Source organism: Hippopotamus amphibius, chromosome 6, assembly GCF_030028045.1.
Source record: "Hippopotamus amphibius kiboko isolate mHipAmp2 chromosome 6, mHipAmp2.hap2, whole genome shotgun sequence".
Taxonomy (NCBI): Eukaryota; Metazoa; Chordata; class Mammalia; order Artiodactyla; family Hippopotamidae; genus Hippopotamus; species Hippopotamus amphibius.
The window spans coordinates 115190033-115331138 of NC_080191.1; the positions used below are offsets into that span (position 1 = coordinate 115190033).

The window sequence follows — 141106 nt, forward strand, 5'->3', positions numbered from 1 at the left end:
AACATTAATATATAAATTTATTTATTTAAATTAATTAATTTATTGCCTGCGTTGGGTCTTTGTTGCTGCGTGTGGGCTTTCTCTAGTTGCAGCGAGCAGGGGCTACTCTTCGTTGCGGAGGTTTCTCATTGCAGTGGTTTCTCTTGTTGTGGAGCACGGGCTCTAGGCTTGCGGGCTTCAGTAGTTGTGGCACACAGGCTCTAGAGCACAGGCTCAGTAGTTGTGGCACATAGGCTTAGTTGCTCTGCGGCATGTGGGATCTTCCTGGACCAGGGACTGAACTTGCGTCCCCAGCATTGGCAGGTGGATTCTTTTTTTTGTTTTAATAAATTTATTTATTTATTTATTTATTTTTGGCTACATTGACTCTTTGTTGCTGCACGTGTGGGCTTCCTCTAGTTGCTGCTAGTAGGGGCTACTCTTCATTGCAGTGCTCGGGCTTCTCACTGCGGTGGCTTCTCTTGTTGTGTAGCACAGGCTTTAGGCATGCGGGCTTCAGCAGTTGTGGCATACGGGCTTAGTTGTTGCGAGGCATGTGGAATCTTCCCGGACTAGGGCTCGAACTCGTGTCGCCTGCATTGGCAGATGGATTCTTAATCACTGTGCCACCAAGGAAGTCCCAATATATAAAATTTAAAACTTTAAATTTCCATAAGAATTTTTGAATTGGATAAAATTATTGTAATGATTATGAAGAATAGTATAATGCCTGAGAACTGGCCAAAAAGTTAATATCTATAACATGGTAACAGCTCTTACAAATTGATAAGTAAAAGATGACAATTTTTTTAAAGGTGGGCGAAGGATATGAAAAGGAAGTTTAGAATGGCCAAGAAACAAAAGAGAGGATACTCAAAATACAAGCCATTAAGGAAATGCAAATTAAACTAAGAATGAAATAACACTTTTTGTTTATTTGACAACAAAAATTTAAAAGGTACAGCATTAATTGCTGAAGGAGATTCAGGAAAGAGGTACTATCATATGGCCCTGGTGGAAATGTGAGTTTTAGGGAATACACTCTATGGACATCTATTAAAATAAAAATATAGCCCTTCTTTGACACAGCAATCTCACCCCTGAGGGTCTACCCCTTAGTTATTAAACCATGAATGTGTAAAGATACATATACAAGGATGATTATAGCAGCGCTGTTTATGAAGGGCAAGAATCAGAATCAGTGTGAATATTCATCAGTGGGCAAATGGTTGAAAGAATTGGTACACATCCACGCCATAGAATATACATGGTACATACAGCTCCTAAAACAGTGAATTAGAGCTATAGCAGTGGACTTGGAGGAATTTCCAAGAGGTATTTTTAAATAAGTAAAGCAAAATGCAGGATAGCATATACAACATGATTACATTTTTGTGGAGCAAACAGTGCCAAAGTCCTTTTATGAATGAAATTAAAAAAAAAAACACTACCATGATTTTTCAAGTAAAAAAGAGAAAAGAGAAAGAAAGAAAAACCCTTTTGTTCCTGCTAATAGTCAGAGGTGTTTATCTGCACCCAGTTTATTTCTGCTGAGTATCTGGATAGATAACAAAGCAGTGTAAGGCAAAGTTGTCATTTGCAGGGTATATGCCTGAACTGATCATCTTTAATTCAATAACGTTTGCTAGTGCCTTAGATTTCCTTTGGTCCATTCTAATATTTAAAGGTTAATCCCAACAGGTTCACTTAAAGCACACCCCCCAGCCCAACCCCTGCTTTTGGCCCTACAGTGTAAAATAGGAAGCAGTTTTTAATGAAAAAACAAACAAGCAAACAAACTGAAAAGGAAGCTATATTTTCACCCGAAGTAGAAAACTAGATACAGTTAAAATAAAGTAGCAGAAAAAATAAAAATAATAAAATCAAAAGGAAGTTATATAACTCCAGCTGCTACTGCCAGCAGATGGCTTGGACCCAAGGCTCAAGCTCAATCTAGAATAAAGGAAGGTTAAAGTCATTAGAGGGCTGTTAAAGACCCATCAGCACCAAACTGAGACTTTCTATGCTCCAGTATTAAAGAACCAAAAGGTAACTGCAAAGAACTCTTTCAGTGCCTACTTCAATGTCATTTGATTCTCTGCTCTTGTGCCACTTAAAATCCCTGGTGTCACAGCTCCAGCACTTGGGCAAATGCTGATTTAGTCTAATCTTCATTTCTCCAATTGGAAAATCAACCCCAGGAAAGATGGGTGCCTCATGCAAGGTCAAACACCTGGACGGTAGCATGTTCTTCTGCCTCACCAGGCTGGCTTTTTCTGAAGAATCAAAATTCCCTCTAGACATGTCAAAGAAGAAGCAAAAAAAGAGGTGATGTTCACTTCCCTTCTTTGCTGGTCGTGGAAAATAACTCCTTACTCCTTTCCTTGCAGTCGCTTAGAAAAAGAACCTCATTGCCATAAAAATTAAAATAGATGTTCAAAGGGTAGCATGGAATATGTAAAGGTTCTCAGAGGAGAAAAATGTTCATCAAGAAACCATTTAAAGTGCTCTGTCTTGTTTCTCAGGGTGGAGAAGGAATTTAAGAATAGAACTCACGGAAACAAGGGTTCCAAACGGAGGAGAGCAGGGCGGGTAATTACAATGTCATGGGTAATTTACGGCTTTCCAGGAAGTGCCTAAATTACAGGGCAAGTGTCGTGTCCATGCTGCTTCCTCCTGAGAAGAATAATACAGGCCAGAGAACTCGAGATCTGGCTGGTAGGCTTTTGAAATCTGGGCACACCTGGACCAAGGCAAGGCACCTTTGTGCCAGGGGCGCACTACTGCCCCTTCCTTCCTTCAGCCCCTTGTCTTAGGGGGTTGAAGGGGAGCTTTCACTGACGCCCCCTCCTTTCCTCCCTGACCAATATCCACAGTGAGGGGGGCACCCTGCACCAGTCTCCTCCCAGCCTTCTTTTTAGTTCCAAGAGAGATGAAATGGTGAGAAAGTCAACACTGATGAGGTCATGGAGAACGGGTGGCCGTGAAATAGCAGATTCTCATTCCCCTCTCCTCTGTACAAAGGCAACCTTTCATTCCCTTGGAAAAATCCACCACAGGCCCTGCTCAAGAAATGGTCTTCCCCAGGACTTCTGTTTATCCAGCCCTCGCCTGAGAGGCCAGGCCTGGCTGACACAAATGCCATCCTTTTTAAGCCATACTGACCTCAAACTGGCAGAGTGGAGAAATAAGAGTTTGTGTGAGGGGATCCCACAGGGAAGGTCCATGGAATTTTCCTGCAGCCATTTTGACTGCAACAGCAGCAGCTGTTAAACACACAGTTGTTTTGATGCCAGGCTGTTTTGACTCAGCCGAAAACCCAAATTTAGGCTTAAAAAAAAAACAAACAAAAACCAAGTACACAGACATCTCTATCCAGCTCCTGAGCCTCACCCCTTGGATGGGGTGAGTCAGGAATGGAGTAAGGGTTATAAGAGTCTGTTTTACACATTGATTGATGATTTTAAGACAGCGTTTTACACTTTCATATAACTTATCAAAGTGTCAAGAAGGTAGCATCAGAATGGCCACCTCAAAACCTCTCGCTTCTCATCCAGCCCCACTCTTGCTCTTCTGCAGGGTACCCCCTTTCCTACATCGCCTCCTCTATTGGGTTTTGTCCTTGCCCCAGCGTAAACTCCTCCGTGGCAGGCAGCACTTCTGAATAGCAAACAGTAACAGCTGCTTAGTGCATGCTTATTTGACTAACAGAATAAAATCTGCTTACATTCAGTTGAGACTTTACCTACATCCCCGGAAGAAAAGATAATAAGCGAAGTAAGATCTCTAGACCAGCGGTTTCTCCAGACTCTTTGACCACAATCTATAACAAAAATTTAAAGCATTCTATACTATAATCTGTAGTATAATCTCTCGCTCTCTCTCTCACACACACACACACACACACACACACACTCACACTTCATACAAAAGTTTGATCAAATAAAACTTACATTCACTATGTGCATTGCACTTTGCTATTTTCTATTTTACACTATTTTGTTCTCTTTGATTTTGTTTTCAAAAATGCTTGTGCATTCTGCATTCAGTTGATTCACCTGATGGATGCTGACCCACAATATGAAAACACCACCCTAGGCCCTTGCTGGACCCATTCCTGACAGTGCTCAGCAGGGCAGCAGCCTCATGTGTCATTGCTCGGGGCTCACTCACCTCCCTGAATTTAGGTAAGAAGGAGCTGCGCTGTGTGCTTGAGCCTGGGCCCACGCTGGCTCCCTTCCTCTCTGGCCCCTCTACCTGCACAGGTAGCTGGCACTCAGTTGACTTCATGGGATAAGTGGGTAGGCTGAGCCATTTGTGTCAAGGTATAGCTTAGGCCTGGTATGCCAGTCAGTGTGCAGTTGAGAACCACAGTGGGTGTTTCAGTAGCAGGGAGTTAATATAGGGAATTGCTAACACAGCTGTTGAAGGGCTGACAAAACAGAAAAGGCACCATGAGGTAACTCAGAGGTAATGTCAAGCAGTTAAGTGGTTCCTAAGCTGGCTGAGTGGTTCCTAAGCTGGCTGACTTGCCGCACATCTGTAGATTTTGCCTGGTAAGGGGACAATGAGATTTAGAAGAGTGGGTTTAGACAGTTTATTTCTCACAGTACAGCAGGTCTCATGAGTTTCATGTTTGCATCCATTTCCTTTATCCTGTATTCCACATTCTGTCCAGCGCAGTGAAGTGATAAAGCCCGAGTGACAAAAAAAAGGGAAAGGAAGGGGAGAGTTACCGCAGGGACATGGAGAGGTCCTGAGAGAGGGCAGGAGGCCATGCTCAACCACCCAGGGCCCCTGTCTGTGGCCCTTCCCTTCCTGCTACCACCCCTACCTGCCCTCACACCTCAGTGCTCATCCTAGCCCCCTCTGTGGTCCCACCTCTCAGTCCCTGATTTTTTAAAAAACATTTTATTGAGGTATAATTGACACGTAAAAGGATGTACATATTTCCTGTATATGCCTCAGTGAGTTTGGGGCTAAGTATACACCCATAAAACCAACAGACATACCTCTCACCTCCCAAAGTTTCCTCCCACTCCCTTTATTATTACTGTTCTTGTTATGTGTGTGGTAAGAACACTTAACATAAGACCTGCCCCCTCACCAAATTCTAAGTATGCAATGCAGTATTGTTAGCTATGAGTACTATGCTGTCTAGTAGATCTCCAGAACTTATCTTGCATACCTGAAAATTTATACCCTTTGACCATCACCTCCCCATCACCCCAACCCCCCAACGCCTGGCAACCACCGTTTTACTCTATGCTTCTATAAATTTGACTATTTTAGATCACCTATAGGTGAGCTCATACAGTATTTGTGTTTCTGTTTTCAGCTTATTTCGCTTAACATACTGACCTCAAGTTCCATTGTATTAGTCAGGGTTCTCCAGAGAAGCAGAACTAACAGGATACATATAGATACACACAAGGGGACATTTACTGTGGGAATTGGCTCATGTAGGTATGGAGGCTGAGAAGTCCCTAGCCTGCCATCTGCAAGGTAGAGAACCAGGAAAGCCAATGGCATAATTCAGTCCAAGTCTGAAGGGCTGAGAAGCCGGGGGCCGCTGGTGTAAGTTCTGGAGTCCAAAGGCCAAAGAAACAAGAGCTCTGAAGTGCGAGAACAGGAAAAGCTGAATGATGTCTCAGCTCAAGAAGAGACAGCAGGGGACTTCTGAGGCAATCCAGTGGTTAAGACTCCGTGCTTCTGATTCAGGGGGTGTGGTTTTGATCCCTGGTCAGGGAACTAAGATCACACATGCTGCAAGGTGCAGCCAAAAAAAAAAAAAAAAAAAAGAAAGAAAGAAAGAAAAAAAAGAAGAAACAGCATATTAGCTCTTCCTTTACCTTTTTGTTCCAGTTGGGCCTTCAGTGGATTGGATGATACCCGCCCACACTGCTGAGGGCAGATCTCTTTACTCAGTTTACTCAATCAAATGCTGATCTCTTCTGTAAACATCCTCACGGATACATCCAGAAATAATGTTTTACCAGATATCTGGGCATCCCTTAGCCTTGTCAAGTTGACACATAAAATTAACCATCACATCCACCTATGTTGTTGCAAATGGCAGGGTTTCCTTCTTTTTTAAGGCTAAGTAATATTCCATTGTGTGGATATACTACATTTTCTTTATCCATTCATCTGTCGGTGGGTATTTAGATTGTTTCCATGTTTTGGCTGTTGGGAATCTCAGCCTACCAGTGCTCCTCGTGACCCGGACTTTGGATCAGAATACTCCTGCCACTACGTGTGGACAATGGAGGAAGAAAGAATTTGGTACCCAAGACCTCTGGGTAAGGCCCAAGGGTCACAAAAGAGACATCGCTTAGCACCTCAGAGCTAGAAGGGACATTAGCCACCACCTAACTGAATACTTCATTTCACATAGAAGAAACCTGGGCTCAGGGGCTCAGGGCTCCCCCAGATCTTCAGGTTCCTCTGGCATACTCTCACTCACTGTTGCAGAGCTCTCCCACTCAATCTGGGCTGGCCAGGCCTCTAGCACTGGGTCCTGTCTACTGCAATCATACCACTGGATGCCATCTGCCCCTGCTTCTCTTAGTGTGTCCTTGTACTGTGTACTCTCTTCTTGTGAAGAAGGATGGCAGAAAGTCCTGGGTTCAAATCTGGACTCTGACAGTTACTTGCTGAGCGACCTTGAGCATCATTTGTCTTCTTTGAGACTGAACCTCCTCGCTCTGAGAATCAGGATCTATTTTTTTTAGCGGTGTGGTACAGACTAGATGAAATAATGTTTAGGCATAAGGCAGCTATGGCATCATGGAAAGAAGTTAGAAGACTTGGGTTCAGTTTCCTGACTTGCTTGTTGTCTGGTCTTGGACAAAGTTGTAGCCTCCTTGACCTCAGTATACTGATCTGTAAAATGGGCATAATAACCCCTCTCAAAAATGGTTGTCATGATGATGATTTTATTCATCCATTCATTGAAAAAATACTTATTAAACTATAAACTACTATGTGCCAGGTTCCATTCTAGATGCTAGGAAAGCAGCAATGAATAAGACCTACAGAATGTTGTCATGGAAATTATATTCTCTTGGGAGAGACAGTTAATAAACAAATGAGTAGATGCACATATAACCTAATATTCTAAAGTGAAAAGGACTGTGAAAAACGAGAGACAGCGAGGAAGAGTGAGAGGGAGAGAGAGAAAGAAAAAGAGAGAGAAGAGAAATTGATCGTAGGAAGGCACTTGGTAAATTATAAAGCACCAAATAATTGCCTGGCATTTAGTAGGTGCTTCACAAATGCTAATTTCCTTCTCTCTTTGTCTACATGTCTTATTTCCACCTTCCTTAGGCAATTCCATACCCACTGCTATTCTCAGGATGCCCATAACCCCCCTTTGAGCATCCTCCCTATTTCCATCTGCCATCCACCCAGTCATGCTGTGTTTCTTCTCACACTCCACCTCTTGCAGCCCCTGGGCCAGGTACTGGGCATTCAGTGAAAGCAGGGCATCAACAACAGTAGGCAGCAGAAAAGCAAGGAAACAGAGGCACATGATACAGCCAGAAGTGTTCCCCTCGGTGCTGTGCAGCATCTTATGTGCTGGGGCCTTGTCCTTTTAGGACTGAGAGCTCATCCTGGATGGAGTTTGCAATTTAGTAATGAAGAGATGCTCTGAAAATACCACACTGATTATCAAGGATCAAGTCTCTTCCAAATTAATTTGTGATAATGAAGCTTAACATCAATTTATCTTATTGACCAAAGAGTATAAAAAGCAATTCCAAAATATAGAGAAAAAACAGGGAAAAAAATTTTAAAATACGTTTTTTTTAAATGAAAACAAGCAAGGAAAGGAAATTTAAGGGGTCCATCATATTTTTTTTTTTCATTTGTAAATACATACTCTATCTCTTTGTACGCTCTACCTTAGTTATGAATAACTCCAGCTGTGAGGTGCTTGTCTATTCTGCTGAGAGTTCAAGGTTGGGAATGTCCTTGATTAGTTCTGTTTGGGGTTTCAGAGGGACAACTTACCTCTTTTGGGAGAGGAGAATCTAAAACAACCTTCCTTCCACAGCAAAGCCTCCTTTTGCCCTTTTCTTCTTTCTAGAGCCACCAGCTCAAGCCCCTTCTGTGAGCCAGGCACCTACAATTCATCTCTGAGCAAGGCTGGGTGCTGGCACTGGAGGCCATGCAGGGGTGAGGACACAGAGGCCCGCTCTCAGGGAGTTTGCAGGAAACCCTACTTTCAGGTCCAACTCAGCCTTTCACCACTGGTATGACCAGGCCTCAGTTTCCCCACATGTAAAATGAGGGGGCAGGCATAGATCAGCCTCCCCAAATGTTATCCACATATAGCAGTCCCATGAGATGCTCTGGGGACAATAGCACTTTGGACCATAAACTTGCAAGCTACTCCCTCCTCCAGGAGCACCAGGGAAGGCCTGCAGGTAAAAGGTCAGCGGCTGCATTGCACCCAGCCTGGCCGCCCACCCTGGTGGGACACAGAGCCCTTTCCTGCCAGGTGCCTGCAGGCAGCTTTCTGGGAAGAGCTGGCTGTGGGTTTCTGGAGAACTTTTCCGGTCAGAGCGCTGGGCTGTAAGGCTCTGGGCACCCTCCCTGACCTGCGGCCTGTGGTCAAGTCCTGCCTCCGTGGAGCTGCTCCAGCTGCAGTGGTCCTGATGCTCCACAGGCTGGTGGTTAGGGGGCAGAAACCCCCCGGGTGCGCAGCCACAGCCATGAGCCAGTGGGGCTTCCCTGCCTGCAGCCCCAGACAGGCAGCCTCATCCTGCCCCTCCCCACCCCTCCCCCAGCTTTTCCAAGATTCCCTGGGGCAAGTGAGACCCATGCTGAAGCTTGGACTATACTATGGAGGGGCAGGTCTGCCTTGCCTGGCGGGGACCCCCTGTCAGGGTCACCAGCAGGGACGTTGCCCGGCTTCTAGAAATAGAAGAGGCGCAGGACGGTCAGAGCAGCCGAGTTAGTTTGGTTCTCTTCTCTCTCTTTCTGATTCCAGAAAGAGGTGACAAACGAACCATCCTTGGTGAAGGAGCAGAAGGACAATGCACAAAGCCCCCTGTGGCCGGAGACTACAGCGGCCCAGGTCAGTCCGGGGAGACGGTGACCTCAGCCTGTGAGTGGTAGGCGGGGATCCCAGCTGGCACAGCCGCAGGAGCCGGCGGGAGGGCTGGCTGGAGTGTAGACTGAGTCATCCTGGGACGGCGGAGTCCGGGGCAAGTCACCCCTGTGAGTGATGAGCACCTTGAGGGAGGTCAACGTCACGGACGTGCCTGGAAGCTGAGTCAGGGACCCACAGAACAGAGGTCTCGGCAATCTGGGGAATGGCTTCCTCTATGGCCTTGTTATGATGTGTGTTTTCCCCTGAGTGACCTCAAAGGAATGAGAGCCTCACAAATGACGTTTCTAAAGCAAAATGAGCCAGGGTGCATCAGCGCTCCAAAGAGTGGAAACTGTGGGGATTCAGAGGCTGACAACTCTCCTCTTCTTCCCTCCCTCCCTCCTTACTTCCATCATGTCTGTATTCATCTTTCAAATATTTACTAAACAGCTACCACGTGCAGGTGGTGTGGCTGGGGACAGAGAGACGATGGAGACACGGATGGTCCCTGCTCTCCCACGCCCTGTGGTCCAGGGCGGGAGGACACTAGACAATCACGAATAATCAACTGCAATTTAACCCTAGTCCTGGCAGCGCTAAATGCCTCTAACGGAGGACCTGGCAGGACCTGGAGGGCCAGGGAGGACTTCCTCGAGGATAATACACTTAGGATGAGACAGAAAGGGTGGGAAGTTCGCAGGGAAGAGTACTCCAAGCCAACGGGGCAGAGGAAGTGGAGGCTTTGAGAGCCAGTGTGGTCAGTGTGGACTGAGAGAGGAGTAGCAGGGAGGGTCAGGAGTCAGGCCAGGCAGGGCCTGGGGGGCTGCCCTGAGGATGCCAGGATCTATCTTAAGAACAATTCTCAGGCGAGGGTGGAGGACAGGGTCCCCGGTGGTGCTGCAAGGCAGTCGTGGAATCCTGCTGGTGGAGTGTTCTGACCCCCCACCGCCAGTCACACCTGGGTGAAGGTGAGAGCCTGCCATCAGCGAGGGGCTCAGGACCAGATGTTCTGCTCCAGGAGGCTGGCTTCCAGGTGTCACCCTGCCCAGACCCACGGTGGGTGACTGGGCAGACGCTTCAGTCCCCCTTACTGTAAAATGGGGCGAGTAAGACTTGGATCAGTGTGTTGAATTTTTAAGGATAAATGATTGCAGTGGCTGGTGGGGAGCCTTGTGCTCTTTTAGTGGAGAGTCCAGGCCTAGATAGAGGCTGCTCACTGCCCTGCTCCAAGCCAGCAAACCCTGAGGTCACAGAACAAAACACTCCATCGTGAGGTGGCACCTTACTTCTAGGAACTGGAGAAAGCCCGAGGAAGAACCAAGTAGTTCACAGATACTTTGATATAGTGGAAGGAGTCCAGGCTTTGGAGCCAGAAAGACTTGGACTTGCATTCAGGATCTGCTACTAGCTGTGTGGCCTTGAGCAGGTCACTTAACCTCTCTGAGCTGCATGTCCTCATCTGTGACTCAGGGACTGTTGCAACAAGCTACCCTTATCCAGTTGTTTCAAGGGTTACAGATGGTGTCTGTAAGTAGTAGAGGTAGGGAAATGTTCACGTCGTCTGAGAGAGGTGACTTCTCCCCTGCGTTCAGAGAAAGGAGACACTTCCTCTGCCATCAGGGCCTTGCAACGGTCCTTTATCCGTCAGCTGTCATTGCCAGGAAGTCCTGCCCTGTGTCTCTCTGCATGGCAGCTGGAGCCCATCTCCCAGGCCCTACATCGTGCCTGGCAGCATCTGGGCCCCAACATCAGAGAGAGGTGCCTAGGCCCCTAGGCGCCTGCAGGCCTCCTCCCCAATTTCCACCTCAGAGCTCATGGAGGCAGGGACTGCTGGACCCCCTGAGACTGCAGGAAGGCTGCCTGGATTAAATCACGTCAACACAGGCACACGTGCCCCCTCCCCATCACTGTCTTTGGGCCACATGCAAACACCTACCATTGCAGCATTAAACCTTCCCAGGACCAGCGCAGGAGAGACCCACCCTGAGGTGAGCAGGGCCCCAGGATGAGGATACGGGGGTTAGGGGGCTGTAAACACACACAGACATACACACAAACACGGACACACGTGGGAACACATAATCATGCAACACACACAAGGGGAGAGACGGGTCAGCGGACCCTGAACTTAGAGACCCCCAGACACTTCATTCCATGAAATGTATTTAACTTTTCTAGACCTCAGGTCTCCTGTCTGTGAACAGGGAGGGTAAGGAGGAAGCTGTGTGAAAGGTGAGTGTGGAACAGAGGAGACGCTGCATTTAAGTTGACCTGAAAGCAGTGAGGGTTAGATCGTGAGGGGCTCCTCTAGGAACTTTCTCTGAGTTCACTAAGAGATTTGCCAAGATCCCACATTGCTTCTATTTAAGAGGAGTCTGTGAACGGTCCTTAGGTAATTAGTCCCTATCATCTTTCTTTCAAGGATGAAGTCCCCTCCCCCCCCCCCAATCTCTGATTAACATGCACTGGCTCTGGATGTCGGGGGGATTAAAGGAGGGCGTGAGGTGCTTTTGAAGAAAAGGTGGCCATCTGGAAGGTGCAGGTGCAAGGGCTGGGCTGGAAAGTGGCAGATGGCTTGGTTCTCTGAAGACAAATTAGGGAACACGGAAGATGACAGATGGGCAGGTGTTGTGAAAGGGTTTTCCCCAGGTAAAACAGAGAATTTTTTTTCTATTTAAATTTGGGCTAAGCACAAGGATTTCATCACTATTTATTAACTGCCTTTCAAACTTTGCCCACAAATGCAGGAGGAATCTCTTTATGGCAAATTAATGTGGGAAATAACTCAAGCAATAAAAAGAAGAGAAAGGAGAAGCCAGGCAGGCCTAGCAACGCCTATCTGCAATTCCAGAAGGTAAGATAGCTCTGAAAACTGTAAGTTTTTCAAAAAACTCATTTGGAAGCACGGCCTGACCTGAACCTGAACCTGACCTGAACTGACCTGTAGCTCTTTGCCTTCTTTATCCCACATGGTGCAAACGTTGGGTGCTGAAATACTGATGCATTTGACTATGGAGTCCTGCTCCAGGCCCCGCTGGAGTTTCCCATAATACAAGTAATATGCACTATAGTAACTTTCTAAAATCCCCAAAGTTCTGGATGCTGAAACACATTTGGCTCCTGGGGTTTGTGGATGTGTCCCGCCCACCTCCAGGGACAGCTGAGAATGAATGCTAGGTGGGCTGCCTGGTGGTGGGTCTCAGTGTGGGAAGCTGAGGTGAAAGAGAATGGGAGAGGCTCCAAGGAAAGGCTGCAGCTCTTTGTACGGGGACACGTGGGCAGGGGGTGGGAGTACACTTGAGGAGGGGGCGGGGGTACACTTGGGGAGAAGGGAGCATGGGTACACTTGGGGGGGGGGTGAATGGGGCTACACTTGGGTTAGGAGGAGCAGGGGGATGGTACATGCCCAGGCTGGTTCTACTGACTCCAGGGTGTGAAATTAAGAAAGAAGAGGGCTTCCCTTGGCAGTGCAGTGGTTAAGAATCTGCCTGCCAATGCAGGGGACACGGGTTCGAGCCCTGGTCCAGGAAGATTCCACATGCCGTGGAGCAGCTAAGCCCATGTGCCACAACTACTGAAGGCCTGCACGCCTAGAACTCCTTGCTCCGCAACAAGAGAAACCACCGCAATGAGAAGCCTGTGCACTGCAACGAAGAGTAGCCCCCGCTTGCCACAACTAGAGAAAAGCCTGCCTGTAGCAACAAAAATCCAGTGCAGCCAAAAATAAATAAATAACCTTCTTTTAAAAAAAAGAAAGGAGAGAAGCCCATAAATAAATAAATTTATTTAAAAAAAAGAGAAAGAAGGAGAGAAGCCCTTAAGAAAGCCATTCTCCTGGATGAAATGATAATTCACTTTGAAATAGTACTAACTATTAAAATATTTTTATTTATTTATTTATTTTTGGGGGTACACCAGGTTCAATCATCTGTTTTTTTTTTTTTAATTTTTATTTTATTTTTTTTATTTTTTTGGGGGGTACACCAGGTTCAATCATCTGTTTTTATACACATATCCCCGTATTCCCTCCCTTCCTTGACTCCCCCCCCTCGAGTCCCCCCCACCCTCCCCGCCCCAGTCCTCTAAGGCATCTTCCATCCTCGAGTTGGACTCCCTTTGTTATACAATAACTTTTGATGGAAGTTTTCCTTTTAGAGACTCATTCAGTTAGGTCCACCGGCCAAGCCACTCCCACTCCTTTTACAACACATTTCAAGAGTCTGGGGTGTGATTTTGCTGCTCCCTGACTTGCCTTTTTGTCTCCATCAGGTGGGTCCCAGTCCCCTGGCCCCCACAGGGTCCCTTCCTGGGCAGTAAGGAGGAAGGAGGAGGTGGGAGGGAGTGCAGCCAGGGGCTCATGAATAGATCCCACCTTCCTGATTCTCCCTGAGGCCTCCTGAGCTTCCCCAAACAGCTGCAGCAGCTGCAGCCATGGCCACCAAAGTGTTGATGTCACTGAGGACAAGCATCAGGTAAGAGCGGGGGTGGCTGCAAAGGTGGGCAAAGTCAGAGGGGTTCTGCTGGCTGGGAGCTCCGGAGCAGCTGATGAGAAAGGCTAAACAAATTTATAAACACCCAGAGAGCTCTCATAATAAAGGAGAAAACTTACCAATTTCTTGGATAGTTTTTAAAAAATAGAGTGTAATTCAAAAAGAAATATCCTGCATGGTATTTCTGCAGAGAACCCTGAGTGACTTGCTATTGACACAGAGGTAAATTTTTAATGATTTTTTTTGTTGATGTGACCAAAAATGGAAGACCTCAAATGAGGCTCCAGACCAGCAATTCTGGGGCCACCGAAAGCATTCCGCATAGGCACTTCTGTTGCAAAGGATGCGTGGCAGGCTGTGCTAGGTCTTCTGCACAGGGTTCAGGAAGAGATGCTCTTGGGCAGGGCTTATTAAAAGCTACGGCTCTGGGTGGGAACCTGGAATCCTCTTCACAGATTAAAAGACTTCCAAAAGCAGGAATCAGGGAACCAGGACCAATGGGAGGAGTCTCTATAGTCACTTTCTATGTGACTCCATCGAAGGCAAACTGCTTCCTAAATGACAGTATGGGCTGTAAGGAGAAGTAATGAGCTCCTCATCACTGGAGGTGCTGAAGCAGAGGCTGGCAACTCCTTGACAGATGGGCTGCAGAGAGGATTCATGTATCAGGTGGGGGATTAAAATAGACAAGTTATTCTAGTAGGAAAAACAGGGGAGAGAGAGTTTTTGAATCCATGGGTGGAGGGGATTAGAATTTACATTTCTCTTTGGAGTTGCTGATCTGCCTCAAAAGACCAGAACTCCCCAATGGCTTCTGGGGAAGGATTTTTAAAGACTGTGAGGGAGAGGGTCACAGGGTGTATAGTCAGATATTGCACAATTTTCTGATTGGTGGATACTGAGGGACAACTGTATTTATTCTTTGAGAGCAGAAATTGTGTTTTAAAAAATCTTTGTGTCTCCAGTTCCTTGGTGATGCCAGGAAGTAGATATTTGATAAACAGATAGTAAATGAAAGTGACTTTCTGGGAGATTTCTGGAGAGGGCATGGTTGAAATATGAAGGCCAAAGGACTTTAGTAGATTAATGTAGAAAGCAAATTACTGCAGATTGTTAGCTGGTTTGTCTGAAGTTTCATTCTCCACAATGGCTTTGGGAATTTCTGCCATTTGCATTTTGACCAATGTACACAGACATGTAACCACCACCAAAACCAAGTATAGAGCATTTCACCCCGACAAAAAGTCCCCTTGTATCCAGGGTTGGTTTCGTGGGTATGTGACCTGTGCCTTAACGTGCAGATGGGGGTGAGGGGGTCACGCTCAGAAGGGCCCCTTGCTTGGTTTAATGTTCTGCTGCTGTTACCTTATAATTTTTAACTTTTGAACAGGAGGCCCCACATTTTCATGTTGCACTGGACCCCACAGATTATGTAGCCAGTACTGTTAGTACCTCTTCACAGCTTATCCCCTCCGGCCACGCCAACCTCAAGCAACCACTGATCTGCTTTTGTTGATATAGGTCAAATTTGTCTTTTTTAGAGTTTTGTTACTGAACCAAACTTGGGTTTGCTTGCCTAGCGTATAGCAAAGCCAGTACACTGAAACCAGGTTGTGGTGAAGGAAAGTACAGCCTTTATTGCGGGGCCAAGGAAGGAGAACGGGCAGCTCATGCTCAAAAGACCAGAACTTCCCATTGGTTTTAGGGAAGGACTTTTAAAGACAGTGTGAGGGAGCGGGTCACAGGGTGCCTGAACAGATGGTGCACAATTTTCTGATTGGTGGGTGGTGAGCTAATAGGGAAGGTCACAGGGGTCAACATTATCAGTTTTCAGTATCCAGCCCATCTGGGGACTCATGGTCACCATGCAGTGAGCTTCTTCCACCTGGTGTGGGTTTTAGTATCTGCAGAACAACTCAAGGATATGGCTCAGGATATTATCCAGCCCTTGAGGAGGAACTAAATGTCCTTGATTTTGTTTTATGGCTAAATTATGATCATTTTGTCTTGCTTGACTAGTTTCCTTTGTTGCTGCATTTTCTCACTTCTCTGATTAAATTTGCTCTTTGGAACTTGGGGAAGGCCTGGGAGGCTAAAGCTTTTCTATAAACAAGAGGCGTGGGCCATAGGTGTGTGTATCTGGGAAGGCCCCAGAGGGTCCCACTCAGTTTCAGTTCCATATAAATGGACTCATAAAGTATGAACTTCTTTGTGTCTGGTTTCTTTTACTCAAAACAGTGTTCTTGAGAGTCATCCTTTTTTTTGTCATTAGCAATAGTTTGTTCCTTTTTTATTGTTGACTGTTTTATCCTGTTGTGTGGATATGCCACAATGAGTCTTTCCATTCACTTCTTGATGAATATGTATGTTGTTTACAGTTTGTATATTATGAATGAAGCCTTTGTGTGGATATAGGTTTTCATTTCTTTTGGGCAAATACCTGGGGATGGGATTGCTGAGTTGTAGGATAAGTGTATGGCCAGCTTTTCAGAAACTGCCAAATTTTTTTCCAAAGTATTTGTACCATTTGGTAAGCTCACCAGCAATGTGTGAGAGTTCCAGTTGCTCCACATTTCTGCTAGTACTTCGTATGTCCATCTTTTAAATTTAACCATTCTAACGGGTGGGTTGTACCTCTTAATATGATTTTACTTTGCATCTACTTGGTGATTAATGATGTTCAGCATCATTTCATGTGCTTCTGATTATTTGTATATTTCCTTTTGTGGTTTCTGTCCAAATCTTCTGCCCATATTTTTTTTGTTTGTTTTCTTATTACTTTCTTTATATATTTTAGATATACATTTTTCTTGTCAGATGTGTGTGTGTATTTGTCAGATATATTTTCTGCCATTTTGTGGATTGCCTATCATTTTCTTAACAGTGTCTTTTAAAAGTAGAAGTATTTTTAACTTTGATGAAGTCCAATTTAATAATCTTATCTTTTATGGTTTGTGCTTTTTGATATCCTAAGAAATTTTGCCTACCCCAAGATTACAAAACTTTGCTCTTAAGTTTTCTTTTAGAAGTTTTATAGTTTATTCTTTATCTTTATGTCTAGATGCATTTTTGAATAAATTTTTGTGTATGGTTTGAGATAAGAGTTAAGTTTCTTTTCCTTTTTTTTTTTTTTTGACATGCTATATCCAGTTGTTCCAGCACCATTTTTCCAAAAACCTCTCTTCTGCCATTAAAATACCTTTGTGCTTGTGTCAAAAAACAATGGCCAAATATGTGTGGGTCCATTTCTGGATTCTCTGCTTTGTCCCATTGATTGATGTGCATATCCTTATGCTAATCCACATTGTCTTGATAATTATAGTACTTGGTAAGTGTTGAAATCAGGTAGGTAAGTACTCCAAACTTGTTATTTATAAAAATATTCTTAACTATTCTAGATCCTTTATACTTCCTTATAAATTTTAGAGTCAACTTGTGAACATCACATTGAATCTATAGATCAACTTGGGGAGATTTGATTTCTTAATGACATTGAGCCTTCCAATTCATGTACTCTCTTTTCATTTACTTAGTTCTTCTTTAACTTCCTTTAGTGATGTTTTGTAATTTTGAGTACATCTGCACATTTTTTGTTAAATTTATTCTTAAATATATAATGCTTTTTCAATGGTATTGTAAATGGAATTATAAAATTTATTTTCTAATTGTTCGTTGCTACTATATAGAAATACTTTTGATTGATTTTTGTATACTGACTTTGTATTCTGAGATCCAGAACTTATTACTTCTAGTAGTATTTTTGTAGAGTCATTATATTTTCTATATATAATTGTGTTATCTGAAAATAAAGACAGTTTTACTTTCTAAAAGTTTATTAATTTTGTATTGTGGTAAAATACATGGAACATAAACTTTACCATTTTAACCATTTAAAAATATGTAGTTCTGGGGCATTAAGTACATTCACATTGTTGTACAACCATTACCACCATCCATCTCCAGAACTCGTTCATCTTCTTCAACTGAAACTCTATACCCATTAAACAATGTAGTTTTACTTCTTACTTTCCAATCTGAATGCCTTTTATTTCCTGTGCTTGCCTTTTACACTGACTAAAACCTCCTGTACAATGTTGGATGGAAATGGTGATAACAGACATTCTTGCCTTATCCCTGATCTCAGGGAGAAAGGATTCCATCTTTTACTATTAGGTAGTAAGTTAGCAGTAGGTTTTTCATTGATGCCATTTATAAGTTGAGGAAATTCCCCTCTGTTTCTGATTGGCTGAGAGTTTTTACCACGAATCGATGTGGAATTTTGCCAAATGTCTTTGTTTCTATTTCTTGAGACAATCATGTTATTTTTCTCTTTTATTCTGTCAATTTGGTGAACTGTGTTGATTGATCTTCAAATGTTGTCAGCTTTGCATTCCTGGGATAAACGCTACTTGTTCATAATACTTTGTTCCTTTTAAATATTGCTAAACTTTCCGTGCTAATATCTTGTTAGATATTTTTGTGTTTGTATTCATGAGGGATATTGGTCTATAGTTTCCTTGTACAAGGATGAGTCAAAAATTATCTGCACTCTGGTTATACTAAAACTTCTAAGTTCTACAGCCAGAGTGAGGATAATTTTTGACTCCCCTCATAATATCTGCTTGATTTTAGTAACAAGGTAAGGCTGCCCTCATAAAACAAGTTGGGAAACGTTCCTGCCTCTCTTTTATAAAGAATTTTTGTAGTACTAGTATTAGTTCTTTCTGAAATGTTTGAAAGACTCCATCAGTGATGCCATCTAGAACTGCAGTTTTCCTTATGGAGAAAAATGTATTTATAAATTCAATTTCTTTAGTAAGCATATGGTTAGTTAGACTTTTTATTTCTTCCTTTCCAGTTTTGGTAAATTGTATTTTTCAAATAATTTGTTTATTTAAGCTGTCAAATTTATTAGCATAGAGTTTTTCCTGATATTCCCTTTCATCCTCTTAATATCTATAGCATCTATAATGATGTGCCCACTTTCATTCCTGATGTTAGTAATTTGTGTCTTCTCTGCTTTCTTCTTGGTCAATCTAGCTAACAGTTTATCAATTTTATTGATCTTTATAAAAAAACTAGAGGTTAAAAATTGATGATTGTTTTTCCATTTTCATTGATTTTCACTCTTTCTACTTTGGATTTAATTTGATCTTCATTTTTTAGCTTCTTAAAGTGGAAGCTTAGATAATTGATTTTGGACCTTCTCAAATATAAACATATAAAGCTATTAATTTTTCTCCATATACTGTTCTAGCTACACTGTGCAAATTTTGATATGTTGTGTATCCATTTTCATCCCCTCCAAAATATTTGCATGATTTCTTCTTTGACACATAGGTTACTAGGAAGCTTGTTTTTTAATTTCCAAATATTTGGGGTTTTTTCCCCCTAGATATGTTTGTTACTGACTTCTAATTTAATTCTGAGTGGGCAGAGAACATATATTGTACTTCAATATTTTTATGTTTATTGAGACTTGTTTTATGACCCAGAGTATGGTCTATCCTGGTGAACGTTCCATGTGCACTTAAGAAGAATTGTATGTTCTCCTTACTGCACATCAACAAGATAGTGGATAAGCAAGTTGTGGAAGAGTTGAGTACAAGTTAGCATTAAGAATGAAACTATCTATGATTGTAATAACTTGGATGGATCTCAAAATAATTTAACTGAGTGAAAGAAGCCTAGCTAAAAACAAAACTACATTATCCCATTCACCTCGTGTTCTACCCATGGCAAAGTATAGTGACAGAAGGCAGATAAGTGGATTCTGAAAGATGGTGACAGAGGGGTGGTAATCAGAAACTACAATGTTGGGTTAAGAAGCTTTTGGTTGTGGTGGATCTGTTCATGATCACGATTGTGGTGATGATTTCAGCCTTATAGAAATCTTATAAAATATAAAATATTTTATAAATGTCAAATCTTATCACTATACACTATAAATATATAAAGTTTATTGCATACCATATTTCAATAAAGGTTTAAGAAAGTGTATTGATCCAAAATGAATATCATGGAAAATAAATACCATATAACAGAAAAAAAAAAAAAAGAAGAAGAATGTGTGTTCTGTTGTTTTTGGTGGAGTGTCCTATAAGTGTTACAAAATCAGTTTGGTTAATTACTGTTCAAATCTCCTATATACTTGTTTTCTGTCTACTTGTTCTATAAATTAATAGAGAAATGTTGAAATATCCAGCTGTAATTATGGATAAAGTCTATTTCTCTTTTCAGTTCTGTTAGTTTTTGCTTTATGTGGTTTAAAGTTTTACTTTTGGGTACATAAATGTCTAGGATTGTTATGTCCTCTTGGGGAGTTGGCCCTTTCATCCTTGTGAAATGTCTGTCTTAATCTATGATAATATTCTTTGAACTAATAGAGCCTGTTTCATCTAATATTAATGTGGAATTGTTAGCTTTCTTAAGTTAGTATTTGCATTTTATATCTTTTTCTATAAAAGATCTTTTTATGTTTAACTTTTATGTGTCTTTATGATTAAAGTAGGATTCTTATAGACAGCATATAGTTGGGGCTGTTTTTTTTTAAATCCAGTTGATATTTCACTTTACCTCCACTTTTAGTTTTTAGCTCTATGTCTTTGTTTTATTTTTTAATGGTTATAATAGGATTTATAATACGTATATTTAACTTATCACAGTCTACATTTAAATAACATTTTATCACTTCAGGTATAATATGGAACTTTACAACAATATATTTAACTCCCTAATTCTTTGCCCTATTGTTACCATACATTTTACATCTGTTATAAATCCTACAATATACTGTTATTTTTTTCTTTGAACAGCCAATTATCTTTCAATTAAATTTTTAAATGAGGAAAAAGTATTTTATATTTACTCACTTATTTACTCTTTCTGGCACTTTTCATTCCTTTGCATAGGTATAAGGTTCCATCAGAGTCATTTTTCTTCAACCTGAAAAAGCTCTATTTATATTTATAAAAATACTATTTTGTAAAGTAGGTCTGTTGACAATGAATTCTCTCAGCTTTTGTTTGTCTGAAAATATCTTTACTTCACTTTCAGTTTTGAAGCATGTTTTCATTCCTTAAAGAATTCTGGACTGATCTGTTTTTTGTTGTTGTTGCTTTTTCTTTCAGCATCAAAAAAATGCCATTTCTTTGTCTTCTGCTTTGCATTTTTTCTGATGGTAAATTTAGGGGAATTCTCATTTTGTTTTCTTTATGTTGCATGTCATTTTTTCCCCTCTGTCTGCCTATAAGATTTTCTCCTTATCCTTGATTTTAGCAATATGCCTTCATGTTGTTTTATTTCTATAATCTTGGAATTAGTTGCACTAATTAGATCCATGATTTGAAAAAATTTATCAAATTTGGAAACATTTCAGACATTATTTCTATATGAACACATACGTTCAACCACTTGACATGTTTTCATGGTTCACAGGCTCTGTTAATTTTTTTGTTTTTTTTTTCCTCTCCACATGTCAGTTTGAGAATTTGTATTGTTCCATCTTCAAATTCACTTGCATTTTCTGCTGCAGTATTTTATCTGATGATAATTCCATCCACTGGACTTTTTATTTCAGATATAGTATTTTTTATCCCTAGAATTTCTATTTGTTCCTTTTTAAACCTTCTATTTCTTTTCTCATTATGTTCATATATGTTAACATATTTATAATAGCTGTTTTAATATAGTTGTTTGCTTATTCCAAACTCTCTGTCATTTCTATGTGTGCTTGCATTGCTGATTTTTTTCCTAGTTATGGGTCACATTTTCCTGCAATTTTGTATGTCTAGTAAATTTTTGTTGGGTGCTAGGCATTGTCACAGTTGCCTTTTTTGGGTGGATTTTTTTTTTCCTCTTTAAAGAATATTGAATTTTGTTTCAGCATCCACTTGAGGAATTTAGGATCAATTCAATTTTTTAAAGGTTTGCTTTTAAATTTGTTAAGGCAGAGTAGCCTTTACTTTAGGACTATTTTAGTCCTACTACTAAAAAAAACCCTTATAGCATCTCTAATAAGTGCCTTCAGTGTCCAGTGAAATCTCTTCCTTGGCTGGATCTATACTATCTCATATCCCTGTGTAAGCTCGGAGATTGTTCACCACAGATTCCCAGTACTTCCTTCTTTGCATAGCCTCTTGGAGTTTCACCCTAAGCATTCACAGCTTGGTTTTCAGCAATAGTCTCAAGGAGACCACTGTGTATATCCAGGAACTCCTTCTTCACATAGTTCTTTCCTCTCTAGTACTCAGCCCCATAAATTCCAGCCGTTTCTGCCTCTCTGAACTCTGACCTCTGTCTGCTTAACTTGGCAAGGCTGTAAATGCTATTCTGCACCACTATCTGGAAAAGTGGCTCCTGGCAGAAAGCCAGGGCAATTGTTGGGCTCACTGTGTTTCCTAACTCTCCTCGACCATTGTCCTGCACTGCCTGTTTCCTTGGAAACGGCAGTTTCATGTATTTTGTTCAATTTTATTATTTTTTAATAGTGGGAGGACAAGCCTGGTACCAATTACTCTATCATACCTAGAAAGGAAAGGTGGATTTTTTTTTAAAAGATCACATTCATAGCAGTGGTGACTCTAAACATTTTTTATAGAGCCACATACCAAGGGACTTTGGGAACTGGAAAGGACTTTGGAGAATCTGAGGTATGGAGATTTGACAATCATAGCAGAGGCCCAGGATGCCAGGAAAAGGATCTCAGCAGAAAATCTGACAGTTTAGGCTAGGACAATTGTAATACCTGATGTGCAGATTGAGAACAGTGTAGAAAAAGGATTTGAGTATTTTCTATCTAAACATTTTTTGCTTCTTTTTGAAGCAGAGAACCCAATATGAGATGGACCAGGGACTTTTCTTCTAACAACTGGGTCTCAACCTTGGGTACATATTAGGATCATCACGGGAGCTTTTACAAATGCTGATGCTCAGAACTACTGAGCAGCTGTACAGTCTCTGCGTGGGTCAAGGCATCTGTATTTTTTAAAGCTCCCTGGAGGGGCTTCCTAGGTGGCGCAGTGGTTAAGAATCCGCCTGCCAATGCAGGGGACACGGGTTCGATCCCTGCTCCAGGAAGATCCCACATGCCGCAGAGTGGCTGGGCCCGTGCGCCACAACTATTGAGCCTGTGCTCTAGAGCCCATGAGCCACAACTATTGAGCCCATGTGCTGCAACTACTGAAGCCCATGTGCCTAGAGCCCGTGCTTCACAACAAGAGAAGCCACGGCAATGAGGAACCTGCGCACCACAACGAAGAGTAACCCCCACTCACTGCAACGAAAGAAAGCCCGCGCACAGCAAAAAAGACCCAATACAGCCAATTAAATAAATAAATAAATAAATTTAAAGCTCCCTGGAATTTAGGTAATTCCGTTGTGTTGCCAAGGTTAAGGCAATGGCCTAAGATGCTCCACAGCCAGCATTAGGGCTGTAGTTCTTTCCCCTTGGGGAGCTGTAACAAATGCTCCCTCTGTATCACTGTATCAGATGTGTATCTCACCTATGTAGCACACCCTTCCTTTACTTTCCTGAGCATCTTCTCACCTCACTGTTCTGCTCAGAAGGAGGCACAGGTAATGAGACAGTGGGGAAGGAGGGGAGTGTGGATCCAGGAATGGCGAGGGAGGTGGGGGCAGAGAGCAGAGGTTGCAGAGGAAGAGGGGGTTCCCCACTGACCTTTCCCCCTCCTCCTGCTCTCACACTTCCTCCTTATGCTCCAGGCCCAAATGAGTTTGGAGCTGGGTAGCTCGGTTGGCGACTGTTCAAGGTCTTTGGCCCACACTTCCTGGCCACAATTCTCCTATTGGAAAGGGACCTGTAAGTCCCTTCTTATTTACCAAAGAAGCGTGGGCTTGTTTTCTGGGAACAGAATCCACAGACTTTCTGTGATGAGAAGCACTGTGGGTCAGAGTTCCTGCCCTGCTGCTGATTCCAGGGTTACCTGGCTCAGTCACTTCCCCTCTGTGCCCCTCAGTTTCCCCACCTTTAAAATGAGGGGACCATGCAGCATGGTTTCCCCAGTCTTCCATCTCTGACAATTTGGACACATGCACAAGGCCTTGTGTTCCATTGGGAAGGCTCCAGAACTAGGCTCCAGAACTTCTCCTGAGATGCATGGTGTCTGGTGGGTGCTGGCTCTGACTCCCCTCCTGGACGTGCCTGATCTGAGAAACAGGTTGGAAATGGAAATCTTTGGCAGCTGAGAAGCTGTTAGGTGGACTGTTGGATGTATAACAAAGAATGCAGTGGAACTGGACCATAGCATGGCCTTCTCTTTCCTTTTCTTTAAAACTGAGAAAAGTGACTACTTTGAAAGGGTCATGCTGGGGACAGACTACATGTCTATTTTTAAAGGAACCGTGCAGTCCTACCACATGGTTCGGGGAGGGAGAGATCTGCTCTCTCATGGCTGAGCGTGTGCCATGGAGATGCCTGGGGATTAGGTGGGGCGAGCGTGGAGGACCACATGGCAGGCGCCACAAGAGGCGCTTGGAGGATGTCTGGGAGCTGGGAGAAGCCAGCCAGCCAGCGAAGCAGAAGCAGCCTGGCGCTCTCTGAGGACATGTGTGAAGCAGCGGTGGAGGAGGGATTCTGTTCATGGGTGAGGGGCCAACGGGAGGGTCAGGTCTCCAACCTGGGCCCCGTAGCAAGGCTCTGGTGGGGCTCAGCCCAGCCACCGGCTGAGACGTGCCTTCACCCGCACATCGGGCAGCAGTGCTGCGATGAGTGAGGAAGCTGTCTGGAAGCACGTCTCCAGAGCCCACCAGGGAACAGATTTTGGAGAGCCCGGATTCCTTAACTGGGAGGTTGAGGGCTGAGGTAGACCAAAAAGTGGTCCTTCCTTTACAACACTTACCCCACAGTACAGGGACACCACACTGAACAAGGCAAAGAGCTGATTACACGAGCGGAGTGTGTAGGACCCAGTGCCCTTGGGTGTGTTTATAGAACTGCTGCTGTGATTATCACCATTGCAGGTGATCAACATGGGAATGTTTTCAAGAACTGTGGCCCAATTTATATGGCTTCCTTTGTTGACTTCTGCTTGGTAACCAGGGTGCCACAGTGCGGACCTGTCCCTCGCATTGCGGGGCTCAGGCCAAGAATGCAAACATAGGCTTATGTACTGAAACATCACAGATTCAGCTGACAACCAAGTTTAACAGCAACGGGAATGAGATAATAAAATTGCACAATGTTCCTTAGCTGACATATATACACAACTGCTGTGAATGCAACACTAATTAATGGAGAACATCTACAAGCACACACTGGAACAGGAAGAGAACAGGAAAGCAGGTGCTCAGTACACTTGGGAAATTATATTCTGTTATGCAAGAATCTATTGCATTCATATTCTCTGAGAGGAAGGATCGAGCAGGTTAATTTGTCTTCCTTGATGTGAGCACCCCATCTCCACCTAAGCGCACTGCGCCTGTCCGAGACCTCACCTTCACAGCAATCGGACAGTCACTTTGTTTTGAGGATTCGGGACAGAAGGTCTGGGGATAGGTTTTCCTAGGCCCTCCGTGTGCTCATCATGAGGGTGGGTGTTTAGGTTTTGTGTTTGTAATGTGCGGGATGCTCAAAAGCGTGGGGCCCCTCTTGCTGGGCCAACATTGTTTTATTTCATTTAATTTTCTCTCTGGACCGTAGCTACAGAGATTTTAGTTCAGTGTACTCCTCATTTCAAGATACAGTATAATCCTTGGGGTGTCCAAGGGCCTCTTAACATTGGATGTAATATTCAGGATGAGTTTTTCAGAGAACTATTAAATTAGACTGAATGCACTGCTAAGATGTTCTATTCTATTTTGAGAAATACAACTTAAAATTAGTTTAAGATAGATTTGGCTTAGTTCTTGGATTTTTTTATCAAAACAGTTTTCTTAGATATCAGTTACTAAGCTCCTGAGGATCAGAAGGATTGACACCATTGGGTGTAGATGGGTGTTTATAGAGGCGGGTGTCTAGATTTGCCCCAAGGAGAATATAGGGAACCAAGGAAGAGGAGCTAAACTTGCACCCTGGGCTGCCTGCCTGTGACAATCGTGTCATCACTGGCCGGCCCGTATGGCCACTCCTGGAGGTCAGCCACTTCCCATCGCCCTGGCCAACACAGGCTGGCCTCCCACCCCTGCATCCACCCCCAGCCGTCCTTCAGCCATTGCAGCTGGCACCACTGGAGCCTTGGTAATGTTTCTAGTGCCTCCTCAAACCCCAGGGGCCCACCTATGCCCTCTGTGCCCACTGCCTCCATCTCACCCCTACTGTCTTCCCTGGAGGCCAGAGGCTATGCTTATGGGAAGCCTTCCTCGGCATCCATCACAGCAGCGGAGACTGGAACTGTGGGTAAGGACACCAGCACGGCTGAGCTTGTGGGCAGCCGCGGGAGTGAGCCACGCAGCTCTTCCTTCAAGGGGGCACCTATTAGGAACTAACAGGCTCTGACTGCAGCGCCTCTGGGACCCGTTGCTGTGTTAGAGACGAGTCTTCACTGTCCTGGGCAGCAACAGGCAACGACCAGGTACACGATGGTCTCTGTCTAATGCAGGACTCCTCGCACGGGCAGTCCTTGTTCCAGAGCTCTCAGTGGGGCTGGCTGACATTTTCTGGGGGCTGTACTGCTCGGAGGCTCTTCCTGCTTCATCCTCCTTCCTTCCCTCTCTCCTTTCATGGGATCAGAACGTCACTGTGGTCTTAAGGCTCTCCCTGTCTCCCCCTGCTCCTTCCTCTCCGCCTCCTTCTCAGTCATCTCCTCCAGGGAATCCCTTGCCCTCCGAGCTCCATCTTGGTGTCTGCTTCCTGGAAGACCTGAACTGATGTTGTGAGGAAGTCTGTGTGAGAAATACCACGTGTGGCTTTCAGGGTGGGTCAACAGTGGCCTGCCCAGAGCACTTGCCTCTGAGAGCATAGCTTGACCAGCAAGTGAAACAGCGAAAGCTTTGGGCCCTTGGTGTCTGTGCTTTCTGAGATCTCCCTTTTCCTGTGTGGAGTACGGGGAGCCGGGGGTCCAGGGCTACTGCTCACCTTCTCCCTCTGGCTGTTATTGGCCCCCATCCCACCCCCAACTCCTTGCAGGTTTTTTTTTTTTTTAACAGGTGGAGTGTGACGGAGAAGAAACTGGCCTCATGACCCTCTTTTCATTTGGCCAACTCACTTACATATCAAGTCATATCTGTATTAATAACTGGTACAAATATCTCTTAAGTGTCCATCTTCACCTCTACAATGTCAGCTCTATGAACAAAGGGCCCCCGTCTGTCCTGTTCAGAGCTGATTCCTTAGAACCAAAAATGGTGTCTGAAACATAACAGTGACTGAATAATGTTGGCTGATGAATAAATGAGTGAGTGAATGCAGGATGGACCATATTCTTATACTTCCAGCAGCTACAATAGTGAATCAAGAAGTAAAAGGCTTCCCAATAGTTTATTATTCTAGCCAAAAGACACACCCTGGCACCGCAGCTACCTTTCTAATGGGCTTTGTACCTGTGCTGTCTCTAGTTACCCTCTCATGCCATCACTGAGCAAGCCTTCCCTCCTGAATATCTGCCCCTGCCCTAGAGATGCCATTCCTGTATTTAAGACGTTGTTTTAAAAAAATTCCCTGTAGGAAGCCTGTTCCCCCATCCTCTGTACCCAGACTTCCCTGAGAAGCTAAAGCCAGCTCCGCACTGGCCAGCGTGTTGAGAGTGCTGGAGATTACTCCTAACTCAGGAAAGCCTGCAAGATGGCATTCCAAAGAGTACTCCTCCCATCTTCTTTCATTTAAATAATTATAGGTCTTTTCGTCCCAAGGTCCTGAAAGAAGTTCCCCATGGGACAAAGTCCTTGGAAGGTGATCCAAGCCCGTCTCTGTTGACCAGGACTCCTAATTTAAAAGCCATCCTCTATCAACCATCTCAGGCACTGGGCACACTGGCGAGTAATTATTTGTCTATACTGAGAGGAAAAACAATAGCCACACTCGAGAGCTGAATTGAGCTCAAGACTCTGTGCTTTCACAGTGTCTCTGCTTCTCACTGAGGACCAGAGGAGAGCTAATGGATTGAAAAGGCAGTAAGCCCCCTGTGGGCTGGACGTTGCTTAGCTGTGGTTCCTTTAAAAAATAAAGTCAGCTTGCTCTTGTGGAGTATGTTAGATGTGCTCACAGAGAGAGCTGGGCTCTGGATAAAGTCTTGTGTTTCCTTCCTCCTTGGTCACCTCAGGACACTAAGCCAATTAAAGGGCAAGTTGCCATACCAGGGACAAGTCCTTTCAACAGAAGAGTCTCTTTCTATCTGAGTCTCACTCACTCACTTGCTCTGTTTTCCAGAAAACATTATGTTATATAGGAGGAAATTTCTCCAAGATCGAGGTGGGAAAGAGTAGGTTCAATCAATCATTTATTCATTCAACAAACGTTCATGACAGGGTACCATGTGCCAGGAATTGTTTTAAGAGCTGAGGATGTGGGAATGAACCAAGCAGACAGGGTTCCTGCTCTCACAGAGCTTATGCTTTCATGGAGAGGAAAGACTAAAACAGGCAGAAAATAAATCAGCAGGACAATTTACAATAGTCATGAGTCCTTGGGAGACAATAAAATGCATAACGTGACTGAGAGAATGGGCGCCCTTTGGGCACATGTTGGGGACAGAGTTGCTAATTTGGGTTGGTGGTCAGGACAGAACTCACCAAGGAGGTGCCATGTGAGCTAATACCTGAACAGCTGCAAGAAGCCAGCCACACAGAGACCTAGAAGTCGGACTCTCTGGATAAATGGAAGAGTGAGGGCCAAGGCTCTGAGATGGGAATGAGGAACGAAAAGAAAGTCCAAGCGACTCAATTGCAGTGAACTTGGGGAAGAGGAAGAGGTCAGAGGTGTAGATTATGTGGTGAAAATTGCCAACCTGCTACACTAAGGAAAACGTTAACTGTTCCATGCCCATCTCGATCTCTAGGCACCTAACGCTAGGGGTCAGTGGTACAGGGAGTGGACTTTGGTCTCTTCCACAGTCACACATATATGCAGGTTTATGTAGAATCCTTTGTTCCCACCAGGCTTCTGGCTGCTCTTCCATATTTTACTCTCATCTCGGCCAAGTCAACAGAAGTGGTTTTGCAAACTAGAATTCCAAACCAACTACAGAATTCCCATTTAAACAATTCGTGTTCTACGAGAGGGAAGTGGTTAGCCCTCTATGCTGTCCAGTGATGCCTCTGACTTCCACGTTAACTCCCTTACTGTGTAGCATTGGACTACAAACCAAAGCTGATTCAAAGAATTAACACCAAAGCTTCTCACTGATCAAGCCAGGACTTTGCAGAGTTTTGCAGCACCTTCCTTCCTTTTCCCTAGTGACTGTATCGTCTTCTGCTTTCTGTTGACTGCTGGAGCCAGAAGAGTCATCTGAGATTCCTGTTTCCCACCCAGTGAAGGGATCTCAGTGCCAACATGCTTGTCAGGAGGCCATCCATCCTTGACTGGATTGTTCCTCTGATAAGGAGGTCACCTCTATCTGAAGGAGTTGGTCCCTTTGTTGTGCAACCTTAATTACTAGAAAACTCATCTACCTGCTGAATGGAAACAGTAACATCCATCGACAGTGGTATTTGAAGAGTTATTGTGTAGTCTTAGAATCTTCTCTTCTCCGGATTACATCACCAGTTCCTCAGCTGCTCTCCTTGGTGAAATTTCTAGATCCTTCCAAGGACTCAGATACGCTTGTATCAGTTAGTTACCCTTCTGGTAACAAATGACTAAAAATTCAAATCTAATAGATTTAAGCCTCAAAGAGAAATTATTGGCTCGAGTAACTGAAAAGTCCAGGAAATGCTCCAGAACTGTTATGGTCCAGGGGCTGATTTCTCCCTGTCTAGCGGACAGGCTCAGCCTTCCTTTGTGTTTGGTTCATTCTAGTACCCCATGTGATGGCCCTCGGAGCACCAGGCTCCAGAGTTTACAAGTGACGCTCTGACTGGCTGGTTCTGGTCACATTCTCACAGGTAGAGAAGGGGTAGGAATCCATGGCACTAGGAACAGATAACACTGACCATGGAGGAGAAGTGGTCCCCCAGAAGAGGAGTGAGGTACAGCCACCTGGAGAAAAGAGCGAACAGAGGCTTTGGAGGCAAAACAATAGCGCTCCAACGAAACCACAGATTTAAAAGTAACCATTATGTCCCACTTCATCTGCTTGGGGTACAATTGAGGTCCTGTCTCTCTTTGCAATATTCCAATTAAAGATCTCAAGCCCCCAGTCTCAACTCATCTTTTCTCTCTTTCTGGGGCCTACCCTACCAGGATAAACTGAGAAGTGTCCAAGTGGTTAACTTGTGTTTACTTGTTTCAAGCTGCCTAATGGAGAAGAACTCAGACCTAGCCCAGAAACCAGGAGTCAGGCATCACAGCTGATGTCTCTGATGTCCCTGGAGACCTCTGCTGCCACTGCAGCCCTCACCACAGAAGGATGTCACACCACTGGTCACAGGTGAAAATCAGTCACCAGTTGGGGCTGAGTCTCTTATTCAGGTGCCGCCTCTGGTGGAGGCAGAGGGTCTGCAGGCTGGGATGGAGGCTGCGTTCCCACTCCTCCCCTTCCCACACCCGCGTGCTGAGGCTCATACTTTGGGGTCCTCAACAAAGTATGGCCTGAGCTCTAAGATGCACATAAACAGTTCTTTCATGGTTGAGAGCTCTTGAGGATGGAGAAAAATTACTACTCCTGCACTTTGTTTAATGGTTCATTCCTCAATGTTTCAAATTTATCAAATGATTAACATTCCATTAACTTTAAATGTTCCATATTTCTGAACATATTCATACAACACTTACACAATTATAAATCAAAACTCATTGACTGACAAATTAAATTTTCCCAGTCATTTTTCCCACTGATGGAAAATTATTTAATTTTCCAAACATTTATCATATTCTAAATCATATTCTAGAATTACAAATTCATTATGTTAGACTTTCTTAAATACTTCAAATACTTTAAGAAATAAAAACACTCCAAATATCAGTCATTACAAATTATTAGATTTCTATTAAAATGATTTACAAAAGTGCTAGTACCTAGATTTATTTATTATTATTTGCTCTTATCCAAATTCTTACTTTTTTAAATATAAATTTATATATGTATGTATTTATCGCTGTGTTGGGTCTTCATTGCTGCACATGGGCTTTCTCTAGTTGTGGCGAGTGTGGCTACTCTTCACTGCAGCGCACGGGCTTCTCAGTGCGGTGGCTTCTCTTGTTGTAGAGCACGGGCTCTGGGTGCGAGGGCTTCAGTAGTTGTAGCACGTGGGCTCAGTAGTTGTGACGCATGGGCTTAGTTGTTCCTTGGTATGTGGGATCTTCCCGGACCAGGAATCGAACCCATGTCCCCTGCATTGGCAGGCGAATTCTTAACCACTGTGCCACCAGGGAAGTCCCCCTAGTTCTTACTTTTATTGAAATTCTCTTCCTAGGGTTTACAGTGGTTTTAAAGGTTCTGTTTTCTTAAATAAAAACCATCTATGTTTCCAGCTTTCTCATTGTGAATAGACTGCTTGTAACAAAGGATGCTTCTACCAAATTCAGCTTCAAACTTGGTAAAGTCTGATTTACTTCACAATGTTAATATAGGTTACATTTGGAGAGTGGCAGTGGGAGGAAAAAGAGGACAAATTTTAAATTTATATACTTGTGTATTGTCGGAATTTTTAATCAAACATTTACTACCTTTGTAATAATAAATACAATTTTAAGTGCTCTGAAAAATAAAAACTAAACCACCCATGGTAAACACTATTAATATTTTTTGTGGTTCCTTCTAGTCTTTTATTTCTCTGAGGCATCTATTCTGTTTTGCACAACTAGAACCATAGTCTGTATTTAATTTTTTCATCCTACTTTTAGCTCTAACTTAACATCATGTCACAAGCAGTTTCTCACCCTGAATCTCGGAAAACTAAGGGCTTGTAAGAGCGGCACGATGCTCTACCATGAAGACGCACCATAAATCACTGAGTCATCCCCCTGTTGTTGGCAAAGAGTTGCTTCAAATCTGGGAAGTACAGGAAAGATCAGCCCGTTTGAGTTTTTTATTTTCCAGATGAGAAAACTGCATTCCCCAAAGCTAGCAACTTGTCCAAGCATGGCCAGCTGGCCAGAGGCTCTGCTGGGACCTGGCACTCCCAGGCCCAGGCCTCTGCTCTTGCTGTCACCACGCGCTGCCTCCTGGGCCTCTGCAAGGCACTCTCTGGAACCTAACTGTAGGGCACTGCCTACATTCTTTCTAAATTACATTTTGTCATTTGGGGCCCATTATTCCTGCCTGTCAAGGTCATTTTTAATCTTCTGTCATATAACCATTAGCTAATGAGGGACACTGTAGCCAACATCGGAAATTGTGGCTTTTCCCTCTATCGAGACGTGCTTCCTGAATTATTTCAGTGCCGACGAAGGGGAAGCGTTGTCATAAGTTTTATCAGATAATTCCAATAGTCACCAGCAATTATAGGCAAGGGTGCTAATTAGCATACCTCTGTCCATATTTTTCAGGGATCTCCTGGGTACTGACCTTCTGTGGTCAGCACGCCAGCGAATGCCTGGGCTCTGCCCAAGGGCCAGTGCTCACAGGATGGAAGAGGAGTAATAAAACTGGGTGGGGAAAAAGAGGGGAGGAGGGAACGAACATCTGTGGCTGACACTGTGCGCGGCTCTGGGTACCAGGGTGTGGATGACGGAAGCATTACTGGAGGGGGATCCTGGAGGATGGGATTGGTATGGTTTGGGGGGAACGCAGGTGGATCAGAGGTAGCTCCCTTTTATTCAAACAGTCTCATCTTGAGGCGGTATTATTCAGTTCCACATGGAGGAACTTAGCATGATTGAGGAGACTGCTCTAGGAGGGTCTGGCCTTATTCTGCTTTTTCCTTCACATTGTATGAAACGCATTTTATGCAAACATTACAAACGAGTCTTTGACATCAGCGGCTGTCATCACTGGAATCACTTTTTGAGTCATCTAATATAGTTTTTTCCAGAATTCCGTGTTCGCTCCCACCTAATTTCTTGGAGATACAGCCCCTTTAAAAATCTGTCTTTGGAAATGTTGTGGCTTGGGTTTGTCCTGCATTAACATTTTTGTGTGTGTATTGCTTTTCAGAAAATGCTTAATTCGTATGAATGCAATTGGCAGGCGCCGCAGAATGTGATGGTTTCTATTTATGGTTGACGTTAATCCATTGACCATATGGTAGTTTAAATTTCTGGTACAAATTCCTTTTCCATGATGTTATGGCTCATTCCTGGACTGCTATAATTGTGTAATTTATCAATGTGAAAAATGGACTTTGAAATGTAATAGTCCAGAGCTAATATGGAGAGCAGCAAGGGGATTTAGTATGCTTAGAGAAGAGCTATTTCCACGGAAACTAATTCCTTTGAGCAAGGTCCCTGGGTCCCCTGGCTACAGTGTGATTTGTGTGTCCAGGTAATACAACCTGGATTTCAGGCTGAGCTCTGACATGCATCGCCAAGTGAGATAAGAAAGTCCCTTAAATTCTTTGGGACTTAATGTGCTTATCTGTAACTTGAAGAAGTCAGACAAGTTCAGTGTTTACTTGACTTGGGAGTGTTAGTGACTGGTAATATATTTTTTAAAAAGTTTTTATTTTGGAATCATTTTAGGTTCATAGAGAAGTTGCAAAGAGAGTACAGAGAATTCCCACATAACTTTCACCCAGCTTCCCCTATGTTAACGCGTTACTAACCACAGCACACTTGTGAAAACTCAGAAATTAACATAGGTGCAATATTATGGACTTAATTTGGATTTTCCTAGGTTTTTCAGTATTATTATTTTTCTGGCCAGGATCCAATCCAGGATCCCGCTTTGCATTTAGTTTTTATGTCTCCTTAGTCCCTTCCAACCTGAGATCATTTCTCAGTCTTTGTTTATCGTGCCTCAGTTTGAATGGGTACTGGCCAGGTATACTGTAAGATGTCCCAATCAGTAATGTCTTTGGAAAGCAAAACAAAATTGGAGGACTAGTCTAGGGTTGGAAATCTTAGACAAGAGAGGTGTATGAGTGAGGTCTCTGTGTTGCAAGTGGCAGAAAACCAACTGAACTGTCCTGTCAAACAAGGAATTTATTGGCTCAGGTAGCTAAAAGGCCAAAGCATATGTGGCTTCAGAATGGCATTCGTATCCAGTTCTGCCCTGTCTCTTGGCTTGATTCTTCTCTAAACACTCAGATCATCCTCAGATATGCACTCACCACATAGTTACAAGAGAGCTGCCAGCAGCCCAAATGGCTGTATCCATTCGGTGTGTGTGTGTGTGTGATCCTCACCTCTGATCCACATTGCCAACTAGGCTCTCATTGGCTCTGACTCTGCAGATGCCCCTCCTTGAACCAGAGGGAAAAGACAAATGGTTTTCTGCTTCAGATGTGAGAATGTGTTGCCCAGAGGGATGGCCACCATCTTGGGACCATAAGCAGAGCAAGCTGACAGCTGAGGAGGACCCAAGAACCTTAAAAATGGACAGGAACCTGGGTTCTGGATGATGTCATTTAGCTGTGGAATTAACCAACCCTGATTCTGGGTTGATTATGTGAAATAATAAACCCCCTTGCTTTAGCTTCTGTTAGTTGTCTCATATTACTTGCAATCAAAAGCATCCTAAATGACACGCAGATATTGCAGGTTTCCTTGCTGGGTATAGGATATTACCTTGATATAGGCTTGGTTGTGGGCTTACATTTGACAACACAATACAAACTGGAGTTCAATATATTCTGGTTCATAGTTTTTTATCAGAGTTATTGTTGAAAAATCCAGCTTCACATAGGCGTTTTGGCAAAAGCAGAAGTGATGGTCTTCAATTTCACACAACATAGAACATCTAAGTAATAGTTCCAATGTTTCTGGTTGCTGCTTCCCATGAAGGCTAGAAGCAAGCCATTGGTGACAGGCCAGGGAGGGGACAGGAAGGGGTCTGCAGGTTGTTGCTCTTTCAGAACATGTCTAATACTTAGACTACTACTACTCATCCAATGGGTACAATCTGGAGTTGGTGAGAACGGGACACCTTGCCTGGAGAACGCTTTCTCATGACAAATAATTGGGCACCCTGGGCTGAGATGCTCTCGTCTAAAGCCCTTTCAAATCAGTCAGGCTAGTACTGCATGCTGTACTGGTGTGGAGGCCACCATGCCGATAGCAATGGGCCCTTTCAGTGTAATTATCACTGAGATAATGAAAAGCTGAGTGATAAAGATTTCTTAAATAAGATTTTTATAAAAGGATAAAAGGTATTTTACAAAAGGATAAAAGTGATTTTTCAAATCCTATTTAACCTCCCTTTTTAGAATCACCAAGATTTAAAAAACAACAATAACAGTGTAATTATCACTGAGAAAGCAAACATCAGTCCATGGTTTCCCATTAAGGAGTCCCCTTTTCAAGGACTAAAGGAATGACAATTTGGAAATGCACTGGCTTCTCCCATCTTTATGTCTTATACACTCCTGTAATGATGTATATATAATAAATAGGTTTTGCTTGCCCTTCTAAGCTTTTAAAAATTAAAACAGTTTCTACTCCTTCCCTCCCTCCCACACACACTTTCTCACGAGCCGACACATACTTACATGAATACTCTCAGCCCTCTTGTGGATCCACATATTTTGGGCATGTACATGAAGCCCTTAATGGGGGTTTCATCCATGAATCATAAACAGAAGATTCTCATTAAGACTGGGCAGTGGCTTCTTTATGCTTGCATAGTACTTACAGCATTATGTACTCTCAACACTTTATGGGAGGCTCAGAGAGTCATGGCAGATTCTGCATTTGAATATTAAAAACTTAGATATGGTATTAAGCCAAAGAGGTAATAACTGATACAGTAGCAGCACTTTATTCAGGGCCTGGCATAGAGTATGTTGTTAAAAATATTTGCTGAGAGAATGAATGCCACTTCCCCCCATTTTTAACAACTAAATAAAAGAAATGGGGGTTACAGGATTAAAAAGTTATAAGGCAGAGCTTTAGGGAAAAACCAGTGACTTCGGGGACAAATAGCAACTATTCTTGGATTCTCTGAGACAATGTTTAAGTTCCTATACACATTTCAACATGGTTGTGGACAGATGGGCAGATTTGTCATTTTCCTATGAATGACATTTCATCTTTAGTGTAAAACTGGCTGTTTCTCGAGCCCATTTTTTGAGGGTAGCTGCTTCTCTCGGCAGCCCATGCAAAGCTGTCAGGGCCTGGGCCCTCACACTGCTGAGAGGCCAACACTTTCCCTCTTGGTCTCAAATTAGTTTCACTGAAACCCTATCTTTATGTGGGTCAGGACTTCCTTTTTCCTTAAAAACTTTTCCCCCACTTTGAAAACAAACAGAAAAACAGCCTCCTGTTTCCAGAAATACCTTGCAATTCTCTTATTTCCTGTTGGCTTCTTCAGGGGCATTTTTTGCTAATGAAGTTTCAAGATGGTTTTTTGAAACTGTTATAAAGTTATGTAACTTTGCTGATTTAAAACTATTTTCTTCGCTAAATTCTTAACTGTTGAGTCTCTCTTTTCAGAACAGAGACTCCTTCTTAACTATTGATGGTCACAATGGTGAAACTAGGGAGGATTTTATACCACATGGATCTCAGTTGGGAAGAATGCAAAGCTAAGCATTTTCCCCCCTTTTCTGTAGCCGTCCTCTGCTCTGGAACAGTTGTATTACCTCGTGTTTTAACCCTGCTGATTCACACTATTTCACCAAAACCCACTTTTGGACTCCAAGGTCAACAGTGGGCTTGTTTCCAGGTTCCCAGGACATACCGTCCAGAAGACAACCTTGCACCAGGAGCCAGGACATGGGGCCCAGCCCCCAATTCTGCCTTGGTTTCCCTGTCTCCAAAGCACAGAGCCCACTGTGAATTTCTTTAGAGTTCCTTCAGTCCTAAGCCTACTTCTGTCCAGGTATTCTGGCAGGCATTCTATTTCTAAAGGCCTCAGAGAAGAAAATTCTAGAGTCCGTGGTTTTTTTGTTTTTTTTTTACTTGAAGTATACTTGATTTACAATGTTTCAAGTGTACAGCAAAGTGATTCATATATATATGATTATATATATGAATATACATATAAATGTATATATAATATATATATTCTTTTTCAGATTGTTTTCCATTGTAAGTTATTACAAGACATTGAATATAGTTTCCTGTGCTGTACAGTGGGACCTTTTGTTTATCTATTTCATGGGTTCTTTTCGTTAATTTTTCTGCCTATTAGCTCTAAAAATTTCTTCCTTCCATCACACAGATCTTTCCCCATTCAGTCAAGACCAGCTTCTTCAGCCACACGGATAGTTGGCATTTGTATGCGGATGGATGTAGAATAGTTGACTTCTCTTCTTCATAAATGTTGACTACCGTAATTATTCATTTGTTTCAGAATAAAGATTATAGGTGGGATGGCCTGGCGCAAGGAGAATGGGCTGGGCTGGGCAGACCGCCTTCCAACCCCGACTCTGAATTTCCTTCCGTGGGCTGTGTAAAGTGGGGACCGGCCACCCTGGCCGCAGGGCTGTTAGTGAGGTTGAACTGAGACGATGCGGAGGGGGGCGGTTCTGCTATTTCGCTGCAGCCCGGCCGCTGGGGCAATGACTGGGATCCTGCTGTGCACGGACACCCCTCAGGAGCGGTTGTAGACCCGCTGGCATGCTTGGAGGAATGCGGCGGGCTATAAATAATGAAAAGAAGAAGGTGAAAATAGAGACTCCGAGAAAGTCTGGCTTCCTGGGATTCCGTTGGGGTGCCAGGCCGGGAGCGTTTATTCGAGGCACCGCGGCTCCCTCCTGTGCTGCTCCCTCATCCCCGGGTTAAAAACAAACAGAAAAACTTTCCCAAACTTTCCCATTCCTCCGTGGCCTGGCTGCGAACGCTGAAATTCCAACCCGTGTTTGTTGTCACCCGCGGGCCCGTTTCCATGGTTACGCAGATTCCAGGCACTGGCCCAGGGCCCACCACAACGCATCCCTCAAGGTCTCCTTGGCAGAGAAGAAACATTCCTTCTCTCTGCGAGCGCCAGGGCGAAGACGCTCTCCTTCTCCCCGCAGCCCTGCCTCACCCCGGGTCCTGTGGTGATGTGCGTGTTCTAGGTGGTTCTGTTCAGCATCAGTTTTGGGGGGCAAGCACGGTATAACAATTTCCTCCACTTCTCTTTTCCTCGTTTAAGCTGAGGAATTACTTTCTTATACCAAACATTACGCCCTCGGCAAACACTCCAGATGGTTCTCATTAAAATTCCAGTTCCTTTTTTTTTTTTTGCAATTCTTTTTCCCCCTATTCTCCTCACACTGCTGTCTCAAAAATAAACACCAGGTGGAGGACTGACAAAGGGTCCTGTGGCTATGAAGGAACCCCCAGATCCTCTTCTTACCAAAGGCCACCTCTGCCCTTCAAGGGCATCTTTAACATGAAATATACCCCACCCCATACACATCTGGCCTTGGCCTCTGTAGGAAGAGGGACAAGAGACAGCTAGGTCCCTGCTCCCCAGCAGGCCCTGGCCCAGACTCTGCCTGCAGAGGGACTGGGGAGGGGGATGCTGATCCCCCTCAATTAGTGCACACTGAGGCCTCTGCAGGCTACTCAAGACCCAGGAGCGAGACACACTCCCTCTAAGAAGCCAGAGAGAAGGGTTGCCAATGCTTTTCGGCCATAATTGTAGCTGAGCAAGCCACAGGCTTTGCTCCCACATCTGGAAAAATTTACTTGTGCAGGAAAAGTGTATGTGTGTCCAAGGATGTGTATTTGATGTTTTTGTTTCCAACTTTATGGGAAAATTTTTAAAATACAGAAAAGTTGAAAAATTAGTACAATGAATACCCCTATCCCTCCACCTAGATCCAAGTGTTACATTTTATCAATTTGCGCTCTCTCTCTCTTTCTCTGTGTCTGTCTTTCTAGATAGATGGAGAGATGATACATCCATCAATCTCTATGTCAAATGTCTAGGCATTTGGACGTTGTAATCTTGCCCCTGTAGTGTTTTAGAACCTTTTAATTTATATATTACAAGTATGTAATATACGAGTACGTTCTTATTATAAAATATTCATATGTTCAAATAATACAGAAGATTAGAGAGTAGAAGCAAAAGCCCTGCACTGGTCGCTCCTCAGCCTACCTCCTTGCCTTTCGGGGTAGTTTGGTTTGTGTTCTTCTTGACCTTTGTCTAATTTTTGCAGACATAGGCATGTTTAAATAGAAGCATATACTTTTGTTATATGTATTTTTAAACATAAATGAGATCATCCTATACATCCTTTTTTGCAATGTGTTCTTCACTTGAAAATATGTCTGAGCTCTTTCTATATTTGTACTTGGAACTCTGCCTCATTTTTTAACTACTGTGGAGTAGTTCCAAAGGATGGCTGTACAGTAATTTTCTTAACTATTCCCTCTGGATGGACATTTCGGCTATTGTTATTTTTCCATTTCTCACAGTGATGCAATTAATGTCCTTGGAAGATGTTTCCTTCAGGACATGTAGCAGTATTTCTCTTTGACAGCTGCTTAGAGGTGGAATGCTAGGTTGGAAGCGATGCATATTTTACATTTGGATAAATACTGCCAAACTGCTTTTCAAAATGGCTGCTGCAACATACACAACCACCGACAGAGAGAGCCCATTTCCCCTCATCCTCACCAACCTGAATGTTATCAATCTTTTTAAGGGTTCACATTCTGATGAATGAGAAATGATTTCATTGTTGGCTTAATTTGCATTTCTTTGATTATTTGTAACGTTGATCATCGTATCAGTGTTCAACTACAGATGACAGAAACCACTCTGCATAGCTTACTGTAGAAAGACAGGTAGAAAGAGGGGAGGGGAGGGCGTCCCTGGTGGTGCAGGGGTTAAGAATCTGCCTGCCAATGCAGGGGACGTGGGTTCGAGCCCTGGGCCAGGAAGATCCCACATGCCGAGGAACAACAAAGCCTGTGTGCCACAACTACTGAGCCTGTGCTGTAGAGCCTGTGAGCCATAACTATTGAGCCCACGTGCCACAACTACTGAAGCCCATGTGCCTAGAGCCTGTGATTTGCAACAAGGGAAGCCATCGCAATGAGAAACCCGTGCACCACAATGAAGTATAGCCCCCACTCACCGCAGCTAGAGAAAGCAGGCGCACAGCAACGAAGACCAAATGCAGCCAATAAATAAATAAAAGAAAGAAAGAAAGAAAGGGGGTAGGGGAACTACTTGAATTAAAATAGGGGATTAGGTATTTAGGATTTTGTCAGATTAGGTAGAAGAGCAGGTTCTAAGTTGGGCTTCTAGGACTGACTCCCAGAACTCCACCTCAGAACGGACCCAGCAAAGGAGTCTGTGCTTCTGCCATGACCAGGAAACTGGGGATTGGGGAAGTTATGCCTCAACTGCTGATTCAGCAATCTGGAAAGCAGGAAGCCTCAGCCATCCCTGGTCTCCAGGACCACGCTGCTTCAGCTACATAATGAATGCCCTGCACCCTGTCCATAACACCAATGAAGCTGGAGACTGTATCTAGACACAGATCTCTATTATGTTGATGACGGAAAAAAACCCTAACCCAAACCAAAGCAAACACAAAAAATAAGGATCCTCCTTAACTCTGTTTACCAGTGGAGTCAGTAGATCTTCTGAGGGTACATCTGCCACAGGGAAACCAGGTCACATGCAGAAGCTCAGCTCTCAGGGAGCCTGAGAATTGTAGGCATTAGCTTTTTAGGCTCTAGCATATGGCTTCAAGGCAAGCTGCAAAGTGGTAGGCACAGAGTTGAGTGGCTCAACCTAAAGAGTTTGCCATGATCATATTTTGATGTTTTGTACCTTTTTTTTCCCGCTGAATTGCCTGATTAGACCTATTGCCTATTTTTCTATTTGGGTTTCTTTTTCTTATTAATTTATAGAAGCTTTAGGGGCTATCTGGAAAATAATCATTGTTATATATATTAAGACCAACTTTTATTCTTTCAATGTTATATCCTTTGCCATGTAGAAATCTTTTTTTTTTTGTCTACGTTGGGTCTTTGCTGCTGCACAGGCTTTTCCCTACATTTTGTTGTGGTGCACTGGCTTCTCATTGAGTGGCTTCTCTTGTTGTGGAGCACGGGCTCTAAGCGTGTGGGCTTCAACAGTTGGAACACAGACTTAGTTGCTCTATGGCATGTGGGAATCTTCCTGGCCCAGGGATCAAACCCACGGCCCCTGCATTGGCAGGCGGATTGTTAGCCCCTGCGCCACCAGGGAAGTCCTGCATTATTATTTTCAAAAGTTACCCATAATCCCAATCCTATCCTTTTCCAGAAGGAGATAGAATAAGAGGTGACAGTTGCCTTCCTGACTGGTTTAATCTTGTCCCAAGAAGCAATGACTGCCAATAATTTGCTGTCTTTCCTTCCAGACTTATAAAAACATGTTTATATACATTCACATACAGATATGCCTACATGCACATTTATTATGTTTAAATTAGCACACATGTTAAGAGCTATATGAAATGAATTTTAGAATAAATTGTGAATTTATGAAGTAAATTATGTCTAACGTAAGTGTATATAGTTCTTTATAACTACAAATCAGTTTTTTTGTTTTTGTTTTTTTGATGTGGACCATTTTTTTTTAAAGTCTTTATTGAATTTGTTAAAATATTGCTTTTGTTTTATGTTTTGGTTTTTTGGCTGCAAGGCATGTGGGATCTTAGCTCCTTGACCAGGAATCGAACCTGCACCCTCTGCACTGGAAGGCAAAGTCTTTAATCACTGGACCGCCAGGGAAGTCCCTACAAATCAGTTTTGAATTTATTTATTGTACTCATTTTATTCCCTAACCCTGTGATGTAGGCTCAGAGAGGTTGACAGGCAGGCTTCTGGTCACACAGCTGGCAAGTAATAGAGCTAGAACTTGAACCCAGATGTTTTGCCTTCTAATTTATTGCTGTTTCTACTATATAAAATAATCCCTGAGGATTTGGTGGGAATAATTATTTACATAATAAAATGAATTATTTTTTGCTTGATTTCTGAGTATCAGTGTAGAATTTTTTGGAAAATGCTTATTTTATTATATTGAAAATAAATAAGCTAATATTTATCAAGTACTTTCCGTGTGCCAGAAACTATTCTAAGCACTTTACTTGCATGGTCTCATTTAAGCCTCCAATAAGCCGTCATGCAAGCAGTATTGCCAACCCAATTTCCAACATGGAAACTCAGGTTCAGAAAGGCAAATAACCTATTTGAGGATGGGCACCAGATGTGATACACTGGGTTTTTTTTTTGTTTGTTTTTTTCCTGCACTGGGTTTTCAACCTAGGTCTTTCTGCCTCCAAAATCTGTACTTTTAGCCAGTATACTTTGCAGCAGCCTATATATGGTTTACTTATGTGTAATTTCATATAAGTAACTATTATGTAAAATAAAATAAGATGCAAATGTGATGTGAGTTCTACTTTAAAGGAATTTGCAACATGAAAGAAGAAAGATAAGGCTAATGTATAGAGGAAGAGATTTAGGTAAATGCTTGAAAAAGAGAGAGAGAAAAACAGCAAGAAAGAGAAACAGGAACATACAAAGACTGATTCCTTGACTGATTTTAGAGAAAGAGAAACTGGGTGAAAGAGGCAGGAAGCAGTCAATGTGGGGAGGGGGGACCAGAGCCACCGCCCTTCCACTCCTGTCTCCAGTCCAGTCCATTGGGAAGCCTCGGCCCGGCCCCCGGGGGCTCATTTTTCTTGTACTCCTAGAGCCTCTGCTGCCTGTACTCCTGGGCTTAGAGCTTGGACTTGTGAGCACTGAATCTCCTGGAGGGCAGCCCTGGGTAAGCAGGAGCCGTGGGCAGAGCAGAGGGAGTACTCTCCCAATATCCTCAGAGCTCTGAGAGCTGAGAGCCTGAGCTGGGAGGAGAGTGGCTGGGAAGGCAAAAGCCGGGAAGATGGGCCTGCAGAGAAGGGCCTCACCAGGCAGGCCCATTCCCATCTGTCTGGGCTGAGCTGGGGGAAGCTGTGGGGGTCTTACTGGATGACAGATGTAAGGGCGTCCCCACTGGCAAAGAGGCAGGGCTGCTGCCACCTCACTCTTCCTCAAGAAGCCCTCACAGTTAGACTGCCTGCCAGTGAGCGTGAGTACCAATCTGTGAGCACAGTGGTGGGGGTGGGGGTGGGGTGGGGTGGGGTGGGAGACATGGGCAGAGGTGCCAGGAGAGTGGAGGCAAGACCATGGCATGGGCAGAGGAGAACCCCTTTGCCCTTGGGTAGTGGCGCCGCGATAAAGGGGAGCTGAGTCACTAGGGGAGGCATGGGATCACTGGGATGGGTTTAGGCATCCGCCTCCTCACTTCCTTTCCAGTCACTTGGCCGTTTTCAACTTCTCCACCCTTTGCCAGGACCTCGCCTCCCCCATCAGATCCGGTTTGTGTGAGTGGTGTGTATGTGTCTTTGGGTGTATTTGTGCACAGTTGGCTCTAGGCAAGAATCACATTAGCTAAAGACAGAGGAATCTGTGACTATTTCGACCTGTAAAAATAGCTTTTTCATATGGCTCAACATAGAAGGGTAAAGGAAATAAAAACCTAGGTAGAACCCGTCATGAAGGAATGCACTGACCGTGGTTCCCAGCTCTGTAGTTGTGCTTCTTACTTGGTCAGAGGCTGGATTCTGAGCTAGCTGCCTTGCTGTACCCGAGGGAGACAGAGTCCACATCCATACTGTAGTTGGCTGGAACCAGCTATTATTTCCAGATGAAATTTGGGCAGGAACATGCCTGGGGGTGGGTGATCACCTCTCTTCAGGTTCTCTTAGCCATCCACAAAAAAACTGCCTTGCTGTACTTCTGGTGCTTCTATACGTACCCCGGGGTCAACTTTCAGGCAGCAAGAATGACAGAGGAGCTCAGGAAACAATTTAAGTAACGGCACTGTAGGGTTTTGCAAGGAATCAGAATACCTTCCAGGACTCCACAGGTAGCCTGAAGGTCTGCCCCAGCTTTTCTCTTGCTTTTCCAGGAACTCTCTGCTTTTCTGTCACCCCAAAGGCCGAAGTTCACGGTGTCTTGAATTCTCACTCCCAAGGTGGGGGCACTGTCCACCGTGGAAGCCCTCCAGATGGCTGCCAAGGACCAGCTACAGAATTTATGGAGCCCAGTACAAAATGAAAACGTGGGCTGCTTGTTCATAAATGATTAAGCGTTTCAGGAGAGCCATGGCAGGGCCTTCTCTGTTCATAAATGATTAAGGGTTTCAAGAGAGCCATGGCAGGGCCTTCTCTGTGCAGCCATGGCAGGGCCTTCTCTGTGCAGGGCCTGTGTGTCTGCACAGGTTGTGTGCCCATGAAGCCAGTCCTGGTTGGCTCAGGTGCAGAGGCCCAGGCCAGGAAGACCACCCATGTGAAGTCCCCTCAAGAGACCACGCAGCTGCCTTTCCCCGCCAGTCCCTAACCTCCCCCACTACTTTGCAGAGGAGTCCACGGATGTGGTGCAGTGTGGCAAGGGACTGGCGAGCAAATTTAACCATAGGGGAAGCAGGGCCAAATCAAGGAAGGAAGCTTCAGGAAACAGTCTTTCTAGAGCCTTATGGATCATTCCAGCGTAGTACCTAACATCTCCAAATAACTTAACACCAAGAGCTGGGAAGCAGCATGGTAAAGAGTCCCCAGCCTGACTAAGGGTATGAGCTGAAGTCACAGGTGGGCAAAAACCCTGATTCTGGCTACCGTATTCAGCAACCCAAGTTCAGCAGCCCCGCCTCCCCCCCACCCCCAACAAAGCAGGAGTGAGGAGCCCACTAGGTGAGCCGTCCAGTCCACGTGTGGCCAGCCAGAATTCCAGGGTCTCACACAAACCCATACCCAGCACACTGGGAACCCAGATATGCAGAATCACTCCCAAGCAGAACACCACATTTATTCAGGACCTTGAGTTAGGGTTTATGAAGTGCTGCCAGCGATTCAGACTTTCTTAAGGGAATTGGGCGCCCCCTGCTGGGTACTAAGTAGCATTGACGCCAAGCTGTCAAACCACCCAAGTCTGAAAACACATCTTAGGGATTTGACCTTGGATTGCAACTAGTGACAACAATATGACTCATGGTGGTAAAATTATGAGTTATATGAATTATATATAGGTTTAGTAATAGGTTCAATTTTTAAATGTTTCATGACTCCTAGATTCTTAGTAAAAAATTTCAGTTTTTTATCTCAATTATAAAAGAAGGTAAACATCTGGAAGTTCTAAATGATCAGATAGGATTTTCTTCTCATTTCAGAATGGAGTGGTCATAGAAGGTTTTTCAGGGGAAATCACATGGTCCAGGGAGAGGACACAGATTTTAGGATTAGACAGCCTAGGTTGGAACCTATTACTATTTGAGTAACTTTAACCTGGAACAAGTTATTCAACTTTAAGTCACCATCATTTGATCAATAACAATAATATCCACCTTAAAAAGTGGCGATGAGGGCTGGAGGTTATGTGTCTAAAACAGGAAGAAGTGCTCAGTTAACTGTATTATTGTTACTGTATTGTTAAGAAGTGGGTTTAAGTTGGACTTCAAAGGACAGGCAGTTCCCGGACCAGACTCTCCACTGCTAGAGGACAGAGGCTGTACCTGGAGTCCTGTGTCTGGCTCAGAGAATTCACACCTTGGTCACAGGTTCACGCTCACACTGGGCACCTGAGTCTCTTTTGAACCACACAACCACCATCTGGGGTGCTGGCTTCCTGACACATGCCTCTCACCCAGCACGTGTGGACAATGACCGCTAAGATACCCCAAGTCCCTCTACTGCCACCCCCATCTTGCTGGTTCGAGCCATCATCATCCCTCACTCAAGTCAAGGCAAAGCTCTTCTGTCTTTCCACTTTTCCTACCTGCTCAAGCCCAGAATGACTTACGTTAAAAAAAATAAAATCTGATCAGGCCACTCCTCCACCTCCTCCTGCCTCTGCACCCACCTTGCCCGTGATGCCAGCCTTAGTTCTGGGCTTTATGCAATTTGCTCTCAGCCATCAATCCTCATCCCCCAATTCTTCCCCTGGCTACTCCAACCTATCCGTCAAGTGTTGGCTCACAGACTCAAGGACGGTAAAAGAAATATCACATTTTCTTATTGTCTTCAGAGCAAATTAAATCTTTTTGGCTCATTCTGCTACGCTGCAGCAGAAATTAGATCTGTGGTCACTGAGGCATCCTTTCCTCTTTCAGGGTCTCACATGCATTTAGGATGCTCATAAACGAGCTTGAAAATGGGTGAGGACCTCTACTCTCCAGTCCATCTGTGTCCCTGCTCCTATCCTCACCACCAACTCTGAGGGGCCCTTGAAGGAGGTGGTTCCAGTGCTTGGGGGTCTTTGACGGGGCTGGGAGACAGGTTTCCTTCGGGGCACCCCAAAACCACAAGCCTCTGAAATTCACCATCTCACCAGGTAGCACCAGTCACTGGGGCGCAGACTTCCACTATTCCTAAGAGGCTCCTCCTCTCCCTCCTTCCCCCGCTCCCCAAACAAGGGGTAGACTTGGTTTTGAGCACATGCTCCCTGCTGCGAACAGGAAGCACTACGGACCTGGCTACTTCCTTGGAGAATGGGAAAAATTCAGAAACAAAATATTTGAAATTATGTGCTATAAAAGCCACTTAACACAAAGTTTCACTGTGATTATCTAATCTAAATCAGGTCCCCAGTCATATTCCCTATCCCCTGCAACAGTCACTGTGGGGGCCCAGATCCCCTTCACCTGATCTGTCTGTGCACCCATTCCCTGGCTGTGTTGGCTGCCAGGAGTTGCTCTGTTCCCTGGAGAGCCCTGTCTCCTGGCAATGCCTGGTTATGCCCTCCCTGGGGGATGGAGGGAGGGCAGAGCCAATGACTGACCATCACATAGTGAGCACAAAGGCCTAGGATCTTGCTTCAAGGTTACATCACAATCTGCAGCTCCCGTGGGATCAGGCAGAGGCCAGACTGCAGCTGAAGTCACATCTTTGCTCAGGCTCTTCCCCTGCCCTACTCTGCTTCCCTCACAGGTTTCTCCTGAGAGCACAATCTCAACACATTCCTTGCACAAGAAACTGCTTCAGATGTTGCTTCTAGGAACCTAAGGGACATACTTTATTTTTCCTTCCTAGCAGGTGTCACAATTTAAAATCATGGATTTGTTTGCCTATTGGTTTCACACTTGCGTCCCTTGCTAAATGAAGGCAGAAGTTGTACTTATTTTGTTCGTTGCCGTATTCCCAGCACCAAGTGAGGTGCCTCCCACAGAGGAAAGCAAAACACACGCTTTGAACTGGAAAGCTGCAGCCACCAAGGTACAGGAACCAACTGGAAAGCCACAGGGACACAGCTGCTCAGCCTCCCTCTGCAGATGCTTTTCCCGCTTGGGTGCTTCAGCACATCTGCTTGAAAAGGCACCCTACAATGGCAGCCTAGCATCTCTTGTGCCCACCATCCTCAAGCCAGTCCTAGATGGGCAGATTTCAAAGCTGCAGTCGACAACCTGGCCCAGAATTGGTCACCTAATTCCTCACATGAGCTATGGTTCTGCCACTGTATCACAGGTCACACCCTTGGCAGGGGGGCCGTTCTCAGAGGGTCATAAGCCGAGCAGATAAACCGACAGCTGTGTATTTTATAAGCCTCATGCTATGATTCAGTAGAAATCCAGACAACTTTCATATTTCACTGGTCTACCAATACTCCTGGGAAAGGCTGGGCTTACAAGAAAGGCTGGATTCACACGAACATCTGCTAATTTCCAGATGTCCTGTGTCTTTGCTATTACATACCATAAATAAAAGCCCTTATTTAACTAGAATGGGAAAGAACTATGGAATTTTAGGTACTTTAACTTTTTGAGAAGTTTTTTCTCTCGGTTTAAAATGTTTTTTTCTGAACATAATTCTCTTTTCTACTGGGTTGTCTGTCTTCAGGTATCGAGGGACTGGTGACTTGGGGTCTTTGAGATGAATGACTTCTAGGTAAGTCACTGATGCACAGGAAGATCAGCCTGGGTGTCTGGATGACAGGTGAGTTGCTATAACCATACTTCTGACTGAAACCCTAAAATCAGCTCATTTGTTTTGTGGTATACTTCTTACTCCTAAAAGGTACATAAATAAAATGATCCAGTTAAAAAACAATGAGAAGAGGGATTCCAATTATTCAGTGTTTCCAGTTTTTCAATGAGGGATACAGATGTAAAAGCCAGGGCCTCTTCCCACAGAGTTTACAATCTGGGGAGAAAACAAGAGACATACCACATAACAGATGCAAATAATTCTAAAAGATAAACGTCTGTCAATGTTTTTCAAAATACAAATTCTTATACAAACGTGTAACTAAATACTGACTCCCTGGTGCTTCAGTTACACCTGAAAGGGCTTTAAGAAAATAAGAAATCCTGTTACCAGATAAAACTAGTGGTCCATCTCGCCTTTCCAGCGACACCAAAGGAAGTTGTAGGGAAAGCAGGGGTTAACTGTCAAGACAGCTTTTAATTTGTAAATTTATCCAAAGTTTGAAAATTTCATGGCAAATCGTAGGAATCCCAGTAGTCAGTGAGTGGGCAATCGATATGTCCGTTACGTCTACAGACTCCACACACCCAGGTGACTCTCAGAATGGGGTTATGAGAAGTTACTTCTCATGTCTGACTTCATTTTTCTTTGCCTTCCCTCTCACATCTTCAATTACCTGTGTCACAGGACACATAAGTAGTTGGGAAGTGTTAAACTCTGACAGGAAAGCAAAATCAGAGTTGAAGGCAAATGTTTAATGAATCATGATGAAACATGAGCTAGTCAATGAAGAACCTTAGGTTCAAAGGACCTTTAGGTTCACTCACAAGAGATCAGTCAGCTTCTCATTCTGGCTGAGTAATTTCACATTGCATTTGGCTGCCACAAAGTTAACTGCACATTTTTGAGTGCTGACCTGTCACTAAAAGACTCAAATTAGGAGACTGAAAGAAAACATTTTGTATCTGTGTATTTAAAAAAAAAAAAAATCTGTTGATGAACAAGGAGCCAGGCGTCAGTTTCCTATGGGGGGAACATTCTCATGGAGGTACTGCAAGGCCAAGTCGGTCCACTTCATTTCTTGTTCTTTAACAGATTCTGTGGTGCCACCATTGTCCTGTTCAGGTTCAGGAAGCTCATTCTGAAAAGGTACAACGGACATTCAGAACCATGGTATACTCTGCATTAACAAACCCCTTAAAACTCAAGAGCACTTAGAACTAAAACCTATGAGTTCCCAGAAACAGGCAGTATCCTAAGGAAAGAGCTAGAATAAAAAAAAGGAAATATCACAAGTCTCGTTCAAACGCGCCCCATCCATCTCCAGCCGGGAATGATGGCATTATGGCTCTGGTACTTGTGTGGGAGGCAGTGCGGCAGAAGGCTAAGGGCACAGGCCTCTGGGAGCCACTGGGACCCAAGCCCATGACTCCACCATTTGCTGGGTTCCTTGGGCAAGGTATTCAGACCCTTGGAGCCTCTGCTTCCTCTTCAGCAATGAGAGAAAAAAGTAGCCATCGTCTCACAAGACTGCTGTGAGGGCTAAGTGAGGAGATGCAGGTTAGGTGCCCAGCTCTGCCTGGGGTGTCCAGTGCAAGGACTACCTGTCATCCTTACCAGTGGCTAGGAACACTGAAAACAGCCAGTACTAAATCTTTTTTTGGGGGAGGCTGCTTTAGAGAATACCACATTTGCTGGTATGTTCCTTAAGCACAAGAAAGGTATTCAAGATGATCCTGTATCCAGTGTGCCTGTATTATAAGGGAGGTAAGTGGGGAGCACTGAAAATGTAACATAATAGATGAGGCTTCCCCCTAGTGGTGGAGCAGGGCAACATAAACACACAGCCTACCAGCAATTTTCTTAAAATGGTAAGGCGTGGGCCACACTTCCTGTACAATCTGGGGTGGTTTCCAGCTCTACTGAGATTTAATTTACATATAACATTGTGTAAGTTTAAGATGTACAACGTGATGAATTTGATACACGTATATACTGTGGAATGATTACCACAATAAGGCTAGTTAACACTTTCATCACCTCGCAGAGTTCACCATTTTTTGGTGTGTGGTGAGAATTTTTTGATAGTTTTCTTGTATTTAAATTTAAATATATTACTACTGGAACTCTGCTTCATATTAGAATTCCCTGATACCAATAGATCTCTTTTCAATTATCTGAATTTAGACTTTTCTTTAAGGGTAGCAAACTGTTACTCAATATCCAGACTTATAATTTCCCACTGGACTCCAATTTGCAGTATATGAATATAATCACTTTTTTCCTTCAAAGTGAAGTTCAATATGAATGAAAACACTTAACTACAATATGTACAAGTATATTTGAATCAGCTTGCGCTACAAAATGTAAAACTCAGATTCAAACATACTTGTACAAACGGAAAAGAACTAACATTTACTGTAAAGCAATAATGCACTCAGGGAAAATTTGGTTTCAATAACTACTTATAGCTGACAAAGCATAAGCAAGTCCTTGGTTAATCAATTATTTAATTTAGATATTATTTAATTTCATCTCATTCTAAAAGAACACGTCTTTAATTTGGTCACTTTTGTCTCTTGCAACTAATGCCAGCATATAAAATTGCCGATGTGCCTGGAAAACAAACACAGAGTATCATAAAGTATCATGAACACAACCATCTACTCTCCGGTACTGCAAAAACGGCCACAATTGTTTGTAGCTACTCCTATGAAAAGGCAGAGTCTATTCCCCCAATCTTGGATTGGGAATGGTCACATGACTTCTCAGCCTAGGCTCCAGCAAGCCTTGCAGTTTCCTCTCATGCTGCACTTAAAATCCTACAACGACTATGTGAAGTCTGGGCTAATCTGCTGGATAATGAGACTGTGGCTAAGTCAGCTCTTCATCCCAGCCAACAGCCTGCTAACTGCCAGACATGTCAAAGCCTCCTGAATTACCCAGCCTTCAGCCAGCCTGCTGGCTGACTGCAAAGCACCACCAAGTCCAGCAGGGATCAACCAAGCTGGCAAAGATCAGAAGACTCTCTCAAGTTGAGTGATAAAATCATAACAGAAATAGCTGTTGTTTTAAGCCACTATGTTTTGGGGATACTTGTTAGGCAGCAGCAAAAGCTAACTGACATGAACATTGCCTTAGGATCACAAGCCCTGGGAGAAGACATGGATTAGCAATAAGGCCAGGCTACAACTTGGCAGTCAGCATGGAAATCTCCCTCTCCTTCAACCCCTTCCACACAGATGGTCCCTAAATTCTGCTGTTAGCATGTCCAGATTTCAGCAATTCTCTCCAGTTTCTTGCCTTTGTTTAGGCCCTCCTCCCTCATCTGGACATTGCATTATTTCCTGACTGGTCTCTCTGCCCTGTCACTGGCTCCTTTCTCCTTGGCAGACACCCTCTAACAAGGCCGCTAAACTGATTTTCTAACATATTTGAGCACGGCAGATCTCTACTCCGAAGACCACTCACTCCTCAGAATGAGGGCTAAGCATGGCATCCAATGCTCCTCTCAAAATCGGGTCTGAGACCAACTTTTCTTCCTACTTTTTTATGACAAGTATATCCTCCATCCACACCGAATGCCTCACCGTCTCCCAAAGCCATTCAAAACTCGGAGCCTCTGCACATCTGTCCCCTCTGCTGGAGGGCCCTTGTCTACCCCCACTAAACCTGTTCCTCCCTTATGACCAGCTTAAATGTGATTTTCTCTCTGAAGCCCTTCCTGATGCTCACCAGGCCATCAGCCACTTCTTAAGGTACGTAGCTGTCTATGACCCCGCACTTACAACACTTAATATACAACTATTTATTGATACGTGTTGCCTCTCTAGGCCCCGAGGGGCAGAAACTGTACTTACATTTACCAAGTTTTAAGGCACACAGTAGGTTTCAAAGAATTGCCTGTGAATGAAGGAACCAACAAAAGTCCACAGGACAGGATCTGGAGCCTCACAGACCTCGGCATGAAGTCCAACTTATTAGCTACCAACCTTTGGGCAAGTTCCCTTCTTTGATCCTACTTCCTTCCTATACAGTGGGGAGACCACCACCCTTGAAGGTTGTTTTAAGGATATAGATAATATATGCCAGATTTCAACCTGGGTCCATGGCACAAAACAGGTATGCAATAAGTGGAGCTATAATTTGCATTACGCTCTTTTCACCTTTTTTCTAAATTTGAACTAAGCTGTGACTTATTATCTGTTATGTGTATGATTCATTGAACATATTACCTCTTAATCTTAAATGAAAATGTACATGCCAGCAACAGACAGTCTTGGTAGGCTCTAAAGAAAAACAGTCCCTGTTCTCCTTGTTAGGTCTCTGTGACATAAGTAGGATTTTTAACAAGCATTTATTCAAGCAAAACATTTAGATCACTCATTATGTGAGGTATAACAAACTCCTTGCAGGAGAATTTTCCAGAGATCAGGAAAGAAAAGAGCCTGATGGTCTAAATGCAAAAGAAAAAAGCCAGGTCTCTTCTGAATATTTTCCAGAGAACCTAGGATAGGTGTGTGTTCCCAAAATGTGAGTTTCTAAAAATGTCAACTGACAAACCACAGGTAGAGAAGAAATAAAGTGCATATGCCACTGCTTCCCGTTCCTCCTCACTGTGTGTATCAAACTCTCACTATTTGGTTTACTACCTTTGGTGTGGTGGACAGAACATGGCTCAGAAGACCTAGGTTCTAGTTCTGGCATGACCCCTAACTGAGCTGGTCATATCAGCAAACTGAACCACATTTCTCTTCAAATACAAAGTCGAGCTAAATGCTCTCCAGAAGTGTCTAGAGTTAGAGGACTCCATAGCTTTGATTTCTTTGCCTTATTAGTTTATTTGTCCATTGATATCCTACCGCTACTAGGGTCTACCAGATCAGACCTTTAACCTATCACCCTCAGCACAAATTATAGCCTACCAGTGGTATTGCAACATCCTCATAAGGCAGCTTGTCTTCTCGCCAAGCATCGTCAATCAAATCCAAGATCCTTCCATCTCTCTGTACCTCACTGTCCATTCTCTCGCAGCTTTGATCTTGTCAGATCTGTAAGCCAAAGAGGTTATTTCTGAAACATGAAGACTAAGGAGATGATGTAACCCAGCACTAGGGCTCTCCAGGCTTTTTAGCCTAGATGTGTCTTTCCGCATAATGTCACCCAGGGAAAGACTCATCTCATCCGGGTCAAGTTACAGTTTATAAGATCATAGTCCCTCCCAGCTGATTTTCCGTCACACAGAGATTCCACCTTTTTGTAAAGTCTTTCTCAGATCACTCAGCTTCAGCATACATTCTGCCCTTGAACGGTTCCTTGTCTTTATGATTCACTGAACAAGTTAAGCCGGCTTTGTGGCTGATTGCTCAGGCATTATTGTTTCTAATTGCTAAGTGCAAATTTTCTATCAATGACTAGCATATTTCCCCCCAATTTGGCCTCAATCTTTATTCACCTGTCCTTCTTTCGAACACCTCTAACCTGTCATACCTTCCAGCTTTGCATTTAAAGGTCTCTTTGCCCCATTACGAACACCTACTTTTCTTTCCAAACTCAAAGCTGGGCGTCAGCCATCGGGGCCAACATGCCATTTCCAGAGTTAGGCGCTAAGGTGCCTCCACTTTTCAGGGGCTGGAAGAGTGGAAAGCACAAGACGGGCAAGGACAACCGTCCCAAGCACTTGCCACACTCACCGCAATGAACCACTACCACTTCCTGAACAAAACAGTCTTTACACACGTGACTGCCCCAACGCTTGAAACGCTCTGTCTTCTTCCTTCTTCCCCAGCTAACCCCCAGACAGTAGCAGGAGGCTTTCTCTAAGCGCCGGGAAGGACACGGTCCCCGCCCCCCGTGGGCCCCATAGTTCCTAGGGCGCAGTGAACGGTCCCCATTAGGAGCTTGATACACTGTCCGCCACAGGGTCTTCCCAGACGCGCGGTGCGGATGTTCCCTAGCGCAGGGGCAGTTTTATCCATCTCTGTTTTAGAGCTCTGTAAACATGCAGTTACAGGAGCAAAGCTGGAACGCCTTTTCACTGGCTGAAGACTGACCCTCGCAGGCCACCACCTCCCCACAGCTGCGGCTTCCGGCCCGAGGCGGGATATACCAAAGGCGGAAGCGGAGGAAGTCCCTTCCACCCCTCTCGACGTGCGGTAAGGAAAATGCTTATAAGGATGATGTGTAGACAGTGACCTCAACCGAGAGGAGCTGTAGAAATCCGAACGCCCTGCCGCTCCTCCAGGACCTAGGCTAGCGGAGCGGGAAAACTTTACCAGCACCCAGCCCCGCAAGACGCCCGCCTTTTTCGGACCACACCCTCAGCGTCACGTGACCCGTAGCGCCCCCGCCCCTTCTCTCCGATCCCCGGATGTGGGTGAGCCCATTTGCAGGCCCGGAGGGGGAGTCAGGGAGGACGTCGCTTCAATTAAAAGTGAGGGGGGGGGAAAAAAAGAGGGGGTAGTGGGCGGGACGAACGTGCCGACGACGGTGGCTGGACGTCAGGTTGGCGGTGACGCGCGTGCGCGCCCCCGGCTGGAGGTAACGGCGGGAAGCCTCGGGGGCGCGCTCGCGGCAGCCCCGTAACCGCATGTGCGAACGTCGGACTGGCGAGGGGCGGCCCTGTTCGGGCCCGGAGGCAGCTCTGGCTGCGGTGGGGTCGAGGCCCGAGCGGCCGTATGGCCCGGGGCCGGCTTCCTCAGCCGCCCGCCGGCCTCCAGGCTCGCCCCCGCCGGCCTCCAGGCTCCGCCCCGGCGCCCCGCCCCTCGGCGTCGCCGCGAACGCCCCGCGGACCCGCGAAGCCCGATATGGCCTCCCGCGGCGCGCCGTCCGCGCCAGCCAGGTGGTCAGCCTTTCCCCGGAGGCCGGGCCGGCGGGAGGGCGGCGGGGTCGGCGAGCTGCTCGTCTTCCCCGAGCGGCGTCGGGGAGGGACCCCCGGCCCAGCCCTCCCGCCTGGGCTGCCTCATCTGGTTAGCTTCCTAGCCTTGTTGCGACTTAGGGCGCGGACGGCAGGTGGTCGCGGTTCCTTTATGGGTGGGAAGGTTAGCGATTTTCAAAAAAATGAGTTGACTTAAAAACTTTAATGTTAGTACAGGAGGTACGGAAATGTGGCAGAAGTCTTGGAGGACTGAAGTTGGGGAACCCTGAACTTACGGATTGCTCCTTACAAATCAGGGATGCGAAATAAAAGGAGGGAATGCAAGGGACGGTCCTTAGAATACTTTAATCATGAAGATATTTGAAGGCAGTAAATCTAGGCTCAGAAAGTCGTTTTTCTTATATCTCTTGCAACTTCAGAGAGTAAAGATGAGCTTGCTGTCAGCGACTAGTCTTCATTTATAGTTACAGCACATTTGCACAGAATAGTTTTCCCTGAGCCTTACAGACGAGTCCTTAAACCAGTCTTTAAAAATGTTTTTCTTCCTTTAATAAAGCAGTATTATAGGGTTTGTGCCCTGTAGTTATACAGTTCCCCACATGCTTGCATTTAATTTTATTTTCTGGATAGGAAGAGGAAATCGTAAGGATCATTTAACTACGTTTCCTTCAAATATTTATATTTATACTGATCATAGCTGTAGCTTAATGATATAACGAAGGGTATGTATTTTCTTATTTGGAATGCAGTATCATCTTTAGGTTGATTTTTATTCTGAGCTTCTTGCCTTTTGACCATATCATTATCAATGATCAGTATAGTAGAAACGACTGAAATTAAAATGGGTTAGATATTTATAAACGTTCAGTTACACTGCTCTTTAAAATGTATGTAGATTCAGGTTTTAAAAATTATTTGTAGTAATAATTACATGTGTTAATTGTACTGATGCAGTACTAATGTCTCAAAGAACACCTTTGCTTGGTGGCGGATGGTGACAGCATCATTGGTCCACTTTATCAGAGCTTCCTACTTTTAAATGTATGTCAGCTTGACTTGAAATTCAGCTAAAGCCAACACTGACATGAGTTTAAGGAATTGAATTTTTGGTTTTTATGTTACTTTAGTCTTTTTTTCCCAAAGAACTAAGTGTGTGTTTTCAGTTTTACAAAACCACCATATTGTCATCACATCTATGGAAATTAGTAAACATCCCATAATGTCAGTATTCATTCTGGGTTCAGATTTCCCCACCTGTTCCAGACATGTTTTTATGATTAGTTTGGATCAAAATCTGGTAGATCCACTTGTTGCATTGAGTTGATACACCTTTTCAGTCTTTTTTTAATATAGCAGTTTTGCTGCCTCCCTTTTTTTCCTTAACATTCTAGATTTAGTTGATTGCGTCCACATGGTATCCTTTAACCTGTACGTCTATTTCCTTTAAACTGGTAGTAAGGTCTAGAATTGCACTGTCCAGTATAGTAGATATCAGCCAGCTGTGGCTATTTAAATGAATTAAAATGAAATAAAACTAAAAATTTCAGTTCCCTAGTTGCATTGGCCACATTTCAAGTGCCTAATGGCTATATTTTGAGTGGTGTGTATATAAAATCTTTCCATAATTGCATAAAGTTTTATCGAACAGTACTCATCTAGAAACTTGATCAGGTTCAGCCTTGACTTTTTTGAGGGGCTAAGGGCAGGACAAGATTTCATCAGTGGTGCAAAACACTTCAGAGAGGCACATGATGTCTGAGTCTTTTCTCGTTCTGTGATGTTAAGGTTGAGCAATGTAGTGGGTTCAGGTATTGTCAGCGCAATCCATCCGTCATGAAATTCTCCTTTCACTTAATGGTGAGATCCTTTCATGGATTTAGATTGCCTGTATCCACTATTGCATTAAGGGTTGCAATATGGTGATTTTATGATTCTATCGTTCCTTAGTATTTATTAGCTGAAGTTTTTTATGAAGAGCTTTTTACTTCATGAGCTATTTGACTATCCCACCAGCTATTTGAAATACAGTTTGTATAGGAAAGGCAAGAAAAATGCTTAATTCTTTCCCTCTATTTTCAGAGCACAGTAATGAGTTGGTGGCCTAGCAACCTCCAAAGGTAACCATGAGGGTTTTGCCTGTTTTTTTTTTCTTAAATCATCATGAACTTATAGATTTGAATATATTTAAACTGTTTCAACCTACTGCACTCTTTTTTTTTTTTTTTTGATACTCAAGTTGTCCTGTTGTTGGCAAGCGGCAGCCTGTTTAAGTTGGCTCCTGTCCACTTTGATAGGACCAGTAGTCTGTGAGAGTTTCCTCCTTTTCTGGTAAAATATGTTCCTGGCTCATTTATACATTTCTGGCCACCAAGAAGCCCTGGTTCCTTTGAGTGGGAGATGGTGTTTACAGACCAGTCTGGATGCTAGAGGTGCTTTTGGTATTAGGATGGTCATTAGTTTTGGGATTTGCAGTGGCCAGAGTTAGGGAAAAAGCACTTTTTTTAAAAAAGAATACAGAATTCACACTGATATTTCCAGTTTGATTTCATAGTTTCTTTTTAAACACTTGATTTTATATTTGTATCTTTTTCTCTTTTGCTTATTAAGTTACTTTTCTTCCTATATTATATGTAATGTTTTCAAATTAACAATGTCAAATTTACTATTAACAATATGATTCCTGAGTGGTATTAAAGGATTTCTTTGTAGTACATTTTTTTGCTTAGTATATACCCTACTTGGAATATGTACAGTAAAATTGTTGCATTTTAAAAGCAAATGAAACATATGTTATATGGAGAAGCTCCCAATTTGATATCTAGCTGATAGTTGATTTACTTCCAGTACTTTTTAATACTGCTGTTTTTTTCTTTTCCATTTGGATTCATTTCATTATATATAAAACATTAGCATAGTGCCTATAAAACAAGTTCCTGTTGAGGTACATCCAGACAAGTTTAGCTGCCTATTTTCTCCACCCTATTTCCCTTCCTTGTAGGTATCATATTTACCAGTTTGGGTTTATCCTTCCATAAGAACAAATGCAGTATATGTTACATGTTTATGTATAATTATATATGCTTAATGTATTTTGACATTATACATAACATATATATGTAACTTTTATTTATGTAATATGTAGTATATATCTATAATTTTTCCCCTTTCTTAGGTAAAAAGTCTTTGCATATACTGTTTTATATCTTGCTTTTTTCATCTAATATTATATGCCCTGTAGATCCCACCATAGAAGTCTGTAGAGATCATTGTCCCTTTTCACAGCTTCATGGTATTATTCCATTGGTGGATGAATACTCAGCTAGTCCCCTCCTGATAGGTCTTTGTGTTTTTTCCTAGTATTGCAAATAGTCCTGCAATGGATATCCTTCTGCATGTATGATTTTGTATTGTTGCCAATGTATGTTTGGGATAGGTTCCTAGAAGTGGTATTGTTGGATCAAAGGGTAAATGCATATATATCAGTTGCTAAGTATTGTCAAACTTTTAAATTTTTCATGGATCCAGTACAGAAGAAAGTAACTCAGTGTAGTTTTACTTTGTGTTTCTCTTATTGTGAACAGTGTTGAGCATCTTTTCATGTTTTTAAGGTCCTTTGCATTTCTCTTTCTGTGAACTCTTTGTTCAAATCTTCTGCCCATTTTTCTATAGATTTCTTTTTTCCTTCAAGTTTTAGAAGCTCTTTATATATTTGGATAATTAACCCCTTGTGATAAAACTTTCAAGTACTGTTGTCATTTATCTTTCAACTTTGCTTACAGCATTTTTCCCATGTAAAAAATGTTTTTTTATCTAAGATTTCTTGGTCTTTCCCCTTATTCTTTCTGAATTTTGAGTCATAGTTTAGACAGTGTTTTAGAGTTTCATTTTTATCTTGGAAAATTTCTTTGATACTTTATCTGATAATTTTTTTACCTTAAGTTTAAGTAGGAACCTTTCTGGGCAGTCATAAATGATATTGATTATTTATTGGAGCAGGCATAGTTTATCAGTTATAGTATATCCAACAAAGCCATAAATCTTTGGAATCACAGTAACACCAAGGCAGATGGGGGACAAAGCATGGTTATCCTCCTTTAAATGAGACTTGATGAGTAGGCATATTCCTTCTCTTAGTACACATATATTCATAATTCTAACCAGAGTTTTTATTTTCTTTCTGTGTCCCATTTTGTGAGTAATTTGATTCTGGGCACTTACTCTGGATATTTTTCCTGATCTGTAAAATGAAGAGGTTAAATTGGAGGCCTTTGGGTCCTTTCTAGCTCTTAAATTCCAATATGTTAATGAATTTCAAAGATTTGCGCATTATTAGGTACCTCTTTGGATTCTTTATTCCCTAAGATTTAAAGAATGCTTTCTGTGCTTCCCAGGCTTGGTGAAAAAAACCTGTATTTCCTTTTAACCATTTTATTCTAGATTTTACTGATTTAAAATAGTCTTTATTCCAAAGGAGAGTTTTAATTATAACTTCTGTTTGTTTTTGTCTTGGTCTAACTGCAGAAATGACTAAGATTGTCCTGTACCAATTGTAGAGCTACACAGTTTCCATTTAACTACATTAACATTTTATGTTAGCGGCAAGGAGTAGCAGATTATCAAACAGTATTTGGGCAAAAAATAAACTTTACATAATTATCGCATGGCATAGGGAAAAAGGAAAGTGAAGTAATGTAGTGCATGGAGCTGAATGAGTGTCAGGTTGGTTAGGAAAGGAGTCAGTGATATAGCTATGAGAAACTCAGATGAGAAAAGTCCATAGAAAATCAGAGTCCTTGCTATTTACCTGATCCTAAGGAAGGAGAAATGATGGTGTTTGTCAGCTGCTCAAGGAGATGGTGAAAGTATTGTTAAAAAACCATTATATATATATAAGTAATATTATTTTCCAAAGAGAATGTTACTGGTTCCACCCGTTCCTACCCCTACCTTTTTTTTTTTTTATAAACAGAGATCTCCTTGTGTTAGTCTTAGACCATGATTTCAATTTCTGAAATGGCTGTTTTCCCCTTTGTGGACTATTTTCACTATTGTGCTACTGCCACCTGGTGGCCATGGTGGTGACGTCATAGTTCGGTGTGTATTCTTTCCCGTGTCCAGACTTTTCAATGTGGTTTGATTTTATTTCTGCCAGAAAGATATTATTAAATCAAAAGAAGATGTGCTGATGTATTTTAATATCTGGAATGCTGTAAACTGTATAAAGATTGCACATTGGCTGGAACTTAGGAGTCACATTTCCTAGGTTTGATTCCTAGGACTATGGTTTATAGTTTACCATAATCAAGTTATTTAACCTTCCAAGCCTCAGTTTCCTCAAAGTAGTTGTGGCTGCAAGGGTGAGTCAAAAATTATCCGCACTCCCGTTATATTAAAACTTCTGTTGGCCGCACTGTCTTATCAGCGCTTTCTGTTCAAGGCTACTGTCTCCCCAGTCACTGCTTTGCAGGTGTGAATGTGTTACATCAGTTCATTTGTAACTGCGGTGCGAGCAAAAATGGATGCCCCACTTGTGACTTGCATGAAAGGAGCAGTGTGCAGTGATTCGTTTTTTGTGGTCTGAGGGTGTACCTGGTGCTGAAATTTATCAAAGACTTTGTGCGCAGTATGGAGAAAGTGTTTTGTCGTGAAGAAGTGTGTATGAATGGTTAGAGACGTTCAAGGAAGGTTGCACAAGTGTTAGCCATCAAGAAGGAGCCGGATTCACTTCTGATGAAGAAGTGAAGACAGTGCTGTATTCATGGCTCACAGCTCAGCCTAAAACATTTTTTAACGAGGGAATACGAAAGCTTGTTGACAGATGGACAGTGTATTGAAAAGCAAGGATAGTATGTCAATAAATGATGTCTTTTCTAAAAGTTAATTAAAGTAAATTCTACAGCCAGAGTGTGGATAATTTTTGACTCATCTCGTATCTTTTATGATTGTTATGAAGATTGAATTAGATGATATAGACAAGGCAGAACGGTCAAGCATTCAGTGACTTTTAGCTTCTAATGTAAGTATTGCTAATTACTAAATAATGTCATCCAGAAAATATATTAATGTTATATATGTTTACTAACTCTTTGTTACCAATATAACTAAATTTTTTTTTTTAAGAATAACATGACCTAAAGGAGTATAATTTTACTAATGATAATTTTGAGTAAATTTGGTAGCACTGTCCTTAGGAACAGCAGTTTCCTACACATTTGATAAATATCTGTGTAAAGTTGTCAGGAGCATGATTCTTACAGTATATATGTAATTGGCTATTAGAATCCCATTAAAAAGCTGGAAGAAACCTTGGAGATTATATAGGTCATGCCCCTTACTCTATAGAGGCAAAAACTGAAGTCCAAGGACACAAAGCTAGTTGCAGAGAGGACTCTGTCCTGGGTCTCCATCTACGTGGTACTGTATGAACTGTGTACTGCCTCTCTGTTCTCTGGAGTGGATCGAAACAGAATCCGTTGTTTTTGACAGTATCATGTTGTAATTGACTGTATCATTGTTTGAAAGAAAGTGGAAAAGAACATGAAAATCTTTTTCTGTAGGTTTTTATTTTGTCCAGTGTTGGTGTAATACGAAGGATAAACCAACTGGAAGAAATCCTCTCTGCTGTATTTGTACATGAGTAGTTAAATTTAATACTCCTGTTAGTAACTAGGAACAGGTGCAAATAATGTGCAGTGGCTGTATTTCCCAGCCTTCTCATTCTGCATCTCCTGTGCCTGCGTTTGTCACTATAGTTACCACTTTAGGGGAACATTTTGGTTAATTTTTTTCTTTCCCAGACTGAACTATTAATTCCTTAAAGGGGCTGTTTCATCTCTATATATCTAGTAGTTAGTATAAAACTGAATTCTATGTTGAATAGAGGAGTCCTCTTCTCAGAGCAATATAATTTGAAGTGAGGCATTAGGATAAAGGGGTAGAACCTCCACACCATAGTCTTTGGGAATTACCTAAAGACTGATTCAGGGTTGAGCCTCTGAAGGTTTAAGGAAAAAAGTAGTTTCTCAGGAGTGAGAAGTGGCTTGACATTGGTGAACATTTTGAAGATTTCTGATAAGAAGTGAGAAACCTACAGCAAGTACTACTCATTGGCATATCCAAGTTTAAGGTGGTTTTTCTCCTCATCTGCCTTTCTTTATGGTGTGTCTTTCCCTTTCTATGACAGTCTGTTCTATCTCCCTTCCCTTCTTTCTCTGCTAGACTCTTCCCTGTAGTTCTCTAGCTATGACCAGTTTGCATAGAGGGTAGGTTAAAAAAGGGAGGGGAATGGAGCTAAGTTCAGCCAAAAGCATTCAGCACAGGCCAGGCTGAAATGCTACGCTAAGCCCTGGAGCTGCAGGTGTGAATAAAACTGGTTTTCTTCCCTTGAGGGTTGAATAGTAAGGGAAAAGGGTATGCAAAAGAACATATCCAGTGTGGTGTAACTCCTTTGAAAGAACCTGTTAAGGACTAGGAGCCGTAAAGTGCAGAGGAGGGAGGGCCCACGTAGCTGCTTCTCAGGGGAGGGAGGGGTTCTAGGAGCTTCATGGGCCTGGCATCTAGAGGGTGAGTAGGATCTCCCATAATGGACCAAGAAGTTCAAGTGTAGGGCATTTAACCTTTTTACAATATCTCTTTTTTAAAAAGCTACACTTTTCCTCTGACCTCTCATTTTGAAAGTGTCAGTGTCCCTCTGCTGCTAGCAACCCACCTCCACCCAGGCCCACTCTTATGTGAGGAAGTAGGGATGCGGCAATGAGTATTTGATTTCAGTGGTGCAGGGGGAGTGTCGATGGCAATTCAGATCATTTTAAGTTACTTTATTTTAGTCTGAAGTATGTTTGGTTCTGGTATTTCTTGAAGAGATATTCCTTGACTGCTTCTAGAGTCATCTTAAGGAGTGCTGCATTTTCTCATTATTTGTATGCTTTCATTCGCATTCTTAAGTTTGTGAGTTGGATTGTTAGAACATAAAAAATGAATTTTCTCCTGACTGACTTTTTTACTTTCCCAGTTGCCAGAACAAAGGGGATTTGGCGATGGAGGCTTTGTTGGAAGGAATGCATAATCGGGGACGTGATGGGTACGTTTGCTTTTGACCTTAAGCTTCTCACTGAGTTTAAAGAGCATGTCTGCGTTATGCCTCTGACCATTTTGTGCTTTGGGTACAGCAGCAGAAGTGTGAGCACAGTCTAAGCTGATCCATGTCATGTATGGACAGCCTCTCCCTGGGGGCTTTCCCTCATCTCAGCAGTGTGGAGCTGCCTGCTTACCAGTATCCCACTGTAAATTTTCTACTTTTAAGAAGCAAAAGGCTATAGAGGTTTTGTGACACTAAGAACAAATGCTTTTTTTAAAAAGTATGTATGCCTTAGTAGTTACCTCTCTGTGACCATTCCTGGAAACCTCTTTGAATGCAATACATTTGTGTCCACTTGTGTTTCTACCTTTGTATCTGGCATCTCCTGAAACACTGAAGGACATCAGTAAGATTACAGCAATAAGATAGGTTGCAGTAAGTGTCTCATAATGAGTTGGAAAGAAATAGTTGAAATAAATTTGGCTCAAGGATGGATTTCTTAAAACAGCTCCTAAAATTGTATTGTCGTTTTCCCAATAGCCTACTTTTTTCTAAAGCTTTATGATTTTGTTTGGCTAGCTGTGAGAGAATGTGACATATGCTTGCCTGGATTCTTCCTGAAAGGTTCCCTAAAATGTTACAGAAGAACTAGTTGTTGGTTGTGGAAGTCTCACTCACAAACCAGACTTCCAATATCAACCTTGTGTTTGACCAAATGACTTAGGCTTTAGGTTGGCTACTGGAGGAAGACAAAGTGTTCTGTGCAGTGAATGATCACCTTATGTGAGCATTAAAAGGAAAAGCTCAGTGATCCTGTTCTTTGCTTCTGGTAATTTATTTGTTGACATTGTTCCACCTCAGGTAGGTTTACATCTGCTGCATTTTTATATGTGAAAGATGAAAAGCCACTTGGAGATATGTTCTATGTTAAGGGTCTGTTCTTGTTTATAGGGGATTTTTGACATCCTGTGAAGCAGAACTACAGGAGCTCATGAAACAGATTGACATAATGGTAGCTCATAAAAAGTCTGAGTGGGAAGGACAGACACATGCACTAGAAACTTGCTTGGATATCCGTGAACGGGAACTTAAGACTCTCAGGAGTCAGTTGGATATGAAACACAAAGAGGTAAAGCAGATGATTTGCTACTCTTTTTGTTATTTACACCTTGCCCTTTTTTTTTAAAGATTTATTTATTTATTTATTTATTTATTTTTGGCTGTGTTGGGTCTTCACTGCTGTGTGCGGGTTTTCTCTAGTTGTGGAGAGCGGGGGCTACTCTTCATTGTGGTGCTTGGGCTTCTCGTTGTGGTGGCTTCTCTTGTTGCAGAACACGGACTCTAGGCATGCAGGCTTCAGTAGCTGTGGCTTGCGGGCTTAGTTGCTCCACAGCATGTGGGATCTTCCCGGACCAGGGATCGAACCCGTGTCCCCTGCATTGGCAGGTGGATTCTTAACCACTGTGCCAGGGAAGCTCCACCTTGCCTTTAATAATAAATATGTTTCTTAAATATTTGTTGAAGAAAGCATTTTAAAAATATTTTTAATTCAATTTATTTAAAACAAAACAGAACGCAGTTCACCCATTTCTCCCCCCCACCCCGATCCAAGCCTTGCCTGTTGCAGCCACTAATCTGTTGTCTATATCTATGAGCTTATTTTTTGTTTGTTTTTGTAGATTCTACGTGTAAGAGAGATCATACAATATTTGTCTTTGTCTGAATTGTTAGTGTAGTGCCTTCAAGGTCGGTCCATGCTGTGGCAAATGGCAACCTTTTTTTTTTCTTAATGGCTGAATAATATTCTTTGTGTGCGTGTGTGTGTGTACGTGTACACCACAATTTCTTTATCCATTCATTCGTCAGTGGATACTTAGGTTATTTCCATATCTTTGTTATTGTAAATAAATCTGCAGTGAACATGGGAGTGCATATATCTATTTGAATTAGTTTCTTTTTGTTTTCTTCAGATAAATACCCAGAAGTGGAATTACTAGAGCATATGGTAGTTCTATTTTTAATTTTTTGAGGAATCTCCATACTATTTTCCATAATGGTTGCACCAACTTACATTCTCACCAACAGTGCATAAGGGTTCCCTTTTGTCCACATCCTTGCCAACACTTGTAATTTGCTGTCTTTTTGATACTAGCCGTTTTGCAAGCTATGAGTTGATATCTCTTTGTGATTTTGATTTGCATTTCCCTGATGATTAGTGATGTTGACCATCTTTTCATGTACCTGTTGGTCATCTGTATGTCTTCTTTGGAAAAATGTCTATTTGGATCTTTGCCCATTTCTTTCATTGGATAGTTTGTTTTTTTGCTATTGAATTGTTTAAGTTCTTTGTATATTTTGGATATCAGTCCCTTGTCAGATACATGATGTGGAATTATTTTCTCCCATTCAGTAAGTTGCCTTTTCATGCTGTTGATGTTTTCCTTTGCTGTGCAGAAGCTTTGTAGTTTGATGTAGTCCCACTTATGTTTTTTTGCTTTTGCTGCTTTTACTTTTTTTGCTTTTGCTTTTGTTGCAGATTCAAAATATCATCACTAAGACCTATATCAAGGAGCTTACTGCCTATGTTTTCTCCTAGGAGTTTTATGGTTTCAGGTCTTATGTTCAAGTCTTTAATCCATTTTGAATTAATTTTTGTGAATGGTGTAAGATAGTGGTCCAGCTTAATTCTCTTGCATGTGGCTGTCCAGTTTTCCCAACATGATTTATTGAAGAAACTATGCTTTCCCCATTGTATATTCTTGGTTTATTTGTCATAAATCAATTGACCATACATGTGTGGGTTTATTTCTGGTCTCTCTATTCTCTGTTCTGTTCTATTGATCTAAGTCTTTTTATATGTCAATACTATATTGTTTGTATGTAATAATAGCCTTATAATATAACTTCAATTCCCTTGAAGTTAGGGAGCATGGTGCCTCCAGCTTTGTTCTTTCTTAAGATTGCCTTGGCTATTTGGTTTCATACAAATTTTAGGATTTTTGCTTTATTTCCATGAGAAATGCCATTGGAATTTTGATAGGGATTGCACTGGATCTGTAGATTGCTTTGGATAGTATGGCCATTTTAACAATATTGATTCTTTCAATCCATGAGCATAAAATATCTTTCCATTTATTTGTGTCTTTTTCAATATCTTTCATTAATGTCTTGTAGTTTTCAGTATATAGGTCTTTCACCTCCTTGGTTAAATTTACTCTTAGGTATTTTATTCTTTTTGATGCAGTTGTATATGGGATTGTTTTCTTAATTGCTCTATTTGATAGTTTGTTATTATTTAAAGAAACACAGTAGATTTTTGTGTATTGATATTGTGTTCTGTAACTTTATTGAATTCATTTATTGGTTCTATTAGATGGACTCTTTAGGATTTCCTATTTTCATGTCATCCGCAAACAGCGACAGTTTTACTTTTGTCTTTCCAATTTGGTTGCCTTTTATTTCTTTTTCTTGCCTAACTATTTTGGCTAGGACTTCCAATACTATGTTGACTAAAAGTGGTGAGAGTGGACATCCTTGCCTTGTTCCTGATCTTAGTGGAAAAGCTTTGAGCTTTTCAACATTGTGAATGATGTTAGCTGTAGGCTTGTCATATATGACCTTAATTATGTTGAGGTATGTTTCCTCTATACCTGCTTTATTGAGAGATTTGAGATTTTATCATAAATGGATTTAAATGTTGTCAGATGCTTTTTATGCATCTATTGAGATAATCATATGATTTTTGTCTTCATTTTGTTAATGTGGTGTATTACATTGACTGATTTACAGATATTGGACCATCCTTGCATCTCTGGAATAAATTTCACTTGATCATTGTATATGATCCTTTTAATGTATTGCTGAATTTGGTTTGCTGATATTTTGTTGAGAATTTTTGCATCTATGTTCATCAGGCATATTAACCTGTAAAAAAACATTTTTTTTTTTTTTGTTGGCACTCTTGTCTGGTTTTGGTGTTAAGCTAATACTGGCCTCATAAAATGTGTTTTGAAAAGATCCCCCCCATGTTATTTGGAAGAATTTGAAAAAGATTGGTATTAATTCTTCTTTGAATATTTTGTAGAATTCACCATTGAAGCCATTTGGTCCTGGACTTTTGTTGTTGAGAGTTTTTGATTACTGATTCAATCTGCTTGCTAGCAATTGGTCTGTTCAGATTTTCTATTTTGTCATGATTCAGTCTTCATAGCTTATATGTTTTTAGGAGTTTATCCACTTCTTTAGTTTGTCCAGTTTGTTGGCATATAATTGTTCATAGTAGTCTATATGATCCTTTGTATTTCTGTGGTGTCGCTTGTAATATCTCCTCTTTCATTTCTGACATTTGAATCTTTTTTTTTTCTTGGTGAGTCTAGCTAAGGTTTTATCAATTTTACTTAGTTTCATTGATCTTTTCTGTTGTCTTTTTAGTCTCTATTTCGTTTATTTCTGCTCCAATTTTTTTTTCCTCTCTTCTACTAACTTTGGGCTTTGTTCTTTTTCTAGTTCCTTAAGGTGTAGTTAGATTGTTTGTCTGAGACTTTTATCACTATGAACTTACCTTGTAGAACTGTTTTTGCTGCATCCCATAAATTTTGGCGTGTTACATTTCCATTTTTGTTTTTTTTGAAGGTATTTTTTGATTTCTCTTTTGATTTCTTCTTTAGCCAATTGGTTATTCAGTAGCATGTTTAATCTCCACATATGTGTGTATTTTCCATTTTTCTTCATGTAATTTCTCATTTAATGCCATTGTGGCTGGAAAAGATGCTTGATATGATTTCAGTCTTCTTAAATTTATTAATACTTGATCTATGGCCTAACATATGCTCTATCTTGGAAGATGTTTCATATACACTTGAGAAGAATGTGTATTCTGTTGCTTTGGAATGGAATGTTCTATAAATATCTGTTAAGTCCATCTGGTCTAACATGTTTAAGGCTGATGTCTCCTTATTGATTTTCTGTCTGGGTGATCTTTCCATTGATGTAAGTGAGATATTAAAGTCCCCTACTATAATTATACTATTATCGTATTGCTGTCTATGTCTTCCTTTAGGTCTGTTAATAATTGTGCTGCATGTATAGGTGCTCCTATGTTGGGTGCATAAATATTTACAAATTTTGTATCCTCTCATTGGATTGACCCCTTTATCATTATGTAATGCCCTTCTTTGTCTCTTATTAAAGTATTTGTATTAAAGTATTTTTTTAATATAAGTATAGCTACTCCATCTTTCTTTTCAGTTTCCATTTGCATGTCATCTCTTTTTTCTATCTCTTCACTTTCAGTCTGTGTCCTTACATCTAAAGCATATCTCTTACAGGCAGCATATATAGGTGTGTCTTGCTTTTTATTCCTTCAGCCACTGTCTATCTTTTGGTTGGAGAATTTAGTCCATTTACATTTAAAGTAATTATTGATAAGCATGTGCTTATTGCCATTTTGTTAATTGTTTTCTAGTAGTTTTTGTAGTTTCTCTGTGTTCCTTTCTTCTTCTCTTGCTCTCTTGCTTTGTGGTTTGATGTCTTCCTTTAGTGGTACGCTTCTATTCCTTTCTCTTTCTCTTTGTGTATTTACTATAGGTTTTTTGCTTTGTGGTTACCATGAGACTTACATTTAACAACTTATATCTATAACAGTCTATTTTAAGTTGATAACATCTTTTTTTAAAATTAATTAAGTAATTAATTTATTGGCTGCATTGGGTCTTCGTTGCTGCACACGAGCTTTCTCTAGGTGTGAGTGGAGAGCTACTCTTCACTGTGGTGTGCGGGCTCCTCACTGCGGTGGCTTCTCTTGTCGTGGAGCATGGGCTCTTGGCATATGGGCTTCAGTAGTTGCGGCACATGGGCTCAATAGTTGTGGCACACAGGCTTTAGTTGGTCTGCGGCATGTGGGATCTTCCTGGAGCAGGGATAGAACCTTTGTCCCCTACATTGGCAGGCGGATTCTTATCCACTGCACCACCTAGGAGGTCTTTGAACTCTTTATCAGGTGAATTACTTATCTCCATTTCATTAAGGTTTTTTTGTGAGGTTTATCTTGTTCTTTCATTTGGAATATATTCCTATTTCTTTATTTTGCTTGACTCTCTGTTGGTTTCTGTACAGTAGATGAAACAACCACCTCTTCCAGGGATCCAGGAATGCAAGTCCCTCAAGGCACCTAGAGCTGAGTAATCAAAGGGAGTCCCTTAGGCACCAGCGCTCTGTGTAGCTATCCTCTGGGAGACACTTGTGCACTAGAGGCAGCAGAGTGTGAAGACAAAGGTAGCACCTGCCCTCTAAGGTTTCTGGAAAGGATTACAGTCAACCCCAAGATGCATGCCTAATCAGAAGCTTGCCCTCACTTAGCAGTCATGATGATCAGTTAACAGTCCCCCTTCACAGAAAGATTGAGCTCCTGGGTCTGTTTCTTTTTGCTGTGCCCTTGGGGTGGTAGCTGTTTAAGAACTCTTTCTCCTTGGGCTACAGTCCTGTTGGTCCCATGAGTATAAGCCCTACTGACCACCAGAGCCAGTTGATATAGAGGTGTTCCCTAGCAGCGGTCATAAAAATCCAGGCATCAGACAGGGGCATGAGCTCCTTTCTGGGTGACACCAATTATTTCAGTTCCTTGGGACCCAGGACACAAGCTCCCCGGCCTCCAGAGCCAAGTAATCAAGAATCCTATCCTGGGCAGCAGCTGTAAAAATCCGGACACCAGGTGTGTGTAAAGGCTCCCTTTCGGGAGATATTGGTACTCTGAAGCACGGCAAAGGTGGGGTCTTCCAGTCTTTGTTCCCAGAGTGTTCCAGCAGACTCCTAGATGTGTGTATTGAATTAGATGCCTGCCCCTCTGACTGAGGTTTTAATATAAGCAGGTGAGCCTTATTCACTTTAAGTCTAGGCATGATTGGCTACCTCTAAGTTAGACTCTGGGGTGGGTGAGTCTAAGCACTTGAGCCCTCTAAGAGGTGTTTCTCAGATTGCTATCATTTCGTGAGTCTTGGGACACAAGACCCATTGGTTTTCAAAAATTAGATGTTTGGGGGGCTTATCTGTCAAGTGCATGTCTTAAAAGTTGGGGTGCCTAGTGTGGGATTTGAACCCTTTGCTCCTCAGGGAGAAGCTCTGGGTTTTGAGTTCCCCTCTGGTTGTTGGTTGCTACACCAGGAGTGAGGTATATGGTGAGATTGGGTCCCCATCTTCCCTACAGGCTTTTGAATGGTTTTCTTCTCTTTTGCCCAATGTGTAGTGGTCACTCAACCAGCCTTTAGGTTTTTTTTCCAAGAAGAAATTGTTCCATATTTAGCTGTAGATCCAGTGAGTCTGTGGGAGGAGGTGAGTTCAGGATCTTCCTACATCGCCATCTTGAATCGGTGATGCTGTCTTGTTTTATAATGCAAAGAAAGCATTTGTGTGTCAAATTCTGATGGTTTCTTTCAGAAGAAAAATTCATTGGTGAAAATGCATAAGAATATTAGTATTTATTTCAAGGATCATGCTACCTTGGTCACATGTAATACGTACATAATTTCTTTACGAAAATGTAAAGGGTGTCACGTGATCTTTGCAAAAACCTTCATTCTGTTACATGCCCATGTTAATAATCACTGAGTTTAGTGAACATTGTTTTTGACCTCATTGTATGACCAGTATAAAAAGTTAAGCCCCAAATTCAATAATTTACTTATTTTGGTTAGGTTTAAAATAAAATTCAGAAAACTCTTTTAAAAAATTTATATTTGCACTTGTTGACAATTAGGGGAAAAGAAAGAAAAGAGGAAAGTAAAATATTATTTGCCATCTCACCACCCAGTGTTATTGTTGATTTGGGGAAAAAGTTTAGTAACATTTGCTAATTGGTTTCTCTTACTTCAACTGGTACAGTAAAAAGAACATTGCATATTGGAAGGGAAGCAGAAAGCATATCTAAGTGCAAGAATTGCCCCTAAATTTCTGGCATGAATGTTAATCTCAGACGGATTGGAAGAGTTGTAGGGAAACACTGGTTCCAAGCTCCACTTGGATAGGCTTTCCTACCAGTAGGATCACCACTCATTAGTGCTGTTGTTCAGCTTCTTCAGGGGTGCTTCTGTGAGTGGTACACTGAGATTGTGATTCTGTTGTTGATACTCATTTATCAAGAATATTTTAGAAATGTTTCATGTCACAAGTAAAGAGTTAGGCTTCATAAAGTGTTTTTTTCCTTGTCAAGAGAATCCCTCAATGGTTGGCCATTTGCACTTTGGGTCAAAGCAGTATTGTCAACCCTAATGCACTCGAAAATCCACATATAACTTTACAGTCAACCCTCCTTATCGGAGATTCCACATTCATGAGTTCATGTGGTACTGTAGTGTTTATTGAAAAAAATCCAAATAAAGGTGGACCCATGCAGTTCAACCATGTTGTTCAAGGGTCAACTGTACATAGTAACATTGGCCGTGTTAGATTCAGTGTTCTGAGAATGTCACTTGCTAAACTGGAATTTATTTTAAAATTTGGGTAGACTTTTGAGAATGTGTTTTAAAATTACACTTGATGAAAAGATATAGAAGGTGATGAAAAAGTGCATGGAATGATCAATCATATTTGATTTTTTAAAAATCATAATTTAGGTAGGGTCAGTGCTCTTCGGTAAGTTACTTTAGTTACCCCTTCTTTATTTCTCCTGGGGCAAAACAGAAGTAGTTCTGTTTAGTAAGTTAAGGTGATAGTGGTTTCCTAGTTAAAAAACGCTGTGCAGTAGACCCTTAAACAACCTGGGGGTCAGGGATGCAGATCCCCCATGCAGTTGAAAATCTACTTATAACTTTACAGTTGCCCTTTGTGTTTGCAGTTCTGAGTCTGTGGATTCAATCAACTTTGGATGCTATAGTCCTGTAGTACATATTTATTGAAAAAAATCCCTGTATAAGTGGACCTGTGCAGTTCAAACCCATGTTTGTTCAAGGGTCAACTGTATATAAAGTTATCTAAGTTGTTTATTTTGTTAGAAAACCATTCAGGAAATTCCTGTGATCATGAGAATATTCAGTCACTCCGAGGCTGTTTAAACTTATTCCTGCAGCTTTGTTTTATGTCAGGGGCATTACTGCACTATAGGCAGACCTCATTTGATTGCGCTTCACTCTATTGTGCTTCACAGGTAGTGTATTTTTTACAAATTGAAGGTTTGTGGCAACCTTGCATTGAACAAGTCTGTTGGCACCTTTTTTCTAACAGCATTTGCTCACTTCATGTCTCTGTGTCAAATTTTGGTAATTCTTACAATATTTCAGATCCTCTACCAGCATAAAGATTATGACTCACTGATGGCTCTGATGATGGTTAGCATGTTTTTTTTAGCAATAAAGTATTTTTAAATTAAGATACATATATTACTTTTTAGACATAATACTCTTGTACACTTAGTTGACTACAGTACAGTGTAAACATAACATTTATATGCACTGGGAAACCAAAAAATTTATGTGACTCATTGTATCACAATATTTGCTTTATTGTGGTGATCTGGGAGGAACCTGCAGTATCTCTGAAGCATGCCTGTACTTAATACCTTAAAGAAAAATTAAAGGGATTGAGTAGATAGGTTTCTTGGTAAGAATTTGAAGATTACAAGTTTGCCCTGGGGACATAAAAGATATTTAGAAATGTAGCTGTCAATGATTTGCTGCTTCATTGATTGGGCTGCTGGAAGTTGATGAAGTTTCTAGAGGTAAAATGCTTTTATGAAATACTGATTGTAGGAATCTGTTCCATACAGTTGGTCTGTGAAATTGTAATTTCACTTTGTTATTGGTGATAACATGTCTATAATCTACTTTGAACAGGACATGATAGAAGAACTAGAATGTAGGGCTTTAAGTTTTGTTATTATTATTCATTTGAAAATTTCAGGCCTAGAAGCAATTAGTCCTATGGTATAAACCAGTGCTACTCAAATGACAGGACTATGGTGAGATAAAAGGCTTACACCCGAGTGTAATTCAGTATGTTGCATCCTTCACTTCACAGAAAGTTTGCTGTATAAAAATGTCAGTTGCACTAAACAGTGTGTTTTATGACAGTTGATTTACATTCTGCTTCAAGTTCTTATCTCCTGTTGGATTGCTGTTGTGCCCATCTGCAGACATACTTGGAGGAGGACTAGTATAAACAACTTGTTTCATAGGTGAATGCTTCCTATGTTTTCTGATTACACTGTTGGGATTAGATTGGTTTTAATGGACATTTCTGCTGCTGTTACTTTCTAATGCCCTACAGAGCAGGTAGACCTAATGAAACAAGTAAGGAATTTGGAGTCCTGGCTGTGCCTTTTTTCACCTGAATGGCCTTGGACAAATAATTTAACCTCTCTGAGCCCGTCTCATCATGTGTAAAATTAGGATATAATCCCTACGTCCCACTATTGTTGTGAAGATTGAGTTACTGTTTAAGAAACCACTTTGAAAACTCTAAATTGTAGTTAAAATGATATCATCCATACTGACAGTTTTCAAACCTTGGCCACCATTTCTCTACCTAATGCCATTTCTTGCTCTCAGCAATTAACCTCTTTTTTCTTCCTTTTTTTTAAAGAAATTTAAATATTGTTTCATGCCCATTATGATCAAGACTCTGGTAAATAAATAAAATTAAACAGTCTTTTCTTCACATTTTATATTTATGCTTGGGACATAGTAAATGAAAAGAAAAATGGTTCTACAAGGCTCATAAGAAAAAACAGTGATCATCTGCCCTATTCCTTTGAACCTAGGATTCGTGCTTCTCTGAGGCAGTTATTCAGTGTCTTTAACTCTTTTTTTTTTTTGTATTCTCTTTATATTTCTAAATAACATTTTATGGTGATATTCTTAATTTTCATTTTTTAGCTATTTGTCTGATAACTTGCTGCTATGAAAGATAAGGGCTTTGCTCTCTTACATACAATTTCCATCCCCTCATCCTGCAAGAATTATATATCTTAAGTTTTGGTTAGGTTAATGTTCAGTATTTGTATCATTAAGATGGTAAATATTATTCACAACTGAGTCAGGTAGCATAATAATAATCAAACTTATTTCTTGTTCAGTGTTTTTGTTTTCCTAGAAATTAGTAACTGTCTCATTTTTATTTTTTTTTATTTGCTTTTTTAAAAAGTACCTTCACAATAATGGGAAGAATTGATAATGCCAATATGTAGATTTGCCATGGATCTCTTTCTATCTTTTATTGCTTCTGCACTCTTAAGATCATCTTAAACTGATTTCAGAGATTCAGATGTCTGCAGTTGAGTGACAATTTCAAGAAGACTTGTCCTACATCTGGCCCATCCTTACTCTTAGGGTGAAGTCTTTCAGGGTCCCAACTCAAAGCAAGGAGGGATTCAGAGCTGTCTTGGGCATCAAATCTTTTATTCTCTTAGCCCCTTGAAGTTATCAAAACTCCCATTCAACTTCTTATCCTTTCAGCGGCCTTCTCTAATTTCAGCTAATAATTGCCCCAAACTCTGGGCTCACCTCCCTCCACCTCTAGCCTAGCCCAGATTCTGGCCTGGTAATTCTTGCCAATTATGTTAGCACTTGACTTCAAGCACATTTAAAAAATATATATTTATTTATTTAATCATTTATTCATTTATTGGCTGCATTGGGTCTTCGTTGCTGTGAGTGGGGGCTACTCTTCGTTGCAGTGTGCAGGCTTCTCATTGCAGTAGCTTCTCTTGTTGCAGAGCACGGGCTCTAGGCATGCGAGCTTCTGTAGTTGTGGCTTGTAGGCTCTAGAGCACAGGCTCAGTAGTTGTGGTGCATGGGCTTAGTTGCTCCATGGCATGTGGGATCTTCCCGGAGCAGGGATCAAAGCCATGTCTCCTGCATTGGCAGTCAGTTCTTAACCACTGCACCCCCAGGGAAGTCCCCAAGCACATTTTAAAAGAAATCTAACTTACATATGTGTCCTCAATATATGGACTGGCCCAGAATACCTAGTCTGCCATTACCAAATGTTAAAGTCTGAAAGATTCACATTTAACGAAAAATATCCTGAGTGAAATTTACTACTAAATTCTACAGTCAATCAGATTTTCAACCAGATGTGAAAAGGGAATAAAGGTATTTTCAGACGTATAAAATCTCAAAAGTATGTTCTACCAAAATGAGAAGTAAAACTTACAAAAGAGATGACAGAGAATTTTAAAAAAAGCAAAAAGGAGAAAAGCATAGAAAGTCTCCAGAATAATGGTGAAGGCAGTTCCCAAGATGACAGCTATACAGGTAGCCTAGAGTAACTTATCCATATTTGAGAATGGCAAGCTCCAGGAGAGATGTTTTCATGGGAAGAAAGAAAAGGAAGAAAAGAAAAGAAATTATTATAGCTCTGTTTACTGTGTTCAAGGAGATAAAAGAAGACTGAGCATTTCAGGAACGAATTGGAAACTATTAAAAGATGATGAAATAAAAATAGAATAACTGAAATTAAGGCCTTAAAGATTAAGAGATAATTGGTGAACTGGGAAGTAGGACAGAAGAAAATGTTTGGAATAAAGCAAAGACAGAATGATAGAAAATATAGAAGAGAGGATAAGAGAAAAGAGACAGTGAGAAGGCCTAATATGAGTGTTTTGGGAATCCCTGAAGGAGAAAAAAGAGTGAGAATGGGCAAAAACAATATTTGAAAATAAGTTGACTGAGATTTTGCCAAAAGTGAGGAAAGCGTTGTATTTAAGAAATCCAAAAACCTCCAGAAGCAAGATAAATAAAAAGAAATATTTACCTAGGTTGAAAACTAAAGACAAAAAGGAACTCTGAAAAGCAATCAAAGGAAACAAAACAAAATGAAACAAAATCAAATATTTACCAAGAAAAAAAGATGATCTACAAACAGCTTCTAACAGCTGACTTGTCAGCTAAAACAGTGAAAGCCAGAAGACAATAGAATGATGTCCACAAAGAAATGACTTTTTTTTCCTGCCAAACTGGAAGTAAATTCTATACCCAGAATAAAAGTGAAATAAAGACATTTTCAGATCGACAAAGATTGAGAGAATTTGTCACTAGGAGACTTATACCAAGGAAATACTAAAGAATGTTCTTCAGGTAGAAGGGAAGTGACCCCAGATGGAAGCTCAAGAGATAAAAGGAAGAAATGGAAGGTGACAGTAAATACATGGGTAAATCTAAACGAATATTGGCTGCATATAAAAACAAGAGCCTTTAGTTGAACATATATGTGGAATTATGATGGTATTTCAGTCAAGTTGGTGGGGGTAAATGGGATTAAAGTATTTCTGTAGTCCTTGGGTTGCCTGGGAATTGGTCAAACTACTAAGTAACATTAGTTAAGTCTAATGTTAATTAGTTAAGTTTTAATCTTGAGAGAACCATTAAAAGTATATATTAATAGGTTAACAGAGTATATATCTTCTAAGCTAATAGAAGGAGAAAAATGAAATGATAAGACGTTATCAACCCCAAAGAAGGCAGGAAAGGAGAGAAAAAGGAACATAGGAATGTAGAGCTTATTAAGTACAAATAACATTTAGAAAGACAATAGATATAAATCCAAAGAGGTCTGTTAAATGTAAATGCACTAAATGGCTTAATTAAACAATAAAAATTGTCCAACTGGGTAAAAATACTTGAACTCAATTATGTTTATAAAGATACTGCAAAATTGAAAGTAAACTGTAAAATTAAAGTATATATCATGCAAACACTTTGAATAGAAAGGTGGTGTAGTATAATCACATTAGAAAACTGTACTTGAAGCAGAAGCAGTGAACATTGCTAAAGGTGAAGAGAAACACTTCATAATGATAAAATATGAAATCTCAGGATATGTAGACTGTAGCAGATGTTCTTATTGGTCTGTATCACATCCTCCTTGCCCCTCATTTCACCTGGATGTTACGTACAGCTCACTGTACTGCCAGCTTTTCACTACACTGTGCTTCTCTTTCTGGAAACTTAAAAGCTGCTCAGGTAAAATCTGGGAGTGTGAGGCAGTTAACACTCCTGGGGCAAGCCTCAAGCAGTGGAGGGACAGGACTCAGTGGATAAGTTCTCCAGCTTCCCCTCCCTTAGAGGGACAGTTCTGGATCACGTTCTGTGTGGTTCCTTGGTGAGTTCCCTGTGGGAATGGCTCTGGCTGCTCACTGCAGAAATTAGCTCAGTAACACCCTTTATTGGCTTTTCCTCTTTCTCTGGAGCTCTCTCTCTCCATTTCCTTACTGTGCTTACTGGGATCAGCTCCAATTACCTACCTGCCCTAAAATCTACATTTTTGGGGGAACTCAAACTAAGACAAAAAAATCTGAATTTGTAAGTATGTAATAAAATAATCTTAAATTTCTCTCTCTCTCTTATCTGTAAGCAAAGAGTGGCAGAACTACAAGGAGGTATAATAGATGCAACCACAATTGTAGTTGAGGATTTTAACCCAATTTTCTTAGTAACTGATGGAACAAGAGACAAACACCAGCAAGGATATAGATGTGAGCATCATGATCAACAAACTCAACCTAATTTATACACACAGAACATTGCACAAGAGAACTGTGGTGTATGTTTTTTTTTCTAGCACAGGCAACTCTTTCCAAAACTGACCATATGATAAATCTTGACACAATTCAGAGTCTTGAAATAATGGAGTATGTTCTTTGAGCATAGTGGAAAAAAGTTATAACAAGATACCTAGATACTAAAAAGTCTTTGACATACTTTTGTAAATGTTTTTCTCAGTTCATTTCCTTTTAATTTTAATGGGATTTTTTAAAAAATAGAAGTTTCGCATTTTTGCCGAGTCAGATCTATCATTCTCAAATGACTCTTTCATAGTTTTAAGCTCAGTTTCTCCTTATCCAGAAATTCAGTAAATACTCATTTAGATAAAACAATTTTTTAAAGTAGTATTTTCTATTTTATTGGCTACATTTAATCATTCCTCTGGTTTTAACTTCAGAATCACTTTTTCATTCCAAAAAAGAATTCTACTAGAATTTTTAATTGGAATTGCATTAACTCCTTGTTCTTATAAGAATTTTATTTCTGTATTTTTTATTAAGGTATAGTTGAAATATAACATTATATTAGTTTAATTATACAGTGTAATGATTTGGTATTTGTATATATTGTGAAATAATCACTATAATAAGTCTAGTAACATCTGTCACCATACATAGTTACAGTTTTTTTTCTTGTGATGAGAACTTTTTAAGATCTACAGTTTTTTAAATTTTTAAATTACCATTCTGTATTGTGATTGAGATTACTACTTACTGTTCTCCATTCTCCCTCTACCTTCTACCTATTAGTAGATGAACTGCTGATTATTGAGAGATGTAGAGAAATGCTGATTGATATTGATGGAGGTGAGGGCTAGTCATGAGCTAGCTGTGGCTGGTATCAAACCACTGCGAAATGAGTTAGGGTAACGTGCTTACTCTGGCTGGTGAAACTGATTTTCTCTGAAGTGGGGTAAATGGTAAAGCAAGTACAAATCTCTTGTTGTCTTTGTGTCTGATGTTACTATTTTGTACTTTGATTTATAGAATTTATTCCTGAAGTCTCATAGATTTTTGTTCAGTATTTTTAGTTTCCAAGGTTCTTATAACTTTATCTCTCTTAATTTTTTGTGAGTTTTTTTTTTTTTTCGATAAAACTGTTGGGGAGAATAAGTGAGATAGAGCAAGTTTTCATCTAAACCTAGAAATTGTAGAACAATTGCTTGCTTTCCATTTTTTGGCAGTGTTATGGATTATTAAATAATTAGATATTTGACTTCCTGAGAAGTTGTACAGTTGAGAACGTGTATTTACAGATAAGTACAAAGGTTATTTCCTATTTTTATGTTTCAGGGTTGTTGTTTAAATGCTTATAATGAAAAATACTACAACTTCTCTGCTTTTAGGTGGGAATGTTACGTCAGCAGGTAGAAGAACATGAAAAGGTCAAGCAAGAGATGACCATGGAGTATAAGCAGGAATTAAAGAAACTACATGAAGAAGTAAGATTTTCATTTTATCATGTGTTGTATGATTCTGTCTCTTCAACCCTTGAGAATTTTGTTAATGAGCCAGTTTCTGCTTCATAAAGTGGATGTATATATTGCATGGGAGGTGCAGGGTTGGAAGTCTATTTCTCTGTTCTTGAACCCAGGTAAAGAATCTTACCTATTTATATGTTTGATACTGCCTACAACAGTGGTTCTAAAATGTGTTTCTTGGTTAAGTACCTGAAAGAAATAGAGCTATTTTTGTATAATACTGTAAAATACTGATACTAACAGCTTATATTAAATGTTTTAATTTTTAAGTTGAATCACTTACTAGATTTTAAATAATCCAAAGGTTTCAGAAGCATTTTGGGATAGATAAGAAAGATAAGAAAATTCAGTTAACTCAGTTTTATTCTTAAGACTGGGAAAAAACTGTTCTTATTTATATTTAATTCCAAAGTACTCCTCTCCTGCTTACTGAATATCAGTGTTCCACAGAAGAATGGTTTAAGAACCACAGGCCTAGGGAAAAGAAAAAGAGTTTTTAATTGCTGCTTTTACTGTGGGAATGAGTTGTGGAGCCCCTAAGTGCAAGGCTATTATATATTGTAATAAAAATTAAACTTTTGTTTATAAAATACTTTCCCTTTATTTTTTCTTTGACTCAATATATTTCTTTTCTGGTGTTTATTTTTTATATGTAGTTTTGAGTTGTTTTGTATTTTATCTAACATGCTCTCTATTTTCAGGGGTACTAGTTAGCCGTACACGTGCTTTCATAATGCTGATTCGTTGTGTCAGCACTGTTTACACGTTCTTAAATTTTAACTCTAGAAATAACTGTGTCTACAGTTAGGCAGACTGAAGAGAAGCTATGAAAAGCTACAGAAAAAACATATAAGAGACTTCAGAGGAAACGCCAAAAATCACAGGGAAGATCGGTCTGAAATTGAGAGGTTAACTGGAAAAATAGAGGTATGTTCGTAATACTGATTTGCTCCTAGTGATTGTCAGCCTTCATGTAGGAAAATGCTGTTTCTAATAGTGCTATTTCCTGAAGCCAGTTTTCTCTCATTTCCAGGACTACCACTGAGCTATTTCAAAGGTGGGAGGGTGATCCACTGTACATCCTGTCATCATCTGGTTCCCTGCGGTTACTACGAGAGCGAGTCAAAAATTATCTGCACTTTGACTATAGAATTTATTTTAATTAACTTTTAGAAAAGACAAGTACATTATTTTTCAACATAATCTTCTTGCTTTTCAGGACATTTTGTCCATCTGTCAACAAGCTTTCGTATTCCCTCATTAAGAAATGTTTTAGGCTGAGCTGCGAGCCACGAATGCACCACTGTCTTCATTTCTTCATCAGAAGTGAATCTTCATCCTCGTAGGGCTGCTTTCAGGGGACCAAACAGGTGAACGTCTGATGGAGCAAGATCAGGGCTATAGGGAGGATGCTTTAACACCTCAAAACGAAGTTTTTGCAGAGTGTCAACAGTGTGGGCAGAAGTGTGCAGATGTGCATTGTCATGCAAGTTCACAACGCCCTTGAATGGCAGTCCTCTGTGTTTAATCCAAAGCTTAGGCTTCAGCTCTTCAGTAAGCATCTCACTGTAACTTGCACTGTTGATTGTTGAACGTTTTTCCTGATGATGTTCCAGTGCTGGCCCTTGAGAATCCCAGAAAACTGTAAGCATCAATTTTCCAGGTGATGGTTGACTTTTGAGCTTTTTCTTGGTTGACAGTTGAGGATGTTTCCATTCCATACTCTGCCGTTTACTCTCAGGCTCGTAGTGATGAATCCATGTCTCGTCACCAGTAATGATTCTCTTTGAGAAACTTTCACCTTCCTTAGAGTATCGGTCCAAGTGTTGTTTGCAGATATCCAAACGCTTCTGTTTACGCTCTTCCATGAGTTGTTTCAGTACCCATCTCGCACACTTTTCAAAACCTAAGTCTGTCGTGGATTACTCTTTTTTGGGGTGTTAAAGCATCCCTATAGTCCTGTCTTGCTCCATCGGACTTTCACCTGTTTGGTCCCCTGAAAGCAGCCCTACGAGGATGAAGAGTCACTTCTGATGAAAAAGTGAAGACAGCAGTGCATTTGTGGCTTGCAGCTCAGCCTAAAACATTTTTTAATGAGGGAATATGAAAGCTTGTTGACAGATGGACAAAGTGTATTGAAAAGCAAGGGGATTATGTCTAAAAATGATGTATTTGTCTTTTCTAAAAGTTAATTAAAATAAATTCTACAGCCAGAGTGTGGATAATTTTTGACTCACTCTCATAGCTATCAGTAGTTCTCAACAGGGCAGTACGGGGCTTTGAGGGCATTGGAAATGTATGGAGACATTATTTTGGTTGTCAGAATGAGTGGGAGTGAAACTGGTGTGTAGGGCATGGGGACCAGGGACGCTAAACATGGTTGAGGCTGTTCCACACGGGAAGGAATATTGTACCCCAGATGCCAGTATTGAGAACATAGACCATCAATTACTAGCTGTCCTCCATGGGTAGTGTCCTTGTCTTGTTGATCACCTAACAGAGTAGGGGCTTAGTTAGTGTTGGAGGTAATGTGGTTTTTTTGTATGGAGTACTCTGCATATCATATTGTTTATCCTCAGTTCCCATTTAGATATGGTAAGTCACTTACCTCCCCCTTTGCTGACTTTGTTTTTATTAAGATTGAGTAACTCCATGATTATTGTATATATTGATTCCCTAGAGGACTTAAGGGAGTGGTGGCTTAATACCACCAAGAGTAGGTGAAAGAGCAGCATGAGGCTCTCACTTTTCCCCCTTGAACCCATCACTCCCCTCCTCTGTCTCTGCTCCTGGTTTTCAAGTGTAGCTGAGAGTCACCTGGGGTCGTCTTTAGGCTCTCAGAGATTCTGATCCGGTAGTATGGCATGCGAGCTGGGACTCTGCATTTTATCTAGCTCCCCTAAGTCGATGCTAATTTGAGAAACATTGTTCAACATCCTTGTATGATTACTTACAATTTTTCTACTCCGGGTGACCTGTCACCCACAAAGCCAGTATATTATTACTACCTAGAATTTTAATTTCTGCATTTAACATTTTTTTACATCTCAATATTTTTACACATTTGAAGAGCTTAGGATCAGATACTGCTTTCCCTCTAGCCCTCTTCAGTGATACCAGGCTTTTTTTTTCAAAAAACCCCTCATGTTATATTCCCTATTACCACTTCCTGAGCATTCTCTTTTGTTTGTATGTCAGAAACCCCATCTTTGGTTTTCACATCATCAGCACATACCACCAACTAGTGTACATACAGCCAAAGTCAGTCATCTTCTGGTCCCTGGTCACTCCCCTGGTTGAAAGACTTCAGTTCTCAGTTCATTGTCATTCTCTCCAACATTGCTTTTATCATAATTCTTGAGGATTTCAGTATCCAGAGGGATGATGCTTATAATACTATGGTCTTTGAGTTCTCGATGTGCTTTCCTCCACAGCTATTATCATCTCCTCTCTGTCTCGTCTCCCTTTTCCCATTGCCATTCCTTAGCTGTTGTCATTACCAGTACTTGCAGCCCTTCTAGAATCACATTTTTAAGCATTTCATTCTCCGACTACCGTCCCTGTCTTTTCCGCTTGCTCCCTCTGCTCCTGACGCTCGATAGTTACCTGACCCCCCATCTCTTAAAATGCTTGCATCTTGCCGTGTGTCACTGCTCCATACCTACCTCGTGTCCTCAGTTACCAGTCCTCACCCAGCTTCCATCCCATGGTTGCGCTCCTTGTATCCCCCTTCAATTTCTGTGCCGTCTCTTATCTCATCACTTTTGCTTGGCAAAATGGTGACTCTCGCTAAATCCAGCTTTCTCCCCACTCTCCACCTGTCATGTGTGGCAGACCATGGCTGAAGAAAGATATAATCATGCCGATTGGCCGCATTTTAAATTCGTGGTTACTCTTCAAATGCGTCCTCATGCTGCCCAGAATCATATTATATTTCCCCTCACTCTCCTACTTACCATAATGACTGTTTCATACTCTCTTTTCTCAAATTTTCAATGCTTTGCCCCACATCCTCACTTTGGGTGATGATCTTTCTTTCTATTTCATTGAGAAAATAGAAGCAGTGACAAGATAATTTTAACAAACTTCCAACCTTGTGTCTACCTTCCTATTTGCAACTGTTCCCATATACTCCACCCTCCTGCTGGAGGAACTGTCCATGTTCTCCCTATTCCCTATCCACGACATCGCTCCAGAAATTCTCTCTTCTGCATCCTCAGGTTTTTCCTCCCTACTGGATATTTTCTACCAACATGCGAATTTCACCCCTTTTAAATATCCTTTCTTGATCTCTCTCTTTGCCCTCTGGATACTGCTCCATTTTTCTCCTTTACTTTATAACTAAACTACTTTAGGTGCCTATACTTGTCTCTGGTTCCTTTTCTTCCATTTTTCTTACACCCACTTAGTAAGACTTTTGCCCCCTCTCTCTGCAGAAGCTATTTGCGTGGAGGTCACCGGTGAGTATCACATTACTCAACCTGTGGCCAGCCCTCATCTTCCCCATCCTGTCTGTAGCATTGGATCCAGCTGGTCTCTGTCCTCCTTAAAACTCTTTCTGGATTTGGCTTGGAGAACAGTTGGGCTTTCCTGGGCTTTCTCCTACCTTGTTTTCTACTCTTTCTCAGTCTCTTTTGCTCCCTGACCTTTTAGCATTGGGGCACCCTATGGTTGTATCATTGTACTCTTCTTTTTTCTGTCTAGGCCCACTCTCTTGGTTATACCAATCAGTCTCATAGTTTTAAGCACTGTGTGTATGTTGATAATTCCTACATTTGTGTATCTAGCCTTGACCTCTCCTTTTCACTGCAGAATAATTTTCAACCTCCTGTTTCACATCTCCACTTCAGTGTCTAAAACTTTCTCAAACTTGACATGTCCAAAATAAAGGTCCTGATTTTTTTCTTCCCCATCTTCCAGCACCGTTTCTGTTTCCTTAATGGCAACTCCATTCCTTAGATTGCTCAAGCCCCAAAACCTTGGAGTCACCCTTGATTTCTCTTTTCTCAGCACAGCAGCCAGAATGATTCTGTTGTAATGTAAGTCAAATCATGTCCTCTCCTGAACATAAACCTTCCCAGTAGCTTCTCTTGAAAGACAAAGTTATCATGGTGACCTACACAGTCTCACTGCCTGATAACTCTGACCTTTCCCTTTTTTTCCTTTTACCCAATCCATTCCAGCCACGCCAACCTCCTTGCTCATCCTGGAACATACCAGGATGCTTCCACTTCAAGGCCTTGTACTTGCTGTTCCCACTTCGCAGAAGTATAACTTCATCCTCATCTCCCTTGGTGTTTCCTTAAATGTTACTCAATCTGGCCACTGCTTTTAAAAATTGCAACACCCAACTCTGAGCACTCCATGCTCTATTTTTCCCAGAACAGGTACAGTTGGCCCTCTGTGTCTGTGGGTTCTGCATCTATGGATTCAACCAACCATGGATCTGAAATATTCTGCAGAAAAAAAATTCCAGAAAGTTTCAAAAAGCAGACCTTCACCTTGGCATGTGCAAGCAGCTATTTACACAGCATTTACAACTATGAGGGTGAGTCAAAAATTATCCGCACTCTGGCTGTAGAATTTATGGAAGTTTTAATATAACTGAAGTGCAGATAATTTTTGACTCATCCTCGTATTTACAAAGCATTTACATTGTATTAGGTATTGTAAGGAATCTAGAAATGATTTCAAGTGTATAGGAGGATGTGCATTGGTTATATAGGGATGTGAGCATCTGTGGGTTTTACTATCTGCAGAGGTCTGGAACCAGTCCCCCACAGATACTGAGGGACAACTGTATTACTGTCTAATGTACTGTGCAATGAATGTGTTGCCTGTCGCCCTCCAACTGAGTGAGGTTGGAATTGTTGTTTGTATTGTTAAATATTGTACCCCAGCACTTAGCACAGTACCTGGCATATGTGGTAGAAATAATAAATAAGTGAGTATCAGCTGGTGAACAGTAATTACCCTAAATTAGCATGAGACTTCTGGAGTTGAGGCTTCTGGAGGACAGTGGTAGGAAAGACTGAGTTTCCCTTTCCTTTGATTTGCCTCAATTTCATAAACATTGGGCTCATTTTCTTGATCGTGCAACTTGTTGCTAATGATCCATCATTAATTTTGAAATGTTTGGCTTTGAAATGTTACAGATATCTGTACAGATAAATTTAGTACAATAAAATTTAGTACAGGTATTTCTTGTTTTCACGTCTTTGCAGTTCTGTTGAGGTAATAAAAATTTGGGTATCAAAGGATACTGTGTTAACTGAATCTATTTGGTTCCTGAGTTTTAGATACTGATAAAAACTGGGCTACCCAGAGATTTATCTGAAAATTTATTTGAATATGTTCAGTTCCTGGGTTTGGATGTCAAGAATTTGGCTAGTGAGGGATATCTGTAATCATATTTTGAAATTTTCATTATCTTAGCATCAGTTTTCTGAAAAATCACTAAAACATTGTAACAACCCTTAGGTGGCAGCAAATCTTTGAAAATTATCATGAATCCGGTATTTAGCATCTATGTTTCTTACTCTTCACCATTAGGGTGTTAAATTTAGAAAGACAGATATCCAGAGGCACAGTATGTAAGGACTTTAGCCTTACTTACAGTTCTATCAGCTAAGTGAGTAATGGGGCTCCTGCTGTGGAGAAAGGTGCATGTGTACCCAGGGGCCTGGGGAAAAATTAAAGTAAAAGTGAATCTGGAAAGTGGTGACAGCAAGGGGAAGCACTTAGAAGTTAAGTACCTTAATTGCCTCTTCAGGAATTTCGTCAGAAATCACTGGACTGGGAGAAGCAGCGCTTGATTTATCAGCAACAGGTATCTTCTCTGGAGGCACAAAGGAAGGCCCTGGCTGAACAATCAGAGATAATTCAGGTAAGCTTATGGCATTTTTGGGAATCATGAGAGTCAGAGAGGTTTGAGTAAATCTGAACTAGCTTGATGCAGTGCCGTGTGCTCACCGCGCTCACCCGCGTCCCCATGCCCTCCTGCTCCTATGCCTGCTGCTATCCTCACCGCTTCCTCACTCCCTCCCTCGTGCTCTTTCTTGCCCTCTCAGTCACTGTCTCGCATTTTCACCCTTCCTGCACTCTCACATTCATTTCACTCCTCATCTTGGTCTCTCCCTTCCTTTCTGTTTCTACCTCTACTCTCTGTGTCTCTTTCTCCATTTCTCTCCGGCACTGGCTTAATTATTCTGGCTGTTTCTGGCTCTTGCCTTGGTTCCACTTCTGTCCGGGTCTTGTTCCATCTCTGATAGTTGGGGTGCCTTGGGTGAGGTCCCTCAGCCAGGGAGCTTCGGCCAATCCACGTGTTTGGACACAAATATTGAGAGATTCCCACTAACTAAAAGCAGTATCTTTGTGGTAACAGAAACAGTTCTTAGAATACTACTAGAAACTGTTTTTTAATGAAGAACTAATGGCTTAAGCAAGACAAAAAATTAGCTACCTAATTTAGGAATTTTCTTCTTAGAACATATTCAGTTTGTTTGCGTTTTCATTAAAAACCAAGAACAAAAGGGAAATGAACAGAGAGTAATGAATATTTGTGACCATCTTCTATGTGCTAGACACTGTCTCAATGCTTCTTTTAAATGTAGTTATCTAGAATATATGTTATATGTTATCTGTTTAATATGATAATTTGTCAAGGTTGGTAGTTATCTCAGTTTTATAGAAGAGAGAATTACTGGGGAAGTTAAGAGAGCTAGAGGGAAGCTTAAAAAAATTTTTTTTTAAAAACAATCTGCATTATTTGCTGCCCTAAGTCTCAGTAATAAATTGGCTTTTAGTCACTCCCCCACCCCGAAATATCAACAGGCTGATAAACTACCACGAATGGTTCTGCTGTTAGTGAGTCCACTCAGAATGGCAAGAGGGGCCCTCAGCAATCTCAAGGAACATATTGTTTACTAGGGCGACAGCAGGGTATGCAGCCAGAGTGGGCCAATAAAATCCTGGATGTCTAGACGAGAGTTTTTTTTACCTGAATGCTAAAGCACTGTATAAACATAAATAGCTATAAGATATTGCAGGCTTCAGATTGGCAAAAAGAAAATTGAGTCCTAGTTTTTAAGCTCTCAATTATTCATGTATATAGTATGCTTATTGTTGATTGTAAATCCTTTTTTCAAATTACTGTTGTGATTATTCAGCAAATTAAAGCTTCATTGCTAGGTAAAAATGAGATTTTTATTTACCATAGTTCAGCTAGGGTTCAAGTAAGAAGCCTTTAAAAAGCCAACATTTGTTTTCCCTACTTAAAGGTATTTGAATTATTCTCCTGATAGTTTTGTTTAAACTAAAACTGCTCTGATTAAGTAAAAAATGTTACTTATATTTCTTTCTCCTTTAGCAGTACTGTATGGTCCTCATTTAAAAAAATTTTTTTAAATACATTTCTGTGTACCCACCCAGCATTAATAGCTATCATTTGCCAATGTTTTTAAAAATTATGGTCACAAACATTAAAACATACCATCTTAACCATTTTAAAGAGTACAGTACAGTAGTGTTAACTATATGCTCATTGTTGTGTAAGAAATCTCTGGAACTTTTTCAGCTTGCAAGACTAAGACGCTGTACTCATTGAACAACAACTCATTTTGCCAGTTTTGTTCATAATATCATGAAGCAAATCACAAACATTGTCTTATTTCCCAACAGATTAGAACTTAAAAAAAAAATTAAATATACCAGTGTCACATTAACAGACTAAATAACTTCTTAAATAATTTAATATCTAGTCTGCTCAGATTTCCCAGGTTGTGTGAAATAATGTCTTAGACTCCAGTTGAGGTTGAAACATTGCATTTTGTTGATATGTGAATTGAACAATAAAGGTAGAAAATCTTGCAGATTGGATAAATGGATATCAGCTTCCACATTTCCCCCCAGTTTAAAAAGTTTTTTGATATAAAGTTTTTTCTTACGTATTTTTTAACATCTAAAAGCAGAGTTCAGGGAATTCCCTGGTGGTCCAGTGATTTGGACTCAGCACTTTCACTACTGAGCCTGGGTTCAATCCCTGGTTGGGGAACTGAGATACTACAAGCCATGTGGCCAAAAAAAAAAAAAAAAAAGTGGAGCTCAGAATACCTTCTCACTCTTTGAGTCATATATTTGCTTGAGTTTTTTTCTTTGCATCAGCTATTAAAATGGCATAATACATGTTCATTTTAGAAGAATGAGAAGATACAGATAAAATGAGAATTAAATAAAATCACTCATAATTCCATCCTTTAGAGATTTACCATGATTAACATTTGCATGTAAATTTCTTCTGACTTCGGTGCTTGTATGCAGTGTACATTGCATTCCTGTACATTTGGTAGGAAAAATATTGTATGTGTGTGTATGGAAAGGGAGGAATAGTTGCAAACTTAAAAAATTACTAAGAATGGCAAAGTGTTGGTAATTGACGAAGCTAGGTGATAAATATATAGGGGTTCATCATCTTATTCTTTCCATATTTGTATATGTTTGAGATTGTCCATAAAACATAATGTGAAAATGTAAATTATGTGCTTACAATGTGACAGGCAGTAGTATGCTAAGCACTTTATAATGCAATATTTTATTTAATTTTCACAAGTTAAAAATTTCCCTTTTTAAATATGACGTCAACAAATGAGTCATAATGATTATATAGAAGTTCAGTCTACCGTTAAATGTGCCTTAATTTATGTAACCAATCTTTTGTTGTAGAACATTTCACTTTTTACTTTTTCATTCTTAGAAGTACTGCTTTAAGTATTTAGGAGTATGTGTCCATTTATTTTCTTAGGAAATGGCCCTAGAGGTGAGATTGCTACATTAGAGTAGTTGTATATTCTTAAAGATTTTAATATATATTGTCAAAGCACTCTTCAAAAAAGTATTGATACACACTTTCACCAGCAGTGTTTGAGAATGTCCATTTCTTCATACTTTCTCAATATTGTCCATTTCCTCAGTATTGGACACTATTATTTATTTTATTATTTCTCTTAATTTCACCTACTTTTAGGCTTGTCTTTGCCAATCTGATAGATGAAAAAAATGGTATCTGATTATTTGTTTCAATTTGCATTTCTTTAATTATGAATGAGATTGAGCATTTTTTCATCTACTTGTGGCTGTTTCCATTCTTTTGTAAATTGTGTCCTTCACTCATTTTTTTAAGGATATTTATATTTTACTATTTTGAAAGAGCTCTTCATACATTAGATGTATTAACTTTTTGCTGTTTTGTCGCAATTGTGTGTTTTCCCAGTTTACCTTAATTTTGCCTAGTAATTTTTATGGAAATAGAATTGTTTTATAAGCAATTGTTTTTAGAATGGCTTAATTCTATTAATTTTTCCTTTAAGGTTTTTAATCTTTGATTTCATACTATAAAGCCTTACATAAGCCAAGATTCCTTTTAATGCTTTATAATTTCTTTCTAATATATTTGATCTGAAAATCATTTTGATATAAGAAATTTGATAGAGATCTATATTTGTTTTTTTCCAAATGGTTATCCACATAATTTGTTGACTGTTACATTTTGAGAACTTTACAGAATGATTCTAAAATTCGTATGGAAGGATAAATGAATGGTACTAGGCAACATTTTTTTAAAAAAAGAGTAAAGGTGATGTTTGTTCTATCAAATATTAAAATGTATTAAATTTAAAAGTACACTTGTTAAACAACATGACATTATTAGATGCAAAGACAGAATGATGGTTATATAAGCATAGGAAAAGATACAGTATAGTCACTAAAACAAGATCATTTCTGTTTAGAGGTCAAAGAATCACTTGTTACTTTCCCTCCTGCTCAAATAATATAAGAGTGAAAAGGAAACATTCAGGGAAATCTTAGAGAACATTAAGAACATTTGAAAAAAAGTTAAAATTTTAAGCCAGCACAGAGTGTAAAATATTTATCTAATACATGGTATGTGAGAAAAGTAAAGGCTGCATTGTATATATTTTCCTTTTGAAATATTTAGGGAGTTATATGATATTGTTCAAATTAGTTTTAGATCCACTGTTCAATTATATATGTATATTTGTAGGTTTGATTATATATTATATTTTTAAAAGCACTCTTTTCCTCATGAAAAAGAGATGATCCTAACTCAAATGTTGATCTGTTGTCTTGGTAGAATTATCACAGAGTTGACTGAATTGGCTTAGACCTACTGTTTAAAAGTTTATGGTGACAGATACAACAGCGATAAGGAGGTCTTACTGGGAGCTGTACCATTAATGGGCTGGCTCTTCAAGCTGCTACTTAGTGGCAATGCTGCAGAGCTGTGGCCTGCACTGACACATTTGGAATTGACTCTGGTGGGGAGCTTGGCAAAAATTGATGCATGCAATGGCCATAACTTCATGTTGGGATCCTTTGGAAAATATCCTTGTTGCTTTGTGTCATATTCTTCTCAGTAATCTCATTATATGGAAAAGTTATTTTCTTGAAGCCCCAGGATTACATACCACAAAGCCAGAGGAGGATTTGAGCTCAACCCCCAAATTCACAGCCCTTTGCCTATTGTCACACTTCAGCTGCCCACCCTTGGCTTTTGTTTTTATCTCCATGACATAAATTGCTTTCTTAATTATTTCTTTACTTTTAACCACCTCTGTTGTGATTTGTGTTGTTGAAATAATTCCACTCACTCCACTAGAATAGTTAGAATGCTATATATTCTATTAATAAGAGGAAGCTCTGGTTTCTGTTTCAAAAAATCAGTGGCAGTGGTTAGTGGAAAAAAAAAGGTTTAAAAGTATATTAGCCTTAAGATACCTCTACCACCAGATATTTAAAAGAAATAATCATTATTTTATAAGTAGTTTATATTTTTATTTCTGACTCTTCATACTGGAAGAGGTAGTCTTGAGATATTCTAGTGTAGCTCTGTCCAATAGAAATATGAGTCTCCTGTGTATAAAATTTTCTAGCAGTCACATTAAAAAAGTAAAAAGAAACATATAAAATTAATATACAGTAAAACCTTGGATTGTGAGTAACTTATTCTGCGAGTGTTCCACAAGACGAGCAAACATTTCTAATAAATTTTAGCTTGATAAACGAGCAGTGTCTTGCAATGCCAACAGTATGTGATGCCGAATGTCACATGATCACAACTGAGCCAATGGTTCTTCTCTCTCTCTCACTGAGGGATTTCTCCAATTCTGCTTGGAGAAAATGTGGCCTGATTGTGTCCTTGGACATGACTTAGAGGGGCTTGCTTATGAACAGGAGCTACCAGTTGTCGACGAAATTGTGTCCTTGGGGAAGACCATGGGACTGGAGGTGAATGAGGATGACATTCAAGAGCTGGTGGAGGAAGGACTTCCTACGTGGCACAGTGGTTAAGAATCTGCCTGCCAATGCAGGGGACACGGGTTCAAGCCCTGCTCCAGGGAGATACCACATGCCACAGAACAACTAAGTCCATGCACCACGACTATTGAGACTGCACTCTAGAGACTATGAACCACAACTATTGAGCCCTGTTGCCGCAACTACTGAAGCCCATCCACCTAGAGCCCGTGCTCCACAACAAGAGAAGCAACCTCAATGAGGAGCCTGCACACCACAATGAAGAGTAGCCCCTGCTTGCCACAACTAGAGAAAGCCCATGTGCAGCAATGAAGACCCAGTGCAGCCAATAAATAAAAAATAAATAAGTGAATAAATAAAATAAAAAATTAAAAAAAAATAAAGTAACTTTCTTGTGACCCTCATACAGTAGGATCATGTTTAAAAAAAAAAAAAAGAGCTGGTGGAGGAACATGGCCAGGAGCTGACCACCGATTAACTGATGGATCTACATTGCGAGCAACAGCAAGAGGTTATGGAGGAGATCTCGTCTGCGGAAGAGGAGGAGAAAAAGGCAGAGGAAGCCCTCACTTCAAATGACATTAGGGAGATGTGTAAAATGTGGGAAACAGTGCAAAATTTTGTAGAAAAGCACCACCAGAATAAGGCTGTAGCAGTGCGAGCGATGAATCTGTTTAACAACAATGCACTGTCGCATTTCCGCGAAATCCTCAAAAGGAGGCAAAAGCAAGTGTCATTGGATAGGTTCCTTGTTAAAGTTGCACGAAAAGAAGAAAATTCCATTGAGCCAATACGTAGCAGTGATTCCGTTAGTGATAGTGAAATTCAACCTACACAATAACCCTCCTTTCTCTTGTCTCCCTCACACCAGCCATGAAGGTTTTAAAAGGTAAGTGCAGGTTAATTTGTTTATTTTTCTTTATATTTTGTATTTTCTTTTTTATTTTGTATTATATTACAGTATTGTAATTATTTTTGTATGAATATTTTTGGGTTGTGGAACAAATAATCTGAATTTCCATTATTTCTTATGGGGAAATTTGCTTTGATATGCAATTGCTTTGGATTACAAGCATCTTTCCAGAATGAATTATGCTCGCAAACCAAGGTTTTACTGTATTCTCTTTATCTCAGTTTGTCAAAAATATTATCATTACAACATTCACATTTTAAAAAAAATTAAGTCTTTGAAATCCAGTGCGTATTTTACACTGTGAGTACATCTAAATTTGGACTAGCCACAATTCAGGTGCTCAGTGACTACCTGTGGCTAGTGACTGCTCTATTGGCCTAGTGTAGTCATTCTAGTTAATGAAAATTTAGAATTTGTTCTTGCAATGATTATGTAATTTTCACTCTGCTTAAAAACAGTGTATTTGTATATGATTGAAATACTGAATCAATTAAAGATAGGCTATGCCTGCCCACAGCAGTCATGGCCAGGCTTTACAGCCAGCTATATGCCACCACTGTGCCTGCAGTAATTGTGGCCCAACCAAAACAGGAGGGCACACCCACCCACACAGGGGATACCCCTGGAGCACTTGGCTGAAGCTGTAGCTGTAGCTGATATATCTCATACATAGAAACAAACACAGAGAGTTAGGCAAAATGAGGAGACAAAGGAATATCTTCCAAATGAAAGCTAAGATCAAACCTCAGGAAACAAAACAAAACTGTATAAAGCAGAGATAAGCAATTTACCAGATAAAGAGTTTGAAGTAATAGTCATAAAGATTCTCCAAACTTGGGACAAGAATTGATGAACTCAGAACTCAAAGTGATAGAAAATATAATAAAGATCCAATCAGAACTGAAGAATACAATAACTGAAATGAAAAATGCACTAGAGGGAATCAACAGCAGATTAGAGGATGTAAAAGAATGGATCAGCAATTTAGAAGACATGGTAGTAGAAATTACCCAATCAAAACAGCAAAAACAACAAAGAATTTTGAAAAATGAGGATAGTTTAAGGGACCCCTGAGATAACATCAAGCTTACTATCATTGGCATTATAGGGATCCTGGAAGGAGAAGAGAGAGAGAAAGGGACAGAAAACTTATTTGAAGAAATAATGGCTGAAAAGTTACATAACCTGATGAAGGAAACAGGCATGTAAGTCCAGGAAGCACAGAAAGAGTTCCAAACAAGATGAACCCAAAGAGGCCCACATAAAGATACAATATAATTAAAGGTTAAAAGTTAAAAATAAAGAGAATCTTAAAAGCATCAACACGCACACACACACAGAGGGACAGAGAGAAATTAGTTGGGTAAAAAGGAATCTCCATAAGGCTGTCAGCTGAGTTTTCAGCAGAAACTGTACAGGCCAGAAGGGGACTGGCATGATGTATTCAAAGTGCTGAAAGAAAAAAACTTACAACCAAGAGAACTCTAACTGGCAAGGTTATCATTCAGAATTGAAGAAGATATAAAGAATTTTCTAAAGAGCAAAAGCTAAAGGAGTTCATTGCCACTAAACTAGCCTTAAAAGAAATGTTAAAGGGACTCCTGTAAATGGAAAAGAAGAACCAATTTCTAGGAACAAGAAAATTATGAAAGAAAAAAACTCACTGGTAAAGGCAAACATATAATAATTGTAGTGGGTCAACCACCTATAAAGCTAGTATGACTGTTAGAAGACAGAAGTAGTAAAAGTATCTATATCTAAAATACTTAGGACAGAGAGGTCAAGATGGCAGAATAGAAGGACATGAAGCTCACCTCCTCCCATAAATACATCAAAAATATATCTACATGTGGAAAAATTCTCACAGAATACCTACTGAATGGTAACAGAAGATCTCATACAACCAAAGTTGCAAGAAAGATCACCATGTAAGTGGGTAGGATGAAGGCAGGGTGGGAGGGTGGGGCACGGGGAAGAGTCTGGATGGGACCTATGCCCCTGAGAGGAAGCTGTGAAAGAGGAAAAGTTCTCTCACCCTGGGAGCTCCCATTCATTGGCTGAGAGATCAGCCAGGACAGAAAGGGAGCTTCAAAGGATCAGAGGAGAGTACAGCAGCTGGCTTGTGGCAGGCAGAACAGAGAGACCAACACAGATGATCCTGCCCACCTTGTTACACTCTCCTGCCAGAGACACATATCTGATGGTGCACATGGGGGTTGGGTGCTGAAACTCAGCCTTCAGAGGACAAACCTAGGGAGAGAACTGAGGTTGGCTGCATGGAGACAGCCTGAAGGGCCTGGAGTGTGGGCCAGGCCACTACTGGGAGTGTGCACAGAACGGAGCCCAGGTCCACCATAGAAGCCCCATGGTTAAGATGCGTGCAAAAGGAGAAGTGCGGCCCCACAATAGGAACCTCATTCTTGGCATGTTCACAGTGGGTGTGGCTCTGCCTCTGTGAGCTCTGGGAGTGTGCAAGTGCAGGAGGGTTGCCCACACATGGAAGTGGGGCTGAAATCTCAGCAAATCCCCAGGGTCCACATGACTTTGGAAGCAGGGCTGAAATCTCAGCCATGTCTGGCAACTTTGCAACTTCAGTGGATTTATGCCTGGGGTACCTTTGTAAGCTCACTGCTAGCAGTGCATTGAGTAGGTTACTGGTGCTCCTGTCGTTGGGGCATGTCTGGAGTTAGCAGCTGTAGTCTTTGTGGGCAGGCACACATGGATCCAGAGCTAAGGTCTGCACTGATACTGTAGCTCCCATGGTGGGTCCAGGTGTGACTACTCATGACTATGGTGGATCCCAATGCCTGATATAAGGATTGATAGATCTGTGCCAGGGGACCTGTGCTGGTGACTTTGTGAGCACAGTGCCTGAGGGACATCCAGTTCTGCATTCCCACAGCTGAGGTGGAGCTGAAGGCAGTGCCAACAACAGTGTACTTTGTGAGCATGCACAACAGGTGACAGACAACACCACAGAGCATACTTCCTGGTGGACAGCGCCTGTGGAGGAATACTCAGTGACTCCTCTCCCAGTGGAAGTGCTGCAGTCCCGCCTACCCCACACCACAGCTCACAAACAGATTCATGGGCTTCTATTTCAAAAACTGGGGAGCAGACCCTGCTCCTGACAGGGCTTTGAGAACCACAGAGCAAAGAGGAGGCCTCATTCAACATCCAGTTCAGACACTGGTCACCACAACACCAATCACACCCTTTATTAAGGGGATAACAGCCAGCACACCCTGAGGAAAGATATGGCAGGTATCCGCACTAAGAAAAGTCCTCACACCAAAAATATTAGACCGTCACAGGCCACACAGGGATGCTCCCACATAAAAACAGCCCATCAAGACCACAGTAGATAACTGTTTCTCCTAAATTTATAGTCAGAGAAATGTAAGTATAATGAAGAAGCAGAGGAACCACTCCCAATGAAAAGAACAAGAGAAATCCCCTGAAGGAATAAACAATGAAACAGACCTTTCTAGTCTACCAGACCCTGCGTTCAAAAAGACAGTAATGAAAATACTGAAGGAATTAAGAAAAGCTATCAGTAGAAGCTATCAGTAACATTGTAACAAGGGTCTAGAAAATATAAAGAGCCAATTAAAATTAGAAAACTCATTTGGTGAAATGAAAGCTGAACTAAAGGCAATAGATAGCAAACTAAATAATGCAGAAGAATGAATAAGTGATCTGGAAGGTAGAATAATGGAAATCACTCAATCAGAACAGCAGACAGAAAGACAAATGAAAAAAACTGGAAGCAATATATGAGACCTCTGGGATAATATAAAGCATCCTAATCTATGCATAAAACAGGTCCCAGAAGGAAAGGATAGAGAAAAGGGGATTGAAAGTTTATTTGAAAAAATTACGGCTGAAGATTTCCCAAATAAAAAAGAAGCAAGAATCTGTAGGAAAGAAAAAAATCACAATTGGAAAGTAAATATTTAAGCCAGTACATAGACTAAAAATATTTTGTGTGTGAAAGCGATGATAACTATAGTGGACAGCAAAAGGATAAACATGAAGATGTAAAAGAGGACATCAGAATCATAAGATGTTGGGGAGGGGAGTAAGAAAATGTAGGTTTTCTTTTGCATTGTTTTGTTTTAAGAATGAATGTTCGAGCCTATATGACTATCAGTCTAAAGCAAGTAGATATGGTAACGGGTTAACATACTTGAAAAACGGGTAACAACAAATCAGAAGCATACAGTAGATTCACAAAAAACAAACAGAAGAGAACTCAAACATAATACAAAAGAAAACCATCAAACCACAAAAAGAGAACAAAGAAGAAATACAAAATCAACTGGAAAATAATGTTTAAAATGGCAATAAATACATATCAATTAATAATTACTTTGACTGTCAGTGAACTAAATACTCCAGTCAAAAGACATAGAATGGCATATTTGATAATAAGAACCTACAGCATGCTGCCCACAAAAGACCCACTTTAGGGTGAATGACACACAGATTGAAAGTGAGAGGTTGGAAAAAATATTTCATGCAAATGGAAATGATAAAGCAGAGGTAGCAATAATCATATCAGACAAAATAGACTTAAAGGCCATAAAGAAAGATAAAGGCACTGTATAATGATAAAATATAAATACAAGAAGAGGTTATTACACTCATTAACATATATGCACCTAGTATAGGAGCACCTAAATACATGAGACAAATACTAACAGACATGAAAGGGAGAAACTGATGGGGATAGAAGACTTTAACACCCCACTCATATCAGTGGACAGGTCTTCAAGACAGAAAATCAGTAAGGCAACAGAAATCCTAATTGACACAATAAAACAGTTGGACTTAATTGACATTTTCAGGACATTTTATCCAGAAAAAACCCCCAAGACCCCTAGAATATGCATTCTTTTCAATTGCATGTGTAACATTCTCTAGGATAGACCACATACTAGGACATAAAACAAGCCTCAACAAATTTAAGAGGATAGAAATTATTTTAAGCATCTTTCCTCACTACAACGGCATGAAACTAGAAATCAGCCACAGAAAGTGAAACAAGGAAAAAAAAACAATTACATGGAGACTAAACAACATGCTACTGAAAAAAACACTGGGTCAATTATGAAATCAAAGACGTAATTAAAAAATACCTTGAGACAAATAACAATGAAAACACAACCATACAAAATCCATGGGATGCAGCAAAAGCAGTTCTTTGAGGGAAGTTCATAGTGATACAGGTTTTCCTCAAAAAAACAAGAAAAATCTCAAATAAACAACCTAACCTACCACCTAATAGAATTAAAAAAGAACAAAACCTAAAGTCAGCAGAAGGAAGGAAATAATAGAGATCAGAGAGGAAATAAATAAAATAGAGATTAAAAAACAATAGGAAGTTAATAAAACCAAGAGCTGGTTTTCTGGAAGGGTAAACAAATTGTTAGACCTCTTGCCAGGCTCACCAGGAAGAAAAGAGAGAGGATCCAAATAAATAATAATAAGGAATGAAGGAGGAGAAATAACAAGCAGTACTGCAAAAAGCCGTAAGAGAATACTGTGAACAATTATATGATAACATATTGGACAACCTAGAAGAAATGGACAAGTTTCTAGAAACATACAGCCCACCAAAACTGAATCAAGAAGGAATAGATAATTTGAACACACCAGTCACTAAAAGTGAAATAGAATCTGTAATAAAAAAAAAACCCCAAACCCCCCCAAAACCCTGCAAACAAAAGTCCAGGACTGGATGTCTCCAGTGGAGAATTCTACCAAACATACAAAGGAGAACTTACATCGATTCTTCTCAAACTCTTCCAAAATACTGAGAGGAGGGAACACTCCCAAAGTCATTCTCTGAAGCCATCATCACCCTGATACCAAAACCAAAGACAGTACCAAAAAGAAAATTACAGACCAATATCTTTGATGAATATAGACACAAATATCCCCAACAAAATATTAGCAAACCGAATCCAACAGCACATAAAAAAGGCCATACCCCTCAACCATATGGGATTCATCCCAGGGTCACAAGGATGGCTCAACATATGCAAATCAATCGATGTCATACACCTTGTCAACAAAAGAGAAGACAAAAAACCACGTGATAATCTTAATAAATGCAGAAAAAGCATTTGATAAAATTCAATAAAATTCACCCACAGCCAACATAATACTCAGTGGTGAAAAGCTGAAAACCTTCCCACCAAAATCTGGAATAAGATAAGGATGTCCATTGTTACCGCTTCTATTCAACATAGCATTGGAAGTCCTAGTCAAAGTAATCAGGCAAGAAAAAGAAATGAGAGGTATTCAGATTGGAAGGGAAGAGATAAAATTGTCATATGCAGATGACATGATACTATATATAGAAAACCCTAAAGACTCCACACAAAAACTACTAGAATGATAAAAAAAAATCAAACAAGGTAGCAAGATACAAGACTGACTTACAGAAATCTGATGCATTTCTTTACACTAACAATGAAGCATCAGAAAGGGAAGGTAAAAAAAAAAAAATCCCTTTTAAAATTACATCCAAAAAAATAAAATACTTAGGGATAAACCTGACCAAGGAAATGAAAAACTTACTTGCTGAGAACTATAAAAGTTTGATAAAGGAAATTAAAGATGATTCAAAGCAATGGAAAGATATTCCATGCTCCTGGATTGGAGGAATTAATATTATTAAAATGGCCATACTACCCAAAGCAATCTGCAGATTTAATGCTCTTCCTATCAAATTACCCACGATTTTTCACAGAACTAGAATAAGTAATCCTAAAATATATATGGAACCATAAAAGACCCAGAATTACCAAAGCAATCCTGAGGAAAAAGAACAGAGCTGGAGGAATAACCCTCTCAGACTTCAGGCAATACTACAAACCTACAGTAATAAAAACAGTATGGTATTGGCGCACACACACACACACACACACACACACACACACACACACACACACACACACACACACACACACACACACACAAAACCAGACATATGGATCAATGGAACAGAATAGGGAGCCCAGAAATAAACACACACCCACTGTCAATCTTCAATAAAGGAGGCAAGAATATACAGTGGAGGAAAGACAGTCTCTTCAGCAACTGGTGTTGGGAAAGCTGTACAGCTGCATGTAAATCAATGAAAGTTAGAGTACTCCCTCATACCATACACAAAAATAAGCTCAAAATGGCTTAAAAACTTAAATATAAAACTCCTAGAGAAGAACATAGGCAAAACATTATCTGACATAAATTTTAGCAATTTTTCTTAGGTCAGCCTCCCAAGACAATAGATAAAATAAAAAATAAATGGGACCTAGTCAAACTTAGAAGCTTTTGCACATCAAAGGAAACCATAAACAAAATGAAAAGACAAACTACAGACTGGGAAAAAATATTTGCAAACAATGAAATTGACAAGGCCTTAATTTCCAAAATATAGAAACAGGTCATACAATTCAATAACAAAAAAGACAACATAATAAAAAAAATGGGCTGATGACATAAATACACATTTCTCCAAAGACATACATATGGCCAATAAGCACATGAAAAATGCTCAACATTGCTAATTATTAGAGAAATGCAAATCAAAACTACAATGAGGTATTAGCTCACACCAGTCAGAATAGCCATCATTAAAAAGTCTACAAAGAGTAAATGCTGGAGAAAAGGGAACTCCCCCACACTGTTGGTGGGAATGTAAACTGATGAAGCCACTATAGAAATCAGTATGGAGGTTTCTTTAAAAACTAAAAATAGAGTTACCATATGACCCAGCTGTCTTACTCCTGGGCATATATCAGGAGATAAGTCTAATTTGAAAAGATACATGCCCCCCAATGTTCTTAGCAGCACTGTTTACAAGACATAGAAGCAACCTAAATGTCCATTGGCAAATGAATGGATAAAGAAGATGTGGTACATATATACAATGAAATAACATAATGCCATTTGCAGCAACATGTCATTTGCAGCAACATGGATGGACCTAGAGATTATCATAATAAGTGAAGTAAGTCAGACAGAGGACAAATATCACATATCACTTATATGTGGAATCTAAAATATGGCACAAGTGAACTTGTATACAAAACAGAAACAGACTCACAGACATGGAAAGCAAACTTGTTGTTACCAAAGGGGAAAGCAGGGTTGAGGGGAGGGATAAATTAGGAGTTTGAGATTGGCAGCTGCAAGCTACTGTGTATAAAATAAACAAGGACCTACTGTACATCACAGTGAACTACATTCACAGTGAACTACATCTCATAATAAACTATAATGGAAAAGAATGTGAGAAACAATATATGTATATACATATCTTATGTATAGGTATAACTGAATCACTTTAGTGTACAACAGACGGTAACATTGTAAATTAACTACAATAAAAAATTACAAAATAAAATAATTAGGTGATACACAACATAAAAAAATGTAAAATATGCCATCAAAAACATAAAATAGGGAGTAAAAGTTTAGTGCTTTCAAATGCACTCAAATTTAAGCAACGATTAAGTTAAAATAAGTTGTTATATATGAACCTCATGGTAACCACAAACTAAAAACCTGTAACAGATACACAAAAAATAAAGACAGAGGAATCCAAACATAACACTAAAGAAACTCATCAAATCCCAAGGAAAGAGACCATGAGAAGAAGAAAGGAATGGAGAAGAACTACAAAACAACCAGACACAGGAGGGAGGGGATATGGGGATATATGTGCAGATGCAGCTGATTCACTTTGTTGTACAGCAAAAACTGGCACAACAATGTAAAGCAATTATATTCCAATAAAGGGCTTAAAAAAAAACCCAGAAAATAATTAACACAATAGCAATAAATATAAACACTACTTATCTGCCTCTTTGCCTTTGTCCTCCCACCCTCTCTCTGGGTTATAGGCATTATTGAGCATCTACTTTATGTAACCACAGTATAGGATTTTGGCCCTGTATTATACATAATAAAATCTTTAAATCCACAGCAGATAGATTTTCCAGAGACATTTCCATTTAAATTTCTAAAATAAAATTGTGTGCTTTACCTTTTAAAAATATTTAGAATAAGGGAAGTTTTACTTACACAAATGATTTATGTCTATCTTCAGTGTGAAAATGAAGTACCTTTCAGGATGCTGGATTAAAAAACTTGTGAAAACTAGAAAGCTGGAAGCTAAGAACCAGTATAGCTGGGATACATAGCCCAAAAGTCATCTAGGTCTACAGGAACTATGTACTGCAGGCCCATGAGACAGTTGCTAAAGTGGTTTCATTGGCATGTAACCCAGGAGATAAGGAAACTTAGAGATGCGTTATATTTAGTTGTCTTTTAGCCCAGGGAGTGTCCAAAAGTTGATGACAGAACCAATCCTTCCTCCCCTCCAAGCACCTTTTTCCTGAAGGAACAAAATTCTACTATTCCCTTCTCCCCCCTCCTTCCCTCCCACAATTAAACATTTTGTGATCAATTTGAATCACTGGAATATGTGTGTTTTCCATGAAAAGAATGTGAGAATAATTAACTACATGCGATATGTTCTGGGGTGGGTAGAGAGGAAAATCTGACATGGAAATTTAAGAGGTTTAGTGACTTTTAAAAAATTTTAATTTGTGCACTTCCATAAGAGATAAAATAGTGCATCATAGTTCCTTTTTCCTTTGTTTTAAATAGGAGATAAATCCAGTTTTCCTGTATGATGATTCATGAATATAGTTAAACTTCTGCACAAGTAGGTGGAATAATGCAGTTGTCTTTTCAGTAGGTGGGCAACATCTCTTTTCCTTAAAAAACCTCTTTTTCAATTTTTCTTACTCCTTTTCCTCAAGATATATATTTTATATATAATAGACATAAATATGTAAAATAAATATGAATATATATATTAATAAAATAAAAATATTTTAGTTATATATATATATATATTTAAAGACCATTTCTTTTTAGAGAAGTTTCAGGTTTACAACAAAATTGAGAGGGGAGGTACAGAGATTTCCTGTGTACTTCCACACTTGTGTAGCCTCCCTCATTATTAACATCACTCACCAGAACGGTACCTTTATTACTAAAGATGAACCTACATTGACACATAGTAACCACCCAAAGGCCCTAGTTTACCTTAGGGTTCACTCTTGGTCTTGTACATTTGGGTTTGGATAAATGTATAATGACATATCCATCATTATAATATCATACAGATTATTTTCACTGCCATAAATTTCCTCTGTGTTCTGTCTGTTCATCACTCCCCTGCCTACCCTCCCCATAATCACTGATCTTTTTATTTTCTTTATTGTTTTTCCTTTTCCAGAATGTCATATAGTTGGAATCGGACAGCATGTAGCCTTTTTAGACTGGTTTCTTTCACTTAGTAATATGAGTTTAAGATTCCTTCATGTGTTTTCATGGCTTGATAGCTTATTTATTTTTAGCACTAAATAATATTCCATTGTCTGGATATACCACAGTTTATTTATCCACACACCTACTGAATCTTGGTTGCTTCCAAGTTTTGGCAATTATGAATAAAACTGCTTTAAACATCCATGTGCAGGTTTTCGTGTGGACATACATTTTCAGCTTCTTTGGGTAAATGCCAAGAAGCACAATTGCTGGATTGTGTGTTAAGAATATGTTGTTTTGTAAGAAAACATCAAGCTGTCTTCCAAGATGGCTGTAACATCTTGCATTCTCACCAGCAATGTATGAGAGTTCCCATTACTCCATATCCTCGTCAGCATTTACTATTATCAGTGTCCAGATTTTGGCCATTCTGATATTTGTATAATTGTTGTTTTAATATGCATTTCCTTGATGACATATGATATAGATCATCTTTTCATGTGTAATATTTATTTGCCATCTGTATTCAAGTCTTTGGCCCATTTTTTAATGGAGTTGTTTTTTTTCTTGTTGAATTTTAAGAGTTCTTTTTATATTTTGTATAACAGTCCTTTTATCAGGTTTGTCTTTTGCAAATATTTTCTCCTAGGCTGTGGCTTATCTTCTCATTCTCTTGACATTGTCTTTCACAGAGCAAAAGTTTTTAATTTTAATGAATTTCAGCTTATCAGTTATTTCTTTCAGGGATTGCGTCTTTGGAGTTGTATCTACAAAGGTATTGATCTCAGAGAGACAGCAGTGAGCGATGCTGAAGAAAGATCTTAGCTCCCTGCCCAGGAATTGAACCTGTGTAGCCTGGATGAAAACCAGGAATCCTAGGCACTAGACCACCAGAAACTAGAGGCTAGAAGCAGAGTGGTCTTGCTTCTTATCCCCATTGAAAGCAAGAATGTTTGAAGGAGGCAAAAACTGTAAAAACAGATACTAAGTTTATTATTAGAGACACAGCATATCATGTGGGAAAGCACACAAAGAAGCAGTTTATTTAAGACAGAAGCAAGGCAGAAATACACACTCAGAGAGGAGTGCAGTCGTCCTGAAATTGAGGAGCACAGTAAATCAAAATCAAGGCAGGAGTACACACCCAGAGAGAAAGGGTGTGGGCTTCCTTCCTAATGAGGAGCACAATAAAGAGGTGATTTAAATCCCTTACATAGGACAGTTCTTCCGGGTCTTTGTTTAGCTTTGGCCAATCATCTTGTTTCTTTTCTCACACCTGACTGGTCCTAGGGACCCTCCCCAAGATGTGTGCACAACTTTTTGCCAAGATGGATCCCACCACAGAGGCCTGTGGGCGTATGTCCACACTTACTGTGGGGTGGTGCCCTCTCCCTTTTTGACCCCCCAAAGAGCCTTCCTGCTCATGTGCAGACAGGGAAGTTTTCCTTGACCTCAGGAGTGGTCATCTTATCTCTTTGTTTCAGTAGAGCTCAGCTTCTGCCACTAGCTTTGTCCTTGGAGTATCTGGGTGAGAACAAAGCTTCAGTTTTACTCCACTTGACAAACACCAGCTGTTCAGCCCTGGGGCCCATCTGTCTCCTACCTCAGTATCACTATACCCAAAGTCATTTACATTTTCTCCTATGTTATCTTTTTTTTTTTAAGATTTATTTATTATTCATTTATTTATTTATTTTTGGCTGCACTGGGTCCTCGTTCTTTGCATGGGTTTTCTCTAGTTGTGGTGAGCGGCCGCTACTCTTCATTACAACGCATGGACTTCTCATTGCAGTTGCTTCTTTTGTTGCAGAGCACAGGCTCTAGGCATGTGGGCTTCGACAGTTGCAGTGCGTGGGCTCAGTAGTTGTGGCTCAGGAGCTCTAGAGCTCATGATCAATAGTTGTGGTGCATCGGCTTAATTGCTCCGTGGCATGTGGGATCTTCCTGGAGCTCTGTGGCATATGGAATCTTCCTGGACCAGGGATCAAACCAGTGTCCCCTGCAATGGCAGATGGATTCTTAACCACTGCACCACCAGGGAAGTCCCTCCTATGTTATCTTCTAAGAATTTTATAGTTTTGCAATTTTACATTTAGGTCTATGATCCATTGTAGTTAATTTCTGTGGCAAGTGTAAGGCCTTTGTCTGGATTCATTTTTTCATGTGAATGTCTAGTTATTTCAGCACCATTTGCTGAAGAGACTACCTTTGCTCCATTGTATTACTTTTGCTCTTTTATCAAAGGTCACTTGACTATGTTTATAAGGGTCTATTTCTGGGCTCTATATTCTGTTCCATTAATCTGTTTGTCTTCTTTTGCCAATACCACACAGTCTTGATTACTGTAGCTTTATAATAAATCTTGAAGTTAGGTAACATTAGTCAGCCAACTTTGTTCTTCTCTTTTGATATTGTATTGGCTATTCTGAGTCTTTGCCTCTCTGTTTAAACTTTAGAATCAGTTTGTTGAGATCCATAAATAACTTGCTGATATTTAGATTGGGACTGTATTGAATTCATAGATAATATTGGGAAGAACTGACATCTTGACAGTATTAAGTCTTCCTTTCTGTGAACATGAAATATCTCTTCATTTATTTAGTAATTTTTTTATTTCATTCATCAGAGTTTTGTAGTTTTTCTCATATAGACCTTGTACATATTTTGTTAGATTTATACTTAAGTAATTTCTTTAGGTATTAAAATAAATAATATTGTGTTTTTTTTTTTGTCACATGGGCTTAGTTACTCCGCAGCATGTGGGATCATCCTGGAGCAGGGATCAAACCCGTGTCCTCTGCATTGGCAGGCGGATTCTTAACCACTGCGCCACTTAGGAAGCCCAATATTGTGTTTTTAATTTAAATTCCACATGTTTCTTGTTGGCGTATAGGAAAGTGATAGACTTCTATATATTAACCTTATATCCTGGAACCCTGCTATATATATAATTGCTTATTAACTCCAGGAGATTTTTTTTGGTTGATTCTTTCAGATTTTCTACATAGATGATCATGTATCTGTGGACAAAGACAGTTTTATGACTTCTTTCCTGATCTGTACCTTTTATTTCCTTTTCTTGCCTTATTGCATTAACAAGGACATCCAGTGTGATATTGAAAAGGAGTGGTGTGAAGGGACATCCTTGCCTTGTCCCTGATCTTGTGGGAAAGTGTCAAGTTTCCCAGCGTTAAGTATAACGTTAGCTGAATGGTTTCTGTAGACGGTCTTTATCAAGTGGAGAAAATTCCCCTCCATTCCTGGTTTTTAATCATGGAAAATTTTTTTTTTATCATGAATGGGTTGTATATGTTTTATGAGCTAATGCTATATGTTTTTATGGAAGTAAAACTCAGTTTCATCTTAGTCTTCTTTATTCATTGGTTGTTTTTTTTACCTTTTCACTTTTACCAATTGGTAATTTGTGTGTTTCTAGGCTCAGCTTGCCAATCGGAAACAAAAATTAGAGTCTGTGGAGCTGTCCAGCCAGTCAGAAATTCAGCACCTCAGCAGTAAGCTGGAGCGGGCCAATGACACCATCTGTGCCAATGAGTTGGAAATAGAGCGCCTCACCATGAGGGTCAATGACTTGGTTGGAACCAATGTGACTATTATGCAAGAGCAGCGGCAAAAAGAAGAAAAATTGAGGGAATCTGAAAAACTGTTAGAGGTATGTTTTTAAATTGTAATATACTATAACTGAGGAAATGTGTATATGTGTGTTTTAAGAGAAACTAGTTAACCTAGAACTAGGTTCCAAAATCTATGGTTTCTTCCCTCCTCTGTAGCTGATAGATCATTTACTGATATTAATGACAAGATCAGATATTAAAACAGGCCTTATTAATATTGCGCTTATTATATAACTTACAGTTTGACTCCCTGGCTTCCTTTTCTCATGAAATGGAAAAATTATAATAACATCTGACTTTTTTCTGAGTATTTTTGCAGGTTCTGCAAGAAGAAAAGAGAGAATTGAAGACAGCTCTTCAGACTCAAGAAAATTACATCCGTGAGGCAAGAATACAAAAGGAGAAACTACAAGCAAAATTAAAGGCAACTGATGCTCAACACACAGTAGAGACTATAAGGTATATTTAATCTTAAATATTATTAATCTTAGCCACAGGGTGGTTTGGCATTAAACACCATTTTTAACATTGCATATTCATAGTTTTGTGTTTGATCATGTTATGGGTTTTCTTATTGTTTTAATTTCTGAGGTAAATTTTTACAGTATTACAAAATATTGTATGGTTAGTTTTTTCTGTCTCCAGTTTGGGTCTCCTAACCAAGAGACTCTGATGTTTAGAAAGTTAGAAACCCCTCTGTCAATCCATACCCTTGCTGACACTCCAAATGTGAGAGGACTTATGGTCTGTGTCTCCTGGGAGGCCTCCCTTCTTTGGTAGAATAGGTCATGATTAGTAGCTGCTTATCATCAACACCATCAATAAGCCAGCTTTTGAAATAGCCCTTTAAAACATTTCTAAAATTAATTTTATTTCTATGTATGAATTGTTGCTATGAGGTTTGTAGTGGAAAGTAATAGAAGGAGTTCTACTCCTTTTGCTTGGCTTAAGTTTGGGGCACATTTCTGTTCTTGTCAGAACTCTCCTATAACTTTTCAGTTTCTTTGATCAAGGTATCAAGTGTCAACAAGGTAATTTTTGTCATTTTGCCTTTTTCCCTTGAAAAACAGGCCAAATCCCAGTTGAGAAAGGAGTAAACTGTTGCTCACTTTTTTAGAAGCATCATCTCTGCCTGTTTACTCTCTCTGTTTTTTTCATAAGTCAGGAAACAAACTGAAGAGTTCCGAAGAGTTTCATTACCAAAAAGAGTTGGGAAATATGAACGGGCTATGTGTTGTTTTGTTTGCAAAGATAAAAAGCCTTTAACAGTCCTCCTGTGTGTTCCCATAGGTCACTAGAGGAGTCTCAAGCAGAAAGGAGGTATACCTCTCAAGGGCAGGGGGACTTAGAGAACGTGCTCTCCCGACTGGATTTTACCCACGCTAGTGAAGAACTTCTGCAGGCAGAGGTGACTCATCTGGAAGGCAGGTAGATAATTATATACATTTCAGAAACATTCAAATTGTTAGAAACTGTTTTCAATCATCATATTGATAGAGTAAGCTAATACAAGTGAAAACATGTTTTTTTCTCTAGCATTCATAAATGGCCTAACTTCTTATTTCATCGAGATTAAAGGAGAACTTTAATCTAAATTAAAGGAGAACTTCTTAATCTTTTTACCACCGAGCCTACCAGTCAGGCTGTATCTGCCTGTGCCCTTAATCTGTTAGAGGGAACAAATCCATAGATGACATGTGCTCCTAAGACTCCACTTAAGTACTGTTTCTACAGTTTTTTCTTTTCTTTTTTACATTATCAAGTTTTTAATCTCTGCTAAATCATTTCCACTGGTATAAAATATGTTTTACTATTCCTCATCATGGGGCAAAAAATGAAAACCCTCCTTTAATTCTGTGTCCCTGTCAAGTTACTTCTGTATTTCTGTGCTGTCCTTCAAAACCAAATTCTTCAAAAGAGGGGTCTATTTTGACTGTCTGTACCTCTTTACATTTCTCCTGTGCAGAAGGCATTCGGTTAGGCAGGCTTTCCCCTCTATCAGCCACCTCACTGGAGCTGCTCTTGGGGAGGTCCCCCTGGACACATGGTGCTCCTTCTTTCTGTTCTGAAATGCTGTTGCTATTTCCTTGCATGTTGATTGAATCCTGACTTATGCTATACCATGCCCAGCTCACTTGTATCACCATACTGTGAACTGTATCACACCGCCAAACGTTTTGATTGGGAAGAGTTTGATATTTTTGTTTTAAATGTAAATCATGGTCATTTGTACACTAATATTTTATGCATGTAGAAGATAAAAATGTATAAATTGTTAGCCTTTAGGCAAACAGACAACCAAAAGATTGCCATTTTACCCTTTTAAGTATAGTAATAAATTTTTTGTCCTATCTTTAAGTAATGTATCTTTTATTTCTGTTTTTGGAAACCACTGAATATTTTATTTACATATTAAATATACATGCATACACACACAGAGTTTTTGCTTTGTTTCTTTTTCACCTTGGAGTGCTTAGATATTCTTAGCTGTCATTACCGAGGTGTATGTGCACGCTTCAGATTGAATAAAATAAGTTAAAGCTTAGTATTCTTGTTGACTTTAGAACTAATATTTACATTTTTTATCCTCATTGTTCATTGATTGACTTTTTAGTGATCTTTTACGTTTTGCTACGCTCTCAGTGGACTCTGTGGTCTTGCCTCTTGTTTCTGACACACTGCCTCTTGTGTTGTGACCTGGGACAACTTAGTCTCTTTAGGCCTCGAAGTTCTCATCTGTAGATAGGACAAGATTATCTGTGATTCTTCTCTTTCCACCTCAGTGTTTGAAGCATTGTAGTCACATACTAAGTACCAAATAAATAAGCATTCTAGGATTTTTAGAAATAGATAAAGTTGGAACAGATGGATATAAATACCAGTATTCAGTATAAAACAATGACTTTAAAAATTATTATTCTGTATCAAAAGGCAAGTAGAAAAAGGAACCCTTTTTAGACAGCTTATTTGTATTGTTCAGTGTGAACAGAATATTCCCTGAAATAGGAACTGGAGGAGTTTAAGTGATAGTTTTTGTGTTGTTGTATTGCAGAGACAGTATTTTCGGATGATAGCTTATCTGGTAAGTTAGCTGTGTGGACAAAACAATCTACAAGGGTGAGTCAAAAATTATCCGCACTCCAGTTATATTAAAACTTATGTAGATTCTACAGCCAGCGTGCGGATAATTTTTGACTCACCCTTGTAGAGAGTTATTAAGCCTTTATTGAACAGTCTGAAACCAAATGATGCAAAGCCTAAGGGTATGGTAGGCAAGGTTAGAGGGAGGTAAGAGCTAAAAGACGTTATTTTAATCATAGAATTTGTTGTTTGAGAGACATGATATGCACATTACAGGACCCAAGAGCAACTTAAAGTGAAAATATCTACATTCAAGTCCTAACAATTGAAAATACACTGTTTTTAAAGTGGTTAGGGGAATGAGGATCAGGGTGGCTCTATCCAGGTAAAAGCCGATCCGATTCTTGAAAGGGCGTTGACTATCCATTGCCAGGTGGGAGGGGAAGCTACTGTGCGGTCAAGGGGCTGGTGTGTGAAGAGGCAGGAAGTCAGGCTTAGCAAATGGCCCATGGCAGACAGTAAAGCTAGCAATATAGAAGCAAAAAGACTTTGTTAGTGGATATGAGCTGTAAGATGAGGAGTATGGTGCCCCTGAGGTTCTTATCTCTGATGAGAGATTGATTCTTAAGTAAAGGTGACAAGTTGGAAACTCTTTAAAGAAGATTATTTTGGGAGCTGTGTGTAGGATGGGATTGTAATTAAGTGTGGTGAAGACTGAGATTATGATGGCAGCTCCTGTACAGCTAGAGAGAAAAAAACTGCCTAAGTTGCTATAATCTTCAGAATTTTGTAACCAGTAATATTCTAAGCAGAGAGAAAGAATATAGGTAAACACAGAAGTCAAAAGTATCTCCAGAAGTATGAATTGGATTTAGCTGCCTGCAGTGATAAGGAAATTGGAAATGAGTTTAATCTTGGGGTGGGAGGTGATGTTTAGGGTTTTTCTTAGACATCAAGAAGGTAGGTGAGGTAACTCAATTTGTGGCTTTTGGGGCTTTATTCTGTTTTAAATATGTGACCTTATTTTTGTCATACAGCTTGGAATCTGTGAGTGCAACATGTAAACAACTGAGCCAAGAGCTAATGGAAAAATATGAAGAACTGAAGAGGATGGAAGCGCACAACAATGAGTACAGGGCTGAGACTAAGAAGGTAAAGGTCCGCATGCCGGGGATCACAAAGCCCTGTGTGTCTGTGGACTGGGTTGGGAGGTTATAGGAATTATTTTTAATGAGAGAAAACCGTAATCCAGAGGCCATTTGATGCTCATGAGTAGACAGCACCTGGAAGGCACTTAGGAGAGCATCTTTCTGTATCATCCTCAGGGATGCTGTGTAAGTATTTTCAAGATAATTGAAGCCTGCCCCCTTTGAACTCTAGAACTTTATTTTAAATGTGTCTTGATGAAAAGTTTTCTAAAAGATACACACCTTCTTGCTTGCATGAACACATAAACATGATCTGTGAGCTGGCACTGAATATTTTCTTACTGACTGAAGGTGGTGATGGGTGCGTGTTCTCTTCTCTGCTGTGGGTAGTTATAGCCTCACTGGCATTTGAAGTGTGCGGAGTTTGTCTCTGTTAGTGGGCCCCGGCTGTTCTGTTTGTTGAATCATGTTTTTTATTACTTCTTTGAGATTACTTCTAGCCCATTTCTTCCTCTTGCCTTTCTGTTGTCTTCTGTGGACCAGAAAACTATATAAACAAAGTTTTTAGATTTGCAACTAGGAAAAGAATGAAGGTCACAGGTGTTGTCCTCTAAACAATGTGTGCTTCAACTCTGATACTGGTTCTCAGCATTTGAGTAAGCCATCTCTCCCTGTTTTGAGATTTAATAAATAATTGTGGATATAACCACCTGACCTTCAGTACAGATATGCAACTTGGTAAACTGCTAATTTTCTGCAGATTCAATCAGGGAAAAATTCATGTCTTGAAGTAAGGTAAAAATTACTTTATTATATTTTTCTATCTAACATGTTTTCTCCTAATTTTTAATGCTTTCTATTGCCTTGTAGTTGAAAGAGCAGATCTTACAGGCTGAACAGAGTTACAGTTCTGTACTAGAAGGAATGAAAATGGAGATCTCCCAGCTAACTAGAGAGTTACATCAGCGAGATATCACCATTGCTTCCACCAAAAGTTCTTCCTCTGACATGGAAAAGCGACTCCAAGCAGAGATACAGAAGGCAGAAGAAAAAGCAGTAGAACATAAGGTGAAACTTGAACAAAAATTCTCTTTATTTGAAGTTTGTTTTTGAAGATTCAATTTATTAAAGGTACCATTTCCATACTGTGTAATTCAGTAAATGTTTATTAGCCCTCTTCTTCCGGCTGAGGGTAGGCTGGTTAACAAGCAGTCTAGTGAAGCTTGGTGGGAGGTGAGAGTAGATGAGATGGGTGAAGAGACCCTTTCCATGGTGTGTAGGGTGTATAGTGAGGGTGGGCCACATTTGCTGTGACAGACCAGAGTTCGGCGGGGGGGGCGAGTGGCAAGGGATGAGACCGGAGAGCAGGGACTAGCTCCTGAAGGGCCTGCCTGCCCTGTACAGGAGTTTTTGTGTTATCTCGAGGTCTGTAGAGAATGGGTTAAGCAGGAGTAGAAGGTCTTTGTGGTTGTCGTGTGGGGAATAAGTGAGGAGGCAAAGAGACCACTCGGATGCTGTCACAGAAGTGAGATGGTGGCCCGAGCACTGTGCTAGGGAGGCGGAGGGAAATGGATGCCTCCTAGAGAAAATCGACTGGGCTTTGTGTTTGATTGGACAGGGAGAGTGAGTTAGACAGAGTTAGCGGAAGATGTCACTCAGGATTCCGGCTTGGGCGACTGAATAGAAAGTGATACCCTTTGGTGAAATGTAGAAAAGATAGGGAGCAGGTTTGAGGAGGATAATGAGTTTGTATGGAAGGTACACAAAATAGGGAAGCTGGCAGATGGGACACTGGTTTGAGATAACGGCTTGACTTTCATATGGAAATATCTAGTAGTCAGTTCCACAGAAAGCCTGGAGTTCAAGATTAAAATCAAGGTAAGACTTAGCTGTGGAAGTCTTTGCATGAAGTTGGCGTTTGAAACACTGAGAGACTTAGATATTATAATGAGAAGGCATAGGGTATGAAGAGGAGAGACTTGCACCAAACTTAGGAAGCTACTCATTTAGGGCAAAAAGGTGTTGGAATGGAGCTAAAAAAGAACAGTAGCAATAAAAAAGGAAACCAGTTAGTTTTCGTAAAGGAAGCAAGAAGGCAAGGAAGGAAGGAATGTTTTCAAGTAGGAATGGTTAAGCAGAAAAGCTAAGGAAAATAAGTTACTACCTTGTGAAAGGATGCAGTCCACATGACATTGGACATAGAGTGCTAGGGAGTTACCAGTACCCTGATTCATCTGAGAATAATGTTCTAATTGCATGCATATGAATTAATGTTGAAACACCTTTTCAAAAAACTTTTTATAAAGTATTTGAATATATGAGTGAAGAATATAATGAACCTAATGAAAATCACATGTGGAAAAATTTTATATAATGCACTTGATTTATTTATTACATTTATTTGTTTTTTCTGCTTTTCCCTTCTCAGGAGATTTTGGGTCAGCTGGAGTCACTCAAGTTAGAAAATCGTCATCTTTCTGAAATGGTGATGAAGTTGGAATTGGGTTTACATGAGGTACATAAATAGAAACTTAAGTTTTTCTCCTATCCAAGCCTTTAAAGAAATCACTTTGCAAATACTGATATTGTAAAGAGGAAATTAAGATCAAACTATGAAATGATCCTTCTGCAAAAGCTTTCTCTAAAGAAGTCAAGACAGTGATGGGAGGGAGCCAAATATGACTCTCCACTCCAGCAACTGGAGGATTTTAAAAATATTATGTATGTGATAAAATACATGTACAGTGTGTGTTCTTAATAGGGAGAATGTATATAAAGGGCTTAGCATAGTGCCTGGAATTTAGTAAGTACACAATAAATGTGTGATGCTGTTGTTATTAATATTATTACTGTAATTATTATGTTCACAATATCTTTTCATTATAAAGTATATCTTTTAAATAATTTGGTTTTAATTATATTTCTGTAAGATATAGTTAATTTCATCAAATATTCTAGAATCTTCTATATTTGAAGTATTTTAGTAGACAATGTAATGGACCCAAGGATGGATTAAGATAAGATTCTTGCCTTTGAAAGACTGAGGGTAATCTAGTAGGAAGGATAAGAAACATAAACTCCTGTGAAACCAGAGAACATGATTAGCTAACAGAGTTATGAACTGTGTGGATACTCTTTTAACTATTTTGTTATAAAGTTTTTATAATTTGCAAAATGACCCATCTGTTCTGACTCATCTTTTCTTGGTGTAGGTCAGATGCCCAGAGGTTGTAGAAATTCTTTTTTTCTGTATTTTCAGAGAAATGTGCCTCCAAAGATTCAAGGTTACACAGTGCCCCTATTTGCTCCTAAGTAGTTTTAGTTCCATACTCATGGATTACGGAGGCTAGGGTGGGAGAACGTGCAAAAAAACTATGTGAATTCTTTATTTCAGCTAAAAGAAAATACGGGGGACCATTTTTATAATCTTTTGAGAGGGTGAGACTCTCATAGCATCACGAAACCATAAAGAATTTTACAGCATAAGGAATTTTACAACATAAAAATACAAAATTTCTGGATGACAAAAGACCCCATTAAAAAAGACTAATAGAACTTCCTAGGTGGGACAGTGGTAAAGAATCTGCCTGCCAATGCAGGGGACACGGGTTCGAGCCCTGCCCTGGGAAGATTCCACATGCCACGGAGCAACTAATCCCGTGCGCCACAACTATTGAGCCTGTGCTCTAGAGTCCGTGAGCCACAACTACTGAGCCCATGTGCCGCAATTGTTGAAGCCCACGCACCTAGGGCCTGTGCTGCACAACAAGAGAAGCCACTACAAAGAGGAGCCTGCACACCACAATGAAGAGTAGCCCCCCGCTCTCAGCAACTAGAGAAAGCCTGTGTGCAGCAACGAAGACCCAGCACAGCCAATAAATTAAATAAATAAATAAATAAATAAATTTATTAAAAAAAAAGACTAATAGACTAGAGGAAAACAGTCTATTAACATACAAAAGGTTAATATAAAATATTAATATTTAAGGATTTCCTATGAAGATAATAAAAAGATTGGAATGTAGTAGAAAAATGGGTAAAGGACATAAATAGATAATTCATAGAAGTAATGCAAAAATCCAGTAAAGAAGAAAAGCAGTTACAGCCCTCTAATAATCAAAACAAAAGAAATAAATATTCTTTTTATTGGCTTGACAGTGATTTTTTAAAACTGATATAGCCAATGTGGCAGGGATATAGAGCAACAGGCTCTTCAGTGCTCCGTTAATGAGAAAGTGAATTGACATGGCTATTCTGGAGGCCAATTTAGCAACATCCATTCAGCTATATGTAAATACATGCAGGCTTTAAAGTCCTGAGTCATGTGCATTTCTGATTTTGATCATCATTGCTGAGTTGTTCTCCAGATAGGTCATATCAGTTTGCATTCCCAGAGAACCCATCCCAGAGGAGCAAATGCATGAAAACGGTCATTTCAGTGTTGTCTGCAATATGCAAAATTTTGAAAAAAATGTTAATCTGTAGAGTAATGGTTATTGATGACTTTCTACATTAGGAAGTATTTTGCTGTCAATTTACGGTGGCAGATGAACATACACATCTAATCTTGCTCCCTCCCCAAATCCCTCTAAAACTATAATGAAAGGGTTATTATTATTCTCTTTTTTAAAGCACAAACCTCTAAGGATGGAAAATGTGGGGGAGGAGACAACAACTAAACATTTTGTAAAGGGGAAGATGGAAGGAAGGGAGGGAGGGATGAAGGAAAATGACTTTATACACTCTGATAAACCCAATACTGAGCTAGTGGTAGAGAAAACCAAGAACCAACCTGATTTGCACCACAGGATCTTCAAAAGGCTCAGGATTTGGCAATACCTGATTGATAGAATCTCATCTTAGTGCAGTGATTACCTGTTCATATTTAAGAGTTGGGAACTCTCAGGGATGGGTAAGCCAGACCATGACCAGAGATTCTGTTCAGCTTAATTTCTCCTGAAACCTCTAACAGTGGTGATAGTGTCCTTTCTTTACACAGCCAGGTGTGTGCTTGCTATGCACTTTTTATATTACCTTCCACATTCATTTATCTGTAATTGTTGGTAATAAAATAATAAATTTGAGAAAAATTTAAAAGATGCCTGCCTGGCAGAAGCAAACATTATCTTCTTTAAAAAGTATATTTAATGACATCAGACATTAAACCCTGTCAGCAGTTTAAACTTCCTTTGGTTTTGAAGTTACACACAGTGTAAACATGATTTACGTATTAAGAACAATTATTAGAAAGTGCCGTTTTGCATCTTACCATCTAGGAAGATGATATTACTTTTACAAGTGAATATTTTGGCTAAATAACTTTTAATAAAATTATCTAATTATCTTAATAACGAAAGCTATAGCTAATAGCTCTGATAAATTATTTACCACAGTAAAAAAAAAAATTGACAGTAGTTTGTAGTTTAACTTCTATGTCCTGCAAATTTTTTTTTTTGAGATTTTATCTCATCAACAACTTGCTGAAAGATTTTGTAACTTATTGTCTGTCACTACTAGTACAGATAGTTTAACGGTTGTATTTTAAGATTTTTTTTGTTAGGTAAATTCTGTTTGTCAAACTACTATTTACCAGCTTATTTTCAGAAAATTCTTTACAGGAAAGACCGAGCTAAACATCGTATTAAATTCCAAAGAAGATAACTGTAATTTTTCAGAATGCTAATGAAAATATTTTGTCATTAGAAAAAATGGTCCAGACTCCTGTTTTTTTAGGTACTATATTACCAGGAAACACCTAGAATTGAAGAACAATAAAATTTATAATCACAGAATTCAGACCAGATTGGAGTAGTAATTCCTTCCGTATCCTTGAATACTGTCTTATGTCCAAATTTATTTCACAAAGCACAATAGGTGCCAACCTTATGTAAAAGTCTTTAAGACCAGAGAGTTATTTATTTAAAAGTTGTCCCTGCCAGCCAGAATTCCTTTTCAGAACTTTATGTTCAGATTTCTTTCTTTGAAATAGGTCTCTTGGTTTTCTTCCACAGGTATTCCGGGGCTATTCAACCTTCCCTTTCTTTTTTTTTTAAATCAGTAGTTTTTTTTTAAGTTAAAGTGTTAACTGTGTAATTGTAGAGTATAGTTGCAATAGTATATAAAAGTGTATAACAATGATTCAGTATTTTTATACATTATATGCCATTTAAAGTTATTATGAAATAACATCTGTATTCTCTGTGCTGTACAATATATCCTTATAGTTTACTTATTTTATACATAGTAGTTGTACCTCTTAATCCCCTACACCTATCTTGTCCCTACCCCTTCCCTTTCCTCACTGGTTTGTTCTCTATACCTGTGAGTCTGTCTCTGTTTCATTTGTTTTATTTTTTAGATTCTACATATAAGTGATAACATATAGTGTTTGTATTTCTCTGTCTGACTTACTTCACTAAGCTCAACCTTCTCTTTCTTGAAAAATCATCCATGGCTGTTTTTGATTCTCTTTTGTAGCTTTCTTCCGTCCTCGTGCCAGCCTTCCTCCAGCTCCTGGGATATTCCTTGGTGCCTCAGGAAAGCCCATTGTGCTCCTCATTTTCTACCCCATTTACTGTAAGAAACAGAACCTTTTTTCTCTTAGGGAGCCAAAACCAAATCTTTCCTTTTTCCTAAGTAAAGCTGTAGATTAACTAGTCACAGCTAAAAGTAATTTTCCAACAGCAGTATCACAGATCACAAGTTATCCTTATATAAATTAAGTGACTCTAGTATTCTTTTTTTATTAGGCAAAAGAGATGTCACTAGCAGACCTCCAGGAGAATTATATTGAGGCATTAAATAAATTAGTGTCTGAAAATCAACAACTACAAAAAGATTTGTTGGATACGAAAGCTCAGCTGGAGATTTCTACTCAGATATGCAAAAAAAACCATGACAGAATCTTTAAACCAACACACAGCAGAATACCTGAGTTCAAGAATACGGAGTTCAAGTAAAATTTCTTCATAGTTTATTTAAGGGAATAATTTCTTTGAGAATAATTTCCGATTTACAGTAATTGGATCTTCGTCAAAGGACTCTATATTTAATTCTGAACTACCATGTGCACAGATAAAGCTGTTAGGTTACAAAATGCAGGGGCTTATATAGGTCTCCCATTCCAACGTCTGGGTGTGGGTATAGATGCAGCCTCACTCCCCTGAGCCTTGTCATGCTGCCTCCCACCTTTCCAACCCCACTTGTCCCAAAGGAAGTAGAAGTTGGCTTTTTAGAAAAAGATTCTTTTGTATTTTTGGTCAACTAATGATAGACTGTTACCTAAGAAGTCAGCATTCAGTGAAAAACCTCCTGGCTTCAGCTCTTACAGTACGGCTTACACGGTCTCCTACCAGGAGTCTTTGCTGACACCCTTGCCCCCACTCCCACCTCACCCCCAGATGAAGATAAGGGCCTTCTCTGTGTACAGTGCTTCCCTCTATCCTAGCACCAACCACACTAGGTTACCCTGGCAGCTTGCTTGTCTTCCTTGCTATATTATTAAGAGCGTGGGGGCAGGGGTCTGGCCGGGGGATTGGGTATTTGGGGCAGGTGATGGAAAGAACACCCTGTCTGAGCGGGTTGCTCATTTTGTAAATTACAGCCTTCTCCTTCGAGTGGTCCTGTGTTTTGTTTTGTTTTGTTTTGTTTTGTTTTGTTTTGTTTTGTTTTGTTTTGTTTTTGGTCCTGTGTTTTTAAGTGAACTTCCTGCAACAAGTATGTTTTAAAAGAGGAAAGTTGCTACAATATTTGTCTGTTTTATTTTCTAATCTGCCATCCAGGCCAGCCCATGGCCAGCACAGGCATAATGGGATGAAGGCTGAGCACGACAAAGCGGGTCTTCATTCTCCGCAAGGACAAGCGTTGGATAGCGCAGAGCCTGTGTCCAGGGGCCTCAGCCCCCTGAGTCATCAGAGCAGCCCCTGCTGCTCCACCATCTCTTTGCCTTCTAACTTTCTGTGCAGAACTCACTCTCTGCCTTCAGTGCTAGATACAAGTGAAACCAATTTTTCTGACACTATCTCTGAGAGCATAAATGACCAAGAAGACTTTTTATCTTCGGTATGGAAACTCTGATTTTACCAGTTTATTAAGTTTATTTTATTTTATTTTATTGTGCTTTACTTTATTGCATTTTTTACAGATTAAAGTTATTAAGTTTATTTAGTTGGATTTTATTTGTTATTTTAAGGCAGAGGAGTTGTTGGCTTTTTTGTTTTTTTTCCTTTTCCCCTCCTTACTGGTTCTCTCTCTTAAGCACCCTTGCTATGCTGAATTATTTCTGTCTTAAGGTTTTGCTTGTGAAGACTCTGTCAACCATGACTGCTTTTCAAAATACATCTTAGGAAATATAAGTTAGAGGTATTCATTTCATTTTAGCCCGAATTGGAAGTTCCCTTCCTGCCTTTTTCAGAGAGGGCCAGTTTTATATCGGAATGGTTGGTTCAAGGAATATCTCTGCCTGCCCAGATAGTCCTGGGTCATAGACGATGGGGAAGGAGAAAGAGGTGGCTAGAGGCGGAGGAAGGAGTCGCATCTGATATGTCTAGAACAGGGACTGGGTGCCACACAGTGGTGGCCCTGGCGGCAGAGGCTGCCCTTCCACACGGGCCGGCCCCTTGTTCCTGCAGCTGCTGTGAGGACTCTGCTCCACCATCCTTTTCACCTTTTGTGCTGAAGCATTTACCTGTGGCCATTCATTCCCGTCACCCTCCCATGGTCCTATACCTGTGAAAGTTCAGTATTTTTGACTTTTTAATGGGCCAGCAAGTCCATGGGAAGGTTTTCTTTTAGGTGTCAAAATATGTGTAATGTATGTAATTCTGAAATCCAAAGAAGTCCTGACAACTAACTTTCTTCCTAAGTTTGTCAGCAGAACTTATTTGGCACTGAAACCTGACCTGGCCTGAACTGAACTGATGTGATAATATGTATAGACTTTATTGAGCCCACTGAGCATTTTACTTCAGAAACATCAATGTGTTTGATTATGGGATGTTGCCTCAGGCCTCTCATGAGTCATGAATTCTGTATTTGCTAATTTGTCTACTTGCTAAACTATTTGTAACCCCTAAGCCGTACTCCTAAGCACTTCCACAGTCATTCGTGAATATGTGTAGAGCTGCACAAGATTTGAGTCAACTGGACTTGCATGTTTCCAGTCAAGGTGGCCCTTTGCCCTCTTGTTTCGGCTCTTGTGCTGAGCTGAGATACCCAGAGGACGGAGCCCCTGGGGCAGGGGAGTGGGTGGGACGCAGTGCAGTACAGTGCAGTAAGCTTGGATGCTGGGGTTGAACAGGGTTTGAACCCCAACTCTGGTACTCTTTAGTGGGGTGGCCTCAGCAAGTCACTAAACACCCTGAACCTTGTTTTCTCTTTTGTAAAATACAGAAAATAGAATCTACTGGGATGAGTTGTTTTTAGGAGTTAGGATTATAATCTATGTGAAGTGTGTGTGTGTGTGTGTGTGTATTTCCCATAAGAGCAATGTTTCAATATTCATTAATTCAGTATTTGAGATGACTTTAAAGAAAATTACTGCAGATGAGGGTCAACTGAATATGGTACATGTGACTTTTCTAAAATCTAAATTCTGAAACGAGTAGTTTCAGATAAGGGACTGTGGGCTCAAATCTTGGAGGAAGGAAAATATTGATTTTAACTGGTATCTAATTTATTATAGGTGGATTTCCTATGCTTTAAAATGAAAGTAACATTCAGATTTTAAAAGCGAGTTTGAAATAATAGGCATTAAGTATGTCTCTTCTGGAGTATTAGAAGGATATACCAATGCTTTCAGAGGAAAACATTTTTTAAAAAATCACCTTTTAATATTGCTAGTTAGAAAGTATTGTAAATAGTTTGTCTTAGAAATATACTATTCAACTTGTAAATGTCAAAATGTGTTTCTCTTCCAGTGTCCCTTGCCTCTGTCTCCTCTTGGTTCAATAGCCACAAGATTTTTGGAAGAGGAGGAACTGAGGTCTCATCACATTCTAGAGCGCCTGGATGCCCATATTGAAGAACTAAAAAGAGAGAGTGAAAAGACAGTGAAACAATTCACAGCCCTAAAGTAGCCTCTTAAAAAAATCACAAACTTGGAAATAAAAGTAAACACCAAAGAGCTACTGTCATCGTGAAGTAGCGGCTCTTTGAAAGCCTGAACATACAGAAACCATAAAGCTGCCATGAGGAATCTGAGAAACTGATACTTAGCTCTAAGGTGTTTTCACTGCACTGGTTTGTTTGAAGAATTTTTTCCAGCAACAACTTGTAAATAAAGCACTTTGCTAGACTTTTTCTCATGTTAATATTTATTATCGTAAAGTGATACTTTCTCTTGCTGACTTAAATGTGAATAGCTGTAGACTAATTAAAATAAAGATTTTATGATTCGTTTTGGAAATGAAGTAGCTGTAGGAACTTCCTTTGAGAGCAGTAGCGGTGTGTGCAGTGGAGGCATGGATTCAGAGTCAGAGTGAGCCAGGTTGCTGTCCTGGTTTCGCTCCCCTTAGCCAGCTGGGCTGGTAGTGTGCGAGGCTGGGCGGAAGCATGTAAAGGGGCCGAAGGACTTTGGCAGGAAGCCCTCTCTTGCTCAAAACACAGGTGTAGGAGAGAGGTGGGGGTGGGCCCAGCGCTGGGTTAGTGTGGGTGACAGGGCCCCCCCCCCGGTGGAAATCTTGGTATCTGCGTAACTGAGGAGAGGTTTAAAGGGAAGACAGAGATCCAAGGTGCAGGGATGTTTGTAGCCATGGAGAGCTGAGGAGGAGGAGGGCAAGGAGGGAGAAGAGCGGAACTTGGGGCCCTAAAGGACACCAGTGTGTGAGCATCACGTGATGAGATCCAGCAGGGGAGCTGGAATGTGCAACCAGAGGCCAGCAGGTGAGGTGTAGGGCTCTTGCCACCCAAGGATGGGGCTCCTGTGATCCCACCCTCTCCGTGAACCTTTCCCACCAGCATGGAAACATCCTGTTAGTTATCCTTTCTTTAAAGCAAAACAAAACCTCAGTTCCACATCCTCTCTATCTACCGCTCCATACATTAGCTCCCTTTCACCCAGACATCTCTGGCAACAGTTGTCTGCAGTGACTGTGCCCATTCTTAACCCTTTCCAACCACACATCCTCCCAACAATGAAGCTGTTCTCCTGCTCTGGAGGTCACCAATGACCTCATTAGTCCTGAGCATCATTTCACACACTTGGCCTCTCCTCTTCCTCTCCCTGCTTCTCTGACCTGATACTCCTACCCACTGGCCACTCCGTCTCATTCTACCCTTGTGGCTTTTCCTCCTCTAAAGGTCCCCCAACCTAGGACTTCGATGTGAGTTTTCTCACTCAACATGCTCTTCCCTAGACTGTTCCATTCAACTTTTAAGCTTTTAGTGACATCTGTAGGCCAGTGACCCCTACATCCAAAAATCTGGACCTCTCTCCAGAGCTGCTGCCTTAGATATTGGACTGCTTATGGAATATCTTCACTTGAATATCTGATAAGCATCCTGGGTTGAGCATTTCTAAGGGAGAGCTCTGGATTCTCCCTCTTGCTTAGATTCCAAGTCAGGACAGCATCGTGTGGGCCAGTTGCTAGGAGTTACCCTTAATTCCTTCCTTCTGCACACCTCCATATCCAAGCCATCGGGAGGGCCTGTCAGTGCTGCCTCCTGTCTCAAATCCAACCACTTCTCTCCTCCATGGCTGCCACCCCGTCTCTCACCTAGATTCTGGCAGTAGCTTCCTAATTGGTATTACTCCTCCTACTCCTGACCCCAATAATTCACTCTCCACGGTGCCTCCAGAGTTATCCTTTAGAAATGTAAATTAAGCAATGTCACCGCTATCTCCCTTGAAAGCCTTCAAAGCCTCCTTACTGCACTCAGTTTAAATTTGAGTTGCTTGTCATCCCTGCAAGGCCCTCAGTACCCCTGCCTGCCTCCGTCACCCACTGTATCATTGCCCTTCTCTCGTGCTCCAGCCACACTGGCCTCCTTTCTGCGTCTTGAGTGCTGCCAGCTTTAACCTGTGAGGGTCATCGCACTTGCTGTTGTCAGCTACAACTGGCACTGGCCATGGGCACTCGCCGTCTGCCTCTGCAAGGACTAAATCACGTGCTGCTGCAGCTGCTGACTGCCAGCGGCCCCCTGAAAGGAGTTCAGGGTGGAGGGCTGAAAGGAGGCTCTCTGTGCTCTGGGAAAAAACTGGCAGAACAGGTCTTCAGATAGATATTTTTAGGAGCCGATTTTATAAGCCCAATTCTTGTATCTCCTCATATCTAGAAAAACACTAAAATCCTTCATGGTGACGACTGCTCCTCGTGACCAGTAGAAACCTGTAAAAAATACGTGCTCGACTGCATGTGCTCCCCGCTTCGTCAAAATCACGTATGTACTCACCTTCCCCCCCGCCTCTTTGGAGCAGTTTCTCAGAGCTATCTGGGATGCTGTCTCTTGGGCTGCAGTCCTCATTTTGCCCCAAATAAAACTGAACTCGCAACTCTCACGGTGTGCGTTTTTTGACACTGTTTGCTCAGAGTCCCTTTCTCTCACCACACCCACGTTCGATGCCTTCTCCAAAGCCTCCCTGACTGCTGTCTCCAAAACCTGCTTCTCCTAGTTTCTCTTGCTCCCTGCCCTGAACTGTGTCCTTCATAGTACTCACCACTCTGCAATCAACTTGTGACTTGATTTACATTTCTACTGTCTATTCTGCCTTTAGAATTAAGCTCCTTGAGGGGAAGGACTTGCTCTCTGGTGGGGGCCTCATCTCTCCACACGAACCCAGCACTCGGAGGTGCTCAGTTCAAAAAGCAGTGAATAAATGTCCTTCCTCAGAGGCAACACGTTTTCCCTTCGTGCCTTTGTACACGCCATCCCTTTGGCCAGCCCCTCTTCCCATACGCTCCCCACCCCCACCCCCCCATGCCCCTAGGACCTTGACTGGCAAAGCTTTCTTACATCCCAGGGAGAGTTCCTCCTCGATTCTCACAGTGCCCTGTATGTGCATCTCTCAAAGCGCTGACCACCCTGTGCTTCCTCTTCAATATCTGTCTCTCCCACTGGACTGAAAACTCCCAGTCAGCAGGCTGCCTAGCACATAATAATAGATACTAAGCAAATGCTAGGTGGTGGAAAATCACCACCATCCTAGGTTTCAGTGTACTGACCTCTAAAACAGGGATAATACTTCACGGGGTTGAGAGGATTTACTGAAAAGATATTTCTGCAAGGGCTTTGCAGACTCTGAAAATACTGCACCACTGTGGACTGGTATGAAGAGATTCTGAGTTTCAGACTGTGCCAAGCTTCCACTTAAAACAACCCCTGCTTCTGGAATGGTCATAGTACTTGTTGACTAAGAGGAACAACGGCAGACTCTGTAGTCACTGGAAATACTTAAGGAAGCATGAGGTGCTATGTATCTCCCCAAATTTATACCATGTTGTTTAAAGTTGAAGTAGTTAACTGATTGTCTGAATTTGTCAGAACATTTGATTGTAATTTCATCTCTCAACTTCTTCAAAAAGATATGCCAAATATGAAAATGTGTCACAATTGAATCTGAGTTAGTTTCTTCATATACAATACATTTTACAAAATCTCTCAGTGATCAGGGTGCCCAAAGTAGCTGAAAAGATAGGGGTGCTGTTGTCTGCTTTTAGATTTTCAGATGACATTTTGTTGGGTGAGTTATTCTTCTTGGCCTGGATTCTGGTGAAGTTGTGTTTGGATTTTCATGCAGATTTTAGCTGAAGAAGACAAAGCTGAGTTCCCACGGTGGGTTGGACACGACCTTTACGTGGAGCTTCATGTGATTTCGACAAGTCCAGGAGGCAGTGAGTATCGCTGTCCCCATGTGACAGGGAAGACTTATGTGGCTTGCCCAGGGTCCCAAGCCCCAGCCTTTCTAGCAGCGCCTGGGGGGAGAGAGTGTGGACTCTGCAGGCACTCAACTCTTTTCCTCATCCTAGCTCTGCCACCTCTCAGCCCTGTGACCTTGAGCAGAATAGTTAACATCTCCACGCCTTAATTTTCTCACCTGTAAAGTGGGGGAAATAAAAATCATACCTACCTCATAAGATCTGTGAAGATTAGTATCTGTAAAGCACTTAGAACAGCGCCTGGCCTAGTAAACATGAAAGTGTCTTGTTGACTAGAAACAATACAACGCTCTGTGTTTCTATTATGTCTGCTTAGCTGCAAAAGAGTCTATCTTCCCTTTCATGCACAGACACGTGACACCTGGTAAACTACAAGCCGTGGTTGTCTGTTTACAAAATACCCGGGAGACCAGAACCTAAAAGTTACAGATGAGAAAAATAACTACAAAATAAGCTCTGGCACTGAAAACATACATTAAGCAAACAGCTGTTTATGCATGGCATTTCCTGAAGTGCAGAATGGCAAGGTTAGAAAAAGAAATGTGTTGACTTGTTCTAGAAACAATTTGAGATAGTATACAAAAATGCATGAAAAAGGAACAAACGGGGACTTCCTTGGTGGTGCAGTGGTTAAGAATCTGCCTGCCAAAGCAGGGGACACGGGTTCGAGCCCTGGTCCAGGAAGATCCCACATGCCGCAGAGCAACCAAGCTCGTTTGCTACAACTACTGAGCCTGTGCTCTAGAGCCCATGAGCCACAACTATTGAGCCTGTGTGCCGCAAATACTGAAGCCCATGTGCCGCAACTACTGAAGCCCATGTGCCTAGAGACCGTGCTTGGTAATGAGAAGCCTGCACACCACAACAAAGAGCATACCCTGCTTGCCAGAACTAGAGAAAGCCCGTGTGCTGCAACAAAGACCCAATGCAGCCAATAAAATAAATAAATTAATTAATTTAAAAAGAAAGAAAGAAACAAATGGTGAGGTTGGGCTGAAGGACAAGGGAGGGCTGTAAATGCTGGTGATGAACAGCGAGTCCAGTCCAGTTGCTAGAGGCAGGTGGTGATGCTACCGCTGAGCTTTGTAAGGGCCAGAGCAGAGAAGAAAACACTATTACTTAATTATTCATTTATTGCTTAAGTACATAATTAAATTATTATTTATAAAATTATTACAAAATCAAAACACCATGGGTTCAAGAGAAGCACTCTCTGTCTCAGCGTGTGTATGAGCAGTGGGAGCGGGCCATAGCATTTTCGTAACTGAATCGTAAGAGGATGGGTACAGCTTCCTTACAGGGGGCTTCAGTGCAGGCTGAAGTGCAGTTCAGAGGAATCGGTTCTCAGAAGTCCCTTTGGGAACATTTAGAGGAATGATAGACTGTGATCATCTATAAAAGCAATCTTCTTTAAAAGCTATTTCCCCACAGTGCAAATTTTTTTTATAAATTTGTATTTATTTATTTATTTATTGGCTGTGTTGGGTCTTCATTGCTGCACACGGGCTTTGTCTAGTTGCAGAGAGCGGGGGCTACTCTTCATTGTGGTGCGCGGGCTCCTCATTGCCATGGCTTCTCTTGTGGAGCACAGGCTCTAGGCGCGGGGGCTTCAGTAGTTGCAGCACATGGGCTCAATAGTTTTGGCTCACGGGCTTAGTTGCTCCGAGGCATGTGGGATCTTCCTGGAGCAAGGATCGGACCCATGTCCCCTGCATTGGCAGGTGGATTCTTAACCACTGCACCACCAGGGAAGTCCCAACACAGTGCAACTTTAATAATTTGAACAACAAAGTTCACTCTCTCTGTGTGGGAACCTAGAATTTGGGAAACTTATGTTGACCATTAAGGCCAAGTTCAAATGATTTGACGATGCAATCAGAAGTAGGTTTATACTCCTCTTATGAAAAAAAAAATCCTAGTCAAGACAAAGCTTGAATGGTGGAAGGTCTAGGAACTCCCCGATGTTAATTGCAGAGAGAGGGTCCATAGATCCCCCCAGACTCTCAAAGATATCCGTGAGCCCAAAGGAGATTAGGAACCACAACTGTAGGGGCTGTTCCGTTTCCTGGGGAGAGACACAAAATTGGAGGGGTCCAACAAGTTCCTATTGGGGCTGAGTTTTAAAGTGCAGTTGAATAGTCATGGAAAATTCAAGCTTTTCAATAATATAAAGACAAATAACCCAATTTAAAAGTGGGCAAAGGATCTGAATGGGCATTTCTCTAAAGAAGTTATACAAATGGCTAATAAGCACATGCAAAGATGCTCTACATCATTAGTCGTCAGGGAAATGCAACTCAAAACCCTTCATACCCACTTGCATTAAAAAAAAATGGAAAATAACAAGTGTTGATGAGGATGTGGAGAAACTGGAACACTTATACATTGCTGATGGGAATGTAAAATGGTTCAGTTACTTTTGGAAAAGAGTTTGGCAGTTCCTCAAAAAGTTAAATTTAGATTTACCATATTATCCAGCAACACCAAGCCTGGGTATACATCCAAGATCAGTGAAAACATGTCCATACAAGGAGTGGCATAAGGATGTTCACAGCAGCATTACTCAGAATAGCCCCTAAATGGACAAAATGTAAATGCTCAGCACCTGATGAACGTATAAACAAATCATGGTATATCTATACAATGGAATATTATTTGGGAATAAAAAGGAATGATGTGCTGATGCTACAATATGGATGAAACCTAAAAACATTACGCTAAGTGAAAGAAGCCAGTCACAAAAGACCACATATGTGTGATTCCGTTTACATGAAAAGTCCATGATATGCAAATCTGTAGAGATGGGAAGTTGTTGCTGGTTGTCTTGGGCTGGGGGTATGGCAGGATTTGGGGTGAAGACTAAAGGGTAAAGGTTACTTTGGGGGTTATGAAAATGTTCAAAAATTGATCATGGTGATAGCTGCACAACTCTGAATATAACACAACTGAAAACCATTGAATTGGACACTTTAAATGGATGACTTATATGGCATGTGAATTTTATCTTAAAAAAGCTCTTTCCAAAAAAACCCTCTGATGCACAGCAACACCTAAAAAAAGTCAAGTGTATATATTCAGAAAACATAACAGCACATACAGCACAGGCTATTCTAAAATTTCACATTTTCTACTTTCACACTCGGGAGTAACAGCGGTACCCTCTTTAGAGGGTGGTGATCAAGCTCTGTCTAAATAATCACTTGTGTGGGGGCAGTTCCACGAGACACCGAGGGGAAGGGCTTTGCCAGGAGCTGGGCCCCTGAGGGCTCCTGCTGTCACCCCGTGGAGGGTGAGCCTGTGGCTGCCCACGAGGGGGGGCAGCTTCCAGGATGACTGAGGGTCCTGGCAGCAGCGTCCATGGTAATCAACCAGGCAGTTTCTTGGCCAAGTATATTGTCTGGAGGGGCTGCAGGAATGCTTGGCGCTGTCTCAGTGATTCGAGGAGGGCTGTTTACAGAACGTTTTAGAGGGAGTTCCAGACCACTGCTGGGAAAGTGGGAGTACAGGACTGTGCCCTAAGACTGCTTGGCCAGCCCCCAGTGTCTCTACAAGTGTGACGGCCAAACAGAGGAAGAAAAGCCAGGTATACGCCATACATCCACTCATTTCTTCAGCTATGGGAAGCAGATCAGCTAAGACACCAGTCGGCACCCCTTTGCCCGGTGCTTTCGTGGACCGGCTACGCTCTGGGAGGCATCCAGCATGGATGAGCTGCCGCCAGCTCCCGGAGTGTCCCGAGTCCCATGGCACTGGCTTGGGGAAGCAGTGAGGACCTTTCGCCGGGCCATCTCTTGGATCTGTCTTGCCCCTGATGTATAACATAAACTAAAACATCTCACGAGTCTGACTCTCTCTGCAATCTAGGACATGCATTTCAGATCCTCAGCCTAAAATTAAATACCATAAACAAGGTGACAAGTATTTTCTACCAATTAGTCCCTTCAGCCATGGCTGAGCATAGCTCTTGCTCCCAGCAGGAGCACGTCCTCCAAGTGTGCAGATCCCCGCGTTCACCGGGCAGACAGTGGCTGCGCAGGAACCCTGTAGCTTCCCTAGTGATTCCCCTCCAGGCTGACAGCCCCCTCAGCCCAGCAGGGGACCCTGGCAGCCGCCTGTTCATATTAATAAGTGTTGGACCGTGAGCAGAGGACGGGGAAGGTTCTAGATGGAGGATGTGTTGAACCTGCTACCTCCTGCATGAGCTACCGTTTGTAGACTAAGAAGGCATCATCTGATCTCTTTATTTTGCTTCAAAATGGTTTAACACTAAGACACGGTTTACAAACACCACTCAGTTCCAGTATATTCCCAGGTTAAGTCATTCCTTAATACACATTTCTCAAACTGTTTTCCAGAGATCTGAAATTTTTCAAAGTGTTAATAAGTACTCCTTAGAAATGTACCAAAGCAGAATGGGAAAATCTGCATGTCATCTCCCCTGGGCTGGGATGCAATTGGGAGAGCTGTCTCTTTTCCTACCGCTGGACCCGACCCCCCCCCAGTCCTGCTCCCTGATGGCCTTCCTTGTGCCCTCCAAATCACTGGGAGCTGAGGGCCGTAGGCACTTAGAGGTGCTTCACCTTTTGCGTGCCATGGATTTCTCTGGCGGAGTGCTGAGACCTATGAACCCCTCAGAACAGTGACTAAGTCCACAAAAAAAATACATAGTGTTAAAAAGAAAATCAATTACGTTGACAGTCAGTTATCAAAATTTAAGAAAAAACAAATTTGTGATAAAGTATGACATGACCTCTTTATGAACTCATTAAATAAAAAGACCGGGTGACAGGTCTATTGCCCACTATGTTTTGAAGCTGTGATGCACGAAGTTACTATTTTGAGGTGTCTGCAACCACTAGTGAGACATGAAAGTATCTGTGATTTCTCTTGGAATAAAACCCCAGGTACTGCTAGCACTGCTGTGGTTTATGGCCGATATTCCTAATGGAATGGAAACTAAATTTCAGTTAGAGCTTATTGAGAATAAGGATGTCGAGTTTCCCCCCCAAGGTTCATAGAATCTTAAATTCTCTCCTGGGACCCCTTGGTATGGGGTCCACAGACTCCAGGTTAAGAATTTAGAGGCTCAGAGCTTACTCATGCTTCACCTTGTCCCTGGTCAGTCTGGTCCTCTGTGAATGTTCACTTGTGTGGTGGAAGCAGTGCTTGTGCTTAGTTCACCTGTGATTCTAAGAACTCAGTCTTTAAACGGATAAGATCACAAACCAACTTAGGCAAGGGGAGCCTTTTTTTCATTATTCTTGGAGTAATTTGGGGCATCCTGGAGAACTAGTGTCATGCGGTTGACAGCTCAGAGCATTCCCCTGAGTTACGGGGGACCTTGGGCTCTTGGAGGCCCTCAGCAGTTAGGGCAGCCAGGTCAAGCCTGGGATGGTCAAAGCTCCTGGCCTGATGTTCCTTGGAGTAAAGCTAGGTTTGGCCAAGCAGCCCACAGTCCCTGAAGGTGACAAGCCCAATGGGTGACAAGTGTCATCTTGGGCTTGCTGCATGTGATCAGGGAGAAGCTGGACCAGACGTCTCCTCCAACAGAGCTGCAGAAGGCGCCACCATCTACTGTGGACCAGAATCCTGTGACACGCGGGGGCAGCTGAGGCTCTGTGCACCCAAGCAGAATTCTATAGCCCAAGTGCAGCCACCCAGGGACTGCAGGGCAAGGAACAGGAGGAGGGGAGCTGATGCAGGTGAGACAGGCTGGAACCTGGGAAATGCAAAGAAACTATAAGGGACTAAAAATAACTGTGCATGTGCAGTTGGGGCAAATTATGAACAACAAACACAAAAAGACCAAAACCCCACACAGCACTACCAAAGCGGTGGGCAGACTCACCTAAGCCGCCCCTCTGGCCCGACCCCTGGACCCGCCCTTACCTTCACCCTATATGAGGAACCAGCTTGCCCCTCCTTGGGGAGCCAGCCAGGTAACCTGTTGCCTGTTCTTGCTCCCTCCTGCTGCAACAGGGGCCCCAGTAAAGCCTTGCCTGAATTTCTTGTTTGGCATCTTATCAACTTCTATTGATTAAGGAGGCCAAGAACCCTGGCCGACACTGGGAGGCCAGTTGGAGTTCCTGTGGGTACAACTCTAGATGGTGGTCCTGAATCTCTGTCTGCACAAAACAATCCAGTAGTCTCTGAGTCTCAGGACATGTGTTTTGGACCCTCAGCCTACAATTAAATCCTACAAACAAGGCAAATGTTTTATCCAGCAATATTTAGATTATCATAGCTCTTTGTTGTGTACCCTTCCGCTTCTCACCCCAAGCCAGCTACAAGGTGATTGCTCCAACAAGAAACAGAAGTTCCCTAAACTAGTGTTTCTCATAATGTAGCAGTTGATCTAAAAACGTTTGATTGGATTCAAAATCGCTCCATAATATTTCTAGAAACTTCAACAATAAATTTGTCAATTAAAGAAGAGGAATTGCAATTAGAATCTTTATATACACTTTGTAGTGCTGTAATTTTCAAATTAATATTGTAAAGAAAATTATCGCTACTTTGTAAAGTTTCTCATCAAAGTGGACTAGAAAGAATTTAAAGACAGTGTTAGCTGAAACATCTTAATCAGAAATATTTGTAACAATTTCCAGCATAAGTCTTGATATTAAAAGTTAAGGTCATTAACAAACTTAAAAGCTTTTGCACAGCAAAGGAAACCATCAACCAAATGAAAAGACAACCTACAGAAAATACTCGCAAATGATGCAACCAACAAAGGGTTAACTTCCAAAATATACAAATAGCTCATGCAACTCAATATTAAAAGAGAACAACCCAATCAAAACATGGATTAAGACCTAAATAGACATTTCTCCTAAGACATACAGATGGCAAACGGGCACATGAAAAGATGCTCAACATTGCTAATTATTAGAGAAATGCAAATCAAAACCATAATGAGGTATCACCTCGCATTGGTCAGAATGACCATCATCAAAAAGTCTATATAAATAATAAATGTTGGAGAGGGTGTGGAGAAAAGGGATCCCTCATACACTGTTGGTTGGAATGTAAGTTGGTGCAGCCACTATGGAAAACAGTAGGGAGGTTCCTTAAAAAACTAAAAACAGACCTGCCAAATGATCCAGCAATCCCAGTCCCGGGCACATATCTGGAAAAGACAAATTCCAAAAGATACATGCGCCCCAATATTCATTTCCAGCACTGTTTACAATAGCCAAGACATGGAAGCAACCTAAGTGTCCATTGACAGATGAACGGATAAAGAAGATGTGGTACATACATACAATGGAATATTACTCAGACATTAAAAAGAATGAAATATTGCCATTTGCAGCAACGTGGATGGAGCTAGATATTATCCTACTAGGTGAGATAAGTCAAGAAAGACAAATATCATGCGATATCACTTATATGTGGAATCTAAAAAAATGTAATTGCATTTATTTATAAAATATAAACAGACTTGCAGACATAGAAAACAAATTTATGGTTACCAAAGGGGAAAGGGGAGGGGGGAGGGATAAATCAGGAGTATGGGATTAACAGAAACAAACTACTACATATAAAATAGAGACAAGAATTTACTGTGTAACACAGGGAACAATATTCAATATTTTCTATTAACCTATAAAGAAAAAAATCTGAAAAAATACACATGTAACGGAATCACTTTGCTGTACATCTGAAACTGACACAATATGGTAAATCAACTATATTTGAATAAAAAAAAGTGAAGGTCATGAAAGCTCAGGGCTTTCATTAAAAATTTTGAAAAGATCATATTGGAAGTTTTATATAAATTCAATGCCTTTCCTAATACTTGCATTTTATTTTTATCATCATAATTACATATTGCAGAGAAAATGTAATGAATTTTATCTCATGTAGACACCCATAAATCCTCTCCAATTTACCCCAGAGGGTTCTGTAAATATTATTGTCTATGCTTTTCACGGGAAGTGCTACCTTAAATGAGAAGAGAGAGCCTAGGTGGTGAGGGAGGGTCTGGCATGGGTGCAGTGTAGGCTACCCTTCCTCCTCTTCCTTTATGCCTGAGCTAAAATATTTCTGTAGTTAAAATGTGTTTTGATTAATGGTTAAACGTATGTGGGCTACTCAGATGATAGTTCATCCATTTATTAATTCAGTCATCAAATATTTAATCAAGCAAACTCCTCATCTTAGAAGCCTGAGCTCCTGTGATTCCCTGAAGATGCTGACAACACAGACCCCAGCTCCCTTCTCGCTCCCAGCACCTTTGACAAGTGTGCACTGGGTCTAGTAACACACCTGAGCCCTTAGCAATTTGCATCATCAATGCTTCAAGAAGGCCCCAGTGCCCAGGGCGATGGGCCGAGTGAAATGAGTCTAAGAGCAGAAGAGAGAAACCTCAAAGCCGGCTCTCCACTTAGCAGCTGTACGCCCTTGGGCAGTTTCTTCATATGCAGAATGTGGACTCTGATACTCGCTCAGCAAGGCTGTTGTGAGGCCAGGTGAGGTGCTGAATAGGGAAGAGAATCAAAAAGCTGTAGATGGGGCCTTGCAGGTAATACTCATCACTGATGGGGCAGCTGCAGGAACGCATCCACGCAGGGGCCGGGAGCTGACGCTGGCTTCAGGGTCTGGGAGATGGTCAGAGGGAGAGGGATAGGGGGACCTGGGGAGCCAGCCTGTCCAAAGTGGGCACTGCAACTCAGTCCCCTGTGGAGGTGTTCACAGGCTTCTGGGGAAAAGTCACCAGATTTTAAAAAGATTTTTCTGACTTTTAAAGGTTGACACCGATTAACACTGTGCAGGCTGAACAGTAAGGTTTGCAACCTCTGCCCCCACCAGTGCGGGGGGGTGGGGGTAGTGATAAGGGTGACCTGGGGCCAGGCTCCATCACCACAGCCAAGTCTCCCAGGACAGGGGGTAGGGAGGGCTGCAGGAAGATGGGTGATCTTCCCTTGTCTGCAGGGCTCCAAGGGACACAGACCACAGCAGCTGGCTGCCTGCCATGTGCTCCTTCCATCCTCCAGGGAGAATGGAGCTCATAGAACAGAGGGACTTCCATGAAGAGCTAAAACCATAAAACCTCTAGAAGAAAATAGGAGATCTTCACGATCCTGGGTTAGACAAAGACTCCTTTTCTTAGATGGTGGCATGGGTGATTTGTTTTCCCCTGGATTTAGCAAATGCCAGCATTTCATCCTATATGCTTATCTAGCATCAAAGATCACCAAAAACTTGCCTGTGACTCTTTATGATTTCATGCCCTTTCTTCTAGCCCCCAGAAGTAAGTGCTACCCTGGTTATGGTGTTAACATTTCACAACCATATTTTTGTATTTGTACACATCCACTGCATGGTTTCAGGTACTAAAATTGTATTTCTAGACACTAGAAAAAAACAAGTAGAAAAGGAACTTAAAAATTGATATCATTTACTGCATGGTGAAAAATACATCTGTACATATCTAGAAATATATCTAATAAAAGATATGCAGGGCTCTACAAAAATTTACTAAACATTATTGAGAGAAAGTAAGAATTTCCACCTTTATCCTCTGACGCGGGAGACGGGGAAGGGGGGTGGGGTTGGGATGCATCAGATGGGTCTTGTACTGGTGGCTCAGGGCTCCTGTCACATGGTGTCCTGGAATATAACAGACACATTCACCAGCCAGCGGGCGGATTGGTCAACTGCTCTCATTTAAGGCACCTTTCAAAGAGGTGCCCAATCATGTCATCGCTGCCTTGCGGATTGCGGAGCTCCTGGTCTCTGGAAGATTCTAGGAGAGGCACGGTGGCCACGTGTTGGAGACAGGATTTCTCCTTCTTAGGCTGGAATCTGTGACTGGTATGATTTTATGAAGGGCCTGCGACCTCGGGATTCTTCAGGCAACAGTACACGTGAGTATCGTCTCGTGACGCTGGCGACCGTGGTGGTGTGGGGGTGATGACCCTGAGCCTCACGGAGCACTTCCTACATGCCGGCACTTTGTTCACTGTATCCTTGTTCACTCATTCAAACCGCATAAGAAGCTTCCCAGGTGGGTGCTATGATTATCCCCATTTTACTGCTGAGGAAAGAGGAGGGTCAGTAACTTTCCAACAGCAGGTGGCCAAGCTGGGGTGGAATCCGGGTGGCTGATTGCAGGGTTGGTACCATGCTGGTGTCGTCCACGGACCTGGCTTTGGGAACTCTGCAAGGAGGGGTCTCCAGGGAGCCACAGGGCTCCCCGAGTCAAGCCAATGTTTACAGAGGGAAACGGAGGCTTCAATCCCGTTTTCATGGTTACTGATTGCACAAGACAGCTATTACTCGAACAGCGACCAGTGGCTAAGAGGCCATCTTTTCAGAATGAAGCCCACTGGCTTCTTTTTAAAATGGACTTTTAACATTCTTGTTGAGCTTTAAGAATGTCAAGTGAAGCTTTTACAGACAAAGTTGATTTCCTCCCGAGATCAGGTTCTCTCTGCCGCACTTCTCCTGGGAGGTGGGGAAGGGGATCTGAGGCTGACGAACAGACACAAAAGGGTTCACGGTGTCCACTCTCATGCTGGTCCTGAGGGCACGGTGATCACAAAAGGTGGGGAGCAGCCTCCAGACACCTATGGTATCTTGACTACATTTGATTTTTTGTCATATGATGAAATGATCAACATTACTTTCAGATCCCCTTGGTGTTCACATATACACTAGTATATACACATATTGGCAGAGAGTTCACCAATTTGTCATTCCACAGTCATTTCTTTTACATACACCTTCCTTGTCCTCCCTCATCACCACTCTCTGTCCATATGGGAGCTGCCGGGGGACCCTCAGTCCTAACATCTGTTCTGCATTAATCATGAGCCCCAATTCTTCTTGGCCATTCAAGGTGTGGCCGCCCCTCTGCCCTCATGGCACAATCCTCCCCACTGTTCTCCCCGCCACCTTGGAGGGGGCATCCCTGCCTGGTCCCCGCACAGCCGGGGTGAAATGACAGCTGATTCCTTGTGTCACGGGGGCAGTCAGCTGTCCCTCCTGATAGAAACAGAGCAATCTCAGCACAAGCTGAGGGCGGCAGGTGCCCCAGAAAGAAGGGCACTCCTCCCATCGATCGGTTGCCCTGATTGCTTTCTGGAGGCGAACACCAGGAGCACGGCCAGCCAAGTAGCAATCTTTGCGTCCTGTAAATCCACATTTCCCACAGGGGCAAAGGAGCTCGTTGCCCAGCGTATAGTTTTCAGTTAGTTGGGAAAAAGAAGATGACTCAACAGTCTTTTCGATCAAAAGCCATGTAAATAAATCCAGTGATTGATAATTTTGTTTTTGAAAGGACAACTTGACGTTCACTTCAAACACGCAGTGATCGCTTATTCTATTTTTTTTTAATTTATTATATATTTATATTTTTGGCTGTGTTGTCTTTGCTGCTGTGCGCAGGCTTTCTCTAGTTGTTGCGAGTGGGGGCTACTCTTCATTGTGGTGTGTGGGCTTCTCAGTGAGGTGGCTTCTCTTGTTGTGGAGCACAGGCTCTAGGTATGAGGGGTTCAGTAGTTGTGGCACACGGACTCTAGGGCACATGGGCTTCAATAGTTGTGGTGTGCAGGCTCAGTAGTTGTGATGCACGGCCTTAGTTGCTCCATCGCATGTGGGATCGAACCCATGCCCTCTGCATTGGCGGGTGGATTCTTAATCACTGTGCCACTAGGGAAGTCCCAAATGATCACTTGTTCTATATGCAAGGCACTGTTTCATCATGAGACAAAATAACACACAAGTTTGTGGTGTCTCCTCCTTCCTGGAGTGCTATGTCAGCATGTATCTGTGTGCTCCACGTGTGTGGGTTGGGTGGTGACCTCCTGGAGCCCAGAGGTGGTCAGGATGCCTCCAGAGCATCCTCGGGTCTATGGTGTCCAGTTGGCAAGGTTGCTGGGAAGGCAGCACTCACCCACTGGTCTGAATAACCTCCTGTGACATTTGGTCTTAGCCTGGGTTTGGCTGCCTTTTAGTCAGAATTGGCAAATGCATGGTGCCCCTCACCCTCAACCCAGCGTCTGTGGATCACTAGCTATCACAATACTCTTTCCTACTGAGCCCAATGTGACCTCAGAATTGTTCTTTTTTTAAAAAATTTTTTTCATATTGTATTGCACTTTTTTTTTTTTTACTATTTATTTTTGGCTGTGTTAGTTCTTTGTTGCGGCACACAGGCTTTCTCTAGTCGCGGCGAGTGGGGGCTGCTCTTTGTTGTGGTGTGCGGGCTTCAGCTTCTCTTGTTGTGGAGCCCAGGCTCTAGGTGCACGGGCTTCAGTAGTTGTGGCACATGGGCTCAAAAGATGTGGCTCACAGGCTCAGTAGTTGTGGTGCACGGGCTTAGTTGCTCTGCGGCATGTGGGATCTTCCCAGCCCAGGGATCGAACTCCTGTCCCCTGCATTGGCAGCCGGATTCTTAAAGACTGCTCCCCCAGGGACGTCCCCAGAATCGTTCTTAACACAGTGGTCCAGGAAGCAATGGCCAAACATCTGGAGAGCTGGTTTAAGTAAAGTCCAGGTTTCTTTCTCATTCTCATCCCCTCCTTTGCCACTGGATACACAAGGACCTTGAGGCACTTTGACTCTTTTATGCCTCATCCTGCCGGCGTTTCTCTTTAGAGGACTGGCCTTGGGGACAATGATACTCCAAGGACCAGGAGCTCTGAGTGTTCGCTGGACCACTGTTTTCTGAGACATCAACACTCCTGAAGATAGTCTTGAAAATACTCAGGCTTTGCCAGTAAAAATGTTTATGCTTTTTGGTCTTAACCCAAGATTTGCCATTTCGCAGCTCTTTCCTAAGATAACAGGCTCTCCCGGAGCTTTAGGAACTTTCTTGTAAGCAGGTTTACTCATTGGGCTTTTTTGGGTGGGACCAGCGGGTGCCTCCAGGGGTATTTGTGTTATAGGTTATAGAGCCTCCTTCAGACTGGGCCCTAGGGGGAGAACCTGGGGCAGGAAATGTCATTAGATAAAGGAAAGGCCACTCTATAAAACTATTCATGGCCAGAGGGACGCTGACCATCCTCTGGCAGCACCTTCACCAGCAGGGTGGCCACCTGCTGCTACCACCGCTGCACCTGTCAGAGGTCCACCCCCGGCTGTGGCGCTAAGACCCATCCTCCACACTGTCCCCTAGTGATGTCCTTGGCACCTCGCCTCTTTGGAGTCCAAGAAAAGGAGGAGACTCTGGGATTTTACCTGCCTCCCTATTAAAACTAGTTTCTGTTTGAAGACCTACCTTTTCCACCAGTACCTGACAAAATTATGACTTCTCCAGAGATGGCGAACATCTGGAAGGTTTTCATGGAAACCTTGTCTTAGCCAACCCACTAGTCCTGGTCTTCATGAAAGAGGAAGCGTGGAGCATCACAGGGCAGGTGGGGGTTCATGTCATCGGAGGAAGCAGTCAGACAGTGTCGCTGGGAGATGATGAGGGCCTGAATTACGGCAAAGGCTGTGGAATGGAGTGGACGCAGAGTTGGACGAGTAGGTCAGATATGGAACACAGCAGAATGGACCAGCTTTCCTCACTGAAGGGGATGCAGGGGCCACTAGTGGCCACCGTGAGTTTGACTTAGGGGATGGGGATGCATTTGCTGTGTTGGGGGCTCAGGAGGAGGTGGAGGTCATCTGGGGGAGAGAAGTGACTTTGGTTCAGTAGCTTTTGACTTGCAGATGCTGGTGCGACATCCAAAAGAGGGCATCCCAATTGCTACCTGATGTTTAGTGTTCTTTAGTTCTGCTTGCAAAATCAGAGAGAAGCAACATCCTGTCAGGGGCTGCTGCTTCCCCCTTGGTCCCTCTGTTGGGTTGCCTCCAGCCCCTTGCCCCCGGGCAAGAGAGGAGCCAGCAGCACAGTCAGTTGGGGGCTGCAGGGCAGGCTCTTAACACAGCAGGGCCCTTCAGATGTCCCGCCACTGACAACCCCAGGCCGACCGCCTGCCAGCATCTGTTCACGGAGACACAGCATCACAAACTCTCCGGACTGGAAGGGACTTTAGAGGTCATCCACTGCAGCCTCGGGGCTGGCATTTTCAGACTGTTCTAATAATTCAAGGGTTCCTCCTATTAGGCTGAGACTCTTTCTTCTGACTTCCTCTTACCACACTGTTAAAGATGTGGGTCACCTGTGGGCCTCCTTCGTAAGGAGAAGTGCGCTGGGGATGTTTGTGGGTCTAGCAGTGAGGGGCACGACAAGGCCAGATTTGGGAAGACGAATTCTTTTTGTCCTTCACACGACAGCTACAAGAATGGTCTCCATGGTTACGGCAGCTTCTCAGAGGTGTCTAGATTTTCATTTTCTATATTTCCCTAAATGTGTAATTTATGAATAATCTGTTTAGGTAACCTGCTGAAAAGTTTCTGCAAGTATATGAATATCAAGGAATATATATTTCTGTATACTTACAACAACAACAAAAAGTAGGCTGATAGGCATTTTTGGAACTTTTTTTTTCTCCCACTAAAAACAGAAATTGGGATCGGCTTAAAAAATTTCAAGTTAAACAAGATTCAATGAAAGAAACACTGCCTTCATGTTCTTCAAAGGCATGTGAGCCAGAGAGGGGCTGGAGCTAACCTAATTATGTTTCCTTTAATGTGAAATAGCTATTTGCCTGACATTCTATTTGCATCTCACCATCACAGTCAAATAGCTGGGACATTGATTTTTTTTCCCCTAGCGTTCCCTTTGAACATGAAAGTGTTTTTTCCTGTTTTGTTTCCCTCCTTGTAAGAACAGTGATAAGAATGGATCGATAATTACATTGTTGGATAAAAATGAATATAAATTTTATTGAAAAACAACACCAGCAACAATGTGGGGAAAGCGTACTCAACAGCCAGTGGCCCACACAACTCAATGCACACGTTGTGAAAAGCCATCACCTCTTCCGAGCTGCAGCTACTCATCCAAATGAAATGATCGACCTCAGATAAACTGACGGGGGACGCAGATACAGACCACCTCTGAATGCTTTGCCAACAGCAAAGGATGCGACCATATCATCCCAGTCCCCAGTTTGCTGTGGGTGAGCGAGTGTATTTCAAGAAGTAAACTGGGCTGGAAAGAACCTCTAGTCCTTCCAGTTAGCGTGGCATCAAAGACCCCAGGCCACTGGGAAAAACTCTCTATTTTTCCAGTCCTTTGAGAAGAGGACGTCACAGACTTTCTTGGCAACGTGTCCCTCCTGCTTAACACCGGGAAATACTTCTTTATGTCTAGCCCAAATCCTTCATGCTTCAGTTAATCTATTTACTTCCCTTTAATCTCCGCAGGCTGTGAGGGGTTTGTCCTCGTGGGTCAATGCGGAACACACAGCGATGACCATCAGATTGAAAACGGAGTCCAGCTGTGCTGGTGGCGCTTCCGCAACAAGCTGAAAAGAGGTTAATTGCAGTTGTGGTTGTAGCCCATTTGCGGCATTCTACTCCCTCACCCTCCTTGACCCTCCATGCCCTTCTGTGGCCTCAGGGGCTGCCATCCTAGCACTTGCAGCAAAAGCTCTCTGAGTTCGATCACTTCCAATCCTTCACTGGCATAGGAATGAGTGTGGCCAAACCGTTCCATCCACTCCTACTGGATTTCCAGGCAAAACACTCCCAAATCCTGTTACATTCATGTCTTCGCACCATGCCAGGCAGTCCCCAGCCTGGCCTCACTTGTGCGTGGCAACGACGTGCTCCATGAACACACGAGGAAACGCTGAGAAGCCACGAGGAAGCACTCAGTGAATGTAACATAAACATCTCAGCTGCATTTTTCAAATTCTGCCGAAACCCCCCCGGTGACAGATTCAGCCTCACGGCGGCGGGGGCGGGGCGGGGTGGGGGGGGTGTTGCAGCGCCTGCGGTTCTACGCATATGACACCAGGGGGCGCCCGTGCCATTCCACTGGCCGCCAGAAAGCCTCGACCGGGAAACAAAGGTGGGGATTTGAATAAAAGACTTCGAAAGGCAACCCAGAACCCTTCCCTAAGCAGCGTGCGTGTAAAAATTCATGAAGATTGGATTTCATTTCATGTATTTTTACTTCAGTGGAAAGAAACGCAGGTGTTGTCTGACTGTGCCTACAGCTGTCTTTACAAGGGGCGGGGGCGCCTGGTTAATGAGCAAGGGAGGGACGGCAGATGCTCCCCGGCGCTTTGAGAGGCTGGGCCTCTGCCTCCCGCTCCGGACAGCTCCTGTTTTGCTGGGTGGCATCCTTTGTGTGCTCCAGGATGTATAGATTAATTATCTCGTTTTGTAAAGGATACATGTTGTTCTCAGCAGGACTAGCAGCCAGCTCTGGGTCCAGTGAGTGGCATGAGTCACAGAAGGCACTTATTATTTTGATGAAACACAGCACATTTCTTTCAGCCCATAAAATCAAAGGGGTGAGAAAAGGCTGTTTTCAGGGTGTAAAAACTCCTCTTGTTTCCCTGTTGTGGTGCACAGCGGTCCTGCCTCTGCAGCCTTTGTGCATTTTCCAGGCGTGAGTGACATGGTGCTGAATGCCTGGGTGGCAGAGCCTGCCAGAGGATGCTGGACACAGGCCAGGGCAGCTCAGCCCCCATGGTGTACTGTCCTCGCGTTCCAGGGCCCTCTGCCTGGTGGAGGATGGGCACCCTGTAACATCTCTCTGGACCGAGTTCACTCTGGGTGGCAGTGGGGATCTTTGGGGGAGGGACCCTAGGGGGACGCTGGACTGGTGTTGGGAATTCAATATCAGGTGTTGGAAGTCTGGAACTTGAAACAGGCCTGGGCAGGGGAGGCTGCTGCCACCCACCCTGAGCTCTGGGATGGCAAGGGCAGGGCTCCTTGGTTCGCAGCATGAAAGGTCAGCTAACACAGTACCTGGTGCTTATTAAGTGCTCCATGAACATCTGTTGAATACACAAATGTGAGGATGAAGGCACAGGACACTGTGAGCATCCCTGGCGGCACTGGCAGAAGCTGAGCCCAGGGCATTTGGAGTGGCAGTGTGGGGAAGAGAGTACTGGGCAGTGCTGGCTCTCAGGGGCTGCAGAGCTGGAGAAGCCAGGAGGGCAGGCGGAACCACCTCCAGGGTCTCTATGTGCTGGGATGGTGCTGCAGTGGCCACACAGGGCCTCTCAGGGCCTCTCCATCCTTCCTTCCTGCTGCCCTTACCAGAGCCAGCTTTTCTGCTGTTGCCATGGCAACAGTGGCCTGAGGTGCTGCTAAGGGCCAGCTGGGCAGC

At 41.4% G+C, this 141106-nt stretch overlaps 2 protein-coding genes across 17 annotated transcripts; one reads left to right on the top strand and one right to left on the bottom strand.

Moving 5' to 3' along the window:
* Positions 1-48350: 48350 nt before the first annotated feature.
* Positions 48351-54239, bottom strand: ANAPC13 (anaphase promoting complex subunit 13). 5 transcript variants are annotated; one of them, XM_057738714.1, is made up of 3 exons: positions 54098-54239; positions 52542-52667; positions 48351-48757 (listed from the first exon to the last, which is right to left on the bottom strand). In XM_057738714.1, the coding sequence occupies exons 2-3, from the start codon at positions 52638-52640 to the stop codon at positions 48632-48634; spliced, it is 225 nt and encodes a 74-aa protein (XP_057594697.1). In that variant the 5' UTR covers positions 52641-52667; positions 54098-54239; the 3' UTR covers positions 48351-48631. The 5 variants fall into 5 exon arrangements, with proteins under 5 accessions (XP_057594697.1, XP_057594696.1, XP_057594695.1 ...); XM_057738713.1 differs by lacking the exon at positions 54098-54239 and adding an exon at positions 53812-53947; XM_057738712.1 differs by lacking the exon at positions 54098-54239 and adding an exon at positions 53726-53861.
* On the top strand, positions 53714-120450 carry CEP63 (centrosomal protein 63). Of its 12 annotated transcripts, none has more exons than XM_057738697.1 (16): positions 54206-54457; positions 56573-56610; positions 62505-62573; positions 63522-63699; positions 78447-78542; positions 79386-79508; positions 85354-85467; positions 105620-105853; positions 106135-106274; positions 107106-107243; positions 109934-110048; positions 110915-111112; positions 112473-112559; positions 116794-116999; positions 117826-118105; positions 119962-120450. In XM_057738697.1, the coding sequence occupies exons 1-16, from the start codon at positions 54206-54208 to the stop codon at positions 120118-120120; spliced, it is 2427 nt and encodes an 808-aa protein (XP_057594680.1). In that variant the 3' UTR covers positions 120121-120450. The 12 variants fall into 12 exon arrangements, with proteins under 12 accessions (XP_057594687.1, XP_057594689.1, XP_057594688.1 ...); XM_057738699.1 differs by lacking the exon at positions 54206-54457 and adding an exon at positions 54490-54584; XM_057738704.1 differs by lacking the exons at positions 54206-54457; positions 56573-56610 and adding an exon at positions 53714-53771.
* The last annotated feature ends 20656 nt before the right edge of the window (positions 120451-141106 follow it).

Bases quoted from the DNA above. Each gene is read 5' to 3' on its own strand.
- CEP63 (XM_057738697.1), top strand. From the start codon at position 54,206: ATGTGCGAACGTCGGACTGGCGAGGGGCGGCCCTGTTCGGGCCCGGAG. The intron at 110,049-110,914 runs GTAAAGGTCCGC...ATTGCCTTGTAG, and splicing joins ACAGGGCTGAGACTAAGAAG to TTGAAAGAGCAGATCTTACA. The intron at 118,106-119,961 runs GTATGGAAACTC...TTTCTCTTCCAG, and splicing joins AAGAAGACTTTTTATCTTCG to TGTCCCTTGCCTCTGTCTCC.
- ANAPC13 (XM_057738714.1), bottom strand. From the start codon at position 52,640: ATGGACAGTGAGGTACAGAGAGATGGAAGGATCTTGGATTTGATTGAC. The intron at 48,758-52,541 runs GTAGGCTATAAT...GTACCTTTTCAG, and splicing joins AGGATGTTGCAATACCACTG to AATGAGCTTCCTGAACCTGA.